At 41.0% G+C, this 128,348-nt stretch overlaps 4 protein-coding genes across 4 annotated transcripts in view; 1 reads left to right on the top strand and 3 right to left on the bottom strand.

The window, feature by feature from the left end:
• tecrl2a (trans-2,3-enoyl-CoA reductase-like 2a) overlaps positions 1–5,601 on the top strand; it is a gene marked incomplete at both ends in the record, with an annotated part of 13,683 nt that extends 8,082 nt beyond the window's left edge. The window contains 9 exons of the mRNA XM_079259378.1: positions 1,564–1,667; positions 1,751–1,866; positions 2,411–2,516; positions 3,856–3,928; positions 4,715–4,758; positions 4,827–4,884; positions 5,146–5,234; positions 5,321–5,366; positions 5,474–5,601. Of these exons, the coding sequence (XP_079115504.1) occupies positions 1,564–1,667; positions 1,751–1,866; positions 2,411–2,516; positions 3,856–3,928; positions 4,715–4,758; positions 4,827–4,884; positions 5,146–5,234; positions 5,321–5,366; positions 5,474–5,601 (764 nt within the window). The remainder of the gene's footprint in view (positions 1–1,563; positions 1,668–1,750; positions 1,867–2,410; positions 2,517–3,855; positions 3,929–4,714; positions 4,759–4,826; positions 4,885–5,145; positions 5,235–5,320; positions 5,367–5,473) is intronic.
• A 4,673-nt stretch (positions 5,602–10,274) lies between these two features.
• On the bottom strand, positions 10,275–49,159 carry abca4a (ATP-binding cassette, sub-family A (ABC1), member 4a; the record flags this gene model as incomplete). The annotated part of the gene is made up of 49 exons (XM_079259351.1): positions 10,275–10,394; positions 10,476–10,725; positions 10,817–10,909; positions 10,998–11,101; positions 11,211–11,345; positions 11,670–11,811; positions 11,927–12,033; positions 12,116–12,178; positions 12,274–12,394; positions 12,468–12,597; positions 14,581–14,704; positions 14,784–14,931; positions 16,113–16,228; positions 16,311–16,488; positions 16,698–16,867; positions 16,991–17,065; positions 17,172–17,277; positions 17,475–17,507; positions 17,641–17,735; positions 17,816–18,005; positions 18,095–18,193; positions 18,271–18,395; positions 18,629–18,786; positions 20,170–20,224; positions 20,335–20,540; positions 20,687–20,789; positions 20,995–21,173; positions 21,456–21,593; positions 21,676–21,815; positions 21,895–22,026; positions 22,100–22,277; positions 22,658–22,864; positions 22,946–23,023; positions 23,109–23,313; positions 23,854–24,075; positions 24,482–24,704; positions 24,807–24,983; positions 25,061–25,266; positions 27,905–28,102; positions 28,510–28,626; positions 34,252–34,391; positions 35,268–35,502; positions 37,293–37,382; positions 42,727–42,924; positions 43,480–43,607; positions 45,949–46,088; positions 48,664–48,805; positions 48,890–48,983; positions 49,094–49,159. The coding sequence occupies 49 exons, from the start codon at positions 49,157–49,159 to the stop codon at positions 10,275–10,277; spliced, it is 6,879 nt and encodes a 2,292-aa protein (XP_079115477.1).
• Positions 49,160–59,009: 9,850 nt separating this feature from the next.
• arhgap29a (Rho GTPase activating protein 29a) lies at positions 59,010–102,844 on the bottom strand. Its single transcript, XM_079259923.1, has 23 exons — positions 102,635–102,844; positions 100,874–101,228; positions 80,607–80,750; positions 76,483–76,579; positions 76,199–76,271; positions 73,473–73,533; positions 72,944–73,090; positions 71,494–71,558; positions 70,632–70,742; positions 70,449–70,529; positions 70,173–70,364; positions 69,953–70,090; positions 69,686–69,864; positions 67,223–67,383; positions 67,011–67,139; positions 65,928–66,026; positions 65,683–65,846; positions 64,997–65,185; positions 62,522–62,659; positions 62,191–62,426; positions 61,795–62,104; positions 60,541–60,649; positions 59,010–60,447 (listed from the first exon to the last, which is right to left on the bottom strand). Exons 2-23 carry the CDS (start codon positions 101,142–101,144, stop codon positions 59,534–59,536), a joined length of 4,008 nt encoding a protein of 1,335 aa, XP_079116049.1. The 5' UTR covers positions 101,145–101,228; positions 102,635–102,844; the 3' UTR covers positions 59,010–59,533.
• Positions 102,845–118,655: 15,811 nt separating this feature from the next.
• Positions 118,656–119,471, bottom strand: ppp1r3g (protein phosphatase 1 regulatory subunit 3G; the record flags this gene model as incomplete). Its single annotated transcript, XM_079259597.1, has 1 exon — positions 118,656–119,471. The coding sequence occupies one exon, from the start codon at positions 119,469–119,471 to the stop codon at positions 118,656–118,658; it is 816 nt and encodes a 271-aa protein (XP_079115723.1).
• Positions 119,472–128,348: the final 8,877 nt, after the last annotated feature.

Raw genomic sequence — 128,348 nt, 5'->3', positions numbered from 1 at the left:
GATGTGCAGTAGATCAGATATGGAGATATGGGTTTTAAATGTAATTAGGAGAATTTTGAAGTTAGTTCTCTGTTTCATTTGGAGGTTGGGGTCCATGTAATGATGTGTGCTTCTGAGTTTTGAAGGAGCTGCACTTTCTGGAGGGATTTGTTGGGTAGACCAAAGTAAAGTGAGTTGTAGTAATCAATCTGGGGGTAACAAGGCTGTGGACACTGATGGCAGTGTGGGTGTGGGGTATGATGAAGGGGCAGAGATGAGAAATGTTTATCAGGTAGAAGTCAGCAGAGCAGGTGTTATTATTAATGTGGGAGTAAAAAGACGACAATCTTTACCTGAGAGGACAGCTGAGTTATTGGAAATGTGAAAACTGTCGGATGTGGAAAGAGTATGGGACGCGCCTACCAGGAGGACTTCTGTTAGAACTGTTAAGTTTCAAGAAGAAAACAAGAATAAATTCCTTGTAGACAGATGGAAAGTGAAGCTGGAGGGGGTGAAGAGGACGGCTTGGTGGAAAGGTACAGCTGGGTGTCGTCTGCATAGCAATCGAAATGAATATCGTGTTTGCAAAAAGTGGAACCAAGTGGAAGAATACTGATCATGAAAAAGAGGACCAGAACAGGGCCCTGGGGGACACCAGCAAGGGAAAGAGCTGGATTTATGAGATTTAAATTGAGCAAAATGTGTGCAGCGAGAAAGGTAAGAGGTGATCAAAGAGAGGGGAGTGTGACTAATGTGCGTAGATAACAGTTTGTCGAGGAGAATGATGTGTCAAATGGTGTCAAATGTTGAATAGTAAACCTTATTTTAAGACTGTAAGATGTTTGCATTTTATCAGATTTAATATGAACCTTTTGGTATTCCAGTGGGCCGCACGCACTGGGATCTTCTGCAAGATTGCTGGAATGCCAGGGGGGGGGTCATTTTCTGAAGCACAACATTAAAAAAAATAAACAATAAACAACCTAAAAGTTATTATAGCCCTGAAGTTTAGGTGGTAAGCATCAGAGGTGTATAATCCAGGTACCATAAAGTAAAAGTCCGGCCATGTTTTTGGATCTACCTGTACATTTCGAACAGGTGTTTTCACTAACATGCTCATCTACCTAGCAGCTAATCAGCTGGTTTAGTGACTGGTTGGAACGTCTGCCCGACAGGACTTTTACTTTATGGCACCTGCATTATTCACCTCTGGTAAGCATGGACGTAAGATTTGCTTTTCAACTTTTCTAACCACTCGTGGATTTATGTCATTGTTTCACTCATTTTGTCTCATGCATGACTTTGAAGTCCACCTCATTGCTAAAAATGACAGATTAAATGTAGTCAAGCGTTATTTGGGTCAGTTACCCCTGAGGATGCTCTAAAAATGCCGTTCAATTATTGCATTATATCATCTGTAGCTGCCCCATAAATTACCAGGATAGAAGGAAAAGCTGAAACTCTTCTGAAAACGACAATGCTCACTGCTTGTTAAGTATGTACTCAGCTTATGATATACTATGTATATCATTGTCAAAATGACTCTTTTGCATTCATGAAGTAGGGTGTTGTTTTATTTTTCAGGAGGAAAATCCCTCAGAGACGATGAGATCCTGCAGAGTCTACCTGTGGGAACCACCGCTACCATGTATTTTAATGATCTTGGCCCACAGTTAGGTTGGACGACGGTGAGATGATCAACTTTCAAGATGGCTTAAATATTCTAAAACTGGACTTTCATATGATTTAAAGCTGCTAATTTTGTTTTCAGGTGTTTTTTGCAGAGTACATCGGGCCTCTTCTCACCTATTTCCTCTTCTATTTCCGAGTACCGTACATTTACTCTCACAGATATGCCTTCACCTCCAGCCCCCATCCTGTTGTCACGTAAGTTAAAAAATATCAGCGTCAGCTGCAGTACAACTTCTGACAATCTACAAGCTCATGACGGGCTTTCAGGCTGTTAACTGCCTGCGAAGCATTTCATGCTAAGTGCGTGCTTATTGAGCACGAGATTGATTTGTTGTCTAGAGGAATAATGTTTCTGCAGGAGTGATGAATCATGGAATAACAGATATGATGCAAGAAGACTGTCAGTCAGACTAAATCAGGGTAAGAAGATGAATTATCTGGGGCCAGGTCATCATCCTTAAAGAGAAAAACGTTCTTGATAAGCTGTTCCGAGCTTGCTTGCAAAGTCACTTTTTGTTGTATTGTGTTGTTGCAGGTCGTTCTGCTACTGTCTTTGTTAAATGAGTAAAATAAAGATGTGTTGCTGCTGGTTTGGCTCAGCACCCAGATCACGTTTTGAGTTTAATCTTTTTCTAATTTAAAGCTGCTGCAGAAATATTCTTGATCGATCAGACATGACAGTTGGAGGCCTGAGAATGATCCAGATACAGCTCTGATGTTATCCTGTCTCCTCTTCCAGACTGGCCTGCGTCTGTCATACTTTCCACTATGTGAAGAGATTGATAGAGACAATCTTTGTACATCGTTTCTCCCATGGAACGATGCCTCTCAGGGCAATTATCAAGGTGAGGATGGGAAGACTTCTGGAAAAGAAAAATAAGATCTAGGAATCAGGAATTTTCATCATGCATGGCCTCCAAATCTTTCTTCTATGGTCGCTGTTTTTCAGTATTTAGCCGTTTACAAGGACACGTACCAAGTAGGAGCTACAGCAACGTTGTAAATGTCTGTTGATTACTCTTGATGCAGTGAAGGAATATGAATCTAAATTTTGTTGTTAGTTTGGTTTAAAGACTAAAATACCACATTAAAGATGAAGCAGAGAACTGCATTTTCATAGGCAATGTTGCTCCTTATCCAACGTACACAAGTACATTGATTAACCCAAATTTTTCTTCAATGTTGGCACTTTTCATCCACATGCAAACACATTTAGAGTGTTAGAAATTAACTTTAAGGAATATATATATATATATATATTTCAAACTTTAAAAAAAAAAAAAACTTTAAAACAGAACAAATAGTCATTACAACAAACATCAGATGAAGATGCCTTCAGATGAAACTTTTTTCAGTGTGTAATCTGAGTGTGTAAATGTGTATGTGTAATTTAATTACTGGCATTTTTGCTTGCAGTAATATAAGCTGCTACCTGTATAGTTATCATCACAATGTGCATTTCGAAGTCCTTGTCCTTGCAACGGCTGATGTAGCCAAGCTTATTCTTGAAAATGCATACATTAAATATGTTTTGTTTTTATATTTCAAAAAAACTATGTGTCCAAACACAAGACAGCATGATAGATTGCAAACACAGAAATGTTACAACCTGCTCAAAGGTGCCAGATTGTCGGAGTACAACACCAGCATTAGGCTAGTGGGGGTGAAAAAAAGAGGGTGATAATAAAATGAAATATGGATATGTAATCTTTACATTTCATTCATCCACTGCAGTTGAGATGCGAGAAAAAGAAGAAATGCTGGTTGGTTGCCAAGCTGCAGCATTTTGCCACCAAAGGTGCACCTTTGGTTGCTCTTCTGTTGTCATAGTCATGGAAATGTAACTGGTATTCAGAAATAGTGAGAATTGCTGTAATATAGTGAAATAATCATTTTAAACAAGGGCTGCCAAAGTCTGGTGCTTTAGATCTACTATCCTGCGACCATTACACGTGTCCCTTCCTCAGCACACCCGAGTCAAACAGCTGAATTTCCTCATGCACGTCGTTCCGCTCTGCAGACGCCTGTAATGAGACGTTCATTTGATTCCTCTGTGCAGCTAAAGGTTGCAGGATAGTCCAGCTCGAGGACCGGACTTGGGAATCCCTGTTTTAAACAATCAATGATTTTAAAATCATTTATTTGATCTTTGTATAACTGATGATTGTCTGTTTGGTCTTTCAGAATTGTGCCTATTACTGGGGTTTCTCAGCATGGTTAGCTTACTATATCAACCACCCTCTTTATACACCTCCATGTAAGCCTGCGCTGACACTTACACACACATATTCTTGTTTACTGTCCCTGCAGGGTCTATTGTATATCATCATGCATCCCAAGCCCCCTACCCAACCATCAGAGACACACCTTAGCAATGAGGGAAGGAGGCTGTTATTTGGTTGCAATTAAAACCACAGCAGAAAAGGTCCTGGCAGTGACGTTTCTGATGATATTTGAGGTCCTTCAACCAGTCTGATTTGCCTCTACACTGCCCCTAGTGGTCACCTGTTTGTTTCTCTGTGTAAACTAGCAGCAGTGATTGCTGGGATTCATGCAGCAATTACTGTCAACATGCAACCGTTTTGTGAGAAAGAGGAATATTTCTGGTGAAATCTCAACTTTTACCAGATTCTAGTGCAGGGGTAGGCAACTCCGGTCCTCGAGTGCCATGGTCCTGCAGATGTCCCTGCTGCAACACAGCTTATTCAAATTGATGGCTGATTAAGAGACTTGTGCTGAGTTTGATGTCAAGCTTTGCACAAGTCTGTTAATTAAGTCTAATGTGTGCCAGGTGTGTTGCCGCAGAGAAACTCCTAACATTTGCAGGACAGTGGCACTCGAAGACCGGAGTTGCCGACCCCTGTTCTAGTGTAACATGAAACCACTTAATTCTACCTTTAAACATCATTCTGGTCCTCACAAAGCTGTTGTACCCCACAAGTATTAGAGTTAAAACCAGACTCCACACACACACAAAGATGTGTTTATTTTATGTGTGTTTCTTTTCCACAACCAATCCAAGCTCGACCGTTTCTCTTTGCAGCATATGGAGAAATGCAAGTCAACTATGCAGTGGTTCTGTTTGCGGTACGTAGACTGACACTCACGCCAGACCTACAGAAACCAGACTTCTGACTGGTTTATTTCTGCCTTAGATCTGTGAAATGGGCAACTTTTCCATTCATTTGAGTCTAAGTAACCTCAGAGTCGATGGTGAGTTGCTGCGTTTTTCTTTCTAAACTTACAATACTGATGAAAAATGAACTTTTGCCCAGCTTGTATGTTATGCAGAGGAAATATACTGATTCCAACCTTTCACTTGTCCTTTTGCATCAGTAATGCATTATTTTGATTTTATTTGCAAAAGAATCCTAGTACATAGTCTCCTATGTGCACAGGGTTAGGGTTAGGGTTGCTTATTACTCAAATTGATATTTAGTTTTAATATTTTCTATCTCTTCTTGAACACGTCAGGATCCAGATGCAGACGGTTTCCTGTGCCAACTAAGAACCCCTTTACATGGTTGTTTTTCTTTGTATCCTGTCCAAATTACACATATGAGGTAACATTTATAGCATTAATGCAACAGCGACTGAAAAATTATTGCAAATTTACCTCCCTGTCTACCAAATCTACCTAATCCTGCAGGTTGGAGCGTGGCTGAGCTTTTCCATTATGACCCAGTGTCTGCCAGGTACCTGCTGTGTGTCTAACATAACTACGTATGATGACATTTCCAATGTGAGCAAGCACGCTGTAAAACATGGAATACAAGAATCTGTTGTGTGTTTTGTCTTGCAGTGGTTGTATACACACTCCTGGGCTTCATTCAGATGAGCATCTGGGCCAAAGGCAAACACAAAGCATACATCAGAGAGTTCAAGGACTATCCCAGAGTACGTGTGGCCATTATCCCCCTGATTCTATGACGATGGTTGAGGCATGGGCTGTTGCAGCATGTAAGGGGACAAGCGCTATGCAATTCAGGGTTGTTGTTTTTTTTCTTTATGGATAAATTAGTGGAAACAACAAGGAATATAAGCAATAATGTTCTGAGTACTGTATCTGAGCCTATAGAAACTGCAGGAACTTTTCCTGTCGTGGTTAGTTTTCAGTGATGGGTTCAACTCTGTCCTTCAAAGCACGTCGTTTAAGTCATGAACAGCGACTGGAATAATTCTGAATATCATCCATGCTTTTTTAACATCTGGATTTTATGCTTTTGGCTTTTTCGTAACTTGGCTAAAGGCAGGGAGATGTAATCAGTCAACCTATTGTATTTACATGACGTCACATCCGCCTCAGAAGGTCTGCGCATCAGGAGGCGGTGGTCAATGTAGCTCGTTGTGGACCAGGATGACTGTGGTGAACATGTTCTTGTAAGCTTAAAATCCCTTAAGCTTGCCTTGTTTTAGATTGTACAAATTGTTCAAATCATGAGACTGATTTTACGTCCCATCAGAGTTCCTCGTAAAGTCGTAAACGTAAAAGGATTTTATGAAAAATGTTGAGAAGAATCACTTTGTTCGAGACACGTTACTTCAGCTGGTCAGGGTGCCTCTCTGACGGCTTCTCTATAGCTGATGGCAGGATGAAAGACCTCATGCTCTGTTGTTTTACTGGTCTAGAAGAGTTCTTCCCACTCCTGGTCACTAAACTGCATGTTTGAGACACTTCTGTAGTGTGTGTGTGTGTGTGTGTGTGTGTGTGTTTGTGGTTGTAAGTGTTTTTGCTTTAGTGTCTGCAATTCACTGAGTTTGTTTTGAGCTACAGTTGTCAAATATTTATATAAAATACCCACAATTTGATAAAAATATTTTTAGAAAATACTGTTTAACAATAAAATATTAGTATAAAAATATAAAAATGTTGCAGACCATATGTGGGTTACAGTCAGACCAAACAAGCAACAACAGAAGCCACCTTAGAATATGCTTCTAAAAGATGTGAACTGGCTTTAAATAGCTCCATACAGACAACATAGTTTTTATTATTATTATTATTATTATTATTATTATCCTACACTGCCTTTTCATGCTTTCAAATGAACAAAATCCAGTTTTTTATATTCTTAGTTTTATGTAGAAGGATGGTTGCAGAGTATATGTTACTCGACCCGTCAGGCAGTGTAAAGCTAACAGTATGAACTCAGTGGTTTTAATTTAACAGGGTGATTATGCCTCACATTTAGCCTAAAAGAATATTTAATTTACTGTAAGTCATAATTTTATCTTTAATTATATAAGTACTAAAAAGAAGGTTTCCACTTCCATAATTTAAATTCATGTTTTTCTTCTCTGTAACTCTGCATAAACCTGTCTGCAGTGTTGACGAGTGAGATTAAGAGGGAAGTGGGTTGAACACTGGAATGATCGTCTGACTCCTATCTCATCCCAGATGTGGGAATGATGGTACAACTCCAACTCTCCCCATGTCCCAACCAGTCCAAGTCTCCCTAATTAAACACACCTGATGGAAATAAATGGCTCTTTACCACGGTTCGCAAAGAAATTAATGGGGAAGTCCAGTGATATGAATGAGGTGCATTTGGGTGGGAAACCGTCTTAAACAGAGGTGCCCAAGTCCGACCCATGAGATTTCCCATCCTGCAGCGTTTAGATGCATCCTTTCTCCAACACAGCAGAATAAAATGGTGGAATCACCTGATCTGCATGTCAAGCAGCTCTGCAGAGGCCAGCTAACGAGACGTTCATCAGATTCAGGTGTGTTGGTGAAAAGACGCATCTAATAGTTTTCATTGAATTTTATTTGTTCTTTCATTAATAATATTTACATCTTCGCTTCATGTTTGAGTAGGCAGAAGTATAAACTTAAACAGCCCTGCACCATGTCTGCTATACATTGTAATGCACCAACTCTCTTCCCCACTTCTCAATAAAAACAAAGATTTCCACAAAATATTCCTGTTTTCAAATTCACATCAGCGTCGCCACCCTTTAGTAAACTGGTGTTTTTCAAGCTTATATTTATTTAATATCTGCATTTTTTTTTTAACTTCTCTGAAACTGGTATGTTTTTATTTTCCTTTAATTGATCTGTGAAGCTGTTCCATCGTTTCCCCCCTGACATTGTAACACATAAACCTAAGTAGTTCTGAAACACTGTTAAACCATAACTAAGATCTGAAGGACTGGACGTGTGCACCTCGATCCAAAACATGCATGGCAGTTGGTCCGACAGACCAGGGTTGGGAAACACTTATCTAAATGTGTGTTTGCTTGGCAATAAGCTGACAACAGTCAGCAGCTTGTCAGCACAGATCATTTGAACTCAGTCTCATGTTTTTCCTTCATTTGCCAGGATGTCCTGCCAGGCTGATAAACATGAAACAGACTGAACTTCTGAAAATGATCTAAGCAAATCATTTCCATATTTTCATCGTTTTCCCTGTGCAGAAGGTCGTCTTTAGTGCCAAACAGTTCTGAATATAAAGGAACTAAACAAATGCATTTCTCTAATGCAAAGTTTAACCCTATAAGGCCCTGGTCTACCATTAAGTAGATTAGGGGTCTTCAACTCTGGTCCTCAAGAGCGACCATCCTGCAAATTTCCACCATTTCTTTGTCATGTTTTTATTATTAAATTAAATCTCAACCATTTTCTAAAAAACATTTATTCTGATTATTTATTTCCAAACCAAACAAACATACAAAAAAACATCTCTGGGCTTTTTCTTAACATTAAAGGGTTAAACCTTTCCTAAAGGCTTCATAAGGATGGGCTGACCAAAGACGGTTGTCAAAGGCTGCATTCCTGCAGGTTTTAGATCAGGGGTGTTCAGCGCTGGTCCTCCAGGGTCAGAATCCTGGAGGTTTTCCATGTTTCCCTCTGGATATTGGGCAGGGTTGGACATCCAATGGGCATGGTTAGGGCTAGGGTTAGAGTTAGGGTTAGGGTTAATCCAATCAAACACCTCATCCAACCCCGCCCAATATCCAGCCCCGGCTCATTCTCCAGGCTGCAGCCAAGACCTTCTCAATTAATCAGGCATCGTGCAGAACTTCATTGGTGGTTGGATCCATTTAATGTAAGCCATGTGTGTAGAACAGGAATATATTTTTTTTTAAAAAGCTGTTTTAGATGTTTCCTTGCTTCAGATTAAATGGATCTTCTTAATGTCGTGTCAACTTCTGCCATAGCCTGTTAACAAGCTATTAATCTGAAATAGGAAACACGTAAAACCTGCAGTACTGCTGTCATTAAGGACTGTGGACTGTGGATGTCCATCATCCACTCATCACATAACGCAAGGAATCTAGTGCAATAAACTGTATTTTTCCTGTGGAACATTAGTCAATTTGTTTGTCTTTTGGTAGTTTTACCGCAACTTTGTTTGCCAGAAGATCATGAACTCACACAACTCGCAGGACTGAATACAAGCGGTACAGCAGGGGTGTCCAGTCGACCCTCGAAGGCCAATGTCCTGCAGGTGTTAGATGTAACCCTGCTGCAACACACCTGGCTCTCATTAATTGGATCCAACAGCCAATGACATTCTGCACAGACACTGATTCATGTGGGTCAGGTGTGTTGGAGCAGGGATGCATAGAAAACTTGCAGGATTGTGGCTCTTGAGGACCAGAGCCGGACATCCCTGCAGTGTAGCATACTCACCGTCTTGCTAAAGTGCCTCAAACAACCTGCTATGAAAAATCTCAGGTTTTACGAGATGTAGATGAAAACCTTTGAAAAAAAGCAAAAGAAAAAAAAAAAAAAAAAGCTGCACATCTTAAAGAAAAATTCACCTTTATTTTAACAAAGCTTCTCTTGGAAACATTTTGTGTCGTCTTCCCGTAATGACATCAGGAGTTGGGGAGGTGTAGACAAAAGCTGAACATGTGTTTCATGAAGCGTGAAGACGAAACATAAAGCATGGAAAGGAAATGTCACATCATGGGGAAATGTGTCAGCAGCAGCAGCAGGAAGATTTGGGATTTTGTAATGATTAGCAGCAGTATTGTAGTTGCGTATTGCCAACGTCCTGGTAAAAACTGTAACGCTTGTGTTCATTAAAGTGCTAAAGCTATGCTTGTCTGAGTGCTTTTTTCATGTTTAAAAAAGGCAATTAAAGACAATCTTGCTTGGCATCTGAAGCAAAAAAAAGATTCAAAAGGACCTATGCTGTCTCACAACATGATACTTAACAAAGTCGCAGTCTTTTTCCTTTTTCTAAATCTGTTTCATGTGGTTTACAAGGCCTACAAGGTGAGCAGAACGTGGAACATACAGCAGGCACATAAATGCTCACTAACCCTGTTAACTGGAAAAGCCAAGAAGAGCACGTGCAACATCATCGCTTGTCAAATCAATGCAAAGGGCTTCCTCTTTGAGTTGCTCTGTCGTTAACAGAGCATCTGCCCCTTTCAAAAGGCTCCTCCAGACAGAAAGTGCAGATTTCTTCCACCTGACGTTTAACGATGCGAGTTCATCCTCTGTGGTTTTTAGTGTCCAAAACTGATGCATTCACCGGCCTTATCTCCGTATCTGCCAACGTAAGCCTCCACAGTGCAGGCAAACCCACCTACAGGCCGGTGGTGTGAAAGCCAACAGCTCTCCTCCAGCCCGTCTCACTGAGCCAAGCTCACTTCCTTAACGAATTGATGGGTGTGTTATCGATGTAACGCTGCGCTCCAGCAGCTTTTGGATGCAATACGATCGAGTCATCTTCTCTTGACTGCTGCTTGGCAAAATTCACGAACACCTGCAGGGAAAAATAAAAACACAGATGAGCTGCGGTTGATGTCAAGTGAACTATATATAAAATAAATAAGCATTTACTCACCTGGTCGAGCGTCGTCTGTGACACCGAGTAGTCCTCTATATTGAGCTTATCCTTGTTAGCCAGGACCATTTGAAAGATCCTTGCAAGCGAGGAAGAGGAGATCTTGTACTGCAGGGTGTTGTAGTGTTTCTCTGTTTGGATGCAGCCAGGGAAAGTGCTGTCCATGAACGCCTCGGCAGGGTTCAGGTCCGGGGCGCAACCAGGCTTAGCAGCCCTGATTTTCATGGTCACCACGTAGCCATCGCCAAATCTGGATCGGCACCAAGTTTTCGTTGGATAATGTACATGTCTTGGTGTATTTAAATGCTGATTTCAGCGTGGAAGGAAGTGAAATGACCTACTTGTATTTGAGATGCTGAATAGTTCCCAGACATTTGAAGGATCCGTTGACCATAATGGCTAAACGCGTACACAGAGCCTCACACTCTTCCATACTGTCAGTGTGAAATCATAGCATTTACATTGCATACATCTACAAACACACACACACACACACACATATGGTATCTATGGTTTATTTACCTGTGTGATGTGAGGACCACTGCTCTTCTGTCCTGAATAACACTCATAATGGAGTTCCACAGAAAGCGTCTGGAGAGCGGGTCCATACCTGTCGTAGGCTCATCCTACAGGACAGTTACAACCAACATGTTGGCATGTGCACAAAACCATTTCATCTGGTCATTCTTAGAACTGATTCCCATTAACTCCCAGTTCTATTGGAGTTGGTCTCACCAGCAGCACCAGAGCAGGACATCCAATCATGGCAATGGCAGTGGAGAGTTTCCTCTTGTTGCCTCCACTGTAGGTCCCAGCGCTTTTACCTGCGTACTCTGACAGTCCCAGTTTCTGAATGGCCCATTCTGCAACCTAAAAACCAGGAGAATATGTGCCATGTGTCACACAGATAGTTTTCCAGTCTATTTCCAGCAGCCAGTTATCAGGGTCCTGGTCAGAAAGGCAGTAATCAGAGCACTGAGACTCATCTAGATCCTCTTAGCCACCTTTAAGCTAGTCCATGTGGAAATTCAGACAAAATTTCTTCGATGTTTGCTTGCTTTAGTGGCATTTTCCCAGAAAACATAGCAGCTATACGAGGTCAAACATCCACTGAAGCAGGCGGCAGATGGTCTTTGGCTCCATCCCTTCTGCTCAGGCACCTGTGCAGGACACCTACCATGAACCCTTCATTACCTTGCTGATTTCAGACTCTGGGACCCCACGGAGGCGGGCGTACAGGTGTAGGTGTTCTCTGCCTGTTAGCAGCTCATCTATGGCATCAAACTGAGGGCAGTAACCCATGTTCTGATGGACATCCAGGATGTTGGTTAAAATGCTGCGGAGACAACACGGTTGAAACTAAGCTGAACCTGAAAATGAGTCAACTTGCAGTACAGACACCAGCTCTGACGTAAGCCTGCATCCTTATGGGTCAATGTGACACAATGAACCTGTAACCAGCAACTGAGGCCTCTCCTGAAGTCACGTCTATGTCCCCAGTTAACATCTTAAACGTCGTGGTCTTCCCCGCTCCGTTGACCCCTAGTAGACCAAAGCACTGCAGATGATGATGAGAAGAAAAGAGAATTCACACACTTGATTTGACTCTTTAAAATCCATTCAGCCAGAAGTTGACCAACCTGTCCCGGCGAAACTCCGACACAGATTCGGTCCACTGCAGGGATGATTGTTCCTGTGTACGTCTGGAGGGGCAAAGAAAGAACAAAATGAAGCAGCTGCTTTCGAATCTGAGGGTTTATTTGTTGTTTTTACACTCATTTTACTGGGAACGTCCCACCTTTGACAGGTCTTTTATGCGTAAAATATCATTTGTTTTTCCGCTCTGGTGGATTCGCTGTCTTTCATCAGCAACGTCTACGTCTTCGTCTAAAATGTGGGACTTCGGGCCATCTGGAACCCTGTGAAGAAGAAAGAAAGGACTAATAATCCAGTTTCAGACTACGGGAGTTATCGAAGCTCTGCTGCACTCACCAGTGATCCAGGAAGAAGCGATACTGGATAAGGATGTTAAGGGTGAAGTAGACCAATCCTTCCACAGCCATGCAGAACAGGTTCTTCCCCAGGAAGTTCCAGTTGTAGGGGTCTGGACTGTAGTCCTCGCCTGAGGAAGTATGCAAACATGGCACACCTGCTTTCTCATGTAACGTCAGCTGTTTCCACTACAGGTTAACTTCATTCATTTCAGTTTTGACATTTAAGTTGATTACTGGAGGATCAGCTGCAGGACGTTTGGTACCTCATGGTTGGAAGAAATTTCACACTTTTCACATGTTGGATATTTGGTATCAACTGTTGACCACATGCAATAATTTAACATCTCTTCAAAGTCTATTTTTATTTGTTCCTGCAAGCATTGCTTTTGTTTATGCCTCATTAGTCCCGTGGTGGTCGATTGAGCTCATCGTAACCTTCATGTGAGATATACGTACTTGCCTGCAGTAAAATCTGGTACTTTTGCATAATTTTTGGGCGGTTTGGTAGTTTGAAACATGAAAATGATTGTGTTGACTTCAGGGTTCTTCATTAAGTCACAAACTAGACTGAACAAGCAAAAGACAATGAAAAACTGTAGAGAAACATGTCATTTGTTGGGATCTAAAGGAGCTGAGTCAAAGCATGTCAGTGTTTGCAGCAATCATTCATTTATCCATTCATTATCCTGACTGCTTAGTCCGATGAAGGGTGGCAGGGAAGCTGGAGCCTATCTCGAAAGGCTGGATTATCCAGTGGGCATTATGGGCATAGGCCCAGGGGCCCACACCCATTGGGGTCCCATGTAAGGCCTACATAGGGCAAACACCAGCAGTTTGGATATGAAATAAAATGTACATCAAAGCCAGATAGTTACACCACAGTGTCTAATGTATTGCTATTGGTACCACTGGCTGAGAGATGTTAGAAATGTCAATTCACAGTGTATTATTCACAATTTGTACAAGGTTATGTTGTGGAACGGGGTCCCTGGAAGACTCTGGGCCCAAGGGCCTGTGCACTTTTAATCCGGCCCTGCTATCCCACAATCAGTTGGCTGAATATTTCTGAAGATCTTTACATATTTTTGCCAAAATGTTTGTCCAAATAATTTGCATGGTAAAATTATTCACCAAATCTATATGAACGTTCGCACGATCTCCGTCCAGCAAGTTTACAAGCTTTTAGCAGACTTTAAAATTAACCATCTATACAAGTAGTTTTAAAATCTCCATTTTTATGATGTCAAACTACTAAGTTCTTCCCTCTGCTGGTCTTCAACACCGCCCATGTCTGTGTCTTCAGCCCGACAGGAAGCAGTAGGAGCCGGATGGAAGAAGTTTTTCCACAAAAACTCCCAAAATCAGAAGAAAAAGAAGCTGCTTGGAACAAAGCGTCACCTGAGCAGTGCTGTCAGGGGAGGTGAGAGAGAAGCAACCAAACTCAAACTATGGACCATGTTTACCAAAGCAGGGGCCCAAAGTTTATTTTATATAGCAGAGAACTGTTTCAGATTGGGTATGAAGTGCATCAAATTTCCTCTTTAAAGCAAGCAGCTAGCTGCTAAAGCAGATCCTTAAATTGTCCCACGAATGTCCTGAAGTCCGTCCTGAAGGAGTTGTGTTGAAGCTTCAACTCCTGGATTAAACAATAAAACTCCCCAAGTTCTCCTTTGCTTTCTAGAACACGATGAACCCAGCGCCTCTTTTGTCTTTTCTTTTGCAGCATCAGCACACTGTTGTCACAGCTTCATGTGGAAACCAGTTTGCAAGTTTGTTTTAGAAATTTCAGCATTTATTTTACATCGCGCTTGGTGTGATTAGACAGAAATCATGATAATTCACCTCCAAATTATTCAAATCCGCAAAGATACTGCCAGATATATTTCTCCAATTCAAAGCTTAAATCTCTGTTTGTTAACATATGGATTAATAATAGCACAAAGCTCCCCTTGGTTTTAAAGCCATCCAGTGCATGACCACACATCTAAACTGTGAAAATACTCTGATTACACCTTCCGGTGCACACAAGCCATTTTGGCTTATTTGTTCACCAGAACCTGCAAACGTCACATGGCTCATTACCAGCAGTTATGGGATGTACGTGTTCTTACCAAATCGAGCGTAGATATCAGTCAGAGCCTGGTTCATGGCCATGTCAATGAGGCCTCGGCCCAGGCAGTAATGAGGAAAGATGAGCAGAGCTGCCTTTAACACCTGATTCAGCTTGTACAGAGCCTGAACAGCAAGCCAACAAGCAGAGTGTGAGGGGAGAGATGGACTGAAAACAGAATGAAGGAAAAGGAAAATCCCTCACTGTGGTGCTCTCAAACAGGTCCAGGATGAAGGTCATGGCGCTGCTGTTGAGGCCGATGAAGAGGTTGATGCATGACAGAGAGACGTAGGCGGTGCTGGGGATGCTGAAGACGTAGGACATGGGGTACATCATGGGAGTCACGGACCAGCTAGGAGAGAAGAAAGTCCATCAGTGCCAAACGTAAAGCTTTACGTATATTACATCCAAATAGATTTGATTATTTTGCTTATCAGATGTGAAAAATCTGCTTTTTCACCCTCTGATGCATGAAATATTAAAAAACAATGCCACATTTTTTTCACTTCCAATATTTTACTTCAACAGATATTACAGACCCTTTCCTTTGTTAGACTTGTTAGACTTTTTATTTAATTTATTTGATTTATTCTACAGAAATACTTTTAAAATAATACATTGTCATATTTACATAAGAGAAATATTCTATAAAAATGACTTGTATCAACTTCTCGTCCTGTTTATCACCGAGGTAAACTTGGTAATTACATATATGACATTTTACGCTATATTTATTCTTCAGTGAGTTGCAGTGTGTTCGCTGATTCTCCCCATGTCCACTGAAGTGGCAAAAATTACAACCATACAATCCTGACTTATAACTATACTAGAAACTTTGGTTTTAGTTTTGCATTACGCATTTAAGTTTTTCATATGTTTTCTATATTTATTGATATCACACAAGACCTGTTTATTTGTTTTAAGTGATGTATAAACAAGAAGATAAAAAAACATAAAAAATCAGTAAAAGGCAGCAACAAATACTAAAATCCTAATTCATTCATTCATTCAATCATTTTCCGTACCACAATAAAATATTAAATTAATTAAAATTTAGATAAATAAAATGTACTCTGCAGATATTAATAATTCAAACCAATTATTTTTATATATTGGACAATATTTTATATTTTAAATATCTATATAATAATATTAAAGCTTTCAAATGATTTTTTTTTTTATTTTGTTTATATTATGAAACCATTTAAAGCTAAAATCTTGAAGTTTATTTAAAGCTAATGAAGGAAAATTAGTGAAATAAAATACAGTACATATGATTTTTGATGTCTATATAAAACTATGATCCTGAAATTCTGTGACAAGGTCATGTTTTAATAATTTGCCCAAAAGAATAGCAGTAAAAAGGAAAAACATTGTTTTATATACTTGACTACTGCCTATAATATTACTTTTAATAAAAGTACACACATTTGTAAGGAAACTTTATGGCCATTTACATTGAATCATTTCTATGTTTTTATTGGTTGTCAACATGTGCATTTAAAGCAGCAACGTGACGTGACGACAGCTTACCCATAAAGCATCAGCAGGGCGATGAGTGGCTGCAGGTTGGTGGGTGATGTGTAGCATTTCTTATCGAAAAGCATGAAGATTTTCACCACTAAGGCTGCGCTGATGGAGTAATTCACCTGCAGAAAGTCACAGCAAACACCTGTTTCTGCTAAAGCCAACAGAAACAAGCCACAGAGTTTCACACTAGATCCGTTGTACCATATCCCATAAGAAGTTGGCCATCCAGTACACCAGCGGACTGACACCACTGACAAACTGCAGGTGTTTGGCCTGAGTGACTCGCTCCTGGATGAGATACAGGACGAAGCTGGCCGGGACAAAGGACATGGCAAATATGACACAAATGGCCACCACTGCGTCCACTGATGTGGTCAGACTGGGGAAAGGAAAGAGAGATGGAGTTTCTGTCAGGTATGACCAAAGAAACCTCAGTTATTTAGTGTTTTCCACAAATTACTTCTTTTTTTAATACCCCGGAAGAGAATATAACAGATTGCATCGCTGAAAGTGCCACAATGCACTCTTAGGATGCAGAAAAAGCAGTAAGATGCGATTAAAAGGATTATCTAGCTGACATTCACTCACACAGTGATATCAGAGAGCTGTTCTTTGGTGAGGTTCAGCGGATGGTTGATCGCAGTGATTCCATATTGATCCAGACTGGTTCCTTTGGGCAGGTTGGCCCGGAGAATGGCATTGTTGGCCACGTTCATAAAGGAAACCATTGCATGCCAACCCTTATTGTTATACCACACCTGCAAAAAGAAACAAAGCACTACAACGGTTGCTGATTTCCAATGTTACAGATGTTTTAAATATCAGCAACATCATTTCTTATCAAACTTCACATCCAGCAGACAAGCTTCGCCTAGACTGACCTTGACATTGTTTGGAGTTTCCATGTATCTGAGGAAGGCCCCGATATCCTTAAGGGTTTCTTTGCAGTATTTGCCCTGAAAATAGACATTTAAAGAGGCCGTTACTAAATATACCACAGATTGTGCTGAAACTGAGTTTGTAAGCAAAGAAAACACATAAAGTTTGGTTTGAAAGCCTCACCCCAGTAACATTGAGGAGTCGTCCCAGCTGAGCTGCTAAATCCTGGATGGTCTTTGGCTGTACTCCTAAAACAGGAAGCTGTCCTCCTACTGATATACCTCCATACCTGGGCACCACAGAGAGAACACACATTCTTTCTGTAGCACTAACTGTAATACATGGTTACAACCACTAGATGGCGAACCACACCACTAAATGTGTTCACATCCGTCCATGAAATAAGCCAAGAAATGATTGTAAAATAAATATTTGAACATGAATCTAATCTTTCAGTGTTTAACTATGAAGGATGTTGGAAATTACCTTTGTTCATTTACCCAGTATTTGCTTTTTAAGCTGTAAAGAGATAACGCAGGACATTAAATTATTTCTCATATCACAGTGGTACAATTTATTTGTGCATTTTATGAAAGATTTCATTTGTGGTTTTTGCATTTATTGCTTCTGAACTTTTGTAAAAACCCTTCACCTGGTTTTGATTAGGGTGGGGTAGGTTTTCACCAGGTAGTCAGAGATATTCCTGCCAGTCAGGTCCATCAGAACATCTCCTGTTGACTGGATTCTCTAAAGAGCAAAGTAATCGAGTATGTTTTAATCAGCTGCAGTGGATCTAAAACAAGTGAAGTAAAAGTGAGCAAACAAACCTGTGGGGGTGGCAGGCCTCCAGCCCCCTCAGGGCAAACAGGGAGCATTGTGAGTTTCCTGGGCGTGCTGCACTGACATGCTGGAGACGGTTTAAGAGAGTCCCACTGAGGACTTTCCAGCATTTCTATCAAAGCAGGGTTCACCAAGGGCATCTCCCACTCTGTAGTGATGTTGTTACACGGGAAATCTCTGACAGACGATGAAAAAAAATGCTGTCAAGTAAAATATTACAGCAGATCAAAGAAGATTAAATATATAGCAACTGTAAAGGTATTTACTCAAGTGGTTCATCCGCCATGCAACGAGTCCCAAAACCAGGTTTGTTCAGCAGCACCTCACCAAAGTATCTCAGTTGAGCATCCATGGGACGCTCATTGCTGCAATCGATTGATTACAACACACAGTTATACAAAATCTTATTAAAGAGCTGAGTTTCCTTAACGCTGAAGCCCACCTGAAGAAGGTGTACTGTCGCCCGTACATCCAGGGGCTGAGGGTCAGGCTGGGATATTCCCCAAAAGGTGGGATGATGAGAGTGAACATAAGTGCCAGAAAGACAAAGCTGGCTGGTAGCACAATCTACCAAAAACAAAACATAACCAATAAAAAACCAGTAAAAATGAAACACTGATATGGAGGTGTGTGAGGGCCAAAAATAAACATATTTCTACCATTTTATTTGAGAATGAAAGGATTTAACATTAAAACCTAAGCTTTAAATGTATATTAAATACTAATCCTGTGATATTAAAAATATAAAACAGCTATCATATTATTTATATTGATAAAGTGAAACGCCACAGGAAGATTACCTGGGCTATGAAGTCTTTGTAGGAGCGTGTGGCATGATGCAGCCTCTTGATCAGCAGAGCAAAGAACTGTTTGATGATCAGACAGAGGCCTCTGACCTGGTAGGACCCCCTGCCAGCTCTACCCTCTGAGTTATCACACGGGCCTTGACCATTAGATGCTGGAACACAAACCCAAGTCAAATTAAGAAGCTTTCATCTGTGGGGCAGAAGGTCAGTAAAGAGAAAGCCAGCCAGCTGATGAAGCACATGGTCCTTTTGAGAATATCTTAGCAAAGTTTTCAGGTCTAAAGCAATCCTTCTCATGTGATACTGATTTCAGAAGCTGTGGATCTAAATATAAACTAGTTTTGCACTAAGCAGAAGAGCTTAACTCTATATCGCTGTAAGGAGCAACATTGTTTTCACATAATGTAGAACATTTTTCCCCATGGTCTAAACAGGGATCTTTTTGTATCTTTTATTAGCTTGATGTATGTTTGTTATGATGTTTGTCTACATAACAAGGTTTAACTCCATTCTGATGCTTTGCACAAAGAGGGAAAGCAGAAGCTAATGGCTTTGTACAAACAAAAACAAAATCTAATTTAAATAGAACCTAAATTAGTTTAATTTGTGTATCTATTTAGGCACTTCCTTATTTCTTTATTTATTTGTTGTTTTTTTTGTTTGTTTTATGTTAATGAACAGTTTTTGTTTTTTGTTGTTTTTTTTGGACGAATTTGTTTCTTACTGTTCCAAACCCCAACTAATCCAATCTATGCCCAATAAACATAAAACTGAATTCATCTCCCAGTATTTTCCTTTTTAAATTAAAACCATTTCCCCAAATGTCAACAAATGTATACTTTTTAAACAATCTTCACAAAAAATTATGTTTGTCTCTCATCAGCAACAGTTAGACATGTTAGCTGAAAACCAGCCACAATAGTTAGAATTTAGCTGTTAGCAGAAAGCTAGCAGGGGTAGTCAGAGCTGTTAGCTGAAAGCTAGTGAAGTTGTCACAATTAAGCTCTTAGCTGAAAGCTGAAATTTATGGTGCTGTTGGTTATGCATTCAAAGTTAGCAGTTCTGGTCAGATTTTAGCAGCTAAATAAAACTGGAAGCAGAAGTCAGAGTTTAGCAGTTAGCTGAAAGCTAGCAGAAGTAGTAAGAGTTTTTGCTATTTAGTCAACGTTAGCAGGTGTGGTCATAAGTTAGCAGTTAGCCAAAAACTGGAAGCAGAAATCAGTAGTTGTTAGCTGAAAGCTAGCAGCAGTAGTCAGAGCTGTTAGCTATTGGCTAAAAGCCTTTGTCACCTTGTCCTGCTTCCACATCAACAGCCACTCTATTGAATCCACAGAAACTAGCTCGAGAAAGCTGTTGCAATGATTTTTTATCTGCAAGGGTTGAAGAACAGACATAACGGCCATAACACACATGATTACAGTTAGATGGCGAAAAGAAGACTACAAGACCTAATCACCACATTCAGACAAAGTAAATAGAACATAGGAATAGGAAATTAAAAGATGGATCTAAAATATGTCTCAGGTTTGATTTACCTTGAATACATTTCTTGTTGGTTGCTTTTCCATCTGCAGTAACCTTAAGAAAGATCTATAAGAAATAAATTTCCATCAAAATTATTGTTCATTATGTAATGTTAAATAAGTAAACTTTTTGTTTTAGATACTTTTAAAATTTCTTCCGGTTTTAATACTTCATACCTCTTCCAATGATGTGTCAGACACACCAAAGCTGCTGAGGCCAATGTCCACAAGGGTTTCTTCCAACTCCCTGAAGAGGCTGGCGTAGGTCCGAGGCTGGAAGTTACGGTTTGGGAGAAGAAAAGTGAGCTCCTGACCGATGGCCTCAATGAGACGAGCCTGTGGAACATGATGGTGGACCAAGCCTGTGATGCGATCCATGTCACCTGTAGATGGAACGATTATGTTTTAAGGTATTTCTGTCTTCATGAATAAGGTTACATATTAATGGACTGACCATCTCAGAGAGACTGCCTTGAACTTGATATAAACAAGCTAAAAGCCAGAATAATAGAAGTGGTGGTGACCTTACCATCCATCTGTCTGTCTGGGACCTGGCTCTCTTCTTGGTCTGCTTTAAACTTTGAACACTTTGAGCATTTACAGGAGCAATCCTTTGTGCAGTCACAGCCAGTCTGCAAGTTTAAATGACACCACAATTCATGTCTTTAACACTGGATAAGAAGCAGACTTCACCCAAAATAGCTGTTTTTTTATGAGCACTTTATTTCTGACCAAAACATCTGGCAGTTAGATAAATCTCCTATTCAACATTTCTGTGCCTCAATGAATGATATTACGAAGAAAAATACACAAGGTATCATCCTCATAAGTCCGTACCTTGGGAGTGTCCGGTTTCATCTGACGTACGAGAGTGAGGTAGAAGCCGGCACCAAAACAGTTCTTGAGGAAGATGGGTGAACCGCAGCAGTAGAGGCGACCTTGAGAAATGATGGCCACCCGGTCACTCAGTAAGTCAGCTTCGTCCATGTGATGGGTGGACATGATCACTGTACGCCCTGCAAAAATGTAAATGCATATGTTATATAAAATAGAAGAAATTACATTAATTTTTTTTTTTTTATTCCTGAAGGTTAAAAAAATAAGTGCTCTCTCTATATAATGTATAAGATAATTAATAAGAATTTATAATATGATGAAGCTGTAATTAGAGGAAATTAACCTGAATCATATTATATTATATTATATTATATTATATTATATTATATTATATTATATTATATTATTAACTCTGGTTCACTTCATATCGTTGTTGACAAATGATCCTAGGCCTCATTTACCTGCACGGTATTTGAGCAGCAGGTCCCAGATTGAGCGTCTAGAGTAAGGGTCCACGCCAGATGTGGGCTCATCCAGGATCACCACCTTGGCACCACCAACAAAAGCCAGTGCAACAGACAACTTCCTCTGCATGCCGCCTAGATTGGAACATCCTACATTTGTTAACATTGTTTGTGTGGTTTGTGGCATATTTTTCAGAGCACGTCCTTCCAAACAGACCTGAGAGGTTCTGGACCAGTTCATTTCTCTTGTGAGGAAGACCCAGATCCTGCAGCATGTTCTCCACCTCCTCCTCAGCCTCCGCTATGGGACGACCTTTCAGCAGTGCGTAAAAGAGGATGTGCTCTGCAACAGTCATACTGGGGAGGAATGGGACAAATTTATACATACATTTATTTAGTCAGATCTCTTTGGGTTGAATGTTGAGGAGTTACATACTGCTGAAAGAGGATGTTGTGTTGGGGACACATTCCTAAAGATTGGCGAATGCTGTCTATGTCTGTGCGGATGTCCCTGCCGTAAATGAGGGCTGTCCCAGAGGTGGGAGGGAACATTCCAGTCAGGATAGACCTGGTAGGAACAGAAAGGAGACGTAAGTGTTGAGCATTGAGCATACATGCGTGCTGGCGTTACTGCCACATACATGGTGGTGGTTTTTCCTGCTCCATTGTGGCCCAGAAAGGCGGTAATCTGGCTCTCATAGAAGCTGATACTGAGCCCGTCAACTGCTGGGGTGTAGCAGCTCCCGAACATCTTCACCAAGTTCTGGATGCAAACTCCCTTCACTAGGTCTGTTGGCTCAGGCTCAAAGAATGTCTGCTCTGTAGAAGATAGAAATAAGTTTGCTTCAGATTGGAAATCTGCTTTCAGAAAGCAGCAGACATGTGGTTTCTGCTGCAAAAACTAAAGCAGATACTAAATCAGGAGACTAGAATGCTACACAGCCTAACAAAAAAAGGTTTCTGTCACTTATTAACTGAGCATGAAGCAAAACGACAACCAGTGTGTGTTCTCATACACCAGCAAGTGCAAACACACAAACAAGGACACCAAGTTCCCACACAATGAAGCTTTACTGGGATAAAAAAAAAAAAAAAAGATAAAGAACAAGAGCTACAGAGCTGAGAGAAGGTGTGGTCTTCAGCCAAAGTTTGTTTGAGCATGTTTAACTTTGATAATAATACACATCAAGAAGATATACCATCATTCTCCTGGTTTTTATCAGGTTCAGCCTGGTTCTCTTTCCCCAATGTCTCACGCTGATCCTGGTGTTCACACGAGGGGACGTCCTCGATCGTCTTGGCCGGCTCCCCCTGATTTTCCTCCTCAGCTTTTTTCTGCTCCTCTCCTTGCTCCTTGTTTACCAGATTGTCGAAGCCTTTATTATCCAACCCCAACTTGTTATTGCCTTTAAGAAATGGAGTTTAAATCAGCGTGTCAGACATCTGTGTTAAAAGTTTTATCTGAAAAATGGAAAGTATAAGTGTACCAGAAGCTGGAGCCACGCTGTTGAGCCAATAACAGGGAAGGAAGGGGAAATAAAAGGGACGACCAATTCCATACTGTCCTGTGATCATAATAAAACACAATGAATTAGCAACTTTTTTAAAAATGATACAACCAGATCCTTTGTTTCTTTCCAGCACACTCACCAGGAAAGACATTGTCCAGGTACCAAGCCAGAACTGCATACAGCACTGTGTCCAGACCCATCATGCAGATGGAGGTGAGGAAGGAGAACTCATCCCCCTCCAAGGGACTGGTCCGGATATTGTCCCACTGCAGACCCATACCCTGTTCCTCGTACCGCGATAGATACTCTGTCCCAAATCCGAATGCCACTTGGGACAGCAGACTCTAGTAAAAAAAGAAAAGAAAAAGAACATAACATCAGGTTTGTTACAACGCTGACAAGCAGCCTTTCAAACATATGGAAAGTTGGAGATGATTTGTAAGGGAAAATGTATACTTCATCATGTTTTGACATTGTGGAGTACCCCAGGGGTCCATACTGGGTCCACAACTGCTTATTACTTATATACATGACATTTGTATAACGTATCAGATATATTAAAACTTGCTTTGTTTGCTGATAGCATTATTTTTTGTTCTGAGGGCAAAGATATGGTTGCTTTGGAATTATGCAAAAAATTGGTTTGCCAAATATTAACTTCAAATAGAATAATTTTTAAATATAAAGATGACTAAGATTATGTAATTTGGGAACTGCAAAAGTAAAATAGATATACAGATAGTTACTTTACTTTTGTTTTTCTTCGCTATTTTTCTTATTAATTTTGCCTTAACATGTTCAAAATAAAGCATTGCATTCATTCAGTCATCTGTAATCTTCCAGTTTAAGTCACATTTCGGATGGTGGGAGTAGGAGGAACCCACCACCAGGATCTTCATGTCCTTGGTGATGTGGTCTTGCCAGGCGAAGCAGAAGATGTGCGGAAGATAAAGCGTGAAGTAAACAATCCCGCAGCAGGCCGCAGCCAGGTTGGCCTGGTTGAAGAAAACGCTCAGAAGGAAGCACTGCATGATGGTCGCCGTGGTGAAGGTGAGCAGAAAGAGGAAGAGGATGATGGGGTTGCTGTAGTTTAGCACCCTCCCTCCCTGGACATGGAGGAAAAGGACACAGAGTTCAAACCTGCACTGAACATGAAAACAGGAGGATTGTGATGGTTTTCTGAATGAAATTCTGTAATTAGGTCCAGTGTGTGAATCTATTTTTTAATGGAATTTTATGAGAAAATATTTGAGATACAATATTGAATATTTCATGCCAGAAAGTGTTTTACATAAAGCTTCCACAAGAGGTCGCATCAGCTCACCGAACTGAAAGTGTCAACACCTCATGTCCGAGGTGTTGGTTAATCACCTGACAAGCCAATTCCTGCAATTCTCCCAGCTGACATAATTCTCATGATGTCATAGTATCTACAGTTCTTCAGTCAATGATTTATGAGCTGAATGTGCTGCCATCATCAATGATTCACAGTAAAATGGAGCCTTTTCGCACCATAATGATGGCTGTCAGAAGGGCTGTGCTGGTGCCCATCATGATAAAGCTGTCGATAAACCAGGTGGACCAAATGACGCCATTTGTGACCCCCGTGGCCTTCAGTGTCTCCTTCAAGCGGAGCTCCTTCTCCAAAACGATACTCTTTACAATCATGGACACAGAGTAGACCCAGGCCAGGACCATGAAGATGGGGAAGCAGCGGTTCAATGTCAGCATGAAGCTGGAGGCAGAAATGGAGAAGGTAGACCCGTCACTAACAAACAGAACCAAAACTGCCACAACAGTCGGTGCAACGACTGATAAAGATAATGTTTTCACTTACAGATCATCCACATAACAGGGGTAAGGCATCTGCTGGAGGTAAACACCCAGAGGCCATTCCTTTCCAGTCTGAGTCCTGATGATGCCATGGTCGATGATGTCCTGAAGGTAAGCAAAGCCACCCCAAACATATCGGAGATCATCCAGTGGATCAGCCCTGGGGCCTGGATCCCAGTACCTAGAAAACACACATTTAACCTCCATTGTTTCATCATTGTACTACATGCCACACTTTAACCTGAGATGGATGCCGACCTGTCTTTGACTTTATTGGTACGCTCTACCACGTCAATATCCATACGGATCTTGAATTTGACATGAGGAGGGACATCAGTACTCCAAGAGTGCATGTTGACAAATATGAGACCTGCCCAGAACTTTCCATTCTCCAGCAGGTTCAAGGCTCGGTGAGTGACTGTGTCCTCATTAGGCAGAGCCATGAATTTATCAAGGATCACACACTGTAAGAGAAAGGAGAACAAGAGATGGCATGTCTTACTTTAGCATGTTAGCATGCTAACATATGCTATGCAAGACAAAAAAGAGAAAAATTATTCAAATTCCAATAAGTTTTCAAACATTAGCAATTCAATCTACGGCTTTGTAAAAAAAAAAAAAAAAAAAAAAAAAAAAAAAAAATTACATGGACAAGTCTTGCTGTGTAGGGCGAAAGAGAGAAAATTATTCAAATTCTAATAAAGTTTCAAACATTTGTAGTTCATTCTACATTTACATGGACAAGTCTTAGCTTAGCAGGTTAGCATGCTAACATATGCTATGTAAGACTCAAGAGAAAGCAATTATTCAAATTCCAATATGATTTTTACCATTTGCAGTTCACTATTAGGTTTTATGAAAATATTTCACTAATGCAGGGTACATTCTTTACCAACAAATTTGATCTATTCCACCCATCAGACATATCTTGAGTTAAATGAACCACAAATATCAGAATTTCATGGCAAACCGTGGAAGACTGCCTTTCTTTTGGCTTCAAAAGGTGAAAGGCCCAGAAATACCAAAGTTGAGCTGGAGTCTAGAGAATGCTCACATATTTCACAGATTTACAGAATTGCTTGTCTCTTCCTTCAAAAGCATGTCTGATGTAACTATTCAGCCCTTGATCCAAAAGGAATGAAAACAGCTATTAACCCTCTAGATTGAAGGGAAGCCTTTCTAAACCTACAACATGCTTAAATGTAATGCAAATACAGTCATGCATTCAAAAACTAATGACATGCAATAAATGGTTCATATCTAAAGGAGAATTTCACCTAAATGAACAGTGCAACCCTGCTGAGTGGTGCGACATGCATGCCACCAATATAAGCCATCCAACCATTAAACTCTGGCTCATTGTTGTCTGTTCAAAAAGCCTAGTGGATGGAGTGACAGCTGTATCTAATCTCCCTCAGCCTTTCCCACTATCCCTCTGCTGTAAGCTCCAACTTGGACAAAAACAAGGACCCGGCCTTCCCCTCAGGTATCCCAGTCTCTCATCCTGGTTAGCCTTTACAGGGAAAAGAACAGTTCACACTTTGTTTCGAATGATTTGGCCTCCATAAATGTGACAGGCTCTCATCAACAGACAGTAAGTAAATAAAAGAGAGTAGACGGGCGGTTTGTAACGCCTTCTCATTCCCACTATATCTTGACATGGGTACAAATTACAGCCAAAGAACAGTTTGTACAAATCCTCGTTAAGAGTGATGGAGAGAGCTTAACCAACCCGGACAAGTGACAGAACCTGAACTTAAATGGGCTATTTAATGAATAAGCCTGTCTTAGAATTTGACATTTCAAGTGAAATCAAATTAAATGGTTCACATTCTTCTCTTTAAAGACCAAAATGCTCAGAATAACGAATGATTTGGACACACCGGCATTTCTCAGAGCATAATAACTGCGGTTCCAGAAAAATGTGAGAATTTTAAGATACCGAAATCATAACAGACCATAAAAAACACATATGATGAAAAGCAAGAGCTCATCCTGATTTTCATGGCAACAAAATGTATCAAAACAAGTATGGAGATTGAGGTATATAAAAAAAAAAAAAAAAAACAACTGGAGGAGCATGTTCAAGCTAATTGCACAAATTATCATCAAGTCAGTGACATGTTCGGGTACAAAGACAGCATCTTCAGGCCAGACAGATGGACAGTTTGGCCAGTTCTTGTGTCAGTAAAATATGTAATTTCTTCTATTTTTAAAGAAGTTTAGGTATCTGTCACTTGGCATGGACTATGGTGTAATACCACTTGATACTGCGGGGGCAGTATTGTGTAGCTGACACACAACCAACAAAAGAGACAAACCTGAAACGAATGCAGAAGTTGAGAACAGCCAAAAGCTTTTTAGTTTTTATTGTTTGACATCTTCTACTGTTTTCAGACTGTTGTAAACACTATAGCAGAAGTGAACTCCAAACAACACTGGTCACTGCTGGATAAAATGACTTCACAACTAAGGCAATGTAAAGGACGCATGGAAGTATGAGAGCGGCAACATATGACAACAATTGAAACAGCCATCCCCACCACATTCGTACGGGAGTATAAATGGTCCTTTAGCTGTGGTTACTGTTTTTCTTCTTGGCTGTCAGATTTCTCACTCTGTTTATGAAGATTCGCATAAAAACCTCTCTGAATAACACAATTCAAACAGCACTCCTTGCTGCTATCATAAGGAAAAATGGGCTGGGAATAAAAACACTGACATCACTTACTCTCAGATTACATAACTGTGGAAAATGTATGTCCTTCATTCCACAGAGCAGCTAGTTTCCACCTCCTGTGTTGTCACTTCACTGATGATTACAACTGAACTAACCTTTCTTCAGAGGATGCTATTAATGACTGACCAATTACCAACCAGGTAGCCATCTTCAGCCTTAAGTATGTTTATTGTATTTTATTTTATTTTATTAGTTATTTATGAATCATTAAAGGGTGAAATTTCAAAATAATCAGATTTTGTGGGGTTTTTTTTAAAGCCATTTTTAATTTAATCTTTCTTGGAAATCAGATGACTTTTCACTGTAAATTGACAAGCTGATACTCAGAGGAGAGAAGAACACTGCAATCCCTCAGTACTCACATCTCCATACTCATTGAGCATCCGTATGACCCTGTCGGTGAGGTTGAAAATGTCTCGCCAGTCAAAATTCGGCACGTCGTCTGGACGGTTTTCCAGCGGGTCATTGTGCAGGAAGTTGAGGATGTGTTTGGAGGAGAACGGCGCTTTTTCCAGACTTCTGTCAATAAAATCCATCACAGATGGGTTGCGGATGGTGTCCTGGAACCAGAGAAGGAATGGTGATTTATTTGCCAAACATGTTGCTAGGAAACAAACCTGTCAAAACATCTAACATTCCATATTCTCATGTTTATTTGGAGAAAGATGACTGGTTGAAGCATTAGGATACGAGATAAAAAGACTGTTCCTGTAACATGATGAGGAAGAGCTGGGACAGAAAGAAAGGATGGATGGAAAAGGGAAAGAAATGGTATATTATGGGAAGATAAGCCACCGTCTTGAAGCAGGAAGTTCCTGAGACCCCTGCAAAAATGTGTCAGGAAATAGCTTAGGATAAAACAACATCATTTATCACCTGATTCAAAAGGAACAACAGAGTTAAATGGTGACCACATCATAGATCATCATCCGCCCCACGCCCCTCATCAATGTCCACCCTCTCCTACCCGGATCATCTTGACTTGGACTCCATTTTGGAAAAACTCCCAGATCTGAGGAGCCACCTCCTCCCAGGCTTTTCCCATCGTCCTCAGCCTCTCCAGCTCCTCGAACGTTGTATTCGCCTGCAGCAAAGAAACATGGAAGCATATGCAACATAAATAGTGTAAAAACTTTCCACCAAACTCACATGTGTACACAAAAACCCAACCAACACGTAGTCACAGATCTCCTCATCCGACATACCATTCCCACATCAAACTCTCCTTGCAGAGACAACACACACATTCTCACACAAAGCATTCCCGCCAGCCTTTTACAGATAAGCAGCAACAAATGTACTCAATGCCAGATCGTCAAATATTTACTGCACGCTTATCATTCAAACCCTGCATGTGTACAGTGTTTTGTGAGGCCCTCAGTCGACCCAAGGTTGGCTACTCCGGCATTCAGCCATGTGCAGTGGGGGATAAAAGCACTCAGGAGTACACCCAATTAAACGCCTTCCTCTTGTGTGTGTCTGATTCTGGGTGACAATGGGGACAAAGGAGCCAGGGTGACAAAGGAGGCCGTTGGTGATGACTGGCTGAATGGATTCAGTGAATCCCAGGGAGGTTCCCACAAGTGAGAGCTTCCTCATTCCACAGCACAGTTTCAAGCAGCAGGCCGGAGCAGCGATCTGGTTTCCTCAAAGCAGCAGGGGCCGTGTTGTATTTGTGTGTTATGTGTTCATGTGACATCCATCCATCCATCCATCCATCTTCTGCCACTTATCCGGGGTCGGGTCGCGGGGGCAGCAGCCTAAGCTGGGAAGCCCAGACTTCCCTCTCCCCAGCCACATTTGCCAACTCTGCGGGGGGGATCCCGAGGCATTCCCAGGCCAGCCGAGAGATGTAATCCCTCCAGCGTGTCCTGGGTCTTCCCCAGGGTCTCCTCCCCGAGGGACGTGCCTAGAACACCTCACCAGGGAGGTGTCCAGGAGGCATCCTGACCAGATGCCCGAGCCACCTCAACTGGTTCCTCTCGATGCGAAGGAGCAGCGGCTCTACTCTGAGCCCCTCCCGGATGACTGAGCTCCTCACCCTATCTCTAAGGGAGAGCCCGGCCACCCTGCGGAGGAAACTCATTTCAGCCGCCTGTATACGAGATCTCGTTCTTTCGGTCACGACCCACAGCTCATGACCATAGGTGAGGGTAGGAACGTAGATCGACTGATAAATCGAGAGCTTCGCCTTCTGGCTCAGCTCCTTCTTCACCACGACAGACCGGCGCAGAGCCCGCATTACTGCAGACGCCGCACCGATCCGTCTGTCGATCTCACGCTCCATCCTTCCCTCACTCGTGAACAAGACCCCGAGATATTTAAACTCCTCCACTTGAGGCAGGACCTGACTCCCGACCCGGAGAGGGCAATCCACCCTATTCCGGCTGAGGACCATGGTCTCAGATTTTGAGGTGCTGATTCTCATCCCAGCCGCTTCACACTCGGCCGCGAATCGCTCAAGCGAGAGCTGGAGATCACGACCAGATGAAGCCAACAGGACCACGTCATCTGCAAAAAGCAGGGACCCAATCCTGAGGCCACCAAGTCGGATCCCCTCAACCCCTCGGTTGCGCCTAGAAATTCTGTCCATATAAGTTATGAACAGAATCGGTGATAAAGGGCAGCCTTGGCGGAGTCCAACCCTCACCGGAAACGAATCCGACTTACTACCGGAAATGCGGACCAAGCTCTGACACCTGTCGTACAGGGACCGGACAGCTCGTATAAGGGGGTCCGGTACCCCATACTCCCGGAGTACCCCCCACAGGAGCCCCCGGGGGACACGGTCGAATGCCTTCTCCAGGTCCACAAAGCACATGTAGACTGGTTGGGCAAACTCCCATGCCCCCCCCCAGGACCCCAGAGAGGGTATAATAGAGCTGGTCCACTGTTCCGCGACCAGGACGAAAACCACACTGCTCCTCCTCAATCCGGGATTCGACTATCCGGCGGACCCTCCTCTCCAGGACCCCTGAATAGACCTTACCAGGGAGGCTGAGGAGTGTGATTCCCCTGTAATTGGAACACACCCTCCGGTCCCCCTTCTTAAAAAGGGGACCACCACCCCAGTCTGCCAATCCAGCGGTACTGCCCCCGATGTCCACGCGATGCTGCAGAGGCGTGTCAGCCAGGACAGCCCCATAGCATCCAGAGCCTTAAGGAACTCCGGGCGGATCTCATCCACCCCCTGGGCCTTGCCTCCAAGGAGCTTTTTGACCACCTCAGCGACTTCAGCCCCAGAGATAGGAGAGTCCACCCCTGAGTCCACCAGCTCTGCTCCCTCATGGGAAGACGTGTTGGTAGGATTGAGGAGGTCTTCGAAGTATTCCCTCCACCGACCCACAACGTCCCGAGTTGAGGTCAGCAGCACCCCATCTCCACTGTACACAGTATTGATGGAGCACTGCTTCCCCCCCCTGAGCCGCCGGATGGTGGACCAGAATCTCCTCGAAGCCATCCGGAAGTCTTTCTCCATGGCCTCGCCGAACTCCTCCCATGCCCGAGTTTTTGCCTCGGCAACGGCCGAAGCCGTGGAAGAAGGTCCAGCCCCTCTCGAGGGTAATGGTTCCAGAGCCCAAGCCATGCGTCGAGGTGAGTCCAACTATATCTAGTCGGAACCGCTCAACCTCGCGCACAAGCTCAGGCTGCTTCCCCACCAGAGAGATGACGTTCCACGTCCCTAGAGCCAGCTTCTGCAGCCGGGGATCGGACCGCCAGGGTCCCCGCCCCTTGCTGCCGCCCAGCTCACATTGCACCCGACCCCTACGGCTCCTCCCGCAGATGGTGAGCCCACGGGAGGCTGTTCATGTGACACGATGCTGTAAAACAGATAAACTCATCTAGAAGCTATGTTTAAGATGCTTCCCAGATGTCAACGTGCAGAAATACATAAAGAAAAAATGGTTTAGCTCATTGAAACAGAAACAGAGAGGAGCCTGAACACCAAAGACTGCTTTGTCCAGGACAAAGTTTGGGGACACCAGCACAAATCATAAACAATTTGTTTATGTCAACAACTACTCATCATCCATAGCGCCACTTTCCCAAGGTGTCCCCCAGGGTTCACTGCTTGGTCCTTTTTCTTTCACACTTTACATGTTTCCTCAGGGTTACACCATCTGCTGCAATGTTCTCCATTGTCACTGCAATGCTGACGACATTCAACTAAATGACTCCAAAGCTGGCCCGCTGTATTATACACCACATGTACTGCCAATATTACAAACCCGGTGGTGGTTTGCTGCATTAATCATGACAGGACTTTCTCCTCTGTGGACAGCAGTCATAGCAACTTGAAGCTACTGCAGCAGAAATGGTTAAATAACCCCATTTGTGAGCCCAGAGGGAAAAAAAACAAGCATTTTCAAATGAGAGCCTGAGCAGAAACACAGTAGCTGAACACACCTGTGATTTTGCCACTGATCTATGAGGTTCAATATTATATCTGGAATATCAATGTTGGCCCCACTAGTTTGTCCAATTTTAAATTTTGACCCATTGAATATTCATTTTACACCCATGATACAAAGAAACTAAGTTTTGATCTTGGAATTTTAGCATTGTACTTTCTTTTGGTTATTTCTAAGTTACATTTAATAGTGAATGGATAGAAACCAACATCAACTGTACAACTGAATAGAAAACAGATATTCAGCTGCTACACCTGTAAAGAAACAGGACAGAAAACAACTCATGACCGCTGTAAAAAACACAAAGCAGACTATCATCAGGAGTACCTATGAGAAGAAATACTGGGACCATTCTTCCACCTGAATATTATCGCCTGTCTCCAGCCATCATTTCTCCAGCTGAAAGCTGGAACCATGCTTTTATCACACCCAGATTCCACTACTGCAACGACCCCTTGTACGGCACACCACATAAACCAGGATCACCAAGTCCAGATCCTAAAGGTCCTACAGCTTTTAGAAAAGAATAGAATAGAATAGAATAGAATGGAATAGAATGGAATAGAATAGAATAGAATAGAATAGAATAGAATAGAATAGAATAGAATAGAATAGATCTTTGTTTTCCACAAATTGGAAAATTTTCTTTGGCTTATCATCACAACCTGCATGCACCTCATAGCACTGGATTGGAGCAATTTAAAAACACAAATGCATTTAAAACACTAAAAAGGGGAACAAGAATCATAAAGCAAAGTTGCAGCAGATCAAGTCAACCGCTGCTCATTTTGTTGTGCCAAGAATGGCCGTGGCCTTTGGTATAAAGGACCTTTCCCTGCTGCAACACACCTGGCTGAAATTAAAGGGTTAATTATGGGTCACTGGCCCAAGAGGACTGGAGTTGGTGGATCCCTGACAAAGTTTCATACTCTGAAACTGGATTTCTCACTGGCAGCTGCTACAGTGACGACATCTCCTCTGTGCTCCTCAAACTCTATTGACGTCTTGTTTTACAACATATTTAATACAAAACTCCTCATCGTCACTTCAACACAGTTCCAATGGGTTCATCTTGAACAGTGAGATATAGAGTTGCACAGAAGCCGGCCGTTTAAGTGTTTTCTATTTGCATGTGCAGCCAATGTACGAAGGCAGTCAGAACTGCGACTTAAGTGTATTGGATCAACTAAAGAGGACGGGATGTTTCTGATTTTAGAAATATTCTGAAGGTAGAAGAAGCTGCTTTAGAAAAGGTTTTCTAAAGATTTCGCACAATTGTTTCTTCTTGTTTCTAACTTCATAACTTGTGAAAATAATCTCTGCTTTGATTCTGAACCTGTTTAACCACAGAAATTCCTGCAATTTTAACCCTCAACAGGATAAAAGACTACTTTCTGATAAAACAGGATAGTTCTTGTATCATCTGTTTCTGGAGCATGGTGTAGCTTCTAAGATAAATTGGCACTTGGTCTGAAATAAATTCATCTATAAATAAATCTAAAGTCCTGATTGTAGAGTAGAATAATATACATCATTCACATCTCAGGCATCTTAGCTGTCCAGTGGTGTATAACACATTAAGATACTTGGAAAGAAGACTAAAATACATATTTACTGGTAACATCATTTGTGTCACCAGCATGTCTGGTACACCAGCAGGTTAAAGTATCAGTATGAGATACACTGGGCTTTCCAACGCTCACACTAAACATGATACATCCTGCGTCTTCACTTCGAGCTGCTCCAAAGATGCTGAGGAGAATGCAACAACCAGAGCTTGTAGAGAGGATGTTTTCAGTCTTGTAAAGTCAAAGAGGTCATTAAAGGTTGGACACAAGGGGGGGGGGGGCCCAAAAGACACACAAGTCTGTGTGTATCTATTCTGTAAGGACAAGACACCAGAAAAGCCACGGCGCCAGCGGGCTGCATAGCAGCCACCACAGTCGGTCAGCTTGTGTTCCTCCATTGGGACCAAGCCATCCATGACTGCTGCCCCCCTTCAGGGGCTTCAACCAGCACTTATCTACATCTGGATACAAAAGGCTGAATGTGACAGGGGGGAAGTTGATCCCCTTTTTGGGGGTGAAAATCATTGTCCCCTGCATCGGATTTGTGTGCTCGAAAGAAAAACAAAAATATGGATGTTGTTGGGTGGTAAAAAAAAGAATCCATGGGTGGTCATCTGTCATATCACGCTTCTTTAGCTGTAATTTGAATATTTATTCACCTTTTTAAGTTCAACAAGCTGATTTTTTTTAATCACTTTTTATTAGCAAATCATCAGGCGCGTTGCTTACGTTTCGTATGATCTTCCTGACAGCCGGTGAGTCTGGAGCGTAGAGGATCCGGCCCATCAGCATCGGCTTGACGGCGTTCCACACGATCCTGTTGGCGGGGTCGGACTCCAGTTCTTTCATCAGATCATTGCAGAAAGGAGCTGAAGGGAAACATATACTGTTGCATTAAAGTCCAGTAGGTAACATCTAATCAAGCTGAGTAAATGGATCTTTTCATGCTCACCACAACACATTGTGGGAACGTTAAGCGAAACAGTTCTCATTATCGTTGATGTTATTGCTTTACCGCTGGTGCCATGATTTGGCACAACATTGAATCAGTATTAACATGAACTGCTTGTATTGTTCTCACTCTTGTTCGCACTTGTTGTAAGTTGCTTTGGATAAAAGCGTCTGCTAAATGACTATAGAATAGTATAGAATAGAATAGAATAGAATAGAATAGAATAGAATAGAATAGAATAGAATAGAATAGAATCAAACTATTGCAAATGCAACAACTCTCCTAGTCAAAGTGTAATAAGTGAAATCAGTTTAATGAATCAAATCAAAGCCCCTCGCCTTTGCTGTATCAAACAAAAATCATTTTCTTGCACTACTTTTTAAATGTGGAACATGCAGAAAAATAAATTTAATTTCTTAATAAGCCTGGCCTGCAAGCTGACATACAAAAGCATTTTAATAAAGCAAACAAATCCTGCTGTCATCACGACCTTCACAACCCTCTGAGTCCCATATAATTTCAGTTTATAAAATATATAACCATTTTTTTGGGGATTTGGAGAATTTTGAGGGGACATAAACAGGCCTATATTTTGCGATTTGGTGTCTATAAATCCAATTCAGCCAGTTTACAGCATCGTCATCTCAATGCATTTGACAGACATAATCAATTTAAGTCAGTTTTCCAGCATTATGCAGTGGCGCAAGTTTAGCTTTTATCATTTTCCCATTAATAAATAAGGAATACTCAACGCTATTTAATCTACTTAGCAAACAGGCTAATATAAACTCACTGGTGCTGTTGTCATATGTGTAGTCTCTTTTGGCCCTGCCGCTCCCGATCCCCAGAAAGGCTTTGTAGTTATTGTCCTCGTACCAGTTAAAGGAGGTGACTCGGGAGAAAGCCCCCTCTGTGTAGCCACAAATCAGGTTGGAGGCTGCAGCCATCACTTGCCTGAAGGACAGATTTTTCTGGAAGAGAGGCCTCATGACCTGAAGGAAGTCTCTGGAGTTACTCCTCTGGAAGAACTGCAAAAAGATAAAGATGAAGATTAGCTCTAATGCTGGGTGACAAAATTATATAAACACAAACCAGAAGAAGCTTCATGAGAAGTTGCCAGGTTGTGAAGTGAGACATTTAATTATTGCAGACAATGTATAATTAATTATATGTATCTATCATAGCATGGCGCCTGGTTAGGGTGTCAGGATTGGTTAGAAAAAAAGATTTCACCAATGACTATTAACAAAAGTTAACACGAAGCAAATCACTTTGTGCCAAACTCATTAAAATATTAATTAATTCATGTGATGTCACATAATAATAATGCATTTTATTTTCTAAGGTGCCTTTCAGGATGCTCAAGATCACCAAACAAAATAAGATTAAAATACAGGTAATATAAAAAAAATATATACATATAGACCTCATGAGTTGTGTGCATGTTTTTCATTTCTTAAATATGCATCATGTTTGTGTAGTTTACATTCAAGTTGTGAAACTTATAAAGGTAATTTCAGGTCTTGTCAAGTCATAAAAAGAGAACGCAAGAAGGAGATTTTATGAAAAAATCAAAAGGATCAAAAGGAGCTGAGTCAAATCGTGGCAGAGTTTGCTATCATTTTGGTCAATTGTGTTACTTCATGAGCTTAACAGTCCTTTTCTGTGAGCTTCTGTTAGCTAAATTGAAGCTAAATTAAAAGTTTTACCAGTCAAGACAGCAGTTGCCAAGCAACAAGCCAACAACAACACGCAGAGTTGAGCTAATTGAAGCCATGATAGTATTTTTTTTTTTTTACACCAAGCAAATGTAGCAAGGAAGCTATAAAAATGCCAAAATGTGTACTTATAGGACTGAAAACTATGCTAGATTTGTTATATTTTCTTTTTCTATATATTTTCTATTTGCCACAGCTTTTTTTCTTTCTAAATCATTGTAAAACTCTGAAATTTTCTTTTCTTTGCTCTATATTGCTCCATCTTTGACATAAATGAACTGGTCACATGACACCCTACGTCACATCTGCAGACACAAATGTGGAAAAAGTGTTTCCACTTTTGCAAAATATTTCTAAAAAAAAAAAGAAACCTCATAATAGCGCAAAAAATTAAGAGGTTTCCTTTGAGATTTCTTTGTGTTTGCTCGTACAAAGACGATTAAAGAGTTTTATCTTATGTATTTTAGCACATCTGAGAAGTAGCAGCTGCTAAACAAAGTTATGTTGCATCCCACTACTCTACATTCTCACATGTAGTCGGATGTTGTGAGTCTGAACAGCAGATAGCTGCGTCTACCTGAGCTTTACGGAAGGAGAAATGACTAAGTTGTGTTAACGTCCTTCTGAAAGAGACAACTGTCTGGCCAACAGGATGTCCGACTGTCAGCTACAATTAATGTCCGAGGAAAACACTCACCACAAATCTGAGTGTCTGACAGTCAGACTGAGTGTGAAGTTGCTGCACATCCTGATCTTTATGCAGCACGAGGAGCAGCCAAAGGCTACCTCAGAATGAAAGTTTAAAGATTTAAACAGATCATTTATTCAGCAGCCATCATGTTAGCCTCTCCTTTAGCTGTCTCTGTTACTGCTGTTGGATCGGCCCATGATAAGGACTTATCTGTCTTCGAGGATAAATGGGCCCTTTCTGAATTTAGCCTTCCTAATGTTCTCTACCAGACCCCCCCCCACCACCACCACCACCACCACCTCTGTCTGTTTGCGTAAATTCTCAGCCAGGAGGAAGCAACTGTTTCCTGATGGCCAAAAATAGGAAAGAGTGAACTTTTGAATGGGGGCTGCCTCGGGCCACCGCTCACCTCTCGCAGTTTGTCTGAAACAGCCGAGACGACCCGGACCCAGAAGTGGATGTCGATCCCATTGGAGTAATTATCCAAGACACGAGGAAGCTGCAGAAAAACACAAAAGTAGATTAAATTAGTTCCTTAATCATCTTTTCACCTCGACAGCTACAGTTGTGCTCATATGTCTTCATCCCCTTTCATTAAAGAAAAGGCTGAATTTACAACAGTCACTCAAATAACTGGAGACTTAAAAAAGGAACAATAACTAAAAATTTGCAAATATATAATTTAGTAATAGAAGACATTGTTTTTTCATTTTATTGAGTTGAAGAAAGAAAAACAAACAAACAAACAAATGGGTCCTGGACAAATTAGAGACTTTTCTGTTGAACAGTGGGACAAAATACCTGTCAACAGGTGCAGAAGTCTGACTGAGAGGAACAGAAAACACCTGACTGGAGTGGAAACATTAAAGGATTGTGCAACTAAATATTAGTTTATGAGTGATGTAATATGTAATAAATTATCTTATTTGTTTGCTTTTTAAAAAAAAATATTTCTATTGAACCAGAATTAGAAAATAATGTAATGATTTTTATAAAATATTTATTTATTATTGTATTTAGCTTATTTTACAGGCAGCTGTTTTTTTCCTTCTTTAATGAAAGGGTATGAATACATATGAGCACAACTGTACGAGAAAACATTCACCTTTTTACAACTATCACACCATATTTCCTTATAAAAACAACACTTTCACACCTGTTTCTTAAACATTTTATGAATATACGGAGACGTCAGGAGATAAAATCTTTAATTGAAGAACTTCCAGAAAGTTCACAATAGGCTGGTCGGTTGAGGAAGCATCAGAAACATCCTTCCTGTCCCGCAGCTGTATCTGCAAGCTGAAAGCAGTGTAAATAACAACACATGACGCCATGCTGGCAACGCCGAGCCCTCATGGCACAGCTCCTCGGGATTGTGTTGGATGAATGTGAGGAAGAAGGCAGCTTCTGTTGTCGTTGGCCTTGTCGTGGCTAATGTTTACTCCCAGTGATTGCTAAAAACAGCAGCCTCTACTCTCAGCTAATAATAGAAAAAAGGTCAAGTCTGTGGTCAGCTAATGCTTTATAGGTTGTTGACTTGACCTCTTTTAATCTTTCATTTAACCTCCTGCTGCAAATTTACTCTCTTGTTTTAAAGAATGACCATTAAAATGATCTTGACTGCATGTCTCTGATAAAAACAGCTATTTTTTTTATGTTGGGTTTTTTTCTTTTTGAACACAAGTGGAGAATAATGGCTTGTTTATGAGTTTCCCTGAGAGCCACCTGCTCCACCCTGTGAGTCACAACCCTGTAAACCAACACAAACAGCTTATTATCTATTGTGTTGGCAGGATTTAAACATGGGCTACGTCTGATTTCAGGTTTTGAGATGGAGATGTGTTGAAAGCAGCGTGCAAGCGGGAAGCTGGACAGAAGTCCTGCAGGAATTTGTGCAAATCTTGCAGCTGGTTTTGGTGCAAAAGGAGAAATAGCTGAGTCATGGTTTCTTAAAGCTGGTAAAGACTTTTTATCCAGTCTTCTTTCCAACATTGCATCAGTTTGTTGAAGTTTGCAGCGCAGGATTTACACCCCAGTTCTTTTCATTGTTAGTCCTTCTAGACTTGCTGCTGTGTTGGGATCATCGCCCTGTTGCATGTGTAACATGTAGAAAAATGTAATGCATTCCACCAAAACTCCTTCACTTGCTTTATCTTTTTCTTATTCGTTTATTTAATTTTTATTCTGTATTTTGTTTTAGTATGTTACTATTTTATTTCATTATTAGCGAAAATTAATTTGTGAGTTCTGTGGTTTTAATTTACGCTTGTAACTGTTCGTGATGTCATCACATGAATAGCGCTTTCTCCCTCCGGCTGCTTCCGGCTGCTGCAGAGGAAGGTAAGCCTGTTTGGAGCGCTTGACAATAATTTGCTTTCTAGAAATTTCTTTAAAAGAGCGAATGTGAAAAAAATAAAATAAAATAAATAAATAAAAAAAATAACAAAATAAAATAAAAAAAGAAAAAAGAAAAAAAAAAAGAAAAAAATTTTTTTTTTAAAATAAATAAAATAAAAAAAGAGCGAATGTGAGAAAACGGGTTTACTAAGTTTATTGTTGTGTTCCCAGTTCATATGCAGTAAGCGTTGATGGAGAAGAAATGTTTTTGTTAAGTTTTAAACTCCATATTGTGCAGGAAGTGTGTTAGCTAGCCGGCACCGTATGCGTGTTCTCTTGTCTGGCTTAAACGGGGTTTCTTGTCACTGGCAGGAGTACTGGGTCGGCTCAGCTGTCTTTTTTACTGCTCCTCGTAAAGCTGCATTTCATTTCATTTTGTGCAGAATAAACGTGCCGATGATTTGGGCTGAACTGGAGCGCCGGTCATTTACACAATGCAAAGCTACATCCACGGTGGTGACAGGATTTTAAGATCAACCGGTCACCGGGTGGACTAGGATTTAACTCTGCAACACTTTGCTGTATTGAGGAGTTTATGCTTGAGGAATGAAAAGGTGGTCAAACAAACCAAATCATGTGAATTCCTTAAAAAACATCAAGTTATGTTAAACTTTGACGCCACGCACTTGTTTCACTCCAACACTGTCTAGATCAGGGCTACTCAGTCCACAGTCCTGCAGGTTTACAATCTCTCCCTGCTTCAACACACCTGGCTCAAATTTACAAGTCATTGTACTGAATTTAATAGGCTGCTGGATCCATTTCATTTGAGTTCAAGTGAGTTGGAGCGGGAAAACATTGAAAACCTGCAGAACACCAGCCATAACTGAGTAGTACTGGTCTAGGTTCTTTGTAAGCCTCCAGTTTATTTTGTCTCCTGGTGAATGAAGCTAAAAGATAAGCTCAAGTTAAAATGAGCTCAACTTGTGCTGTTGCTTAGCAACCATAATCTGTACAAGTAAAACAAATAAAGCAGCTACGGCTTGTAACTCCTCATGAGCTTTGATTTAGCCACAGCCTAGCAGAACATGGCAGAGAAGGACCCCAACCAGCTGAAGTAAAGTGATTTAAAATCGTTAATCAAGTGATCGCTGTAAACTGTGACATGATTTGACTCTGATCTTCACAAAACACTCATCCATGTCTTTTCATTAAATCCTTATTCTGCCTTTTTTATGACTAACTGATAACCCTGAAGTAACCTCGATTGGTCTCATGAACAACTGGAACAACCAAAAACAACACAAATGAGATCAAGCTGACAACACAGTCAGCTAGCGAGACCACCGCTTGATGTTACAGATAACTAGCAAAGCAGAGCTGATGCCACATGAATACAAGCCATTTATGATTCTCTGATCAAGTTTGGCCCAAAATTTTGAGTTTTTGATGGATCCTCCTTCATCCTGAAACCCCCACCTGTCCAGTTAATCTGTTAACTGGAGAATCTTGGAGAACAATGTAACTCAATGTAACATTTTGATAGCAACAAAAATTTGCAATTTACTTTTCTCAGCGTCTTCTCCTGAAATATTTGTCTTGTTTTTCCTTTTTAATGTCTGACATTGAAGTATTTTCTATCACTTTCAGGATTTTGACTCTTGAAAAGGCCAAAAGCATTGCAAATTTAAGGTATTTTTCCAAGATCAAGAACAGGTTAATCGCATAAGCTAGGCTGGACACCACTTCATGCTACTCCGAACTAATAATGTCATGTGATTACAAGCAATGAAAGCATTGAGCTTAGTTTTTCTGCATTTTGGTTCAGATTTGCTGAAAAGAATAAAGAAAAAAACTGTTTAAAATGTCACTTACTGTGATGGTTTGGACTTTTCGTGTCTTCGTTTTCCTGTTTTATTTTGTAGTTTTTTCTGTTTAGCTCCCTTATGTCTTGTTTAGCTTTTGTTCCTGTTGATTTAGTTCAACTGGGTTCATTTAGTAGATTTTTTTCACCTGCGTCTTGCTGTGTTCAGTGTATTTATACCCTCGGTTTCAGATCTTTGTTGCGGATTCATTGTGTTAGTAACTCACTTGTATGCCTAGTGTCCTGTGTTCCTGCGGCTCAACAACAAAACCAGCCTTGGCTCTAAATCTCCGTCTGCGTCTCTGCAATTGGGTCCACACCTCACCTCCAGCCAGCCGTTACAATTTACTGCATTTTTAATCTGAGGGTTTTTCTAAAAAATCGTGCCTCCAAACATTAAACTTAAAAGGGTGCTATGATGGTATTTGGAGTTTTCTGAGCTTTCTGCAGTGTTACAGTGTTGAATCCTCATCAGACAAGTGAACGGCACTGTTTTTATCACCTAAACGCATGTTTGAGTTTGAGTTTGAGTTCCAGCACGCTCTCCGTTCAGTTTCCATGGCGACGAAAAATGCGTCGTTTTAGGGAGTTTTTTCCACTTGAAAATCCTTGTGACGTCCCGGGGGAGAAGGTTCGGTGATTGGTTACCTTCTACTGGTTAACAAGGGCATGTACAAATACATCAGGCGGGTGGAAAACGTGGGATAAAGTTATTTCCAACGATGGCTGGTGAGTTTACCAAAGAGAGACATCCTGCTGCATTCGTTGCTGTGGGTTGCTGTTTTCCACTTCGTTTTCAGGGTCTGATTCAGGTTCCAACATGTAGGGCTGTATGCTATGTGTTGACATTGTATTTTGTTTTTTCATTAAGTTCATATGAGCCTAATCCTTCTGTTTATGAGACGTTACAATGACGGCGAAAGCAGTTGCGGTGCGCGCTCCCGATGTAGTGCAGTGGCAGGAGGCGGGGCTTAATGCGGAAGAGTCTCAATCCACTCGTTTTGCCCACAGGCTGATCTGACAGCCTACGGAGAGGGTCGGTCTGACGTAAACAAAGCGATTTGTGGCAATAACTCCATCAATCCCAGCCCTTCTGGTCTCAGAAATAAAAATAAATTACCCTGAAATGCACATAATAGTTCCACTTTAAGAAATGGTAGAAGTTTTACTTTCTTTGTGCGGTTTCTAAGCCCTACAAATGCATTAATGATGTGTGAACTGTGACTGAAAATGAGTTTTTATGGTGTTGTTTAACTACTGATTGCTGCCAAATTTGAAACAGTTTCTGTCCAGCACAGTTTCAAGTCATTCAGTCAACACTTGGCCCAGTCCTCTGATTTGTTTTGCAAGTAAATTCAGAAATATGGCAGTAGTCCAAATGGTACGTGTCCAAATACAGCTGTATGGTGTGTTTTTTTTCTGCAGAAACCAACAGACGTGCCAAACTGTCATTAGATGACATCTCTGAATACGGATGGTTGGCAAAGCCGTAAGGAGGGTGGAAATACTGACAAAGTGCTTAAAAGGAAATGACAGAACAATTAAGTTTTGTTGTGCAGAAGTTTTGTAAAAAAAAAATTGCTTATATATGAAAATATTAGTCATATTAGCCTTGTAAATCCAAGAAAATACCAACACTGACCAGCCGGAAGAGCTTAAAAAAGTCCACGTTGGCGTAGAACTTGTCTTCAATGAGCTGCAGCCGTTGCGGGGTCAGGAGGCACATGGCGTTGCGCACGGCGTAGACGCCTCTGCGGTTCGGGAAGATCAGGAATCGCTCCAGCAGGTTCAGGCTGCAGGCGATGTCTTTTAAATGCAGTTCTGGGACCCCAAAAGCAAACTGGAACAGAAGATGTTCAGATGATCCACTGAGAAGTGATGGCTCATGGCTCAAAACATCCAACGGCAGAAGGTCTGGTTGTATTCCTGCTTCGTGTCTCCAGATTAAAGTGGTTTTCACTTACAGGCCATTTTTTTAGCTTCATCTGTTCAATTGCTTATTAAGGCAGATATCAAGTCAGCCAATCATGTGGTAGAAACTCAATAAACGTATGAAGACATGATGAAGATGACTTGCTGAAGTTCACATTGATCAGAACTGATCAGAATGAAGAAGAAAGGGGATCAAAGGGACTTTATTTATTTTTATTTTAAGGGATTTAAGGGACTTTAAACATGGCATGGTTGTTGGTCTGAATATTTACTGGGGTTTTTGAACAACTGTGGGATGCTATCAGGTCAAATTGGTGCAAAATCTCTGAGGAATGTTTCCAACACCTTGTTGAAAAATAAGCTGCAAACCGGTTTTAGCGAGGTACTCCCACTAAAGCAGCTGGTAACAGCATATTCACGTGAATTCTTGGTTTTATTGTGTGTGTTTAATGTGTAAAAGTACCTGTTCAGGCCTGATTTGGGCATTAACTAGATAGTACACCACAGACTCTGTAAGAGGAATGTCTCTCAGCAGGAATGACGTTAAGGTCTCGTCATCCTTCAGGATCGTCTCCACCTTCAACCCCCGACCTGCAGAAACACAGAGTCGTAGAAAAGTTCATGCACCGTTGACTTTAATCGACAAGTTTACTTTGGAGTCACTGTGAATAAAAACTGGTTGAGCTGGAAAAATCTGGGTTGTTACAAACTCACATCCTGAACAAGTGGCAACAAGTGGGCTTCGTTATCGGAAAAGGAGCTCAGGACGAGGTGTCCTCAGCGATGTCACACTGCTAGCTGCCTGCCTGTGCTTGTAGAAAGTTTTCTTTGCAAGACAGAGAGCAGGTTTTGGCCTCCATCCAAAGCAGAACTCACTGCGATGCATCCGTGGAAACAACATGGGAGACAACTGGGAGACATGGGAGAACTTTTTCTGTTTGTTTAATATGAGCAGCCGTGAGTCACATTCACCGGTTACATAACTTTGTTCTCATAATAACTCTGTTCTCTTTCTCTGGGATCATGGGAACTTGAGAGGAATGTGGGTCTGGATCGCTGTTAGTCCACTTCTCCATGAAAGTGGCAGCATAAGGAGCGTCCAGTTCTTGCCATTCGCAGGCCGGACAACACTCCGCGTCATTCCCATCGCTGAGGTTTATTTTGCCAGTGTAGAAACATGTTGTTTATAGAAAACACTGCCCATGTGTTCATGAACACAGAGCAGTCAACGTGCTGTCCCTGAAGGAGGAAGGAGTGTGCGTCGAGTGGACGGATGGCACATGAACCGCCACAAATCTGTGAAATAAACAGGTGGGAAACTAAGCAGCTTAGGTTAAAGGCGCGTCCTAAGACCATATGATATAATGGTGTTACAGCGTCCAGACTGACGGGAAAGTGTGTGAGGTGTGATGCCAACATGATTTCCCAGATCAAATCCTTACACTTTTACAAAGAGGTACCTGGAAGCAGACCTACAAAGGTTAACTTAACGTAACCCTTAAAGCTCCAAGTCGTTGCTTTATTTGGTCCATCAGATTTTTATTTAGTAATTTATTATTTATTTATTTATTTATTTTCTTAATGGAGCTCAACGCTTTTAATCTGGTGTTATGGTTTGAGGAGCGTCTCAGTTGTCCAATTGTGAGGCTAAAATGATGTAAAATGAAAGTATTAATTGATAAAGTCCAACCAAAACAAGCAAACTGCATTTACCTAATAGTCTCTCGAAACTAATTCCAACGTAGCTGCTTTTTGTGCATCAAAAACATCTTTTTTGCTTTAAAACAGCCACAGAGAACTTTTTTTTTTTTTTTTTTTATTGGCTTTGCAGACAAAAATATGACTTTCTTCTCACTTTTTTATGTTTGGCTGCTCCTGATTGGACATTACGGTCGTATTAAGCTCTCTGATGGGTGGAAAGTTTAACAAGACGTTCCTTCATCATGACTTCCTGGCGAAATTAAAGGTCTCTTAGCAACGTAGCCGTGATAACAATCCCTGCTCCAACGTACCTGGCTTTCATTAAATGGATCAAACAGCCAATGAAGTTCTGCACAAGGACTGACTAATTTGAGCCATTTATGTTGGAGCAGGGATACATGGCCCTAAAGAACTGGAGCTGGACACCCTGGTGAGGATTTTAAACCAAGACGCAATCATAGAATCTCCAAATAAACACTGGCTTTATTGTCAATCTCCTGGATGGGATATAAATGTCTGGAAAACCTCCATAGATTACCTAAACAGTCAACTCCATCCCAATTTACCACACCGTCCCAGTTTTAAAGCTTAAAAGTGCCATGTCTAAGAATTACTGACATCTAGAAATGACTTCCAAAGCCACACACAGCTGTGAATGGACGGTGGCCATCAGTGGCCAAAGTTCATCTAAACATGTTTTCATCTGTGAGTGGATCCAGTGGCCTCAGGCGCAGCGTTGACGGCACGTTTACCATCTTCTTCTATGGTTCTGTGAAGGCGTTACTTATCCTAAACGGTGATCTAGCTCCTATCAAGCTGGTAGTGCAGCTTTATAGCTCAGAGGGTTTTCTCTTTACACACAGAGATGTTTGTCCATTCAGAGACACCGTAGTAAAAATGATGCCCCAAATATGGCAGCTGCCACATCTATGGACCCAAAGCAAATGGATATAAATGGATCATTGTAAGAGAATTAAAACAAAGGTACTTCAGGGAAACAATTAGATACCAACTGAAGCATATTATGTTATAATATCATGTTATAATAAGTTATAATAAATTTTATAAATTTTCTGTCATCAACTTTTCTTTTTATTTTATTTTACACACTCCACCTTTAAAGCTCACACAAAGCAGCATCAGGCGCTGCCATAAAACAGCCCAGAATAAACCCACCGCAGCTTTCCTGAGATGTTTTCGCAGGATGTTGCTGAAACCTCGGAGCACTGACCTGAGATCCTTTCAGGATGAGTGCGCAGAGAGTCCATGAAGTTACTCATGGCGTTCAGTTCCTTCCAGAGGCGATCGGCCTGCTGAAAGTCCGGGTCGCTGAAAAGGAGCTCCTCAGCATCCGAATAGAGTCTCGCCAGTCTGAAGAGAAAGGTCAATCACAGGACAGGTTTATTCTGTCTCCGTCAACACCACATGGCACTGCTACAATGGCGTCTGACCAGCTCTTCCAAGCTTTTATTCAGCCTCTTTTCATCTTGTTTCGAGAGTGATTTACTAAGTAAGAACAAAATATATGTGAGATGACTAACAATGTTTAGAGTTTGTCTTCTTTTTATTAGTTACTAAATCTGCTTATTTTACACTGCTTTAGATCATCTTTATTTCTTTCACAGGTCGTTTTAGCTGTGAAAACTGTTCCTCTGTATCAATGTGAATGAGTCAAGTTCTCCGCTTTGAAGGTTTAATAAGAAATTATGATTTCACACAGATACTCAGCAAACAAACTCTGAAGCTACTAGCATCCATATACCAGTTCGATCTGACCAATTACACCTCATCAGCAGCACATAATAAACCTGTCCTGGAACTGACCTCATTTATTGACAACTAAAGTTTGAAACTTAACATTAATATACGATGTATTTTATCAAATACATACTTCAAAAACAATAATTATGCTACTACAAATATTATTGTTGTTGCTTGTGATCAAATGTTTTACTTCAGGTTTTCTCTTCACACTGATCCATTCATTTCAGTCAGACATGGTGGAGCATAGAGACAACAAAAATCTACAGGACAAGGGCCTTTAGGACTGGAGTTAAACACCTGTGATTAGAGGATGCCCCATTTGGAAATGACCCATTGGAGCTGATGAGCTCCGCCCCCTTATCATAACTCTAGGCCCCTTAAGGGGCCCCCATTTGGTAGGGCTGGATAATGCTGCAAATTTTGGCAAGTCCAGAGCAAGTGTCGCTGATACCGAAACGTTTCGCTTTAAATTTTAGTCATTTAAACATTTTTTATATAATTATTGATGATGATCATATTAAATAAAAACACTAGAGGTGGGACTCGATTTATCTAATTATTACAGGCTTTGTAATTAATTTATCTCAATTTGTTGCTTTTTTTTTTTTTTTTTAAATAAAAACATTTGCCCCAAAAAGCAACTTTTTTTTTTTTTTTTTTTTTTTTAAAATGGATTTTAAGATATTTTCAAATCAAAATACAGCCAAAGGGTCTAATATTGTAAACAAGGTCTATTAATGTCTGGAAAAATGCTTTTAACCCTTTTTGTTGTTGTTGTTGTTTTTGTTTTTGTTTTATGTTTAACTTTTAAAACAGTTAAAAGGAATTAGAAATATTCCTGGCTAAAACTGAACAAAAGTTAAAGTGTCATTTTAGATACTTTAACTAACAGCTGCAGCTTCAGTTATTCTCTAATTATGAGTTTACAACATGTTACAGTCATTTTAACTTTAAGAAGAGAAAACTACACGTTCTTTTAAGGTTACCAACCAAGAGTCCCTGATAACACCAGAAAAAGACGCTAAACTTGTTGATGCTCGTTTTATCTTTAAATATGGGTAATTATTGGGTAATTAATGCAAATTTTGGAACAACTGGATGTTGTATGTGAATATTGTAAAATGTATAAGAATGGACATAAGATGATTATGAAATTAATTAAGGGGCAGATATCACAAGTTTGCTCTTCTTTCTGCTCCTTCTCATTCAAGACTAATTTAATTGGCAGTCTTATTTTTTTTATTTATTTTTATGTTTTTTTTTTAATGTAATAAATAAAATAAGTGAAATGAAATAAAATCACTGAAGAGTCTGAAACAGTGCTAAATATGGCGCTAATTTGGCTAGCGGAGGTACGGTGTGCATCAGTGTCATCGGCGTTCCAGGAAATTATGCACTGACTAACTTTTTGCGTTTAAATGCATTATTGTTTCTGTAAAAAATTATTCTTAATTAACATGTTAAACTCCAACTCCTAAAAAAATAGCAAATATTTTTATCGAGTTAAACATTTTTCATTAGAAATTTGAACAAGAAACCTGGTTAATTTAAATGTGGGCTTTTGTTGTTTGTAAATAAAGTAACAAAATAATTGTTTGAGTAACATAAAAACAACAGGGAAATTTTAATAGTTAAACCTGGTATTGATTGGCACTTATTAACATACTTTGGCTCTTTTATCCCAAAGCCATCTGCTATGGTTTTAAGATATCGTTATCATCTCACTGGTATCGATAGATACTGATACTAGCCTTGATATCGATAGTGTCGATATTTGGATAAATCTGCTCAGCCCTACAGTTTAGGAACAACTATGTTAAGGGGTTGATGGTAACACTTGTATCGCCTTGGTATTGATTTAAAAAACACCGTAAAATAAATGTTTCCTCGAAGTAAGAACGCTGGTATCATCCATCATTGTCTGGAAGTGAGAAATGAAGTACTAAAACACTCCGTTTGAGCTTTTTTGTTTTTTTTCTTTTTATTTCATAAAAATACTCAAATTAGACTTTCAAGAGTTTTGTTGTTTTTTTGTTTGTTTTAGGAAATCTCATGAAGTACAGTTATCTTATTGCATTGACAGAGTATTTGACTTGATTCTAGTCTGAAATGCAGTGAAAGCTTTAAATCCTGACCTTAACTCCTCCTGTTTATCTTCAGTGAGAGTAAAACTTGTGCTTACATGGAGTTGTTGTAGTTAGACACCAGGCCGGGAGATTCTCCTCGGGTGGGGAACTGGAAACAGGGGTTGTTGGCATTGCAGAAGATTCCCTGGATCCACGGCAGGACGCCAGCTGAAGGCATGGCCTTGTTGGGGAAGTGACCTGCAGGAGAAGAGGTGCCGTTTGACTTTTGTGCTTCGGTCTGAAAGGAAAACTCTCCATCAGTGAAGTGTTAGAAGTCCTCACATTCATGCTGGCGGTAGAGCGGGTTCACCCGTCTGAGCCACACCAGCCCCATGAACAGCACGACAGGCCACATGATCTCCATGAAGAACCGAATCTGGTTAAAACACAAACATTTAGCTCCTGAGCTGCTTCTGGAAATTTGCATTATACTTCATTATACTTATATTGTAATTGTGCAGCATCATCAGTATGATGAGAAGTTACCCTCTGCCTCCTGCGGATGGTCCAGTTCTTCCACAGCAGGAGTCTGAGCTGTCCTCCTGCCCCCATGGTGCCTCCTTCTCACCCCCGCAGGGGCCTTCTGCAGCCAACACACCTACATCCCATCAGCCCGACAGTCTTTACAGCCTGCAAAGCTATCTTTCTGCTTTGATTTCTTTGTTTTTGACACAAACAAGCGTATAGAAAAGCTTGGAAGGTCCTAACTCTTTCCATTCACCTGCTAAAAGCTAGCAGTTTAGCTCATATTGAGCTTCATGAGGTCAGGACCTCACAACCAGACTGACCGTCACAGAATCATTGTCTGGAAGTGAGAAATGAAGTACTAAAACACTCCGTTTGAGCTTTTTTTTTTTTTCTTTTTACTTCATAAAAATACTTAAATGAGACTTTTAAGAGTTGTTTCGTTGTTTGTTTGTTTTAGGAAATCTCATGATGAACAGTTATCTTATTGCATTGACAGAGTATTTGACTTGATTCTAGTCTTGATTCTGTTTCTACCGTGCAGGTAGAAACAGAATCATCACTACAACAACATTTAACACACTTAACTGTATAAATATGAGATTAACTTGGCCTGCAGCTTCATATTTCTGCAGTTTTCTGTCAAAAGTCTGAAATTTACAGCTTTCATCACACAGCAGAACTTACCTCAGATGGAAACCTGCACCGGAGCAGAATATTCAGTCAATAAAAAGTAAAAAGAGCACATATTGTCCAGACAGTTCCTCGTAGCTGCTAACGCAGCTTGTTTCCAGACCTCGTGAATAGTTAAGCAGATTGATTTAATCTCCTTTCACAAGTGCAGGGAGACGGCTGACGCCTCTTTCTCCCGTCCATTTGCACAGACCTCATTTCGCTACATAATCCAACTACTGTTACATACACACAGAAACACACACACTGCTACAACTAACTAAACTAAAATGAGAAAAAAAAAACACTTAGATTTAGATTTAGACTAATAAAGAGAAGTAAGTTTAAAAAGACTTTAAAAAAGGGGGAAGAAGTTCATTCTGAGTCATTATTAAGTAAAAGCAACAAACAAAATGAAGTTGTGATTCTTTTCAGCGTTGTTTCTTTTTTTACTGACAGAAAATATCTTACAAGAAGATTCTTCTATCTGAGCTTTTAATACCATTTTTAAGGTTTTTTTTTCTTTAAGTGTAAAATGAAACACTGAAAAGAAGGACTTGTCATCTAGTTTTGAAGTTTTCACTGAATTAGGGACTTGAAATGAGTGTTTCACAACATTTTTGGTATGTTGGTATATATATCTATGTACATGTAAATGTGACTGTACATAATTATACGTATGAGAAATGTAATTTAATTTGTGGAAATTATGACAAACAGTTAAAATGTGGGAAATTATCTATCTACAGTTAACGATTTAAGACATATGACATGCTATGCTGTGACAATTTATTTTTCTCTCGCTTTTTCTTTTCATTCAGTATCATTAAGAAAATCAAATAACCATTTATTGGTGCGTTATGTTTTTAAAAAGGGACAGATATGAGAAGAAATGTTCTTTTTCCCGCTCCTTTTCGAGCATGGTGTTCTGTATTGTTCTTCAGAAAAATTTCAGCTCATCTAAAGTCTCTCACACACACAAAGCTAGAAATATTTGGCTTGCTAATTATGTCACTATTAACCCAAAATATTCTAGTCTACAACCTTTACAGGGGAATTTAATCCCATTAATTTTGTCAGTTTCAGTATATAATATGAATACTTGTTTTTAAAGCCTTAAATGGTGCAGCTCAGTGGTTGCCAGTCAGGAGCATGAGGTGCTCTTCCTTCTGATGGTGCCTTCTTCCCGGCTCACACCAGGACTTGTGGATTGGTCTGGTTTAAGTCTGTGCTCATATTCACACTGGCTTTTCATCAGTTAAGCTTATCCCCATTTTACAGCATCCATTTCAGTCCTTTTTGTTTCGTATTGCAGTCTTCTGCATTTGTTTTTACTCATTTTATTGTTGTCTTGTTCAGCATTTTGAGCAGCTGGGGTTGTAGTTCATGTGTTATAGAAATAAACTTGAAGTTATTCGATTTTCTCTAAACTTTTTTAAGAGACTGACCTTTCAGTGTTTAACTTTTAATTGTTGTTTAACGTGTTGTTCTCTAAACACCCAACACATGACATTTTAATGCTGTGGTGTACACACCACTGTGGATTTTGTTTACATATGTACTAGAGATGTTCGATATCATCGGCCTACCGGTAATATCTGTCTGTAGTTGAATTAGAATATAATATTAAAAATTAACAGTATTGGTTTTTGCTTTTTTATTGACAACTTTTAAACAAAATGCCCATATTATATAATCAAACTCCTCAGTCAAGTGCGCTCTTCCTCAAAATGATAAAATTCAAGCAATGTCACGTACAGTTTTCCAGATATTTTGGTTTGTTTAGCACAACTCGCTCCAAAAATATTGGTGTCAGAAAGTTGAGAGTTGGATAAAATTGGTAAAATGCCAATAATGAACATCCCAAACATTTACTACAGTATGGCCACTTCATTAGGAATACCTGTTTCTGCACATTAACAAGGGAAATAACTGAGTAGTTGTCATGCAGACATGGAGACAAGTTCAAACTGAGTGTCAGAAGGAGGGATTTAGGTGAAACATGGGATTTAGGTGACTTTTAGACTGGTTATTAATCAGAGTATTTCAGAAATGCAGATCTACTGGGATTTTATGGACAACAGGGCCACTTCAGACTCACAAAAGTTTACTGCCAGCAGTGGTTTTGCTGTTTTTTCCTATTTGGAGGACTGGTGTTTCTTGTTTCTGTTCTGTCTGTAATTAGGATTGGAAGACTGGTTGGGCGGGAATGATTTTAAACCGTAAGGCACTTTGAGTTGCATTTTTTATATTGGAAAAACGCTTCCAAATTTGAATTGAATTAATCGGTGAAAAGAAAAACAATTACCTGTAAAAAGTCAGACAAAAGATCTGCTGGTGGATGCAGCAGGCAGCAGCAGAGAACCATCCATCCTCTCCTCACTAGTAGCTCTGAGGTGGGACAAATGGACGCTTTAACATGCCTGCAGTGACCATCAGACAGGACATGTCCTGGTTGCAACACTTTAAGCTTGTGTTTGGAAGGATCCCTACCTGGACAAAGACTTTCAGGCCCTTTAACAGGTGGTTCAGCCAGCTGGGGGGAACCATTGCAACCACCCTTCAGGACATTTCTACATAACATTTGCAGGTCAAGGGCCTAGGTAATCCTTAGAAAGACTAGAATTTAAATCAGCATCATGTGCAGTTTTCCTTTATATTCCCTTATTTTACTCCTTGAGTTTATTTCCTCATTGGTTGGGGAAAATCTCTAAGGAATGTTTCCAATACCTTGTTCAATCTGACACAGAAAATTAAGATCATTCTTAAGGCAAAAGGGGGTCCAGCATAAGACTAGCAAGGTGGACCTGACAGAAGTCAGCGAGGGGATGCAAGCAGAGATTAAATGGCTTCTTTGAGAGCTTGAAAAAACTTTCTGTCTCACGGCGGGTCTGCAAACTAGCTGGAGCACAAAACTTCCAAGACAAAAGTGTTGGAGACGATTGGATCATTTCAGAGCGATCACTTTCAATCAATCAATCGATCAATCAATCAATTAGGACTTTGTGGCTGCAGATTTAAGAACAAAGTTCCTTTTCTTTATATTTAGAAAAGTAAATGTGAGTTTTAATGGAGGAAAAAAAAAACATATTTAACAAAATGCTGAAAACAAAATATGTGAGATGAAGTTTGTCTTCAAGATGACGCAAGCGGCCTCCAGTGCCGTAAATGCCAATATGGAGGGCACCCTGTTGCCATGGCAACAAGTGTACTATTGACTTTTTTGCTCATCTTGGGGTGTCACACGTGTGTGCCAAATTTCGTTGTCCTACGCCAAAGTAGAAGTTCGAGTCCCAATTAATTTGGGGATATTTTCTTTCTAGGGGGCGCTGTTGAGCCATTTTTGCATTGAAGTCTTTTGGACTATATTAATGTTCTTTTTGGCTAGGCTTGTGGTGTGTGCCAAGTTTCTCAACTTTCATGGGGGTTAAGGTCAGGAGAAGAATAAACATTTGGAAAACTATCGGGTCCAAGTTATACTTCATATAACTACAGAAATATATACATTTAAGGTGATTGGAAGATGCCACAAAGAGCTCTGAAACTTTCCTTTTCTCCTCCAGTATATAGATTTTGTCCTGGGAAATATACTTTTTCTAACTTTCCCATGTTACAGTTTGTGACTGTAGAGCAGAACACTGAAGTGTCATCATAGAGGAAAACAAAGGGACGGAGCCCACCATGGTTTTTCTGCGTGGACGTTTTCTTTCCATATGTATCCTGCTGAGATTGATGTGTTTTCAATATAAAGTTGGGACGGGGAACATCAAAACTGTCCTATTCAAGAACCCCCACCCCCACGAAACAAAACCTTGATACAGAAAAAAAGAAGTTTTTTTAAAGAAAATTTAAAATAAACCAACAAAAACCCAGAAAAAAAATTTTTACATAAAGGAAAAAGAAAAAGAACCATCAAATAAACAATAATAATAAATAAATTAATTAATTAATTAATTTTAAAAAAATTCAAAAACCCAAAATGATAAATAAATTTTAAAAAAAGAACAAAAGTAAACTAGAAAATTTCTGAAGAAATTTTGATGGGTGCCAATGAAGCTGTCCGCGCCCCAGTGTGTGTGGCAAATATCCTAATGAGTATGAGTGAGGGGCCTCTGATGTGTACTGTCTGTATATGTGTGTGTGTGTGTGTGTGGGGCTGTGTTGGTGCCAACATTGTGATGAAAGACACTGGTTGAGCTGAATGTGGGCCCAGGTCAAGGTGCTGCTGTTGCTAGGCAACACCAGTCAGGTGCAGAATTCTCTGACATCATGTGAGGGGTGGACCTACTGGAACTTGTCTTTTCATGTGTTTGTGACATCATTATGATACCATCTTTCATACTCATTCCAAATTTCTTTAGTCTCAGAGCTAGAGATCTGATCTCGGTGTTTAGTCCCGTCAGTAGAGAGCGAAACCCACATCAGTCGTAACGTCAGATTACAAACGTTGGAAAACAGAAGTAGAAATTCATAGTTTCACAATGCCAAGTAGAAAACAGACTCACAACACACTCAGTAAGAAAGGCAAGTTTTCATCTTTCCAGCCTGACTTTGAAGAACCGATGGACCAAGTTCACGGTGAGGATTTCCTGGATTATGTGCCACCAGATTTCCAGGATGACGGAGAGTGTGTCTCGAGCTATTTGTACAGTGACAAATGTGATCCTGAAGAACCTGAGAAGACAAGACCAACTTTTACGGTCACCAAGAAAAGGTCTGGTTGGGCGAGTGTTTGCATCCAGCCCTTACTCAGATCTGAAGACACCTCAGACATGGATTTATGTGAAGATACGGCCGACATTTCTGCAGAAAGCCAGGGAAAGCCAGCATCCCCGTCTCAGTCAAATCGTGGATGTGGCATGCTGGCTCACATCCCTGCAGTAAAGCCACCAAGTCAGAGATGGTGTTGTAAGAAAGTCATGAAACTTTCAAGTTTGGAGCCTAGCTGGAAGATTCAAGGTGATTTAAAGGATGGAAAAGAACCAGAGACTCCAAGGATCTCAAGGAAATCCACCCTGAGGACAGAAACTCTTGGGTTGCTTGTCGATCCCATGTTTCCTGTTACAACGGATGAAGAGCCATCAGAGACCTTCAACAATCCCGAAGTCTCATCAGATGTGGATTTATATGAATGTAGTGCAGAAACTTTGGCTGAAACCCAAGAGATAGCGGCTGTCACATCTCCATCTCAGTCTGATTATGGAAGCAACATGCCAGAAGTTGATCCTCAGATTCACAGATGGAGTTCTGGGAAAGTCGAGAAGCTTTTCCGTTTTGAGCCCAGCTGGAGGATTCGCCCTGAATCTCTTCAGGAAACAGATCAAGAATACGCTGGAGATTCGCATCCATCACCCTACCAGGACGAAAAGGAGGGCACCTCCAGCACAATGGTTAACAATGATCTTCCAGAGTCCAAGAATCAGAACAGAACAGAGTCTGAACTGTGTGAAAAACCACAAGAACCTGCGAAAACCCAGACTGGAACTCCTGCACACACAGGGACCAACATGCTTTGGTCTGATCTGTTCAAACAGAAGACAGTTGGAGTTCCTCAACACATATCAGCTGTGGCGGTACAAGACAGTGCTGGAAAAATGGTTCCTGCAGACCAGAAACCAGAGCCTGCACGCACTGCTTCACAGCCAACAGCTGAATCTGAAAAGCCAGATCAGCTTCCTGCTAAATCTGTGATTCCAAACCCAGAGACAGAATCACAGAATCCAGAAGACAGCAATCCTGAGGAGACCTCAGCTGAGGAGTCCCCCAAAAATGCTACAGAAGTCGCTGCAGAAGCCCAGGATAAGCTGGCTGCAGCAGCCACGTCTCAGCCTGATCCTAGATGTGACATGCCGGCTGAAATTCCACCAGCAAAGCCACAAGGCCAGAGACGGCGTCGTAGGCGAGCCAAGAAGCTTGCAAGTAGCTTCAAGGTTCATAGTGAATTAAAAGAAGAACCAGATAATCCAGAGACCTCAAGACAATCAACCCTGTTGGCAGAAACACCTGCTGGGCTCCCTGTTGAACCCATGGTTTCTGTCCCAGCAACAGACGTAGAGCCATCAGAGACCTCCAACAATCCTGAAGTCTCATCAGACATGGATTTATCTGAAGGTACAGCAGAATGTTCTGCTGAAACCCGGGAACCAGAGGCTGCAGCGTTCCCAACGCAGCCTGATCCTGGATGTGAAATGTTGGCTGGAATTCCAGCCGAATCTGGGATTCCAGCCACAGAGGAACCAGAGAAAACAGAAACATCAAGACAACCAAACATGAGGACAGAAACACCTCTTGGGCTCCTTGTTGAACCCACGGTTTCTGTCACAACAACAGATGAAGAACCATCAGAGACCAGCAGCCCAGAAGATTCATCAGCTGCGGATTTCTGTGAAAATGCAGAAGTTTCAGCTGCAGCTCAGAAAGGAAAGCCTGCAGCAGCTCCTCCATCTGCCATGCTGGCTCCACTCCCCCCACTGAGAAAACCTCTGACTTCAGCTCCAGTCAAACATCCACAGCTGACAGAGACCTCCCAAGGGGCCAAACCAGAGTCCAACGGTCCTGCTGGTCTTCCTGCACCGGTGGTTCCGACCACAGCACGGAGACTCCAGCCTGGATTGATCCCCTACCACCTGTATGCCCCACATGAAGAGTCTGCTGCAGATCCATGCTCAGGTCAGGAAGCTCTGCTCTCCAACGCAGCTACAGAGGAGTCAGCCGAACTGGTCCAGAGTTTCCTCATGATCCCAGAGCAGCACTTCCATCAAACCTTGGATGCTAAGGACCAGCAGATCTTAGAACTAGAACAACGGAACAAGGAGCTGCTGGATCAGGTGAAGAGGCTGCAGAGTCAGGTTGACCTGAACACCATCAAACATTCAGTGGCAACCCAGAAGAAGCAAAACCTGAGAACAGCCATCGCAGAGGAGAAGATGAGACAAGACAAAGCTGAGAGTTCCTTTGCTCAGCTACAGGAGGAAGCAAACCAAGTCCACACGCAGCTGACTCAAGCTCGAGTTCAGCTCCAAGACCCACAAAGGGATGCTGAGAAGAAAAGCGCTCCGATAGCGGAGGTCGAGAAGCTCAAAGAGCAGACGAGACGCCAGAGATCTGCAGCTGAGAAAGAGGCATCTATTTTGTACGCAGAGATGCAGAGACAGAATCAGCAACATGCAGAGGTATCTGGTAGAGTCAGCCAGCTGGAAGCAGCTCTCAGAGCGGAGAGGACCAGGACCACCAGAGCTGAGGCCCGCTTGGCCCAGCAAGTACAGGAAACATCAGAGATGAAAGCTGCACTGGAGAGAGTCCACCGGGACTTGAAAGACCAGCAGCACCAGTGGCAGCAGGAGGAGTGTGAACTCCTCGCCGAGCAGAAAGAAGCTGAATCCGTCGTTAAAACAGCAGCGATGGAGAGACGACGATTCCTGGAGAACCAGAGGCAGAAGTGGGAGAAGGAGAAGTACTCCCTTCTGGATATGATATCTACTCTGACAGAGACCCTCGCAGAGGAAGAAACGAAGGAACAGTCAGAAGACAGCTTGATGGAAAGAATAACAAGACTGGAGAAGTTCCTAGAAAAAAAACAAAAGCGGACGTCTTCCAGATAGGAGGAAGGTGGCTGAAGAATCCACCTTAGTCCCACTTCTGAGACCTTGAAGCTCTAAGTGCAACAGCTTCACACTGTCGTCCTCCTCATCCTTACCCTTCATCTTTTTCCCTCCCCTTTCATCCCACTGAGCATTATGGTTTGGTTTGGTTGGACAATATTGACATCTAAATAGATTTACTGATAAAACCTTTTTTCTAAAAATATAGACTTTCACTATATCTCACAATAAGTACACTTTCAGAAAATGGAGTACATAAACGTACTTATAGGGATATAAAGGATCGTTACTAGGGTGGTACCTTCAAAGATACTGCTGTTGCAGCTCAGCAGTAAAGTTTTTACCATATGGAGAACAGTACTGGACCTCTGGGAGCTGTCTGGTCTTCATCGGGTACAAGCTGTACTGCTGAGAGTACAACAGTTGTAGCTTTGAGGGTACCACCCCACTAGCAGTCCCTTGTACTCCTAAAGGTACACTTGTCTACTTTGCTTTCTGAAGGTATAGCTATTGTCAAATATGGTGAAAATTGTTAAAAAAATGATCAGATCAAAGCATTTCCAACATAAATCAGCTCAGTTGACCTTTTCTCTGAACCCTCCACCCCAAACATTCCCCTCTTTTCCTTTATGTTCTATCAAAAATTAAATAAATAAGTAAAAATGATAAAAATGTGTTTGAATACATCTTTTTAGTAAAAAAAAAATATCTGAGTATAGAGATATGGAAAATATATATTAAAACAGAGGAATTTAAGTTGGCTTTAAATGCCCCTCAGTTGCTAAGCAGCGGGGATTTACCGACGATGCTCCAAGTGTTGGAAAGTCTGCTTTTCCTTCCGTTGACTCGCATCAAAACAAGCCTGCATTCTCATGCTAAAACACAGTTCGCGTGTGTTTAACTTGCTGCTGTTTAGATTCGCAGTAAGGTCAAATAAATGGCATCCACGTGATCCTCCAACCCTGCTGGCGCTCCCACAGCACTCGCTTCTTCAAGGGTTCCATCCCCCAGTCTGTTTCAGAGCGACTCAGCATTCACAGTAAATCGCGACAGCGTCAAAACCGTACGACTTTTGAAAAAGTTCTTTGAGACGGTTAAAGTTTTATTTGTCATGACCCGTTCAATCTTCAAATGATGTCTATAGGTAAAAGTATTGATGAGCTGTAGAGCTCCGAACTAAGCTGGGTTTTGGGTTTTTCTTCGCTCCTCCCGGCCAAAATCCCATTCACTCCAATGGGACAAAATTCGCAGTTTTATGCGAATTACGTAAAAACCGTAAGATTTGGTACCACATTAATCCTGATCAAGACGCACGTTTTGATATAACTTTTGTGGGGGTAGATTCAAAGCTGCGGGAGGAGACAAGCGTCAAAATATCGTGATGGAAACGGGAGAATTATGATAAACGGATTAAACGCAAAGCGACAGTAAAATGTGCGCCTCATTGCTTACAACATTGGCACCCAAAAAAAGGAAAAACATTTAGCAGAAAAAGTATCCTCCAAAAAAAAAAAAAAAAAGATGTAAAGAAATTTGAATAAAACAAGCGCAAACAAGAAAAGAACCGAAACAAAATAAGCTGTTTGTTTGTAGGAAAACAGAAACAACAGAAACATGGTTGCTGGAAGTCGTCAGATATATTTTAATAAGTTACAAAAGCGTGTTTGTTTTCAGGTACCTGCTTTCTTCCTCTGAACTTTACAGCTTTCTTCCAACTTGTCGGTGAAAAAACAGAAAGGGTTTAAATAAATGCTGCACTTCCTCTTCCTCACAAAGCAACCAGCCAGCTTTACTTTCTGATAAAACACTACAGGTGGAGTAAAAACAGCTTTGGCTATTAAAGGAATTTAAATGTATTAAAAATGCAGGAAACGTAGCGCCGGCACAGAAACCAGCGCATTCGGACAGATGACATCATCAACATGGTAAAAAAACGAGGATGAATCGGAGGCTCCTTGTAACAGCGGAAATGCTCCGTAAACAGCTCGATAAGTGCGATGAACTTCAGGTTTTTTGGTACGTTAACATTCAGACAGAAACTGGAACAACTTTGTACAAAACAATGAAAAAAAAAAAAAAAAATTGCACAGTTTGGAGGAAATTATAAATATGGTGATGCGTGATTGGAGGATGGTGGATGAAGGTGACCAGCAAAGGGTGTAAGTGCCTCCTGCACGCCGTGGCGTTCTCAGACGAAGTGAGCCTCTCTGTGCTCCACCTCCTGCAACCGCCGCGGCCTCAGTCTCTGGTATACTGGTTTGGTCTGGTTTTGGCCCAGTTCCTCGGGGCTGGAGCTAGGAGACACGTCTGCCTGCTCCGCCTCCAGGTCCTCCTCAGGAGGCTCATCTACCGACACCTCTATCTCAATCCCCAGTTCCTCCTCGTCCTCTTCCTCCTCCTCCTCTTCTTCATCATCCTCCTCTTCCTCCTCAGCGCTGTTAGCGGACTTCTGCAGAACTTTGGTTTTGCTCCCCGTTGGGGGTTTGTAGAAAGTTCCTGGAGGAGGCTGGAGAGTCCTGGGGGCCCTGAAAGCCGTCGTCACCGTGCCGAACTGGTTGTCGTCCCTTCTTAACGTCCTGCTGGGTCGCACGGCGACCGTGTATGGCCCGCTGGAGTACATGTTGCTCATGGAGGTCACGGCGGAGCCGAGGCTCAGCGCTGAAGGAACGGAGGCCGATAGGCTGCTGGGGTCTGCCGGTGAGCCCTCCGACGGCGAGCTGGCTGCGAGTCGGACGGCTCGGGAAGCCGCGTCCTGCTTGTACTGTTTGTCCCACGTCCGGCGTAGCGTCTGTGTGTCGATGAACGTACTCTGGAAGCGCGTGCCCACTCGCAGTTTCGGATTTTCCGTCTCGTCTACCTCCTCAATGGACTGGTCGCAGCTGCCCGCCCTCCTGTCGTCTTGATCAGAGCCGCTCCGGGCGGCATCGTCGTCCGTGTGACCGCGAAGGAGCCGCTCGGCCGGCATGCTCACCGGCCGAGAGGAGAGTTTGCTCCGAGGATGCCGCAGCTGGACTCTGGTGACGGTGACGTGATGAGAGCGGCAAAGGGCGGGCTTTGGGACCTCAGGAACCCCGTTGATGGTCTCCGAGTCCACTTCATCAGCTTTAAACAGATTAAAAAGAAACAAACATCCACATTTTAAGTGAAAGGATTTTTAAAAAGAAGACTCTGTGAATTCCTGAGAGGAGGACCCACCAGGCTCGAAGTCGCTTCCACCGAGGCTCGGCATCGTCTCCTGAACCTCAGCCGAAAGATGCGACGTAGGAATGATGGACGAATGTCTCTTATACACTTTGGAGCTCTGCTATGAGGAAAACAAACAAAATTATTTACAAACAGGATAAAACAAACAAGAAGTACAAGCAGAAAGAGACAATTTATGGCACTAAAGGAGAAGTTAAACAAAAAAATAAATCTGACAGGAGACCAATGAAGGGAGGCTAAACAGGAGCTATGTGAGCCCGGCTGGCAGCAGGATTTTAGTTGATCTGGAGGATTTTAGGAGGGACGTCCAGGTAAAGGTGCGTTTCAGAATCCCAGCCTGGATTAAAGGAAGCATGAACAAGTTTTCAGCATCGCTATGAAGAAAAAGAAGCTTCTGGTTTTGGCGAGGTTCAACAGAAAAAAATGCTGATCTAGAAAACTATTTGATATTTATTTGGCCAAAAATGGATCCAAGTTGTACTGGGAGCTGTGGTAACGCCAAGTAAAGCAGCAGTATCCTTGGAAACTGACATTCTTATGACCATAAAACAATAATAACATTACTACTGGAATGATTCCAGGTTTTAATGTTTTCAGGTTTCTGCAGCTGATCGTTGCCCTCAGACTTATTGGACAAACAACTGGTGTGATCAGCTGACAATGAACATAGAGGCCATCATGAGCAACTCCTGATGGAGTTGTGTTTTTGTAGTTTCCTTGTTGGCGCCGTTGTTCATTTGTGTATTTGTGTATTTCTATCTTCTCACAGGTGCTTCTGATGATTATCTGCTTTGTTTTCTTACAGCTGCACTTTTAGACAAACGTTTGGCTTCTCTAAGAAAACAAAGCAGATTATCATCAGGAGCACCTGTAAGACGACAAGCAGAGAGAAACAAACAGCAACAAAGTCCCTGGTTTCTCTGCTTCTAGGGAACAAAAACGATTATCTCACTTATTTAACAAGAGATGACTCCAGAAAATCCTGTTTTTTTGGTACAAGATTAAAGTTTCTTCATGCTTCGTGGACAAATACAACTGTGTGTCATCAGTGTGTCACAGATGTCATATTTCCTGATGTTTTCATGTATAATGTATGGGACATGTAACATGTCCAAAAGAAAATAAAAGTGGGTCAAGACAAGAACCTTGAGGAACACCGTAACAGACATATCATGCTGGTATCTATCGGACAGATAAAGCCTGAACAGGAAACATTTCTACTGGAATAAACTAACATCTGCTCACCTCCTTGATGTCTCGCAGGGACTTGGAATGCCTCATCAGCTGCTGCTCCTTCTCTTGCTGGGTGAGGCAGGTTTCATGGTGGGAGTCCACATATGTGGGGGAGGATCCGCACAGAGGAAAGAGGGGGGCGTTGAAGATCATTTGGTAGTGTCGAATTAGGAGCTCTACGATCAGAGCCTGGTAGGGGTAGTCCACCAGGGAGGAAAGGGAGACTTCAGCGTCTGCCTGCCTCGGCTTGATCAGCGTCGGGCCGAAGATGATTCCCAGGTTGCTGGCGGTCATCTTGTTTTCCTCTGAACACTCCGTCACCCTGAAGGAAAGAAGGAAAAATTTTAAACCCGCTGCAACCTTCTGCAAACCTGACATGTCCACGTTGCAGTTCGGACGTGTCCCTGCCTGTGCAGATGCTCCATGAGGAACTGGAGGGTCTTGTAGTGAGCTGGAGGCAGCTGTTTCAGCAGATCTTTGATCTTGAACAGGACCCGGTTGAGTTCCACGCTGACCTGAGCTGGACTCACAGGGTTAGGACTTAGCCGCAGGGCCTCTAGTTCCTCCACCATGATCCTCTGGCTTTCCTTGGCCAAGCCGATGAAGTCGTTGTAGTAACGGAAAAGGATGAGAGGCTCTGGCAGCTGGAGAGGAAAAAGAAACAGGTAAATGCACGAAACAAGGAAGCAAAAGATGAAGAGAGGAACAGAAAGCTGCAAAGCGGATCCCAGGTGCCCACCTGTCTCAGGTAAAGTTTGAGTACGTTGCTGATGTCATGGGGATACAAGTCAGACAGCTCCACCAGATCCTTCCCGTTCTCAAACGCCTGGCACAACTTCTCCACCCGGGACTTGGCGCCGTTCACGCGGTAGATTCCCTTCAGAGCAAAAAAGACTAAATTCATCCAACAGGAAACTCAAACCGGGTCGACTTCAACAGAAAACACACACAAACTGTTTTCATTCTGGTTTTCAACAGTTAGGGGCTGCAGGTTGTTCTGCATGTGAATGCCACATGATGTGTTCAATTTCTGAATTCCCAAGGCGTCCATCAGCAAACACTCAAACATATCATCATCAACCAGAACCGATGAGAAAAGTTAGCCTGGTCAACGAAGACAACAACCAGCGAATCCGGCCTTTTCCAGGGAAAAATCATCATTCCCATCTCAGACTTCTGAGGCGAGAGAATGCAGATTAAAACAGTGAGAATCAGACTCCAATAAACTAAGCGTCTCTGTTATTAATCAGACTGACTGAAACTGAAGCTACTCTGTCAGAGAAATGACATGAATTCCTGCTTTGCAGTTTCCAGGATGACATTGAACAAAGTGATGATCCAACAAGCCAAAATAACCTTGTTGTCCTTGCATGATGCGAGACCTTGTCCAAGGGTTTACATGTAAGGCCCTATTAATAAGATACACACATCTGTGTATGTGTTGTGCCTGTCTGCAACATGACCAGCTGGGCCGTGTCTAATGATGTTTCTGACATGAAACACAGATGTAGGGCCCCGTGACTTCCACACTGCTGTCGAGGCAGATGGCTGCCCTCCCTGAGCCGGGTTCTGCCGGAGGTTTTCTTCCTGTTAAAGGGGAGTTTTTTTCCTTCCCACTGTCGCCGCGTGCATGCTCAGGATGGGGGATTGGATCGAAGTCATGACTCGATGCAATCAGTTGGTTTCTGTTATAGGATATGTATGAATTGGCTCAAAATGATGTGTATGTTGATTCGTGTATGTAAAGTGCCCTGTGACAACATTGTTGTGAAGTGGTGCTATACAAATAAAGTTGAATTGAACTGAATTAAATTGAGGCTGGTCTGTGGAACAAACATCCTTGCTGTCTAAACTACCTGTATGAATGTTGCAGATTAAAGTAGAAACAGAAAGAAGGAAAGATGCTGATGGTGCCAGCTTTACTGGTTGAGCCGTCTGGCTTGTGTACCAGGGATCCTCCTTCCTGGTCCTCGAGGGCCGGCGTCCTGCAGACTTTCCAGGTGTCCCTGCTGGAACACACCTGACTTAAACTCAGAGAAGCGCTGCACATGTCTGATAAATACACACTGATTAGAATCAGGTGTGTAGCAGCGTGGACACTTGGAAAACCTGCAGGACGCCGACTCTCGAGGACAAGGTTTGGGGATTCCTGTTGTAGATGCATCTCACATGGGTTCAAATCACTGTCTGAAGGGTCTGTCTCTGACTCCTTTCCTGTCCAGCTACTGTGTCATTCAGCCATCTAGAGCTTAAATAATCATATTGTTCTCATATCAATAAGAAAATCTTTTTTCTTTTGAACTGTTGACATTTTAAACATCCAGGACATGATGAGATATTTCCCCACAAAAGCATGAGTTTATGTAGTAAAAGGCAGAATTTGGGTGAAAATAAAACAGATTTAACATGATTCTAGTGACTTCCCCACCAGATCCTTTTAGGAGTCAGGGATCCTGATGCGTCGTCCAGGAAAGATCAAAGCTTTGACTTTGAGAAATATCATGATATCAGTTCTCTGATATGTGGAACAATCGGCTGCTTCAGACAAACTTCTACAGAGCAAAGCGAAGCTGGAAAACGTCTTCACAAAAAACAACTGAGATGGAGACCATTCATGACAAATCCTGCTCATCATTTCAGCTCCTGCAAGTACAAATTTGGTGTTGTAGCTTCGTTGCTACGCACTTCTGGTGTAAACAAACGTCTTTCGCTCCATCATGCTCTAAATTCTTCGTAGAAGCCCACTTTACGTCATCTTTATCATAAAAACTGCTGCCAGATGGAGCTAAAACATTGGCTCAAAGTAAAATGAACTCGCCTGTGTGTTGTCAGCTTGTTGCTAAGCAACCAGTCTTGACAACACAGCAGAAACAAGCAGAAGTACGGGATTAAAGCTATTTGCAAAGCTTTAACCGAGCGATCACAGAGGACTGGCGCCTTCTGACTCGCCTCCTTTTGATCCCAACAAAAAAAAAAAAAAAAAAACACTTTTCTTGATAAATATTCATAAAATCTTTGGCTCAGTTTCTCTTTTCTATGCTGAAATGAAGCAACTAATCTGTTCTGAACAACCAAAGCAGCCAAAATCCATGTGAAATATCCAGAACACGTTCACCACACACGACTGCTCCAACCACGTGACGTCAAACAAGTACAAATAAATAAATATCAGCAATAATCTTCTGATCAAATATCCCATTTTAATAAAAAATACCTTGATGTTGAGCGCTCTGTTCTCGATCTCCGACGTGCACTTCCGAACGATGAAGGGGATTCCATCGTGGCTGTTTTTGGCCGCCTGTGTGAAGTCGATGCCGAACAGGTGGAGCCGGCCGTGGAGCTTCTTGTGGCCACATTGGATGGCCAGCGTCTCCAGACACTTCTTATGGCAGGCCAGCGAACACTGAAAACACACATTTCACAGCTTTAAACACACAAAAATGGACTCGTTCGACCTCGATAAACTTCAGACACACAAGAGATACACACTGGGAATCTGGATGTGCAAACCAGTGTTACATAACTCACCTCTTCCCAGTCAGTTTTAGTTTATTCAGGTTATTAAACCTGGACAGAAACTTGATCTAAAGTCAGCAGCGTTGGGAGCAAACGGGACGGACAAAAGCGCTTCAGTTTCTGCCCGCCTCCCTCCAGACCGCGAACAGCTGGGGAGTTTTGGTCTCAGAGGAAAAACCTTTTTTAATTCCTCATTCAGACATTTAGATGAAGGCAGAGGCAGCTTTTCTCTCCTCTGTTCCTTCACATTTCTGCTCCACATGACTGACAAAGAGGCTGTTGTGAGACTTTGGCTTTATCCGTCTTCAACTTCTGGTCCAAACGGACGGCTGAGGCCAGAACCGGTTTGGTTAAATCAATAAAGATAAAGGAATCCAAGGTTACCTCCTCGCACTCAGCTCCGTGAAACACCACCAGGCTGTCACACTCTCTGCATTTGGAGGGAGCTCGAAGCTTCCTCAGCTTGTGGGTTTGGGCCGCTTTGGACATGTGGGTGTTCCTGAAGGGTCCGGGGGAGCTGGCGGTCTCGATCACCATCTCATTCGAACCTGCAGAGAAAACACGAGGAGGATAAATGAGCTACGATGACAAAAAAAAGCACATTTACGACTAAACTCTGCCTGACTCACAGATGTCGGAGGGGGAAGGAGGCTCCCTGTCGTCCAGGTCATCCGCCGACGACATGGTGCCGGTGGAGGGGGTTCTGGGCAATCTCCTCTTGAAGTCGCCTGTACAAAAAGGCAGGACACACATGTAAGTCCACATCCTGGCAGGTATCCTGCATCTATGTGCAGTTTCTGCTGAGAGTCAGGCTCAGAGGGAATGAGGAGGATTTAATGCAGCAGGTGACAAAAGGAGTCGCTCATCATCCATGATTGGCTCCAAATCCACCTTCAGAAACATGGTGATTGTCTGACGAGCCTCATTTAGAGATGATGAGGATTAATTCCACTGTTCACACTCTGAACGATGATGGAGACTTTGTGATGCAAACAACCCCCCACCATCCCCTCCTGATCTTAGTCTAATCTAGAACGTCTTGGTATGACAATATTTACCAAAAATGGTGAAATAAAAAAATAAAAATGTTAAAAAAAAAACCGCATGATAATTATTTTATCTGTTCAGATTAAAACAGGACATAAAAACCTTTACAAAACCGGGAATTTCATGGCTTTTCAGCCACTTTCTTTTACAAATGTGACACTTTTTGGGTTATAAATAGAGATTTTCTGAGATTTAGGGACGTGTAAGACAAAAAAACAAACACAAACTTACAAAAAAAACCAAACAAAATAAGCTAAACAAAACAGAAACTAACAAAGAAATAGAAAAAAAAAAATCACAAGTCAGAACAAAGCAACACGACTTTTGACGCCTTGTTAATAGTTGCCTAGCAACAGTGGCAACACAACAACAGTTCAACCAGGACGCGTCTTCTGAGATAAACATCACGTTCACTGGAACAAAAAGAGAAAGACGGCGTGCCCTGAAGGCAGCACGCCGCTAAGTCAGTGACGGATGGCGTCTGCTGAGCGGAGGCGAGACGGTTAATGGAGAACTCAGAAAGCTGGTTTTATGGGAGGCCGTAAAGAGAAACGAGATAAATAAAAGTGACTCATGGCTTGGACAAGATCGATTCTAATGAGATAAGATGAAAAATGAAACTGTGTAAACGTCCTGCTGGGGGGTGGAAACCTTCCTGGGCTCACCGGGACTAGCAGTGGGGGAGTCCATGGACCGGGACTCGCTGCTCCCTCCGGCGCTTTCCGAGTCACTGCACATCCCTCCGCCTTGAGAGGCTGACGCCCAGGGGCGAAACGGCGCCTGAATGCGAAGCGCTGGATGAAAGTAAAGAAACCACGTTAAAATAAAGAAGTAAATAACGACAGAACCCACTTCCACTTCCACACGAGCCGTCTACCTTGGATGTCGGCGCTGCCGTTGGAGCGTCTTTCTGCGATTTTGGTGTGTTGGCTGTTGATTGGCGCGTCGCTGTCGTCTCCGCCCAGGATGTTGGAGGTTACAGACAGGTTGCTGTGGGAGGAGTGGCTGCCGCTCAGCGAACGCTTGCTGGAGGAAACCCTGAGTCAGAAAATAAAAAGACATCAACTCCAGCGCAGGAGAAGACATTTCAGATAAAGGCTGAAACACACAAACATCCTTTAACCCTTAAAACTCAAAGACTTCTGCTCGTTTTTAAAGCCCTTCATGTGAAAACAAGCAGAAGCTCGACTGTTTTCACCCCCATCTTCACAGGGACGTCGTTTTCTCAGGACAGCCTCAGTTTAAACGAATCCATCAATACATAAAGCACCATAAAGGCCAACAAAAGCAAAATAACAGGATTTATTACTGACAGAACTTTGTAGAAATAACACACAGATCAACAGCGATGAAGACTTTCCTCATCTGCACATCATTCTGCCTCAAGTCTCAGCTTTCAGGAGGAAAATACTGCCACGGAAACAAACACGCAACATATTTACACTTTATTTATGCTACTGTTTACCTACTATTCTTACTAAACCAGCCCCAACTCGCCTCTTTCTGCACCACTGAATTAAAAACGTCTTTATTCCAGACATAGAGGACCATTGTTTATGTCCTTACAGACAACTTTCTGGTTGATTTTAAATATTACTTATCTATTTGATGAACACGCCAGATTTAGCCAAAAGTCGAGTGTTTATCTGCTGTCTCGGGCCAGGTCTTACAGAGGCTTCCAGGAAAACAATCAGGCTGCTCCTGACTCGACATTACAGTCAATTCAAGCTCTCTGATTGGTGGAAAGTGGATTCTGTGTCATATTGGAGGTCTCATTGCAACACGGGAGTGATAATTATCTGTTTTTATTACAAAAAAAATGTGATAAATAAATGTGTTTTTATGGATTACATGTTGCTGATTTACCATTTAGAACCTCTGAATAAACACTGAATTTTGCAGCTGGATTATAAACAGGATGGAAATGCCTGGAAAACCTCCACAGAGAAGCTAAACCAGGCCTCTTCAAACGGCGGCCCGCGGGCCACATGCGGCCCAGAACCAACCTCTATGTGGCCCAGCTTATGTAAAAGAAAAAAGATATTATTCAAGAACTTTCATTCATTCCTACGCTGATTAAGTAGCGTAGAATCCTACTGTTGTGCAGACCATGCATGCGACACTTGGTTGCCTAGCAACATTAACCGCAGCATGTGTTGTTGTGTTTGGAAGTTGTGAGAGTAGCGCTAGCAACCATGTCGCTCTCTGTCCCAAAACACAAAATTGACAACAAAAACCTCAGATTTAACCGCGCCTGGACTGATAAGTATTTGTTTATTTTTTATCCATCACATTCGAGCGTCAAACTGTTTAAATTTTTTTTATTTCATTTCATTTCAAACCAACGTGTTTAATATGCAATGAGTGTGTGGCAGTGTGTAAAGAAGTCTAGAAGTTTATTTTGATATGAACTTTTTATGTTAGAAGTTTGGAGAAAAATAGTTTCTGACTGGAATTTTCATTACTTTATTTGGTGCTTTTGCCCTTGTCATGTGGTCTGAATTTAAAATAGAAAAATTAATAAACTACTTATTTTTCTAATTGTAAATGTGTCTTTTTTTTTATTTATTTATACTGATTTATTTTCCCTTACTCTATTTACTGGCTCTGATCATTTTTTTTTATCTGAAAATCTGGCCCACCTGAATATCTAATTGAGTAGCCCTGACCTGAACGACGAGCCGTCCATCACGACTTACCCCACAGAGTTACATACAGTCGTTCCTGAGACACCTGGCGTGCCTCTGGGTTTTAAGGGTTAAACAGGAGCTGGAATCCCGCCGCTGCTGCAAGACCGGATAGTAAATGATGCAAATTGGATCAGGAATGACGAGCCTCCAGAAGAACCAGCGGTTAATTAAAGAATAATGATTATTAACTGACACACACTGATCTCCAAACAATGGACGCCATTGTTCATCAAAGTGTCCCACAGTCGGGACAAAGTGGGTCACTGGTCTATATTTAAGCTTTCAGGGAGCAGCTCTGTGGGTGCACGTGAGCGTGGGTGTGTGTTTCATTTCCTCTGTCCCAAGCTGAGTGCTTTTGATCAGAGGGATCAGAGCGAAAGGGGGGCGGAACAAAGCCTGCTCTTATTCCCATCTGTCTGGTATGTGTGTGTTTTTGTGTGTGAAACCACAAACCTGTGTCAACAAAACCTTCTCAAAAAAGGAAACTTACTATTTTTAACTAAAAACTAAGTCAAGAGAAATTACAACCCGCTGCCCCCCCCCCCCCCCCCCCCCCCCCCCCCCACTTTATTCAGTCAGAGAGTGTGAAGCGACCTGGTGACCGCAGCCACTTGCAAACCATCACAGTTTGCGACCCGTCTGTAGCTCACCCTGCGCTCGTATCAAACGACTGCGACTCCAGGCGAGCGCCGTCAGTCGGCAGACTCCTGACGAACTCGATGTAGCGCTGGCCGGGCTCGTACAGCTTGGCGTTCTCACACAGGCTCTGGTGGTTGACGGGCAGGGACACCACCTGGGCCTGCTGGAGCTGGAACCAGTTGACGGTCACCTGAAACAGGAGGCGATCGGAGACCAATCAGGATGCGGGGCGTTGCGTCTGTTGTTCAGACCTCGCTGGGGGGAGACCGGGAACTCACGGCTTTCAGGGTGAGGTCGCACTGGGAGACCATCACCCGGATCTGGGTGATGATCTGGCTCTTGGTGTTGGCCAGGTCGACCCTCTTCACGCAGACGTCGTCCTGACAGGCTCTGCAGTGCTCCTTGGCCTCCTCAGCCTGCCGGAACGATAAAACAACCATCAGATTTCTAAAATCCTGGTTGGAAAACCATCATCCTGCTTCGAGAATGGTCCAGCACCTTCAGCAGGGCCTCCTCCTCCACCCTGCGCCTCTTCTCCAGCTGTTTGGCTGCAGCTGCTCCTCCTCCTCCTCCTCCTCCTCCAACCTGCTCCTCCTCCAGGCGGCTGGTGGTCACCTTGGCCTTCTCGTACTCCTCTTGCCGCTGGGCCTGCAGCAGCCGAGCTTTCCTCAGAGCGCTGTCTGCCTCATTCTGAAGACGGAAACAGAAGAATTCGCAAAAACATCCTTAAAGTTTAATCTGGATGAAATGGTTGTAAGTCTGACATCAACTCACCATCTTCTTCTGCTCTCTCTGCCACTGCTCTTTCACCTCTTTCCTCAGTTTGTCCAGCTCATGTTTTCTGGCCAGCAGAGGCTGCAGAGAAACACAAACACAACCACTCAGACCTCCCGTTTCCTTCACTCAGACTTACACAAAGACCCGATTTTGCAGCGCAGCAGCGGCTTGATTAAATACCTGCATGAACTTGTTGCTCTGGAGGACTGCAGCGGTGTGGAGGACCAGCTGACTGTATTCTACGTCGTTTCTGAAAGCTGTTGTGTAAATCTCACGGAACGGCATGAACTCCTTCAACGATATGAGAAAATGTTAAAAATAAGATGCTTCATGAAAAGGTTATGAAAGCAACAGGGATAACAGGAAGGAGAAGAAGAATAGGAAGGACAAGAAGAAACAGCAGAAGAAGAATAAGGAGAAAACAAATGAAGAGGAAGAAGACAAAAAAAGTTAAATTAAATGAAAAAAACAAGACAAAGGAAAAAAGACTGCAGAGAAAGAGAAAGGAGAAAAAATAAAACAGAACAAGAAAAAGAAACAAGATGAAAACAAAGTATAAGAAGAAGAAGCTGCAGAAGAAGAAGAAAGAAAAGATTGACTAGAAGCAGAGAAGAAGAAGTAGGAGAAAAATAACAGAAGAACAAGAGGAAAGAATACAAGAAGATGACAAGGATGAAAAAGTGGAAGCAAGAGCAGAAGAAGAGATAAGGAAGAGATGCAGAAGCAGATGAAACAAAAGAAGAAGAAGAAACAGAAGCAGGAGTAGAAGAAGAAACACAAGCAGCAGAAACAGAAGGAGAAGAAGAAACAGAAGCAGGAGCAGAAGAAGAAGTAGAAAAAAGAAAAAGAAGCAGCAGAAGCAGAAGAAGAAACAGAAATAATAGAAGAAGAAACAGAAACAGAAGCAGGAGCAGAAGAAGAAGCAGAAACAGAAACAGAAGCAGCAGAAACAGAAGAAGAAGAAGAAAGAAGTGGGAGATGAAGAAGAAGTAGAAAAAGAAGAAGAAACAATCGGGTTAAAGCAGCTTCAGCATCATCTGACCTGTTGATTTGCAAGTGTCTTTGCACTTTCGGCCATCTTGGCGTAACTCTTTGCACACTCGATGTCTGCCAAGTAGACGAAGGAAGGAATTTTTAGAAGGAATTTTTGGATGTAAAACTTAAAGCTCCAAAAAGAAAAGTTAAATAAAGCACAACGTTTATGTTTTCACAGCTTCACTGATAAAATCTCCGCTGAAATCACTCATTGACCAGTCGATCAAACAAAAACTCTCCGTCTACAAACTCAACCTTGGCTTCAAAAAAAGAGTTGTCTATGTTTCAGAAAAACCTCACAAAAGTCACAGCAACAAACTATCGTCCAATCAGACAGAGTAAACTTCGTTTAAGGCTTCCATCATGTTCAGGACCAACAGAACAAAGTACCTGAAGGGAAGCTCAGACATAATTACACCAGTCCAACAGACCGTTGTCTTCACTCATGCAGACGTCGTCCCCTCAGAAAGTTAAGCCGTAAAGTGAACACTTTCATCTTTCCCGAGGAAACTGGAGTCATTCCTGACAGTTGTTGTGTATTTGACTGATTAAATCATCGCCGTGAGAAGTCACACAAACAGAGAACCAGTTTCCCGTAAAGATACAGAGGCGAGCAGCCTGGATTGTAGCGGGACAACTGGACAGTGATGCTCCAGCGGCAATAACCAGCAGAGACACCAAAGACGTGGACCGTTGTTCCTCTGTGGACATGAGGAGGAAGTCTGGAGACAACATCAAGCGTAAGAGAAGTCCATCGCCATGAAATTGTTAACGTACGCACCGGGGCCACCGTGTTTACGGTTTATTTAACAAACACATTAAACCTGCTGTTGAAGGAAATACTGATCAACTGGACAAACGGCATCGATCCGATTCATTCATTCAGAAATAATGAATTATTAAACAAGTTGGTCGGTGATGTTTCCATAGCGATGGAGTTGCTGCTGTCGCCTTGTGAGGCAACAGTCTTGACCTCCCAGGCACGCCACAGAGCGGCAACAGTCTATGTCTTTGGACGGCCCACCAGAGACCAAATGAGCCGCCCACCCGGTGGCGGAGCATCACCTTCCATTTTGCACGGCAAATCCCACAAATCCAGGCCGCTTGTTGTGTTTCTTAACTGGAAACCAGTGAAAACTTATTACCAGTTCTCGTAACTTCCCACTTCGTCGGCTGGAAAAGTCAGAAACAAAACAACTGTCCGGCTTGAACTGAATGAACAGCTGCTTTCTGCCCTTCATGGCGGGTGTGCACGTGTGACATAAATTACAAAAATGTCTCATTTTATTATAATTTTCTTTGGTTCATTTGATTAATTACAATTTAGAGTAGAATATGTTTAAACATTTCTAAGAGATCTGAAAGGCGGATTTAAAAACAAATCCTGGCCATGACTGAAGACAAAAGTCATGTTGGTGGTTTTATGGACCACCTCATCTCCTGTACCCCACACTCACCCACACTGAGCCGCTTCTCCACCCACGCCAGCAGCTCCTTGGTGTACTTGGACCACATCTTGGCATAGAGCAGCGCAGACTCCACGCCGCTGTCGTGGCGCTGCAGCGTCCTGTCCACCTCCTCGGCTCGGACCGGCGGAGACGGTCCTGTGACAACGGCAGAAAATCCACGAGGGAGCTTGTAATAAATGGGTTTCAACATGTCCACCGGCCACCGATGGACACGTTACATGTATGTTTACCTGGCAACAACATCTGTGAGCATGAGTCAGCAAGACAAGCTCACGCTGACCTTACTGGTGGATATGTGGGCTAATACCATCTGAGGATAAGTGACGCCGACAGCAGACGTGTATTAATGTGGTTAAGATGATTGCTCATCACCCAACATAACCCCGCAGAACACCGCGCCGAGAATAAAAGATCTAAAAGTGATTTCCAAGGTGTTTTCTCCTTCTAAACAATCAGAGAGGATTACTTTCACACAGCGGCACCAGAGTACAGTAGCAGAGTGTTCACTCTGTCTTACCAGGTGGATCATCTTTCTCAGGACCGGATCCTCCAGATTCCACAGAGAGGTTCTCAAAAGACTGCAGGGCAAAAAAAGAGAAAGAAAAAGCTGAATAATTACAAAAAAAATATTTATAAAAGGAGGTGGGGGGGGGGGGGGGGGGGGGAGAGTTTCCTACATGCTGCACACAAATCTTATCAGAACCTGAACTTCCTCCTGAAAGATATACAGTAAAACCTGCAGCAGCAAAACAACAATACATGGCAGCGATTCATCACTCCTTCACCCCCCCTCGCTCAAAAGTTAACGTTGCAGACAAGCCAAGTCATGCTGAGTAATGAGACTACATTACTCATTTGTTTAAGCTGCTTTTTCTGCACAATAAGTTGACTCTTTAGATCTGATTTTATTTCGATTGTTTTAATCTGATTGTTTTTAGATGGCTGTAATTTTTTTTAAGCTATGTATGTTATTTATTCTGGGGTTTTTTTAACCTCCCACAATGTGGCACTTTGGTCAACATTGTTAAAGTGCATTATAAATAAAGTTGTTTTGTATTGTAGATGCTGACAGAGAACCAGTACCTCTGCTGAGGATAACATGGCCAGCGTATGAAATGGTCATGTGATCCTGAGATGTGTAAACATCAGCAGACGTGTTACTTGTGAGGAAGAAATGAAAATGGCACAAAGTTCCAGGCTTGCCTAAAAAGAAAAAAACCTTTCAGGATGAATATGTGGGACGATGCAGATGCTCTAAACCTCTAGCAGATGATCGGACGGCATGCAAACACCTCTGCAACGGGAAAACTAATGGACGATAAAGTCAAGCAGAAGAAACTTGCAACTGCTCTGAGCTGCTTCCTATCCGACTGGTTCATGGCACATTGGGGAGGGCCAGAGGGAGGGGAGGGGGGGTCAGCAAACATGACTCTGCCACTTTCACCTTAAATATCTTTAAGGCTGGAAAACCATCTGCATAAATACTTATTTTGTTTACTTATTTGTACATTAAAAATGACTAAAATTTACTGACATTGTGGGAAGTCAAACAGCTCAAATAATATTCAAAGTAAAATATAATCATTTACCACAAAATTTACAGAATTAATTCACTATTCATGAGGAAGGTTATTATTTAAATTAGCTTTCATGTTATATGACACCATCCAACCAGGGAAGGTTGTTGTGTTTCCGTCAGTGGGAACTGTGAGACCCTGGAACTGATTAGCAACGCAGATGAAGAAAAACCGTTTAAAATGAGGTACAAAGATGTTATTTTCAGCAGGGGCAGTGATGAGGGGGTGATGGAGCCCCTGCCCTGCATGTTTTAGAGGCAGCCCTACTTTAAAATACATAATTAATGATCTTCCACATCAAGGTCTTTGCAGCCTGTTAATAAGACATTTATTTCATTCAGGTGTGTTAAAGTAGGGCTGCTAATAAAACATGCAGGGCGGGGGTCGCTGTTCTGAGGAGATGGTTTGTTTTATTCTCTTCAGTTATACTGATTACTTTCACTTTTCCTTTGTGTGTGCGTGTGGGATTTCTTTTTTTTTTCCAGATAAATAAAAATAATCCCTAATAAAAGTTTTTTGCGCCGTCAACCCAACTTCCATGTTTCTGATTATTGATTTGCAGACGTGGGAGAAAAGTGCTGCATCTGCTGTCTGAAATCACAGTTTGGCCCTTTGCCTATTTTCCCAAAGTTAGACGAGTTTAACTCGGCTAGTTTGGCAACCAGATCATATAAAGAGACCAAGACCCTCTGAAAGACCTGGTGTAGGGTCTAGGTCCTAATAACTTGTCCTAATAAGAACGTACCAGTGCCTAAAAATACTTTCCCAGTGCTGACAATGACAATGAAACCAGTTCTTTTGCTTCTTTATTCCCATTGTTACCATTTGGTTAAATCATCTCATAATGGAGAAAGTCCAGATTTTATTCAGAAGATGTCAAATCTTTTTAGACCTTAAAGTTCTTAAACTTCAGCCAGGTCCTACCAAAGATTTCTAAATACATGTATCACTCTTCTTTGAGAAAGATGCAAAAATAAAGATTCAAGCTGTAAAAGTCTCAATTACCCATTTCAGACATGTTTTCATCCTGCTTTTAAACAGTAATAAACTTCTTCAATTATGACGAGCAACAAGAAAAACCTCCAACATGAAGCCAACCGAGCTCCGCATCTTTCCAAGAGTTCGTTTTGCTTTTTTCAATAAATCTGAAGCAAAAATTAATCCCTGAACATGAAACATGAAGTGTTAAGGTTAAGCCCAAAGGATGCAAAAAAAATCTCCAAAAAAATACTTAAGTTGTTTTATACCGTCTGCAATATTTTAACATTTTTATGTCAATTCAAACATTTTAAACTGCAAAATACAATCAGAAAAGGTTTAAAATGCACAGATAGATCAGAAAAATCTAAATAATGAGTTTGTAACATCCAGATCTGCTGTAAACTCTCAGCGTATCAGAATATTTGCTAGCCTCCACCTTTTTTCTTTTTCATCTGTTGGCTAAACAACACATGCAGCTTTGAGAGTGTTTTGATTTTAATAAAGAATGCTGAAATGTAATGATATTTTACATTAGTTTGAGGTGCTTTTGGAAGGAAAAGAACCCACTAAAACCACTGCAACTATACAGCTGTTGCAGCAAAGATGAAGCATTTTAAGTCTAAAACAAAAAGCTTCAAGGGTCGACCTAACGTCCCCCAACTGGGGGACTCCATGTTTCACTTACCCGACTTCTCTTGGTCAGGGGGAGCCCCAACACCGATCCATTCTCTACATCTCCCATAAGGAAGTCAGACACTCTGCAGGAAAAACAGAAAGCCAAAAATAAAAGCCGGGTTGAGAAAATGACAAAAAAATATACATATAAAAAAAAGAATTATAAATCAAACCAAGTAGCTCACAATATGTTTGGTTAAAAGGAGGATACTCATGTTTATTTGATGGGGACGTAAACAAACAACATGAATGATGTGTTCAGCAGTGACCAGTATGGACGATGGGAATACTTACACATTGCCAAACGTGAACGCCAATGTATCAATAGCTGTGTAGATCTCTCCGAAAAGCTTCTGTCTGTTCTCTTCGTTCACCTCCTTAAAGTTCACTCCTGTCAAAGTGTGATGAAGAAAAACTATGTCAGGTTTTGGGAGCAGACCTAAGCCCTGCATGCTGCCTACATCCTTTGTTTCAGGTGTGATTCATCATCCTGTAGGCTGAAAGCGAGTCAATGAAAAACCTCTCTGAGTCACGCCGATCTCCTGAAAAACCCAGAGAGCTCTGGATCCGTTTGTACGCTGAGATTTTAAAACGGGAAAAGTCCCTCCGAGGCATCCAAAAACAACCCTGGTAAATCAGCGAAGATAAGCAAAGACTGCAAAGTGTGTATATTTGAGTGTAATCTGGCCCAGCAGTAGTTTCCTGCTGTACGTCTAAACACGGTGATGACTGAGGACAGAATAGGGGAAAAACAGCACTGTAAATACGGCTGTAATCAGTCTTCACAGTAAACTTCCTGTCCTGACTGAGCAGAGGGAAAATAAACTCCAGAGATGCTCGAAAATAAGAGCAAAGACGCGGCAAAAAAAAAATCTGTGATGTCACCGAAGCCCCTCCATCATTTCCTCAGTCCCTCCTTCCCACTGAAACTACAAGATTTCTAGAGTTCAAAGCTTCACAAAGGGGACGTTAACAGTAAAAGCAACTTTCATTCCTTTTTACCGAGTGAAATCGCTTCATTATCATCGTTTTTGACATTTCATGAAATAATCTCAGAAAGGAGAAAGCCCAGATTTTATAAAGAAGATGTCAAATCTTTATAGACGTTCAAGTTCTTAAACTTCAGCCGAGTCCAATCAGAGATTTCTAAATACAAAGATGTATCACTCCTCTTAGAAAGAGATGCAAAAGTAAACATTAAAGCTGTAAAAGTCTCAATTACCCACCTCAGAAATGCTTTTGTCCTGCTTTAAACAGTGATAAACCTTGTCGATCATGGCGAACAACTAGAAAGACCTTAAACACGAAGCCAGCCGAACTTTGCGTCTTTCCAAGAGTCCGTTTTGCTTTTTCCGAAACACCTGAAGCAAAAATTCCTCTCCAAACATGAAATGGAATGTGTTAACATTAAATCCAAAAGGTGAGAAACATCTCAAATAAAAAATAAATAAAAACTTTTAGAGGTTTCCTTGTCCATGGAACCAGAGGAGCTACAGTAGCTACCAGCTACCAAAGCTCACAGCTCCTGTGCTGCTGCATGTCCTCCTCTTCTGTCCAACCCCAACCCCCCCAACAGGACATCCTGAGGCTTGCTGGAATACAATGCCACTACTCGCACAGGCCCCAACCAACGGTCCAAACATGGAAGTTGCATCATCAGGGAAAAATGGTATTGTTTCACTGGAAAAGCACCAGAGTCTGCAAGCGGTCACCAGCAGCAAAGGTCTGACCAGCATTGGCAGGTTGGATCCGATTAACATCAAGTAGATCTGCAACACGAACTGGTGGAAAAAACTGCAGGTTTAATGTCTCTTGTCTGAGTAAAACTACAACAAAACCTCCAGATTCCAGGATATGAGTCAATAAATAGCGAGAGTTCAGAGTCACATCAGCAGCTTTGTGATTTGATGTTGAAGAAAAAAGGAAGACATTCCCATCAGATAGCGCACCGATGGCGAGAGGGGGGGGGGGGTCAGGAAATGGACGATCCCGGACACCTAGTGGCTCATCGCTGGAACAAGTTCAACGCTTTGTGGCTTTAATGTGCATCAACCCGTTTCGGCGCTGAATAAATGGTCACATGACTGCAAACAGGCAGGATGTGCAAACACATAATGGTTTAGGGCCGTGGTTCACCGCTTTGATGGGGCGGGGGTCAGTGGATGGGGGGGGTTAACAAAGCAAACACTTAAAAAGGCTGCCAAGGAAATCTCCCCCCTCTTCTGAAATACAGAGCCACTAAATCATACATCCTACATCATAATTAGCCTGTTTTGACGCTTGAGGTTTAGTTTCAGGTGACTTACGTAACGAAAGCGTCACATGATTTTCAAGTGTAATATTTAACATTACAGACATGGACAGTGGTGCTTTTATTATTTTTTTGCATTGTTTACTTTTTACTTCATCTTTTCTACAAAAACATTTATTTAAAAAGTATATTATGATATTTCTATAATATCAATGTTGTATAAAAACGCAACTGACTCATTATGACTTCATACTGTCAGGTCGCTGGTTCGAGCCTCGGCTGGGGGGGGTCCGAACAGCGGCCTTTCTGTCTGGAGTTTGCATGTACGTCTGGTTTCTGCTGCTTCCTCCCACAGTTAAAGCTGGGGTAGATCATGTTGGGGAAGGAGCCAAGATAGCCCTATCTTGGCTCCTTCCCCTCCTTCTGAGTTTCTTCTTCACTACTTTGTATTTTCATCCTAACACGCCGTTTATATGCAGGGTGTGGCTATCAGGTATGCGCTGCTGGAGGGGGAGGAGGGGAGCCGGGAGAAGAGCTTACGAAATATAAGAAATGAACAACTTCATTTGGGTCCGAACGTTTGGATAAGTCAGAGTTTTTACAGATTTACAGTAAACTGAGGGGTCTAACTATATTTCTTATTGTTCATGATTACAAAATGTACAGACGACTATCAGGACGAGGAACCACTTCACCCAGAGTAAAATAAAATGTCTCTGAGCAACATTACCTACCCCAGCTTTAACACGCATGCAGGCTGATCAGTCACTCTTCTAGTTCTTCTGTTTCTACCTCAGTGTGTGTGTTTGTCTCTGTGTTGGCCCTGCCATGGACTGGTGACCTGTCCAGGTGTACCCTGCCTCTCAGCAGGTAAGAGGCAGGGTACATTTACAGACTCCAGCCCCGTGTTACCCCAGAATTCTCACACTTCAGACTAGTTTTGCTTAAAAGCCTGAAAAGCATAAAACCCACTCATAAAAGTGGTTAAATGACCTGATAAAGATGGTTTTATTCAGGGAATCGCTCTAAATCTCTGAAGATAAATGACTAAAACCTACAAATCCTCTTTAAGACGTTTCCAGTTCAGAAATGTCTACGAGCCAGTGGAGTTGGCTTGTTTGGCTCTGTGCGTTCCTGCCACTGTCACGACGTTCCCACCTTAACACCGCAGCAGGAAAACCATTCTGGCTCCTCTTCACTGGAAGCAATGGTTTCCATCTTCAGCATCCTGGGAGAGTTTAGAAACTCTGATATCTTTGTGTGATTATCAGGTGGCTGACGTGTTTTCTGACACGCTCTGTCTGTTGGTGCGAGGGTTCCTATCAGGGTGCGTCAGCTATGACCCATCCACCACTTTCTGCTGCTTATCTGAGGTCGGGTTGCGAGGGCAGCAGCCTAAGCAGAGAAGCCCACTTCCCTCTCCCCAGTCACATTTACCAGCTCATATTGGGAGGGAGGCCGAGGCGTTCCCAGGCTGGGAGAGAGATAAACTCCCTCCAGCGTGTCTTGGGTGTTCCCTGGGGTCTCCTCCTGCAGGGACGTACCCGGCACACCTCCCCAGCTGTGGCATGATGTGTAAACCTGTTCTAGAGGAAAGACTACTGTAAATGACTTCTGTTGTGACTAGAAAGCAAAATAAAATAAAGGAACTTGACTTTTTTAGGGGGGCGGTGGATGGGGGATACCCTGCATTCACATGCAGACCTCTCCTGGCTTTGTTCAGTCCATCAGGTCCACGTTCCTGACGAGAAAGCTCCTCCTTGCAATGCAAATCAAGCAGAGGTATCCTGCATGCCAGATCATAATCTGACAAGAATAAGACTGAACTTCCACTGGATCGGGAGACAAAGGACACCAGTCTCAAGTGGCTGACGCCTATAGGTGATTTTCTAAGTCTGTGTCGGGGTTTCTGAGCATTCCTGTGAGCTCTAAAGAGGTTGAAGCTTCAAAAAGCATCCCTAAAACCTCCTATGGGAAGTTCTTTATGCTTTAAGGCCAAGTCAGGAAAAGTGAAGATCCCAGAGAGGAGGGAGGATTAGATCAGCAGAGACAGAAAACAGACCTGGAGGAGTGTTTTTTACAGGAAAGCTGACGCTTATGGTGCGTGTGTGTGAGTGTGTGTGTGTGTTTATGTGTTTGAAGGGGGAGTTCGGCCGTCTCAGCTCACCTTTGACCGTGGCGATGACGGTTCCAGCCGTGCTGAGGATGTCCACAGAGTTCAGGCTCTGGTGCTTGCTGATGACAGCCTTCAGGACCCGCAGCAGCTCGCCCAGTCGTTCATGGACTGCATGATGGAGGCAGTCCTGGTGCTCTGGAAAGTAAAAAAAAAAATCTTTTAATTATGCGAGTTAAATCCATTTTCCTCTGTCAGTGTTTACATTTAGTCAAGATTGAACAGTTTTCTATGTCTTCATCAAAGCTTCAGGTTAGCGGTCAGTTTTAGCCGCCAATGTCACATAGTTACTGTACAGCCGCCATTTAATAGGCTGAAACACAAAGGCACGCCCCCCCATATGTGGTCCCATCAGTGTTACATTACATTCAAGTCCCCGTTTCTACAGGTTGGGACCCCTTTTTTTTTTTTTCCTGTTTTACACACAAAAAACTGAGACTGGTGCCACAATGTCCGACCCAACCCATCCTACGCCTTTTGCTACCCCTCAGTTGGGGGACCAACCTCACCCGACACTAGAAAAGGTGCAATTTGTTGATTGGGTAGAAAGAAACGTCTCTTCCTGTGCGACCTGGCATGAAAACAAAGCAGGAATGACTCCTTGTTTAGAGCAACAGATTTGTTAAAAATGGCTCCATGAAGCAACATTTCATGGACATCTGCAGAGGAAGAAGAAGGAACACAAACTGTTGGATGATCGCCATTCTCTCTTTTTGTTTCTGGGTCGTGTTTTGGTTTTACTTTAAAGGAATGCGCAGCTGAGGGGTCCATCGCGATCCAACTGATGCTCCACCTCTCAGGTAAGGTTATTGTTGGCTGTGGCAATGCAATGAGATTACAGTTTACAGACCGTATCCGACCCCTCCCACCCGTTGGTGCAAACGAGGCTGAATATTCGCATATAAGGGACCACAAGTACAAGAACTGCACTTTAGCTTCCCACTTAAAAGGTCCACTGAGAGATTTTCTGTGTTTTCTGGCTTTTCTGCAGAGTTAAAACAACTAAAAGACACATTGGGAAACTTTCTGACTTCAAAACAACGGGTTTCCGACTCGTCTTCACCATGTCTACACGCCTAGTTGCTGCTGTGTGATTGGCTGATTAGATATTTGTGTTGACAAGCAACAGAGCGGCTGAACCTCATAAAGTGTTTGGTGAGTGTATTTGCAGACAGGATGGGTCCAAATCTAACCTGCAGGTTTAAAAAATGAAATGAGTGTAAATAACCGTGCCAGGTCATGTCCCTCTCTAACTATATCAACTGGTAAGACTAATAAAGACCTTAAGTCCATATTTATCAGCTATTATTGTTAACCTTTATCAACCTGTTCCTCCACTACAGGGAAGTCATAAGATTTTAAACGTTAAAACAGTGCCATCTTATCTTTGCGGCCTAAAACTTGTGTTTACTTTGATATGATTTATCAGAAAATAATACAAATAACCGGCTTTTATTCCAGTTTCTTGGTTTAAAGAGTGGCTGCAGTGTGCAGACAGTCATTCTCAGAAGCTAATGGCATCCTAGTCACCGCCAACAGACTACAAAGTACTGCCGACCTGTATGCGAAATACACACATAAAACTGACATTTTCTGACCGCACGGCATCCGAGGCATGCAGGTGGATGCACTCAACGTGACTTCATTAACACTGAGTCAACACCATTTGCAAAGGGACTGAATACACTTTGACATAAAGTCACCTTGAAAATCTGCTTTTGGCGTGCTGAAGGAATGAGGTCATGAATGGGAACGTGTAAATGAGTAAAAGAACTAGAGTTAAAGTATTGTTCAGTGCTCATTGGAAACAGACTGGGTGTTGTTATGACTGGCTTGTCTCTCATTACCTCTTCATTCTGCTGCACTGTCAAGCTAAACACACAACTGGTTTCCATTTCATGCTTTTAATGTGCTCATAACTGACCGTTTCTTAGCCTGACCTCCTTACATCCCACATGGACACATGGAGAGTGGACACGAGCGGTCAAAGCCACGGTTTGTGCTGACCATCACCCCTGGATTACCAGTCATGGAAAGAGGGATCAGAAAGACTTTGTTTCTTTGATGCGTTAGCCTTTGCTTTCGGTGTGGGACAAATGGTGCCGCCAGTGGGGCTAATAATACCGGGACTTTGGGGCCGCTGTGACAAAGCGAACTGGGGCCAGATCTGTAAACGCGGCCAACTGACCAGCCTGTGGCCATTTGTGAGCAACAGGTGAAGCATGCTGGTTAAACTCATTGTTTAACAAGTGGAAGCAAATGCTACTGAAAAGCTTCTAACTGTACGGAGTTATGGAAAGTTAACTGGTTTTGTATTTGGACTGGGATTAAAAAAAAAAGAGCCAATAGTTTAGTTTGACATTAATATTTAATCAGATTCAATACATAACGTAACATTTGCAGGGTTTAATTCTCAAGTTAACTGGTGGACACTAGGACTGTCATTATGCTGTAACGATATGCTTTTGTCCCGACTCTATTCTATTACGATTGTTTTTCTTTGGAGGGGTGCCGATTTGTTTTAAATTTGGATTCTTCGATATTGCTGATTTTTGTAGAGATGGAAAAAAAAGTCTAAAACTCATTCATTATCCTAACCTAACTGCTTAGTCCAATGGACCCTGCTATCCCAGCAGTCTTTGGATAAAAGGCGGGGTACAACCTGGACAGCCTTCCAGTCCATCAAAGGTACCAACAACCACTCATCTCACACTCACTCCTATGGGCAAGTCAGAGTAACCTATCAAGTATCTGGAGTACCATGAGAGAACCCACACATACACATGTAGAGAAACACATACAAGAAACTGTCCAAATCTCGCCCCAGCCGAGAATCGAACCAGCAACCTTCTTGCTGTGAGGGCACAGCAAAAAGGTTGCCACCGTGGAGCGCACGCACAAAACTTTTCTTGCTAATCATCACTAAAAAAAAAACAACACAGAAGCCAGATCTTCATTCTTCTGCTATAACGCCCAAGAACCAAGGAAAAAGATTAATAAAAACAATAAAAATGACAAATATTTTGTACTGGATTGTTTTTATTTATTTTGAAAAGAAATTAATTTTTTTTAACAAAAATCTCAATTTTAAAATTATGAATTAAAAAAATCCGATTTTTTTTTTTTTTTTTAACTTGGTTTTAACATTTAACTCTTGACATCCATTGTTGCATATTTGTGACAAACCCTTCTGGACTTTGTTTACTTTTTTTGTGCCAATAATAATTTCATTTATCAAGTTGATTTTATTCACTTTTATTTTTTATGCATTATTTACTATTCTTCCTCATTTACTACTTGTTTACCTTTTTAGTGTATTTTTTCCAGATATTTTGTCTGCATTTACAATGTTGTTATATAGTAAATAAATAAATTGAGGTGTTGAGGGATTAAAAGTAAAGATCCTTCCAAATAATCCCTTTCCATAAGGGATTATGTCTGAATCATATCTGCAGATCAGTGCAACTCATGCAGGGAACAAAACACACTGACACATCTTTGGTGTGTCACCGCCTGCTGCTTTGTTTTTGTTCACAGCGAGTTGCAGAAGAGTCGCGTCTGTGTGGTAAAGTACAACAGAGGAAGCGTTAGTAGAAGTATTACTTCTAAGTAAACAAATCAAACCATCCATGTCGGATTTCTGAGGTTACATAAAAGAATGACTCAAGTGTCATTATGGGTGATGCTTGTGAAGCATGATGTAAAGTTGCAGCGTGTTTCACTTTTCTAATACCTGGGTTAAACTATGTTAATGTCAAGCAAACGTAACATTAAAATGAAACGTTACTGTGTTCTTTGCAATTTTATATTTGTGTATGACTTGGGTTGGACTTCCGGGAAATGTGACGAGTTGAGCGGCATTCACCAAATGGTACATTTTACAGAAAAAAGAATATAACTTTAGATGGTTTCTCTGTTTAAACTTGATTAATGCCTTTGTTTTCTATGGCATACCTATCCTGATGGAAATACATGCTAATTCTTAAATTTAACTTGTTGCTAGGCAACACCTTTAACTCAAAAGCTTGGTTTGCTAAAACGACTATTTCCTCGGCGGAAGTCATGACAGGACGATAAAGTTACTAAAATCAAATATTGTGTGAAGTTTATTTGATCAGTTTGGTAAGTAACGGTATATAATCAGGATGTTAAGTCTGACAGTCATCATCTCAACCCCCTTCTCATGAAAGATCAAAGAAATGAAACGCAAAGCAAAATGTAAACATATTTGTGCCTAAGAAGGAGCAAAAATCCCAATCCAGACTCATTTTTTTAGCTCTCAAAAACAGGACTTCTTGTCATCCAAGATGACAGGAATGATGAGGTCTGAAACCTGGATCAGCTGCAGTGTAACATGAAAATGAGCTTTTTTCTCTGCAGTTTGCCAATCGCAATGTTTTAAATGGCGATTTAGAATAAAAAACAATCATTCAGCCCTAATTATTTATAACAGGATTAGATGTGATGTATTTAATATCAGTCTCTACTGCAGACAGATTAGTTCAGTCCTGCTTCAGCTTCTATCAGAGCTTCTGTCCAGTTGTTGATATAACGCAGCTTCATGTTCATTTCACACTGAAAAGGTTGTGCTTTAAGGCACCAGCTGGGGAAAAAGGAGCTTGAAGCGAAGAGGTAGAGTTGGTCCTGGTTTCAGTCCTAGTCTGGGGCCCTTTGTTGTAACTCATCTGTCAACAAAGACCACTAGAGACAACAAAACCTTTAAGAAATACGGTAAATAAATAAACCTGTTTAGCTCCTCTTGGCACTGACCTTATTGGGCAATACTGGAAATGATCTGTATAAATAGATGGATCCGTCTGAGTGCCAGTAAATCGATCACCCTGCACAGAATTAAAAACAATTCGCTTCAAATATTATCAGAAAAAGTACAAATTCTACTTCATTTCCAACAAGAATCCACACAGACATCCCCTGAAGCTTCAAACTCTCTAAAAGCTTCACCACAGGACCAGCAGAGTCCCATCCTTCTCCATAGCAACCGCCCTCATCCATCTTCATCACCTGCCATGTCCAAGTCCTTCCAGCGCCAAGCACCTGGTGGGTCTTTGATCATGTCAGCTTTTACTTTTATTTCTGCTTTTTAACTCCCCATGAAGCAGAAAAATGACATTTCTGCCACAACCTCATGGAGAGAAACGTCAGCTCATTGGATTATTTCAATGTAGGAAAAAATAAATATGTTGTGCTTTCTAGAAAGTCCCGGGTAGCTCTGGGTTCATCTAATTAAAAAAAGGAAAGAAATCATTTTAAAAATTCCCTTTTCAACCATTTTTATCACTCAGAACCCAGGTTTCCAAAAGTCCTCATGTCCCATAACCCTTACAGAGACACCAACCCAAAATTATTTGATAAGGATTAAAGCTTACAACAAGCCGCTTCAACCTTTAAGCCCTTAATTGGCCCCGCGCAGTTTAGATCCCATTTATGGACATTATCCTCTGAATGAAAACAGACACACAATAGTCTAAATCTTCCCTACACAGGCCATACATCCCCATTCATCTGCCTGGTAACCGAATCCTGAGTCCTGAGGGCATCAAGCTGGAGATTTATTAATGACAAGCCTAAAACCATGAATGCCTCAGAGACAGAGGGTCTTCCTTTGCAAAGCTCCATGGGCTTCAGTCGTCAATGGCTGTTGTGTGGCCTGGTGGAAAATCCTAAAAGGAGGCTAATTAGCAAGACATTATGGCGGCATCCACCAGCGCAGCAGGACGCGGGATAATGTACAGAGACTGATTATTTAACCCTTTAACTGCCGTCCTGTGTGAAGCACAAAGAGAGGAAGACTATGGGAGAAGTAAGTTACTGAAATGAAGACGATGTTTTGGGAACTAAATACTTGATCAAGACCTGAAACCAAAAAGAAAAGACAAGAAAGATACAGAGTTTTTTTTTTTTCTTCTGTGGGAAGTCTGGAAGTGTGCGCCAAGGATTTGTTTGAGAGCCCAAATCTCACCATTGTCCTGGGGCCGGTAGCAAACAGTGGAGCTGGTCACCTCCTGGACCTGCCACATGAAGCATTTATGGAACAATAAATCACACACAGCTTTTCCCCTTTTCCATGGGAAAGAGGTTTTAGCTGTGTTTTTGTCCAACTGTGATAGTTTCCAGCAGAAGAAAAAATGGCTGAAGGGGAGTTTGGGGATGGAATAGCACCCTCATTTTGGGACTGGTCCCAAATTTTACCTCTCCACCCCACACCTCTGCTTCAGCAGGGACATTCCTGGGCATAATAAGCCCCTAGTGAATGAAGGCAACATGGGGATCAGACTCTGATCCTGATGAGAAGGAGGCCACAGATCAGGAGCTGCTCAGAGGCTGCCAGCGACACATTGCCAGGTTTTTACTTCATTAGCGTCATGGAAACCCAGCATTCCAGCCTCTTGTTTGGGAGCTGGGACGGGAGCTGTGGGAGCAAAGGGGTGGAGGGGAATCCATAATGAAAACATTGGTGGATCATTCACTATCGAGATGACACCTCAGAGACGAAACACTATGGTGCCCCTCTGAAGCAGATCACGTTGATCAATGGGATGATAAAGAACAAATTTGTTAATAAATCAAAACATTAAGGCTATTTCCTCACAAGACAAACTAGGTTTGCACACTGCCTTCACTTTAAAAAGACTTAACAGGAATTTTTCAATCCTTCCATGGAGGAAAATGAAAAACTTCTTTGTAACAGTGGTTGCTTTTTGCATCCAGTTCAAGAAAATAAATTATCTGAAGCATCACACATCAATATGCACAATAATATAACAATAATAATAATAATATAAGTGTTGCTGTGCAGAGAAAAATTGAATAGAAACAGCGGATTTTGTTAGATGTGCACCACATAGTTCCTCTCCTACACTGGTCTGCATCAAATGTATGGATTGTTGCACAGTGCAGATCTATTAACTTCAGATTACAGGTAATAATATGCATTTGAAAGTACATTTTCCTATTTTATTTCTTATTTTATTTAATTGATAAATAAAGACACAAAATTTCCATGGTGTGTTAGACCTCCACTCCACCAGGAGGCAGCATGTTTGCTTTTCAGTGGGTTTTGGTCATGCACACAACTTCCTCCTCTTCCTCAGTAACCAAATGTGTCATGTAAAATATAATTTTTTGATTGGTTGATGTGGTAGATATTCAAACCTATGAAAAGTGGTTGGTTGTTTGTTGGGGGGCTTTTGTTTGTTTTGTTGTTTGTGAGCGCCATCCATTTTCTGTTTTTACTGTTTCTATGTGCACCAAATGTGGCCTAACAGCACAATAAAGAAAACTGGTGTACAGCTGGAACACACCTAACTCAGATAAGCCTTGCATATGTCTGCTAAATACACACTGATTTAAATCAAGTGTGTTGCAGCAGGGACACTCGGAAAGCCTTCAGTACACCGACCCTCGAGGACCTGGAAAGAATCCCTAATGTAAAAGTTTGAAGTCGCGCATTCGATAAGTTGAAATGGAGACTGTGCATGGCTGCGACTTGCTGCCAAGTCGTCTTAAACTGGATCGTGATTTGGCCGTGTTCATCAGCTACAGTGTTTGAAGCATCTGCTTATCTTTCTCCTATTTTTCTCCTGTAATTTTATTTTTATTCCGAATTCTAAAATGAGTTTTGTCCACACAGCACATCTGCATGCACGATTTATATAAATATCTTCCATTTTCTATTAGGTTTACTGCAAAAAAAAGGTCAGCTAGCCCCCCCCAAATACACCAAGTTTCTAATGCAAAACAAGATCAATATTGAGTTACTTAAAACATGATGAGCTTGAAAGCATAATGTGTTGAAAATAAAACTGAGATTTTGTGAAGAATCTTTTTGAAGTTATCTTGTTTACTTACAACAAACTTATCCAATTAATTGGTTATGTTAGTTTATTTATTTATTATTTTATGTTACTGTTGACTTTTGGGATGTGGTATCAATATCTGGCCTCTTCTAAGCCCCAAACTTCCACTTGAGTCGGACACAAACTGACTTGGCAACATTCCTGCTGTGACCCTAGCTGTGCTCAGTCATGCATCGCAAATGATGGGAGCAATGTATTATTTATGCCTCAGACGTTTGAGAAAACGGAGCTCGCTTATAGCCTCGATGCAAGTGTGAAACCAGCAGACGTGTTGCAGGCGGGTCTGCAGAGGTCAGAGCGAATGGAGGCAGCTCCTGGCAGAGGAGACTAAAGGCTATTGCCGAACAGGAAAGCCATGACTAATGTCAATCAAAAACTCTCCATGTGTCCCATTCAGTCAGATCAGTTGCGTATTTCTTCTTCTCGCCAACTGAACAACCAAGTGGTACTCGGAAGATGCAACTTTTTAAAAAGAAATTGTGCTTTTATTTAAATTTAAATACTTCAGCTTTCCTCAAAAGACAATCAGCAGACAGTCAGAAGTGAAGTAATTGATCTATTGACTGATTCCTCTGTGTGTCATTAGTTTAAAATGCCATGTTTTGATGTATTTTGATTGACTGTATTTTATTATTTTCTTGTAATGTCACCTTGAGTGTCATGAAAGGTGCTAAGAAATAAAATGCAGTATTTTAAGTTCTTGTCATTTATTATATTTCTATAGCGCTTTTCAAGGTACCTAAACTGCTTTACAGTATATCAATTTTTCATTCACAATTCTTTCACACCTGGTGACAAGATACATTACTAGCTCTGGAGCAGCCAATCCATGACCTCTGCAATCTTGGCAAAAAGCAGCATGTTGCCAAATGTAGTCTTCAGGGAGGAATAAACACAAGCTAACGGCAGTTGTGATGGATGCTAGCAAAGAATATATGTTAGCTGGAGGTTGACCTGGATAGTTTATCAGCTTTTTAATTTTTTACCTTACATAGTTTTTAGTTGGAAAATGGTGCATAAATTCCTTGGAGCTGTCACCAGAACCGTTCTGGTAACGCGAACCAAGCGGCGACTTCTGGTGGTTAAAAGTAAAGCCTACACGGAAGTGACAAAAACTGCAGTTCCTCCCTCATCCACGAGGGGCTCCAAAACAAAGCAAATCCTCATAGACATAGGTTTAATAGGTCTGGTTTACCTTCATGACAACTTAGGAGGGAGGGATGGATTTTTTTTCTAACTCCTCCATTTAAAATGAATTATATCTTGAAATTCAGCATATTTAGGTGCGTGTTGTTTCCATTGACAGGTACCCGATATCCCGCTGCGGTTTTTAGCCAGTTAACAGTATGATTTAGCTTTAGCCTGCCTTCCCCTGTTAGCTGCTTAGCTCCTGTTAGCTCTTGTTAGCTCGGGTAGCTCTTAGCTACAGGCAGGTTGGAGATCACTAGACATCAATCATCCAACCACATGGTTACAGCCCCCTCTTAGCTCTACCTCCTACAAAACCTACAAGGCTCCGTCCATCTTTTATTAACAGTCTATTGCAATAACTCTCTCATTTCCCCCCTCTCTGGCCTCATGTAAACAAATATCCTCATTTTATCGCTAATTTGCCAAAGATGATTTTTTTTTCAATGTTGTATTTGTGTAGAAAAAAATTTAAAAAGCCCAATAACTGCTGGTTAATATGGCGATTTAACGGTTGGTATTTCAGTCCATTTCTGATTCATTGCTGATGAGAAAAGGAATTAAATGATGAACTTAATTTATATTTAATGAAGGTGAAAAGCAAATGATGCTAAATGCCGACAGCTGCTTGAAATTATAGGTAAAAAAGTAAACATCTAGTGTTTTATTGGACTATTATCAATACCGTAAAAGAAAATGGTTTTTTTTGTCCACATCGTCACCTAACTTTGGCTTTTTTTTGCTTTTTTTTTCTTTTTTTAAAAGAAAATTAGTCTAAAAAGCTTCTTTCATTTATTATTTTGCTGATTTTGTTCTTTTTAAAATCTGTTCAATAAATCAAATTTTTGCATTTTATAAAGAAATAAATTCTTATGAAATCTTGACGAAAAAAGGTCCAAAAATGCAACTAAATGATTGTATCCGAGTCCCTGAAATGCAACTCCCCGTCAGTGCTCAGACCCCAAGTTTCATTTATAAGCAACACTTATCGCAGGTTGTCCTGAGAAAAAGGTCCACTTAACCTTTAACACTTTACAGGGTCACTAACGGGTGGTCAGTACCCACTGGAGATCCCTCTTATGGAGTGACTTCCTGTGCTCTGTGGCCCCGTCCCGCCTCTGTGGACAGACCACTGGCCGCTCGCTCTCTGGATTAGCAGATTACATGCAGCTGGTAAAAGGCAGGAGAAGGTTGCCTTCTGAGACCTCTGTGCTCAAGCTGAAGAATTCTCTGTTGCTTAAACTTTGAAGCCATTTTTCCCATCACCAACGCACAAAGAGCCACATTTAAAGAAAAAAAGACCCCTAGGCTAGACACATGGGACCTTCCACCTAGGTGGGGGGCTTTTATGTTCCCCTCTGCAAGCAGCTGCCTCTGTCAGGCTTGTTAACTTCTATTTAGCAGCTGCAGATGAAAAATGATGATCAATGACAGCCTAAATTTTTTTTCTAGCTGGACATATTTACTCTTGGATATTTCTTCCTTTAGGTCTTTGCATATAAATGAGAAACCCCATGTGGAGCAAAGAATTTGTTTTCCTTCTTTCATTTCTCTTTGGAGCTGTCTGTCACCGCGAGGGAAGACAGGCAACCTTTCTCTCTAGATATCCCCCCACATCGCCGCTGCCGCCCACTGTCGATGCAAAGCTCTGAAAGCTGGCATTCCAGCTATGCTTTCTTTAAGAGAAGCTGCAAATCCCCCCACCGTGCAACCTCCAGCTTTCAGCCAAACTGGTCAGGCATTTGGCTGGAGGGACTACGGTTATTCGCAAGCTGTGCAAAGCGGGCAGAGAGTGGCGAGAAGACGGGCCCTCTTTCGTACACCTGTCAAGATACAGAAGTTGCGAGATGAGGGGGGGGGCTCTGTGCTGAGAACAAGAGGGCACTGTTTAGCCTTACTGGCATCCAAATCCTTGGAGAATGAGCTTTGTGCACTAAAGAGGACCTTGAAAACAGAGTTATTTTCATAACTGTCAATGTGTTTTACATACTTAGATATCAATCAATTGAAACAAGACTAATGGATGAAGTTTTGCAGCACAAACTTCCACAAGATGCATAGTTTGGCTAAAATATTCATTTAAACAGGTTGCAGAAGATTAAGGAAACTCAGACAAACATAATTCCAATTCCCTAAATAATTAAAATTAAAGAAAACATCTAAAGAGACCAAGAAAAGCATGGGTGCAATGTGAGCACTTAATATTAAGCCAACATGCTGCTAGAAACCGGGTAAGTTTTCCCGGTGGGATCAAAGCCACAATTTTCCTGACAAAAACAACAAAAACTAGAATCCTGAATGAATATGAGCTATATACAATTTAATTTGCGCTAAAAACACCTGCTGATGAAAACAAGGAAGAAAAACGGAAAAAAAGGAATTTAACTGGTTAACATGTTAATAAATGAACTTATCAACACAGATCCCAATTCAAATAACATTCCTGTTTCCTGTTTCCAACTTTGTTTCAGATGCAGAGGAAGAAATTAATGATTAATTTACTGACAAATGTTCAGGTTCGATCAGGAAAGTCCAAAAGGAAAGACAAAATATCATAAATCTATTTCGGTGCCTTTCATTACTTTTCAAAAACATTTATGTTTAAAAAAACAAAGTTTTGTCAAGCTTCAACAAGAACACAGGCTTTTGTACATTAATTATGCTGTATAACACAGAAACAGGTAACTTGTTTAGCAGAGGGTTAAACAGAAAAACATTGCGACTATCCGTTCACAAAAACAGTTTTTTTCCTACATTTTCCAGGAAAACTGCTGTAAAGTTTTGATCGCTCACCTCAAACATCACCAGCTTGAGAGCAGGTCAAGCTCCAACCACAGGTTACCATGGCGATGTCTAGCAGTAGGAAGTTGTGCCCCTAAACTTAAACCTGTATACCTAAAGATGGCTCCACATTGCCACTTTCCATACAGATCAGCCCAACTAAGAGAAACCAACTGGAAACCAAATCTTCCTGTGTTTATAAATTCACTTTTATGATGTAGTTCACAGAAAAAAGCCTCTAAGTTCCAGCTAAGGTCCCGTTTTCTCAGAGAAATCCAGATTAACATGCAGGACTTCTTTGTTTACAGAGCAGGAGGTTTTATTGCAGTGAGACTTCTGGGTAACTTTATTTTTCTGTAGAACAAAGTAGAAATAAATAAATGAAACTTAAATGACCTATAAGGAATGTCCGTTTATGGTGCAGTGAGATCAACACATGATAATGCTGATAATGTTGGGTGTGTCAGTCATTATTCTCACGTCGGCGTGACTGAAAAGTGAGAACATCACCTCTAGCTTCACACCACTGCCTGCCTGTGTTTTCATTTTGAAATGATTGATTTTAAAGGTTGAGTCTTTCCAACCTTACCTCTCTGAGCTTCTTCACCCTACCAGTAAAGCCGATGTGAAAGTGACAAAAACTGCAGTTCCCCCTTCATCCACTAGGGGCTCCAAAACAGAGCAAATCCCCATAGACTCTCATGTTAAAAAGACAAACTTCACAACAGAAATAAACATGTTTACAGCCTGGTTCAAAAATCCATTTTAGGTTTAATAGGTCAGGTTTACCTTCATGACAACTGTGGGGGGGTGATTTTTTTTTTTTTTTCTAACTCGCCCGTTTAAAAGTAATTTATTCTCAAAATTTGCCATATTTAGGGGCTTGTCCTTTTGATTGACAGGTATCCAACCTCACGCTTCAAGTAAAAAGAACGCAGAACAATCGTGGTTTTTTTTAGCCGGCAACAGCGTGACTTAACTTTAGCCCGCTTACATCCATTAGCTGGTAAGCTCCTGTTATCACTAGGGGCTGCAAAACAGAGCAAATCCCCATCGACTCCCATGTTACAAAGACCAACTTCACAGCAGAAATAAACATGTTTACAGCCTGGTTCAAAATCCCTTTTAGGTTAATAGGTCAGGTTTACCTTCATGACAACTGTGAGGTTGTTTTTTTTTACTTTTCTTGAAATTTGGCTCAATTCTGGGCGTGTCCTTTTGATTGACACCTGATTGGTCCCCGATACCCCACTGCAAGAAGAAGGAACGTAGAACAACCGCGGTTTTTAGCAGTGTGACTTAGATTTAGCCTCCCTATCTCTGTTAGTGGTTAGCTCCTGTTAGCTATGGGTTAACTCAATTAGCTCTTAGCTACAGGCGGGTCAGAGTTTGCTAGGTGTCAATCATCCACGACACGCTCACAGCCTCCCTCTTAGCTCTACGTCTTTGGCCATTTTGTATTTTCCGGGAGAGACGACATGCGTGGAACTGCCGAGATGGCAATGGTAGGAACCGCCCCATGAACTTCAATTCAGCTCTTCAGAAACCTCCGGCTGACGTCACAGAGACTTTGTCCATCTTTTTATATCCAGTCTATGATCCATACTCGCCTTCTCAGGCCATGTCCACACATAGCCAGGTTTTTGTAGAACCAAATATCCCTCCTGGAAAAAAAGATAGCATTCTGCACAACTGTATAAGCCCATTGTTAAGTGGATTCAGAGGGCATCCATGCTTTTTCGGAGTGTAAACACTGGCCACATATGTGACTTTAGGAATTTTTGTCTCAGCAACGTTTTGGAACCCAAACCCCGGATATGTATGTCCACATGATGCACAAATGTAGGGTATGTAAATCTTCATTTAGGTTGGAGATTTTTTAAAGAATTGCTTTTAATGCAATAAATCGGCACTTTCATGTGGCTCACAGGTCAAATCGTAGAAAAATATCCACGTTTTGTGAGATACCTGTTACGTATAGACAAGGCGTCATTCCCCCGGTCAGCTGACCAGGTGTGGAGGTCCAGGTGGAGCTCTGAGGGACCAGACCTTCTGTCTACTTCCTCTCCCCAACTGTGGAATAACCTGCCATTGGACATTAAGGTGGCGCCTTCACTGTCCACCTTTAAAACTCCTCTTGAAACCCATTTTATTCTTTGTGAATTTGATTTTATTTGTTTTAATTGGTGTTGGATTTTAATTGTTCTTATTAGGGGTGGAAAATCTAATTGAAAAACTGAAAATCTGGATTTTTTTTTGCTTCACAATTTTTTAAATCTTTTTGTTAAAAATTCAATTTTTTTCAAACAAAGAAAATGAATCCATTAGGAAATGTTTGTCATTTTTATTGTTTTTATTGATCTTTTTACTTGTCTTCTTGGGCATTATAGCAGCAGAATGATGGTCTGGCTACTGTGCTGTTTTGTCCTGATTGAAATCAAGAAAAAGTTTGGTACATTTTATTTTTGTTTTTAATCTACAAAAATCAGCAATATCAAAGAACTGTGAGAGTCACAATTTAAATCGAATCGGCACCCATAAAATTGGAATTGAATCAGGACAAAGGCATATTGTCACAGCCCTCGTTCTTATGTCACATTTTTAGACATGACGTGTTTTTCAGCTGCAGTTTGTTGATAATAAAGTTGGGATGGTATGGTCTGATAATACTGATCAATTTTCCGACAGTAATTGAGACATGGAGTCACCTCTCTGAGCAACAAAGGCTGCTTTTTGGTTAAACCCATCGGAGGGGTTTATGCTCCCCCCACTGGGTGCTGTGATTGTGGTTGAAGACAACATGTGCAATTCATGCTTTGTTTTTTCAGGCAGAGGGGATAAAAGGACCTGCCATATGTCACAATACCCTGAACTTTAATCCAGGGATGTGTGCCGAGGGGGGGCAGGGGTACAATCCAAAGATCTAACAGTCCTATATCTCCTAAAATATCTCTGCTTTAAATAAGGACCCCCCCCCCCCCCCCCCCCGAACAATCAAGTTAATGTAATAAATCCTAAAAGGGCTCAATTAGCGAGATAAGTGTCTGGTACGATTAAATAAAGATCTTCAGAGGATCGCATTTGTGAGCAGACTTTGAAACCGGGAGCGTAACAGGATATTCAAGAAGCAACAAAGCCTTGTTGTCTTGCACTCAGGACAATTTACAGTGACTTTAAATATGGGAACAGTAAAAGAACCATAAAAGGAACGTTTTGGAGGCACGAAGCAGCTCGCAGGGCTTTCCAGTGGATCCCAGAGCCAGTGGGAGAGACTGTCTAAACAAAGCATAGCTGCATCCATTAGGACAGTCTGGAATGGTTCATGAAAAGCCAGAGTGGGACTAATTTTAGGCTGGTATTTCACAAGGGGGGGGGGGGTTTAGAATACAAATCGCTAAAATAGCATTAAGGCTTTCTCTGAGGACCCGGAGTAGATTTCTTTCCCACAGAGACTTTGCATCAGTGCAGGACATTCAGCTGGCTTCTAAAACGGAGGAAAACCCTCATTTTCCCACGTTTTTTACTGCATATTTTAACTAAAGGGACCAAAAAACAAGGCCAAACCTCGACCGATGACGTTACACCGTTTCGTTACAGGGTTATGATCAGAGGAATAACTCAGCTTTAAAAAGCACGCTGGCTTCTTATTGACAAAGTCTGTCACGGTGTGTGACGGTATGTTACACAACACCTTTAGCTGCTACCTGTTAATGATTGAAGCCCAGAACCACACAGTTACTCGAAGGAGAAAGCCTTTAAGTCCTGAACTCATGACTCATACGGCTAAATTTCAAGGCCGAAGGGATCTGAGTCATCCATTAGAAGTGACAAATCTGAGCGGATGTTTCCTGAATTTCAGCTGAATCACAGCTGCTGTGTTTTAAATGAGCCTGCAGACACTTTAAGAGCATCAAGTGTAGCGCTCGCCTCATAAAGATCTTCTGGCTCGCTGCATCGACCTGCTTACCGCTGCAGTTTGTACTTTACAGCGGCTGACACAACATCCACCAGAGCGTAAAAACACCGATGACACACCTGAGCCGCTACGACGGCCGACAACACCGCTGAAACAGACGCTGGCTGTGAAATCTATCAGCGGCTCGATGAAGACGTGCAAGAGACAAATATTTGCTGGTCTTATGGTTGAGAGCCTTAGAGAGCCACAGAGACCACCTCTGCAGCTCAAGGGGTCTCCGTGACCCCTGATCAGACCGAGCTTGACCCCATCAAATCCCTGACATGGCCCTCCCAACGTGGCCGCAGGACAGGAGGAACTTTAACCTTTAAAACACCAAGATTTTGGTTTTTTTTCTGGGATTTCTGCGTGTAGAAGCTCAACTCTTTTCAGTCCCGGTCGACTTTCAGACGTTGCGTCTTCAGGAAGGCCTCAGCTGCCGCGTTGTGAGGCTAAAATGATGTGAAATGCATGTATGGAGAGATAAAGCGGCATAAAGACCAACCAGAAAGATAAAACAGAATTCATTCCGGACGAAAAACTTTCTGATTTGTCTAAATATTTGACAGGAAGTGAAATCCTCGTCATTTCTGGGGCAAAATGAAGGTTTATTAGCAGCATAGTAGTGATAGCAACCTTATGTTTTATTTAAAAAATGTGATTAATAAAGGTGCCATCATGGATCACTCATTAGCGAAACAAATCAAATCAAAAATACTTCATTCATCCCTGAGGGGAAATTCAAGGTTCAAGCCAGCTCTTCCAAGGTTTGACAAACAGACATTAATGACAAAAGAAGAATACAGAACCAAGCTGAAACTTAGGCCACGCAGCCAGTTTTACTACAGTTACATGATGTTTTTTTAATTCGGAATCAATAATTATGAAATAAATAATTCAGAATTAACATATTCTCCTACGAGTTTACATGAAAATAATAATTACAAATGAAGGTTTACATGAAACACGTCCTCACTGGGTTGGGAAGGGTTCTGATTGGACAGAGGGTGCACGTGACGTATGATGTATACCGGAAATAAACAAAGTTGACTCCCTGCTTCTCGTCTTTTCAGTCGGAACTTGTAAAAACTACATAATAAGCACCAGTTTTGTCGCTATTTTTATTATAAATGTGAAGTAGCAGCTCAACACGAGCATACTACTTCACTTTCTGCAGCAACTGAGAAGGAGAAGAAAGACAGACCATCGAACATGGTAGGTAAAACAACGCGCGTCATCGGGACAGAACAAGGTAACGAGCATGCTCAGAACGACCAGAATTAACTTAAAGCAGAATTAAGGTTTACATGACAGAGGAATTAAATAGATCAGAATTAAAATGCGAATAAACCAGACACTTACATTAGGAATTAAGTGTTTACAAGGTCATTTTTCATCAGTTTAAAGCAGAATTAACTTTTATTCTGAATTAAACAGGAATTAAAACTCCCATGTAAACGTAGCAAATGTGGATTCAGCCGTTGAGTCTCTGAGGAAACACCGCTGGACTGAAAACCTCCTGCATGGGACAGAAATGCCTGGAAAACTTCTGCAGATCACCTAAAGATCAAGCTATTCATCCCAATGTAGCCCAGAAACTTACATAACACTGTTTTTCACACATCGTTGACGATATAAGCGGTAGCACCGGCAGAGTTTTAAGGGTTAAAAATCAACAGAAGTGTCTGTCAGCTTCAGCTGCAACACAGGAACCATTTCCTCTCAGGCACAATTAAAAATCCTGTCCTGCATCGACAACCAAACCTGCAAAGTAACAATGTCCATGTAAGGATAACACACATTGCTAGAAAAATAAAACAAAGTCTGAGAAAAGCCCCCCCACCTCACCCTCGAGGGATCAATCCTGCTGCTATTCTTGACTTGGGAAAGAAACATTTCTGCAGAAGCTGCCAGATAGCAGAAGCACGCTCGTCTGAAGACCCTCCTGGGACAATGGGTGTCAGTCTCACATCACTGACCGTGAATGAAGGCGGCGTTGCGAAGGGTACGGAGCTCTGAGGTGACTACTACTCGTCACTACTGGCTCCGTGGAATTGACGTGGGGGGAGTTTTTAGGGTAATGAGGAGGTTTTGAACCATTGTGATGTGCTTTAGAGACAATATGGCCATAAATTAGAGAAGTGTGTGGGGGGGGGGGGGGGTTAAATTCCATCCAATCACAGCACAAACAGCAACTCCAACTAAAACTTTGCCATACGTTTGAATGAGAATCATGTTCTACTTTCTTCAGTGTCTCGCAGACGTCGTTACTACACTGTAATGACACCGGTTTCGCCCAAATTCGCCCCTTCCTGTAATTAACCAACACAAACCATCTAATCGCGAGCTGGAATCTCAGGAACTCCATCTGAAGAACCCAACCAGGGTTTCCCAGACCTCAACTCACCGGTCACTTTATTAGGTACGCACACATCTGCCGGTTAACACAAACAGCCGACTCAACAGCCAGTCGTCATGGAGACGTGATGAAGACCTGCTGAAGTTCAAACTGAGCATCACAATGAGGATGGAAGGGGATTTAAGTGACTCGGTCTGAGTGTTTACTGGGATTTTTACACACAAGACTGGTCTGAAGAGGAGAGAATATCCAGAAACCAACATCTGTCTGGACCAGAGCGTCTTGCTGATGGGACAGAGAGGTTGGAGATGATGGAAAGGCAACAGGAAGTTAAATAAGTTGCTTTGGATAGAAGTGTAGATATGTAGAAGAGCATCTGTGATCTCACAACACGTCCAGCCTTGATGCAGATGGAGACCAAGGCGGGTTCCCTCTTGTCAGTAAGAACAGGAAACTGAGGCTACAATTCACACAGACCCACCAGAACTGGACAACAGAAGAGAAACTGGTCTGATGAGTCTCCAGTTCAGCTCCACATTCACATGGTAGGATCACAATCTGCTGGAAACATCATGACAACATGGATCCATCCAATGCTTCAGCCTGCGGCTGGTGTGATGGTGAGGGGGAGATTTTCATGGAACACTTTGGGTCCCTTAGTACCGACGTAGCGTGGTTTAATCATCAGAGTATTGTTGTTGATCCCTTTCTGAGCACAGTGTAGCATCTTCTGACGGAAACTTCCAGCAGGATGATGCACCATGTCACAAAGCTCACATCACCATGACGATGTTCGGCCTCCACAGCCACCAGATCTACATCCAACAGAGCAGCTTTGGGATGAGGTGGAACGGGAGACTCTCATCATGGATGTGCAGCAGCTGTGTGACGCTTCATGTCAACGTGGAGTAAAATCGGAGGAACGTTTCCAACACCACGTTGACTTTATGACACGAAGAATGAATGCAGTTCTGAAGGACAACAAACTGCGGACTGACAGCGACTGATGCTTCACGTCTGAGGTTTCGACTTGCAGCCGATAATTATAGTTTTGAGAAAACAAAGATTTGAAACCGGTTACTCAATGCCAAGCGGCGAAGCCAAAACGTCTGGAGCGACAGCTATGCAGGAACCTGTGCTCGCTTGCTGAGCGCCCGTCACATTTAATCCGTCTTCAAACAGGACGAAACTCCAGCTGGATCTGATTCGGCTCGGCTTCAGGCTGAGGCCTGAAACCTGCAGCACATGACGATCCGTCTGCAAGGTCAGAGAACCTTTACCGCAGCTACGAGGTGGGATTCCTTTCGCCTAAAGCCGGCGAGTCCTGGTTGTCCTCATGAGGAGGACACTGCAGCCCCCACCCACATGCACCTCAGCTTCTATCCCTCTCTGAATTTCCACACCGGGTCTGGTCCAGAGCTGCACATACCAAAGCAGCAGAGTCATCACCACCCACACAAACGTGCAAATTCACACGACGTCTGCAGCTCCTTGTAATTTACACATCACTCCTTTCATCACCTTTAAACACAGAATCATCAATTATGGGATTAGGGAGTTAAACCTGGTCCTCCTTAAGTGCTGCTCTGCTGTTCCGTGTCCAAAAACTGAGATGAACCAACATTAAGTAGAGACGTTTATTCCTTGTCAGAGTCGCGGCTAGACAGGCATTATTTTCTGCTTTACAGGAAAGATAAGATGCAAAGTAGAAAGGGAGATAAAGCAGGTTGACTGGCCGCGCAGCCAAGGCCGCAGGTACACACGGACTGTGTACACTGAGCTGAAAGCAACAGTGTGTACACAAGAGCGGGTCGGCGGACACATTCCGTTATAAATCCCCGTCCTCTGCGCTCACTCTGTTCAGCGTTTCTGTTTCCCTCCCTCAGCTCCACTCGCTCGCACTTTTAAAAAAGCCAGTATTTGTCTTGTTTAAGAGCCAAACAAAGTGACGACAAAAGCACAACAAGCTGCTGCTATACCTGCTCCGTAAGCCCACATCAGCTGTGGAAACAACTCATTAACGGGTGGGCTGCAGACACGTTTCATGTGGAGGAAGCTGCTGTGTGGGTGTGTGTGTGTGTGTGTGTGTTTTCCATCATACCTTCGGAGGTGAACACCTCTTTGAGCTGCAGGAGGACATCTGCAAACTTGCGCACATCGCTGACCATCTGCGTGATGTAGTTGGGGTCCGGGGCGGGTGCATTCGGGGTGTCGGAGCTCACCGAATCGGTTTTGGTGATCCGATTGGAGCCTCCTGAACCCAAGCTGGAGCTGGAAAGCCGGGAGATGCTGAGGGAGAGTTTGGTTCCACCAACACCACCGCCGCCTCCAGATCCTCCGCCAGAACTCTGGCGCAGCATGGCTGCCAGCATGCCTTCCTTAGATTCCAAGGCCTAAATCCTGATATCGTTCGCGTTCTCAAACCAAACGCAGCGCCGCAGCAGGGATGGAGAAGGCTGTCAAAGAGAAAGGAAACTTAATCTTTCACAAGAAGGAGTTGCAACATCACAACACTGATGACTGTTTAAGGTGGGGGCTGTAGGATGTGATCTGTCAACAGAAAGTTGCGTCATTCTTTCATTTCCCACTAAATACCTGAATAAATAAGAGACATAAAGTTCAACATGTTTAATTTTTCCCCTTTAAACTCACAACAGTTTCTGCTGTGATTATCTTTCAGGGAAATTATATGTGTAAATGTATAATTCCTCCAGCTGGATATTAAAGCTCTGTTTAGTTTATTTAGGATCCTCATTCTTCCTCATCTAAAAACACAAACTTGTAAAAGTTACACAGCACATCAGCATGTCTGTTCAATCCTGGAATAAAAGCTATTTACATACTCAAATCCATCTCTTTACACGCATTTTTACACACTAAATGCATGCATGTCATGTCCATTCATGTTATATCCCATACTTTACCATAATATATCGTATCAAATAAACAGTTTACTGCAATACACTCTATTCATGCACAAAAATATGCTTACTCAAAATTGAAAATCAACCTATATATTTGATTAGATATAATACAAATCTTCTAGTACACCTTTATCCACATTATCAGTTAGTTTACTCTTTTACACATACATTTGTATTTATTATACTTTTATCACCAAATCCTTATAATTATGATTCATACAGATACCTGTACTTTTGAGAAATAGTCTTTTCTCTGTAAGGGCCTTAATAAAACCATTCCTACTAAACATATAGTACTTTATATATATATATATATATATATATATATATATATATATATATATATATATATATATATATATATATACATATATATATATATATGTATATGTATATGTATGAACTAAGCCCAAGTGTTCTGCTTTTTTTTAAGTTAATATTTACGAACAAAAAAACTTTATATTAGTCTTTATATAATCTGCACGTAAAGAATTCCATTACGTTTCCTATATCTTTATTTTTATTTACTTATATCATACAGAATATTTAATAAAATCCCATTACATCCACAGTATTTGTTTATTAATGTGTACTAGTTAATTCGGCTTTGTTAAAATAAACCAAATGACGCTTTTTCTTGTTAAATGTCGACTTTTTAAGACTAAATTGGTGTAAATCTTTGCAGTTTGCTGGGCGAGTGAAGGAAAATCTGGAATTGAGTGCTTAACATTTGCAGAAATCGTGTTTTCATGACAGAAGTGACTCGTCGTAACGTTACTGAAAGAATATAAAGGCAGGTTTAAGAAACGAAGCAAATTAAAGGATTAATGAAGAAGTTTGTAAAAGTTTCCCCGCGTGCCTGAAGTTTGCTTCTAGATGTTGGTCAGACTGGTGAATAATGTGGTTTAAAATGAACACAAGTAGAATTATTTACACACCTGCTGCTGGAAGATTAAACATTCCCAAAGAGAAAAGCATCCACAAATGGGGAAAGATTCCGACGAGCAGCGCGGAGAAAAGTGACATAAATCCACAGAAACTGCGTGTTTTTTCCCCACCCGGTGCTCTTTTCCTGTCACGCTTCCCGGTTCTCCATGTGATGTTTACTGGTCTGGAACTGGTGCTTCTGTGTCTGACTGGGAACGTGAATGTGTGTGCTCCCACTAACTTTTTGTGCCAAGAGACCTCCCTTAAAAACAGGTGGTTGCAGTTTTAACGAGACGACAGAGCCACGATGATGTGACGTACTTCCGGTTACAAAATAAAACTTAAAGCTTAACCATAAGCTGTGAATGAAAGAGATATATAGAGAGAGATATAGAAAGATATATAAGATAGATAGATAGATAGATAGATAGATAGATAGATAGATAGATAGATAGATAGATAGATAGATTGATAGATAGAGAGCGATAGAAAGAGATATATAAAGATATAGATGTAGAGATATAAAGAGAGATATATAGAAAGATAAAGATATAGAGGTATATATAGAGAGAGATATAGAAAGAAATATAGAGATATATAGAGAGAGATGTGTAGAAAGAGATATATAAATATATACATATATAGAGAGATATATAGAAAGAGATATATAAAGATATAGACATATAAAATATATAGAGATCTTTTTATATACAGTTTATGAGCTCAACCAACACTCAATAAATAATTAAACTAATAAATTTACAAACTTATTTATATTACACAAACACCAATTGAATGAATAAAGAAAATGTCTCCGAAAAATTACATTAGAAATTAAAATAAAACAAACTCGATGCTGTAAATTTACATTGTAATTGAGAAAAAAATAAGATGAATTTTGACATTAGATATAACTTTAAACATGCACATTTCAGCCATTGTTAGCAGGAAGGTGGGAACATACTGGATTAATGTAAAAACAACATTTTTCTGAATCAAAGAAATAAATTTTCTAAAGAATAAAATAAAAATTTTCAGTTTAGTATTTCTGATAAATTTATGACACAAAACATTTTCTGTCTTTCTGGAATAATTAATTCCTGAATAAAAAGAAAGAAAGACAGAAAAAAAATACATTTTCTCACCTTTATGCTGAAAATAATTTTGTTTTTTCCGGTTGTTACTGGTTTAACTTAACTGGACCTCAATCCGTTTATTGTCCTCAATAAATCACTGTCAACAACACTCAGGTTTTCCCTTAGCCTGGAATCCAAGGGAACAAACATTTACATTGCCTTTGTGCCTTTTAGTCTGTAGCTCAGATAAAAACGACTTTATGAGAGTTTTTCTTGTAAATAAATCAATAAATGTTCTTTTTCAACAAGAATATTTCATTGAGGTTGTATTTACACCTTAGGTTTTTGCTAACATATTCCACACTTGTATCTGCAACTAACTTTTTTACATATAGGCTACAACTAAAACTTTTTACTGCTGAATTTATATTATTATCACATAAAGTGAATGAATGATTTAGATAATAAACTCGGCTCTGAAGGCTTCCAGTCACGCGGAGCATTTTACTGACATCTGCTGGTAAACTGAAGTAGTGCAGTCAAAAAATGCAAAGATGGAACTATCCTGGCCTCACTAAGATTAATCTGCTCTGTCTCTATTTATCCATTCATTTATTTATTTATTATTTGTTTATTTATTATTTTTGTAGGTGACTACTGTGCATTTGCATTTGCATAATAATCTGTATGATACGCATCTATTCAATTTTACCTCCTTTTATTCCATAAAAGGAGGTAAAAACACTATTTGTATTGAATCTGTCTCTTTTAACTTATTTCTTACACTGCAGGCAGATGCAGAAGTACCTATAACACAATGCTGCAGAAACAACTCCAAAGCATTTATAAGAGAGAATGTGGATTTATAAATCCACTGAGCAGCACAGTGGCCTTTTTTAGTCTCTCCTTTTTATGCCTGATCAAAATTAGTCAATCTGATCAGAGCTGATTAAAAACCTCAAGGAGTGAAAAGCATCTTGTTCATTTCTGCATGCAGGGAATATTCATAATGAGTCAGGACAAATAAATAAATTATGTGGTTTTAGATTAATATTGATAACATCTTATATCAGTTATCTTAATTTTTCATTAAGATCTATGAGACAAAAATAATCATGTTTTTGTTTTTTGTTTTTTCATCCCATAGTCATGTTAACATATTCTCCTGGGTATTCTGGGTTTCAGCTTGTTTTTGGAAAAACAAATGAGTTACTTCTGCATGTAAAACTCAACACATGCAAGACTCAGATATAAAAAGAAAAAGAGAAACAGGTCAAGAGTTACCAGCAAAGGTCCAACATGTCATCCGCATTGTTAGAAACAGCGTTTTTTTTATGTTAAATATCCACCAGAAAAACCTTTGGAGATACGAACAGTTGCAATAAAACCAGACCAGCTCCTACAAGCTGAAATATCCAGTAATTTGAGAAGATCTGAGAACCCTGTCTGTAAACATTCCAATAACATAGTAAAAAAAAACATTTTAATTTATAATAAATAGTGTGTGTTCATTTAAAACATTTTTTTTAAAGAGCCTCTCAATATTTCCATTGTTCATCATTTTAATATAACATTTTTGTGTCACCTTAAGACTAATAGTCTTACAAGTATTTGTTTCTCAACTGAGTACAAATTAAATTTGATCTTGAGAAAACTTGATTTATCATCTGGAAGGGAATAGATGTGGTCATTACACATGATGATGTGAATATATTTCCTATACCTATGAATGCATTTTTTTTTTTTAAAGCCACTAAAGTGAAACATTTAAATTTTATTATTTCTGTTTATATTTTATGTCTTTTTCAGGAGAAACTTTTTAGCAGTCTGAGTCTTGGCTGCAGTAACAACCAAGCCAACAGCAGGTGGCAGCAGAGTGCCACACACTCCTCTACCACACTAATCAGTCTGCACTAACCTGAAGAGAAGAGATGCAACATTATTTTGTTAAGCATTACCTTCGGTTTAATGGTTGCTAAATCCATGCTGATGGTTAGTCCTCCCAAACCTGTTGCCATATGAGACCAGTTAGTCTTCTCCTTGGGAAGCTATTCGGAGCTTATCCATGGCTAATGCTAGCATTCCCTTACAATGGACAACAGAAGGTGTATTTAATTCAACAGTGCAGGTCATAAAAAATATTTTGGCCTTGATTTAGTCAGATCCCATGCAAGTCCTGGCCCAGATTTGCTTTATAGAACTAGGTTGGCATCCTTTGGCACAACAGGCTTAGTACCAGTTTCCAAATCCGGGCCATCACTGCACAGGTCCTGGACCAGATGATGTGGCCCCAGTCTGGCCCAGGATCTACTTGGTTTTGCCATGATTTTGGTTGTCAGTGTTTCCTGATTCAAATGAACGGATCCAACAGCATATGAAGTTCTGCACAATCAGTTTGAATCAGGTGTGTTGGAGCAGGGATACATAGAAAACCTGCAGAACTGTGGACCTTGTAGGACTGAACGGAAGTCAAGTTTTCCTGACAAAGAACGTGGAAATGCTGACCTCCTCTGGACTATAATGGAACAAACCCTTCAGAAAAAAGATGCTGAAGTTACAGCTCTGTCTGTGCAGGTCAGCTAGCAAAAACCACCTTCTTTCTATCAGAGACCAGTGGAAACTTTTTGAACTTTTATTGCCAAACAAAAACAATGTAATTTACACACAAGCAATTTCATCCTGAGATTGGGCTTTGATTCCAGTACAAACATATAAAATGACAAATTTACATTTTCACCATACTAGGCCAAGGTAGATAACAAAAGAGAAGGGAAACAAAGCATCCTAGTTAAAGAAAATTTCAATAGATTCCCATTGTTTTTCAAAACTCTGAGTTTTTATTTGTATTTGAGCAGTCAATTGTTCCATTTTGTAAACATGCCTAATTTTCCGTATCCAGTGGTCAGTGCTCGGTGGATCAGCATTCATCCAATTAACTGCAATAATTTTCCTTGCTTTCAATTAAAGAATATGTAATAGAAAACATTGATCATGAGTGAGATGGTCAGGGAACACATCTAGTAGAAACATTATAAGGTTTAAAGGAATCTTTACTTTCAGTATTTTCTCCAATGTGTCTTTAACAGTTTTCCAGAAGTGTTTTGCCTCCAGCAGTTTTCAGTAGTACTGCTCTTTTTAAAAAAAAAAAGTCTTTAGTGGTTTAAAAAACAAAACAAAAAAAAACCTCATTTTCCAATCAAATTCTCTCCAAAGTTGGCTCCTGATTGACAGCTGAAACAGTTTTTTTTTCCAAGAATCGTCCTCTAAAATCACTTTCAGTTCCATCTCCCATTGTTGCTTAATATACTGAGTATTATCTGACATATCCATTATTAGTTTTTTGTACATCACAGAAACTTGTTTTTTCATCGTTCCGGAGTTTTCTCGTAAATTTATAAAATGTTTTTCTACATTTGTAGGTTCCCTTTTAATATATTCCCAATCTGCATGTTGCGATACAGTCTGATCTGTAGGAATCTGTACAGGTCACTAGAGGGGAGAGTATATTTGTTCTTCAGCTGATAGAAAGTTGTAAATATATTCCCTTCAAACAACTGGCTTATTGTAATCAACCCACATTCAGCCCATCTAGCAAAGGGATGGTAAAAACTCAATAACTAATAACAGAAATTGCCCTCGACATGCATATAGATCCCTTTGTTTGTTTTTGTAGTTGGTTCCACTTTAACGGTATGTCTGACCCATAAATTACTGATTTTAATTTTTTTCTGAGCCCGCAAGCTAAGAAATGGAAGAGTTGAAAGACTTATACCTGATAATGAGAACTCCTTAACTGAGACCCGACCAGTGGAAACTTTAAACTGGTCTCCAGTTCAAAGAACAAGAAGAAACATCATCATGTCTTAAAGGCTGGTGGTTGCAGGTCTCCCCATGAAGCTGGAAAACCTGGAAGAAAACCAGTTTACACATGGTATTTTTGACAGTTATTAATTAATTAATCAATCATTGTTAGAATTTCATGAATCCACTTTTGGTTTTTATTAACATGGATGTAAAACAAAAAAAACAAAAAAAAAAGAGAACAGTCTCATTATTAAATAGTTTTATTGTGTTATTTTCATTGAAACACATTAATTCCACGTTGGCTGTATTGTGCATGTATGTTTAGGGATAGAGGTCAAGTTATTCCCTGTGTGTGACATGTTAATCATAAGAAACCAAGAAAAGCTCTAATATATAGTTAATTATCAGCATGTAAAAGACTATCTCCTAGCAGCCATGCTGGGGACGAGGAAGGTGAGGAAGGTGAGGTTTCTTTAACGTTCTGGGTTAAAAATCCAACTTTAGAAGCATCACATTTTGTTTTTCCTTCTAGAAACTCAGAAACAAATTCAGCTGTAAGAGCCATGAAGTGCATCTTATTCTGAAAAGTTCCTGTTGTGTGATGTTAGTCGAGTCCTGACACACAGGAAATGGCCCCTTCCACGTTTATGAAACATTAGACCCCCAGAGTTTGTGGAGGGGCCCCACCTATGCAACAAAGTCCATCATGGACAATATTAACTCAAGGTTATTGTTAAGTATGTATTTTATTTGTGCAACTGAAACCCCACTCTGTAGTCTGAGCTGTGGCTACAAAGAAAACACTGCATGGATTGGAGGCTGTGGGTCTCGTCGTCACTGAAGCTCGGCTCTAAAAGGCTCTCAGACAGTAATTATGTTTACCTTCTTCCTATTAGGTGGGCGCTGTGTTGTTACCTGGGCAGGTAAGGGGAAGATGTTGCAGCGGTAAGGGGAGAAAACGGCATTCGTTATCTTGAGATAACGATTAAAAAAAGAACAATAGTTAAGGATGGTCATCATCAGCTTCCATAATAGTCATAGTGAAAGCTAGTAGTACAATTTAGAAGGATATTTTAGAAGATATTGACCAGAAAACGTAAGTTTTTGACTCTAAATGAGCTTTACAACTCAGCCGTACAAAGAAAAGCTCTATCAACAACGAGAGATAAAATGCTCCCCTTCACAGAGGGTTTGTTACTCTCCTCGCAGCGCTGCTACAGAGGACCCTTCATCAAAAAAGGAGAGTCCTTTTATCCCCAATGCAGTTACTGTCATCAATTAATTATAGTAGTCGAAACATTAGAGGGCAGGCTGCATGTAGATGTTTGACTGTGATTCTGTGAGATGTTCGTTCCTAATGATAAACATTTCTAATGTAGTGTCTATTGTACGTTTTCATGGCTATCACTGATACCAAAGACAAATTTCCTGCTTTGGGGGGGACAATAAAGTTCTTCTAATCAATTAAATCACTTAATTCTTTACTAAATAATGCATGATTGTTGGGAATAAAATGCAATTAATTAAAAAAAAAAAAAAAATCTTGGAGAAATAAGTGAGTATTTGTGTAGAACGCGTCATTTGCTCTGCCTGAGATTCATGAAACAAGTTTAATAAAGGTTGGAAAGGAGAACCGATTGAGTTCTTAAGGGGAACTTCTTGATTTCTATGAATCAGAATCAACTTTATTTGCCAGTATGAACACATACAAGAAATTCTTTACCTGCAGATGTTGTCACTTTAGTGGAAGTATTAGAATAAGTAACAAGTAATAAATTAGCATGAGTAAGACTCTTATCTAGCGGTGTTTACTATTTACAAAGTAATATATACAAATACTAATGACAATTAGACATATCAAATCAATAGACACTATATACAGTAGATGTACTAGTGGAGTATTTAAAATCAAACAAGTGAGGAGCAACTGGTTTACTGAAAAGCTGTTCTGGTGCTTGTTAGTCCTGGTCTGCAGGGTCCTGAGGCCCCTGCCAGACGGAAACTGGTCACGCATGTCATAAAAAATACAAAATAAAAGATGTGAGAAAATCTAAGAATTATTTGAGAGCTTAATGAGAACAAAAATATTCATTTGAGCTGTTCAGAGTGTTTTTCTCAGAAAAACAGAGGAAAAAGTGGAGAAATAAGCCATTTAATTATTTTGGTTTTACACAAATCTCACGAGGAGAAATAATAAAAAACATTGTTAAGACTCCTTTTCTGATTTTTCTTTCCTCTTTTTTTATCCAAAGATCAACTTTACTGAATCAAAGATCAAGTTAGACAAGTTTTTTACTGGTTTACATCTCACTCCTTTCATGTGCCCTTGTTGTTTTGCATCTGCTTGCAGTTATTTATCATATTAGTGTCTTTGCCATCATTTTTATCTCTCTGAGGTTGTTTTTTTTTTTTTTTTAATCTCTTTGCTGTTGCTTTTCTCAGTTAGTTTTATGTCTGTTTCAGTTACACTCGGCAGATTAAGCCCTGACTGACCCTTTTGGCCCTGGGACATGTGCTCAGTGGGCCCCACCCAGTAATTCCTGTATGAATGAAATAAGAGGAGATGCCAGAATTTTTAACCCTTAAAAGCCAGACCAAGAAAAAAAAAAGAAAAGAATCTGGGGATAATATTCCCTACCTTTAATCTGAAATCTTGATTTGGTCCTTTAACATTTGTAATTGTTATCTATTAACAAGTGACATGTCAATAAACAAGATTGTGGTGTGCTCATCTGCATCCTGGTATCCATTACCATTACTTTACCATTAGTAAAGTATCAGACTGTGTACAACAGGGTTGTAGCAGAGTTTCTACCAAAGACTGAATATAAAAGACGGAGCCTCCATGACATCACTCGGAGGTTTCTGACAAGCTAAGATGAAGTTTATTGGGTGGTTCCAACCATCGCCATCTTGATAGCGCCATATGTACCGTTGCTCCTGGAAAATACAAAAATGTGCAAAGAGGTGAAGCTGAGAGGGGGGTGTGAGTCTGGTAGTGGATGATTGACATCTATAAAACTCTGACCTGCCTGTATCAGAACTAACAGAGCTAACCTGGAGCTAACAGGAGCTAACGAAGGTAGGCCAGTAAAAGCTACGTCACACATGCTTTTAGCCAGCTAATAGTGGCTGTTACCTGGCTAACAGTGTCTTCCCATTGTTTTGCTACATTCTACCTTCTTGCTGCTTCCTGCCAGTCAAAAGGAAAAGCCACACATTATGCAGAATTTCTTGATTAAATTGGTTAAAACAGATGAGCTAAAAAATAATTCACTCCCCCGACAGTTGTCATGAATGTAAACCTGACCGATTAAATCTAAAATGTTTTTGTACCAGGCTGTAAACATGTTTATTTCTACTGTGAAGTTGTTTTTTTTAAACATGGGAGTCTCTGTTTTGGAACCCCTAGTGGATGAAGGGTGAACTGCAATTTTTGGCACTTCCTCATCGGCTTCACTTTTGACTACTGGAGGTTGCCGCCTGGTTTGTGCCATAAAGTGATGCAAAAGGTCTCAGAAACTTTGTGTATAATTTATGTTATGTTTGGCTTTATGGTGTTAAATTCATCCATCCATCCATCTTCCTGTCTGTTCCAATTAAGGGTCGTGGGGAAGCTGGAGCCTATCCCAGTATTCACCCTGACCCTGGACAGGTCACCAGTCCATCACAGGGCTAGGGTTAAATTACAAACTGAAATCATGACACTGCTGTAAATAAAGCCTAATGAAGCAACAATAACATCTGCAACAATCATGTGAGCTTCACACCTGAGCTGCATATACATCGCTGTGCACGTGTATGTGTGTGCCGTAAAACAGGGTGGTCTGAGTTCAAAGGTAGTTTTGGTGGAGGGGGGAGTTAAGGTGAAGCAAGTGACTGACCTGCTGGTACCAGCAGCTGCTATTCATAGACTTGAATGTTAGTTTAAGGACGAGCACAGTGGCCCAGTTAAACACACACACATACACACACTCACACAGGTGTTAAAGATCATGTTGCTCAATGGCTGACTGCTGTTTCATCAGAGGAGCACATACATGGGGGATGCTGAGTATAATTTTGTGCACGTGCTCAGTGCAGACATGCAGCCAGACTTCAGACCCTGCTCTGACCCACTTTTGATGTGTGTCTGTGGGGTTAGTTTTACTGAGATTCTGCTTCTTCCTCACAGCCCTGGCCTCCAGGAGCTCATCAACCAACATAATTTTTTTTTTTTAGCAAACTATTAAAACTTTTAAGATGCACAAATAATGCAGCTCTTCTGATTTTCACCAATCTATTTAGTCAATAACAATAAAATAGTGGAGATCAATTTCCTCCAGGTGCATGTGACATCTTAACGTGTGTCATATCCCCTAAGTCCATAGCTGTTTTTATTTCACCCAGGAAAGAGGAAAAAAACAAGAAAAATTTAATTTTCCTGACTGACAAGTAAAATGACCAGATTTCTCACATGTATGATCAACAGAAGAAAAAAACTATATAAAAAAAAAGTTTTTACATCAATAAAAATATTCTTTTAAAGAGATTTCTATTCATTGGATGTTTTAGATGCAGTAAAATATAACTTTCTTGGATTCTCACTTTTATGTATGTGTCATGTGTAAATAAGCCTGAGCAGCTTGTTTGTTTATTCAAGGTTTTATTTTTTCTTTTGAGCCGATTAACACAAACTTAAATCATTGCTTTTTGAATGTTTTTTGTTGACTGAATCCTGAATTATCAGCTTCTTGTCCTCGGTTTGTAGCACAACCATGATCCACATATGAGACGAATTAAATGACAGTGCTGATTCAGACATAAACTTATATCTGATCTACGTCTGTCTGATACAACACATCAGCGGGCTAAACTCAAAATAAATTCTTATTTGTAATGATGAGCTGGCAAGATACAGTACAATGCAACATCAGTGTTACTAATCAAAGTTAAGTAAAGATAATAGCTCAAAGGTCACCTTTCTTTGTGTAGCCCTAATCCCAAATAAGTCATTTCAGGGCATTTCCCAGACAAAATCCACTCAAGCTAAGTCATTGTGATCCAGAGTTCATACTAGCTAATTCAAATGAAACATGAACAGAAAAGAAAAAACCACAATTAGCCACAACACTCCAAAGTTAACCACAACACTCCACAATTAGCCAGCCGCAATACTCCACAATTACCAAGCCACAACACATCACAAATAGCAAACCAGAGTGCTTCACAATTAGCCGCAACACTCCACAATTAGCCAGCTGCAATACTCCACTATTAACCAGCTGCAACACTACACAATTAGCAAACCAGAACGCTTGACACTCAACCACGACATTTAACAACTAGCGAGCCTCAACAATTCCCAATTGGCCAGTCGTAACACTACACAATTAGACAACTAGAATGCTTCATAATTGGCCGCAACACTTCACAATTAGTCACGATAGTCAACAATTAGGAAACCAGAACACTGTATACTAAGCCAGCCACAACACTCCACCGTTAGCAAACCAAAGCGCTTCACAATTGCCACAATAGTCAACAATTAGCACGCCAGAATGCTCCACAACTAGCCACAACACTCCACAATAAGCCAGCCTCAACACTCTACACTTACTCTACACCTATACTCTACAACACTTCGCAATAAGCCACAATAGTCAACAATTAGCAAGCCAGAACACTCCACAATTAGCCACAATATCCACAATTAGCTAACCACAACAATTCAGTTAGCCACAACATTTCACAATTAGCCAGCCGCAACCCTACAGAATTATCAAAACATAATGCTTCACAATTAGCCACAACACTCCACATTTAGCTAACCAGAACATATTACAATTAGCCACAACAGTTCACAATTAGCCATAACACTCCACAATCAATCAGCCACAACATTTCACACTTTGCCAGCCACAACACTCCACAATTCAAGCCACAATAGTCAACAATTAGCAAGCCAGAATGCTCCACAATTAGCCCCAACACTTCGTTACTCCCTTGAAGTTTAATCAAACTCAAAATTGTTCTTGGATTTTCACACATTTATTGATGGTCAGTGTCTTCAACTTAACTTGGAAGATCTTTAATTGCCCGAAATATGTCACAGAACTGAGGAAAGAAAAACCAAACTCCAATGAACTTAAAACAGAGGAGTTACATAAATAAAATGTGAATTCACGAGACATAGCAAAAGGTAAACTTTACCGAAATATATCAAATTAAAAGCTTAATTGGCATTACAGTTAAATTAAATTTACATAATGAATTAATTAACAATGAAAAACAAGTAATGTTTGTCCCTTATGCTGGTATAATTGTTATCTAAAATGTTCATCAGTGAGCAGTGCAGAATTTTCTGATGTCAGTTTTAGTCAATAGTAAACATGGAAATGGTGGTGACTATGTTTGTGAAGATATTTATCAAACACATACAAAGACTCAGTGGTGATATTTTCAGCCAATGAAGATGCAGCTTCTTCTTCTTTGTGGCTTTCACTAATCGTGCAAGATAGAATCTAAACACTGCCCCCCATGGTTTCTGATTGTACTGCTCTGTATGTATCCACATACTCGCAGACTGAAATACACACATATAGGACTAAAAAGAAGTTTTAGGATGTGTATTTAGTGGGAATGAGGCATAATACTTTGAAACTAAAACAGTATTGGACAATGTCAACAATGATGTGTCCATGACTGAATTTTGTCATGCGAATCATCCAAACACATCAAAACTCAGCTGATGGTGAACCTCAGTGTTGAATATTGAGGTTGACTCTGGAACTCTACACCTCAGAGGAGCATCTGTTGAACAGGAGCAGGACTTGGACCTGAATCTGGTGGCAGCAGTTAGCTGTCAGGGTTTTTACAAGTTTAAAGCTGTGGGTGTGTTGTGTGATATTACCGTCATCAGGTCTCTGAGGCAACACTTTGCTCCTGAACCCAGAATCTGTCTCTGGATCTGTTAGCTTGCTTGTTTGTCTGAGATTGGCTCAGTGTTGACAGACTAAACATGTGAGGTCAGGTTTGTGGACAGGGTGGATTTCAGAAGACTGTTGGACTTTGGTCTCGGTCTAGAAGCAACTAGAGGACAGAGAACATGTCTATTTATTTTTATTGAATGAAAATTATGAATGTTTGACAGGAAAAAAGTTAAAATGGTGGAAACTAAACACTCTGTGTGGCCCCTTGTCCTCTTATTCTTTTGAGGGATTAATTCATCATCGGGGACGCCACACTACTGAAGGATGCCTGAGAACAGACTTTTCTCCATTTTTTTGCAAAAAGGAAAGAAAAAGGCCTTATTGGAGATCTTTTTTCAAAAACAGCTGTTTTATGTGTCAATTTAAAACAAACAAAATAAAAAGCAAGAAGAGAGATGTGCAGGTTGATCTTTATTTGTTGAAAACCACAAAATGCAAGCAGCTAATCCTTTTACAGACTGCAATCACAGACATCCGCACAGCACACAACTCTATCAAATTTTAAGCATCAAACCAACTTTCTGTTTGGTATCAAAGAAAATGAAACAAACAGTTACATGAAAAAGCATCGTGAAAACAAATAAGTCAATGGATGAACTTCTTCGCTTTAAGCTAGATAAAATAAAATGACAACCTCTTTTTTTTATTTGCTGTTAGTAGGTTTTGTTTGTCATTTGTTCTTCAGTTTTGATTTGTCGTGGTTTAGTTTGCATCTCCATTTAAATTTTATCTGTGGTGATGCATCTGATACTAATCTGGGTTTGCAACCAGGACTTTCTTTGATCTGAGGTGAGCAGCCTTGAACTGTGTCTTTCTCGAGAAAAAGGCAGCAGATCTCATCACCAAACCTGTAAAAAGGCTGAAAACTTGCTCCTAAACATTTTATTACCTTGCAGTGCCGCTTTTCTCACACCTCAGCTGAAATTGTTTATGTGAACTAGCAAGTCTTTTCTGGGGAGGAAAGGATTTGTAGGTATGACAGAAGGTATTAATCTATTAATTTTGATTTAATCATGTATAAATTTGACTGCACAGTTTTCCACCATCATATCAGTTTTTTTCTTTGTTTTTATCTAATTGGTTAGGCTTTAAAGGTGGAGTATGTAAGATTTTCAATATTTTCAAAATAAATTGACTAATAAAATAACTACAATCATAATTAGAAAGTTTTTTGAACATGTAGGTTCCAGTCTGTTCATATTTGCTGCGTTATTAAATTAAAAGTTTAATTAATGACAAATGACAAAAAGCACTTTTTTTTTTACTGGTAGGCTAACATTTAAGAAGGGTCTTTGTCATTAATTAAACTCGTAATTTAATAACACATCAGATATGGACAGACTGGAACCTACATGTTTAAAAAAAACTATCTAATTATGATTGTACTTAGTTTTTTACTTAATTTATTTTGAAAATATTGAAAATCTTATATACTCCACCTTAGTACACACATTTAAGCCTGAAGAATACATGTCTTAAATCAAAACATGTCTTTTTTGTTTGCTTGTTTGTTTGTTTTTTCAGCTTTACTTGATATATATTTATACCAGAATTTTTTAATTAGAACAGTTTGCTTGCATGTCCAGCTTGTAAACTCTAAGGTAACATTTTTAAGGCCTGATTGTTCTGATTAAAAACACATCAGATTTGATGATCCACAGTCACAACTCTAAGTGTCTTCACCTAGCTTTCATGTGAACCACAGTGTTCTCTAAAAGAGCAAAAGTGTATACTGGATATCTTTTCTGTGTATAAACAACGGAAAACATCTCATTTGTAAAAAAAAAAATTTAAAAAAAAAAAAAAAAAAGTCAGGAAATTTGACTGAAACACACAAATAAGTTGCAAAGGAGAAGATTAAGTAGAACAACTTTAGCCGTTTTAGCTGCTACTGCTAGAAAGCTAGCTTTTGTGGTTTCTTTTGCCACTTTTGTGGTTTCTGTTGTTAATATCTTTATCTATTTTAGCCACTTCTACTTGATGCTCAGCTATGCTGTTTTCAGATGCTACTAATAGATAGTTAGCTTTAACTGCTACTGCTAAATGACTAACTATATCTGTTTAGCTGCTAAGTAATTACAAGTAACTATCATTAGCTGTTTTAGCCACTGCTGCGAGATAGCTGATAGCCTACCTAAATAGCCAGCTTTAGCTGTTTTAGCTACTACTAGCTGGTTAGCTTTATAGATTTTAGCTGCTACCCGCTAAATAACTAGCTTTAGCTCTTTTAGCTACTACTTCCAGATGGTTAGCTTAAAAGTTTCAGTTGCCAGTAGCTTATCTTTTTTTAGTTCTTACTACTGCTAGATCAGTAGTTTTAGCTGTTTTAGCTGCTATTAATAGCAGTGTTGTAGTTTTGCTCAGGGTTTATGGCGACAATGTCTAGCATAGCCTATGCAAATAAGCTAATAGCCCCTTTTACTTAGCCATGCTTCAGTCTAATGTGGGGTCTCATATGGAGGTACCTGAATTTATGTGTACACTAATCTGAATAAAAGATCTGACATAATGTCAAATCAACATAAAAAAAATGGATGAGTCACTTCAACTTGGTAATGTAGCCTAACATTTTCTAAATTACTGACATTTAATTATAGGGTCCAAAAGAGTTCACACTTTAAAACATAATTAGGATACTTTTCTTAATGTCATAAATTTATCCTTCAACAGACAAATACACTTGATAGTGTGGTTACTTGAATGTCAATATAGGCCAATCTGTTAAGTCCCTGATGTTTTTTGTTTTTTTTTGTTTTTTTGTAACTGGGCTACCCAAATTTGATTGCTTTTTAAGAAATAAAAAACAATTTTACTGGACAAATGTTCTTGTTGCACATTTCCTGGTGAATGGTATGTTGGTGGAGGAAGCCAGATAAGTACCAACGGAAACTTTTCAGAAATTATTTTCTAATTCTGTCCCCCATCAACTCAACACCAAAACCTGACTCCAAGCTGTAAAATGAAATTTAAAAAAGGCCTTGACAAAGTCAATAATATGCAAAAAGTACTCAAGGCCAGTGCTGTAGGCTATTTCACAACTTTAACAAAAGTTATCTAGACCCACTCCATAATTTCAGAACGTTTTAAAAATTAAATTCTGATGTTGTTTGTAATTTTTTGTTTGTCCTAGTTTGATTATGCACGTAGCTAAAGACTATATCCCTGATCCAAATGGTCATCTTGCTAACAGTCATCCCTCAAACGCAAACATACTACTAACACCTGTTCTTTACTGCATGCCGAGCTACTTATCAATAAGAATGATGTGTGATCATGTTGGTAAACATTCAGTGCCTACAGGCACAAACTGCGACCAAGTTAAAAGCCCCATCTACTCACAGGAAAATGTAAGAGGTTCCCTCAAGAAGCAGCTTTTGGGGTGCCCCTTCTGAGCTTCTGTGATTGGAGAAGGGCAACCACCTTAGGCAAGGCTGGATTATTTAATGGGCATTATGGGCACAGGCCCAGGGGCCCACGTCCACTTGGGGCCCATGTGAGGCCAATGTAGGGCATTTACCAGCAGTTTAGACATGAAACAAAATGTACATAAAAGCCAGATAGTTACACCACTGTGTCTAGTGTATTGTAATTGGTGCCAGTGGCTGAAAGATGTTAGAAATGCAGTTTCACAGTGTATCATTCACAATTTTCACAATATAGTGGTGGGAAGGGGGCCCCTGGAATACTCTAGGCCCGGGGGCCTGTGCACTTTTAATCCGGCCCTGACCTTAGGGCTTCAATGCCACACTTAAGGGCCAAGAAAATACAATTATTTTCTTTTTAGTGCGATTACTTACTAAGAAACTCTTTTAGCTTTTTTTTTTTTTTTTTTTTTTTTTTTTTTTTTTTTTTTTTTTTTGTTATTTTCTTCCAGATTATGATACAATGGAACATTTAAAAATGCATCAATGTGTTTTTACTCAGGGACACTTCTTGAGTGGTAGTTAACTGGTGAGCACGCGCACTGTTTAGACATAACTTCCTCTTTGTGCTACATGAGGAAAAGACAGAAATCCACCTGAGGAGAAGTGGAGTAGTCTTGTGTTGTCCTTCAGAGACACAATCAATGTGATGAGAAAAAAAGGCACTTAAAGGCGTAGTAAGGATGATATTTGGTTTCCCCTCACTTCTGCAGCTGCACGTGCAGATTTCTCCCTTAGGAAGCAATCCTCACGCGCGGCTCAGGTGGCGTGGAAAGCCGCGCTGTGAAACTGCGTGTCCCCGGACATGCAGCGGTATCGGAGCGTGTAGTTCTCCCCTTCGTTGTTGTCCCAGAACTCCCCCTGCTCGGACTTCATGTAAACGGCGAAATGCACGGCCGAGCTGGGGTCCATAAAGGGCGGCGTGTACACGGTGAAGAGGAACCGCTCCCCCTCCAAGCCCGGCTGGTCCACGGACACGGGCAAAGCCTGGGCGTCCATGTGCGAGAGCCACTCGTTGAAGGTGTACCTCACCCCGACTTCTTTCAATGCACCCCCTCCCAAGACCCGGATCTGCCCGCGCACATCAAACTGCGTGATGACCACCTTCTCCAGGCAGATCCGCAGCTGCTGGACTCTCCGGTCCGCGTCCTGGAGCTCCGGGAAGCAGGTCACCAGCCGGTCCGTGTCCAAGCTGGACTTGAAGCTGTGGCAGAGGTCGTTGAGGAGGTCCTGCTGCTGCGGGGGGAAGCTCCGGTGCCGGGACAGGACTTTGCTGGGGATCTGCGGCTCCTCCTGCGCGCTGAAGTGTTTGACGCTGGCCAGCGTCAGCCCCATGGAGTCGGCGAACTTCACCCGCTTCCTCCCGGAGTCTCCGTCCAGCAGCGCCGCAGGGTACGCCGGCAGGGACCGGGCTCTCCTCCGGTCTCTCATGAACTTCTCCAGGTGAGACGCATCCAGGTCGTCATCGAGATCTTCCTCCTCATCATCTTCCTCATCCTCCAAGCCGTTCTCCACGGCGTGGCGCAGTGACGGCGCCTGTTCACAGCCGTGGAAGTGGGGAGGTGAGCTGGACATGTGTGCGCTGTGTCCTGCAGGACTCCCGCTACGGGACGGCTTGTATAGGGACCCCCGCCCCCCATCGAGTGACAAAAGAGCGCGTGCAGAGTTCCGAGACTGCAGCTGTTGCCTCAGTTACACACTCCCCGTCACGTAACAGCTGTCAACCTTCACCTGTTTGTCTCCGGTGGAAAAGTAGCAGATACACAACAAAGAACACAAAGTTTATTGACAAATATGTATTTATAGCTACATTTAGCTCCCCTGCAGCTTTTATAGCTATTTACAAAAACAAAATAAAGAACCAAAACAAAAACAGTCAGAGCATGCGCAGAGAATCCGTCAGATTTTTTCTTAGAAATAAAAATGTGAAGTTACATCGTGTAACATTGTTATATAATCCACGTGCGGCCGGTGCGTCACGTAGCAATGTGTAAACAAACATGCCGTCATCACCACCATCACTCTGACGTCATGGAGAGCGCAGCAGGGATTTCTTTACATAGGCGGAGCTGTAACTGAAGCATTATGTTGCATGTTACAAAAAACTGGTCCCCAGGGGGGGAACGAAGGAAGGAGGAGGGTGAAGAGAAGAAAATAGGTACAAAAGAAACAGAAACCAGACACAAAGCTGTAAACACCTATAAATAAGCTTAACAGAAGACATCTTAGCCCTTGCAGGAAAACAAACTAGATAATCATCGGGAGCACCTAAGAAAACGAACAAACCAAAAACAAAAACAGGAAGCTTTAAAAACAGATATTCAGTCAAGTCCTGATCAAATCAATTCAAATCAAACTTTATTTCTTGAGCACTTTTCATGCCACGGGCAACACAAAGTGCTTTACAAGATAAAATCAAGTCATAAGGATTAAAACAAACAGTGGATAAAAAGGCATTTAAAAATAATAGACACAAGCTCTTTCCACACACTCACACACACACACACACACAAGGACATAGAGCAAAGAACCCCCCCACACACACCCACCCACATTCCCCGAAAAACCATCATTCCCTGAATACTGTCTCTTTAACTGAAGTGATAAAAATTCTGACTTGGTGCTGATGTGAGGAAACAATAGGGATCCATCCACACCAGGAGCCAGTCCCCCGCATGCTCATAGGGGCCGCTGCCACAGCAACCACACAACTCCCAGGCAGCAAAGTGGCCACCCCGCAGCCGTGAAGCTGCAGTGCTGGACCCCGTGCCACCCAAACAGCAGCGGTTGTCATGACAACAGTCCCCAGACCAAACAGGCAGGGCCCCCAGCATGCTGGATCCCCATAAGGAAAACACTGGAGTTAAAACCAGAAGATGAATAACCTTAAGAAGCAGTAAGAAATAAGAGCAAAAATAAAAGAAAATATACATATATACATAGAGGGACTTCATAATAATGTATTAAAAATAAGAAATCTAATAAAACAATTTAAAATAAATAAATTAATAAATGAAGTAAATTAAGATAAGTAAATAAAGTAAAATAAAATTCAGTTAAATGCTAAGCTAAAAAGGTGTGTCTTGAGCCTCTTCTTAAAAACATCAACAGTCTCCGCGGCCCTGAGGCTCTCTGGCAGGCTGTTCCACAGTCAGGGACCATAACAATGGAAAGAGGTCTCACCGTATGTCTCAGTTCTGACTTTAGGAACCACTAAAAGGCCGGTACCAGAGGACCTCAGGGTCCGTGAAGGCTCATAATTAAAAAGAAGGTCGGATAAATAAGAAGGCCCAAGACCATTAAGACATTTATAAACAAGTAAAAGAATCTTAAAATCAATCCTGAAGCGCACAGGAAGCCAATGCAGCGATTTTAAAACTGGTCTGACATGTTCCCGCCCTCTGGTCCTCGTTAGAACTCGTGCCGCTGAATTCTGTAGTAATTGTTGCTGGAAAGAGACTTTTTAGGAAGACCAGAGAGCAGGGCGTTACAGTAATCTAATCCACTGGAAATAAAAGCATGCATCAGCACCTCTGTGCTGGCAAGAGAGAGAAATGGGCGGACTCTGGCAATATTTTTTAGATGATAAAAACCTGTTTTTGTTACATTTTTTATGTGTGGAATAAAATCCAGCTCAGAGTCAAGAACACCCAAATTTCTCACACACTGGGAGGGATTAAAATGTTGTAATTTTAATAAAAGGATCTCTCTCTTGCCTTCAGGACCGATAATTAAAACTTCAGTTTTTTTTAATCATTTTGAAAAGATTTAATTCAATTTTCATACAATTTACTCATTCTTATTTAATAAACGTTTCTTAAGAGTATATAAGTTTATTAGTTCAAGAGTTAAAGATGTAATCATACAATCATGTGATTTTCATTTCGGCAAAAAGTAGCTTAATGATACTTTTATTGCATCATTTTGAAGGGAAAAATGTTGGCACCACCACTTCCCTCATCATTTCCCCAAGGATCAATTTTAGGCCCGTTACTTTTTAACCTGTATATGTTACCATTTGGAGACGTCATAAGGAGACACAGCATTGATTTTCACAGCTATGCCGATGATACACTGGTTGAGCTGTAAAAAGTTTGCAGCCATCCATGACTTTATATCTGAAATACAGTTTAAAAGAACATTAAGTGGCTCTAAGTCATCAGGGTACACGGCGATGTAAAGCTGTGTATCATCGGCATAGCTGTGAAAATCAACGCTGTGTCTCCTGATGACGTCCCCAAATGGTAACCTATACAGGTTAAAAAATAAATGGGCCTAAAATTGATCCTTGGGGAAATGATGAGGGAAGTGGTGGTGCCAACATTTTTCCCTTCAAAATGATGCAATGAAAGTATCATTAAGATACTTTTTGCCGAAATGAAAATCACATGATTGTATGATTACATCTTTAACTCTTGAACTAATAAACTTATATACTCTTAAGAAACGTTTATTAAATAAGAATGAGTAAATTGTATGGAAATTGAATTAAATCTTTTCAAAATGATTAAAAAAAATAACTTTACTGCAGATTATTACAAAATTAATGACATTAATGATACACATCATCAATCCTATAATCTACAGGCAGTATCTGATAGGCTACAATAATCATGTCACGGTGGTGAGGACCCAAATGCAGAGACGGGAGCCAGAGGTGGGGAATCTAGATGTTCATTCACAAGAACTGAAGGCAAGAGAACAGGAGGCTAACAGAATTAAACACAACAGACCAGCAAACAGAATTGAAACTGAGGGCTATAAATACAGAAACCAAACAAGAAACAAGTGTTTAATAAACTAACAAGACCAGGTGAATCTAACTAACAGGAACAAAGGCTACATAGGAAACTAAGACAAGGGAACTAAACAGGGAAAAACTAGAAAGAAAACAGGAAACCAGAACTAAAGATATAAAACACACATCATGACACATCAGGTGACATGGAGCGAACGCATCATGGATGCTTTTTTTTACATTACAGCGTCATCACTAAGAGGAAGCATCTGCCGTGGAAGTCCTGATCCACGCGACATTTCTTTATGTTTCTCCTCAGAACAGCTAGATTCAAACAGCGCAGCGAGAAATGACTCATTCAAGCAAATAAAATGTCCATAAATAGAGGATGTGTGTCAACACACTACGTTTTAGCACTTTACAGGTGTCTTTTCAAAGACATAATTTGCTCCCATTTCTTTATTTGTGTCTCAGAAAAGCAGCAAAAATGAGACAGTTAGTCAGAAACTGGATTTTAGCAGCAACAATGTTGCTGCATATCTCAGCATGGTAAGCATTGTCCTTGAAACATTGATTTCATTTTGATTTGTAAAGTATTTAAACATAAAGACATATAAAAACAAAAATAGAAATAAAACATATGACCAAACAAGAGGAAAAACACAAAAAGTTAAACAGGAGTTGGTGGAAGCCTAAACTTCTATAATCCCACCCCAGCAATCACAACAGTCCTCAGACCTTAAACCATCATCGCAATTACTACAAGACACTGCATAGTCGTATAAAACAACAGTACTTATAGCTATACTCAACATGTGCAATCGAACATTTTTGGAAGTGGAGGCCAAAAGATGAAATCCATCCATCTTCTGCCGCTTATCCGGGGTCGGGTTGCGGGGCAGCAGCCTAAGCAGGGAAGCCCAGACTTCTCTTTCCCCAGCCAACTCTGTGGGGGGGATCCCGAGGCGTTCCTAGGCCAGCCGAGAAATATAATCCCTCCATCGTGTCCTGGGTCTTCCCCAGGGTCTCCTCCCAGTGAGACGTGCCCGGAACACATCACCAAGGAGGTCCAGGAGGCCTCCTGACCAGATGCCTAAACCACCTCAACTGGTTCCTCTCAATACAGAGGGGCAGTGGCTCTACTCTGAACCAAAGATGAAGTTTTAAGTCAAAAAGCAGAGGAAAAGTAAAAACAATGTCCTCATTAATGCAAAAATGTAGCAGAACCTCCGTCTGGAATCTGGGAGTCATTTTTCACTGCTTTTTATTCAACAAATAAGTGTCGTGTTCAGTTTATGTCAGCTCAGTAAATTCTAAAAAAAAGTTCAAGCATTTCTTCTCTGATTGTAAAAAGGTATAAATGTTTTTATTTCAGCAACAGCTTCTACTCAGGTGTGGGTTACTTCTTCATCCACCGTTTGCAGTGGATCCAAAATGCAGCAGCTGGCCGCATGTCAGCAGGGCTGTGCTGTTAGTTTGGCATCCCCATCAGAACAGCGTACGTTTGCGTAATGTGGCAAAACTACGTGCATGAAACGTATGACGGTATAAGGCTGTGACAATACGCTTTTCTCATTATTCGATTTCTAACGATTTTTTGGTGCCAATTTGATTTAAATTGTTTGTACTGCTGAATTTCAGTTTGCTTTTTAAACAGCAGCCTGTGTAGAAAAGCAGCATCAGGACCAAGTTTACAGACATCACGGGCCAGATTTCCCAAATTAAAAAATCAACTGTGTGTCAGTTTTTAAGATTTATTCAGCAGCAATATATCTGAATCAGCTGTTTGAACTTATAGTCTTGTATCAGAAGCTTGAACTGCATATAAAAGTGCTGGTTTAAGTGTCTGTTAGCTTCCTGATGCGCTACATTTGGCTATCAGCTCTGCATTTACCTCAGGACGGCGTCTTGCTAGGCGAGCAGCTACATTAGTCGTGTTACCGCAGTACGCCACATGACCAGCTCTGCTTTTCCCTTCAAAGCCTCTTCTTATTTCAGTAGCTTTTTAACCCTATGTGCTTTGGGTGTTGCTTTGGGGGTTTGTGTTGAGCCAGTTTGTACCCCAACTGGCATTCCATGTCGTTGGTTTTTTGGCGTACTGCTCAAAGTGTACCCTGTTTATTGCCTGCATTGGAATCCCTTCATTCATTCATTTTCTTAACCTCTTAGTCCAATTAATTCAATTCAATTCAATTCAATTCAACTTTATTTATATAGCGTCAAATCACGGCAATGCCATCTCAAGATGCTTTACAGACAGAGGGGAAAACATAATGAAGGCCAATTCATAATAGCCTATATAAGGAAACCAACAGATTGAGTTGAGTCCAACTCAATCTCCCATCCTGAGCAAGCACACTGGCAACAGTGGGAAGGAAAAAACTCCCTTTTAACAGGAAGGAAACCTCCGGCAGAACCCGGCTCAGGACAGGCAGCCATCTGCCTCTGCTGTGTGGGGGGAAGAGGACAGAAAGACAACAGACAACAGGAACTGCTACTCCCGGCCAGGGAGACCTGCTGAGACAGGAGACATACATGTTAATGATGCAACACTGTTATTGGGGGGGGGTATAAGAGGGCGATAAAGAGAAAAAGAAAGAAGCTCAGTGTATCAGGAAATGTCCCTCAGCAGTCTAAACCTATAGCAGCATAACTACGGGATGCTAACCATCCCTAGCTATAGGACTTATCAAAAAGATAAGTCTTCAGCCTAGTCTTAAAGGTGGGGAGGGTGTCTGCTTCCCTAACACTAACTGGGAGCTTATTCCATAAGAGAGGGGCCTGATAACCAAAGGCTCTGCCTCCTGCTCGGCTCTTTGAGACTCTAGGAACCACAAGTAAGCCTGCAGTCTGCGAACGAAGTACTCTGCTTGGTATATAAGGAACAATGAGGTCTTTGATATATAGTGGTGCCTGGTTGTGGAGGGCTTTATATGTAAGGAGAAGGATTTTAAATTCTATTCTAGATTTAACAGGCAGCCAATGAAGAGAGGCTAAAACTGGAGAAATATGATCTCTCATGCTGGTTCTGGTCAGGACTCTGGCTGCAGAATTCTGGATCAGCTGAAGGCTTTTCAGGGCATATTTAGGACAGCCCAGTAATAGAGAGTTACAGTAATCTAGTCTTGAAGTAACAAAAGCGTGAACCAGTTTTTCTGCATCACTCTGAGACAGAATGTCCCTAATTTTGGCTATATTACGTAAATGAAAGAAGGCTGTTTTAGTAACCTGCTTAATATGTGGGCCACAGGACAGGTCAGGGTCAAATATTACTCCAAGGTTTCTCACTGTAGCACTGGAAGCTAAAGTAATGCCATCCAGGTTCATTACAAAACTGGAAAGTTTAGCTCTGAGAATTAAAGGTTGCAGGGAAGCTGGAGTCATCCCAGCAACAACTGGACGACAGGCAGGGTTATCTCTGGACACCACATGGTTATCTCCACAACAGGGCCTGAAAAATGATTTGATGAAAAAACTATATAAAATAGCCCGAATAAAAATACTATAAAACTGAAAGAAACCAAACACATCGAGAGAGATCAGAGATGGAAATTTTCTCTTTGGAACAGAAACAGCTGCAGGTGAAGATGATCGAGGAGGAAGAGTGGATCGCCAGAAAACCGATACATTTCTGAAAAAAGGAAGTTAAATTGAATGAAAAAGATTAAAAATGCAACTTTTTTTGTAGACTGAATCAGGTTTAATGTTTGGTTGCTTCAGTTTATCTTAAATGAACTGATTTCAGTCAGAAACAGAAAAGTTTCCATCAGTGTGTTTGAGACTTTCTGACACTAGATGGCAGCATTCCTGTTTTCCTGTTTCAACAGCAGCTGATCTGTCTGTTTTCAGACATAACCATCATTAAACTAGAATAAACTGATGACAAAGTGTCACAGAATAAACCAAACTGATAGTTTACATGTTAGTTCTTTGATTTTTTTGCAAGTGATTGGGACTTCTTTCATTTGCTTTCTAAATGGTTTTATGCTTTTGTGATCTGGTGTGACGTGTTTGTTTCTCTCATATTTAACAACAAGATAAAAACTGATGCAGAAACAGAAATCATAGCTATAAAATTGTAGGTTGAAGTTTTAAACAAACCTTTTTTAGAAATACTTTACATGATTTGGAAAAAAATAAAAAGACATTAACAGAAAAAGTTTCAGTTTTTATTAATTAATCATATTTGTTTTAAAAGCTTGATGTGTTGTGTTGTATCCACTACTTTGGGCGCCTGTGTATTCATGCATGTGGATGGTATATTTATAAATTAGACACTACAGTGGACATTTGTGAAACACAAGAAACAGCCACTCATTGAAGAATAAATAAAGTGTAAAATTTAATTAGCAGGTTTGTCTCAGCACAAGAAAGGAGTATAAAAACATGTAATGGGCATAAATTAAATAAATCATATAGGAGTAAATGAAAGCACCGCATACATGCGAGTAAAAGTAACATATGTTGTGTTTTTTTTTTTTATTTATTCGTTAAAGGGTTAATAAACCACCTAAATTCATTTTTATCACCACAATACAATTTTACCTTTTTCTTTTTAAGATACTTAATCTGTGGTGATTTTTCAGATTCAGAGTTAGTTTGTGTGATGTTTTTCATGCATCAGTGCTGTCCGACACGCTTTCAGTAACGCCAAGTTTGGCCTCATCATCCTTCCATCAGACATCTTGCCACTGACTTCCAGCAGGCCTGGACGATAATACAAAGTTTGGTATCGATACCAACTAAATCCACACCAAATATTGCCGATACTGATACCAATATGTTCTGCTTAAAATTTCCCAATCGTTTAATGATTCTTACTTTAAATATTGATTATGATCTTATTAATTATTGAAGCACTTTGTAGCACATCCACTCTTTGAAGCAGTAATTCATGCCTTCGTAACAACCCTGCTGGATTACTGCAACGCACTTTATTTTGGGGAGGAGTCAGTCGTCTTCATCTCGACTGCAGCTTGTTCAAAATGCAGTTGCACGTCTTTTAACTGGAACACGTAAAATGGCGCACATCACCCCGGTTTTATCATCTCTTCACTGTCTGCCTGTGCACTTTAGGATCCATTTTAAGTTGCTTTTATTTGTTTTTAAGTGTCTGAATGGTGCTGCCCCGCCGTACCTCTCTGAGCGGCTCCACCCCGACACACCCTCTCGGTTTCTCAGGTCGGCTGACCAACTTCTCCTGCCAGTACCAAGGAACAAACAGAAGCTCAGCGGGGACTGGGCCTTTGCGGTGGCAGCACCTAAACTATGGAATAACCTGCCTTTATATATTAGACAGGCCCCCTCTGTATCTGTTTAAATCTTCGATGAGAAGACCCATTACGCTGGCTTTTTATACGCAATGATAAGTTCACATTTTTATCTGATTTTATTTTGATTGTCTTTTAGTTTATTGTAATTGTTTTACTTTTAGTTGTAGTATTTTACATTTTAATTGTTCTCTTGTATGTTATTTAGTCTGTTTTTAGTTTTAACCCCTGCAATGTGGCACTGTGTTCAACGCTGTTGTTTTTAAATTGCGTTATAAATAAATTGCATTTCATTGCATTGCAACTCAATTAAAAAAAAAAAAAGTTTCTTTTTGTTTGTTTAACTGAATAGCAGAAGTGAGAATTTTTTTAATTCAACCAAATAAATGTAGACAAAATAAAATAACATAAATGAATAATAATATTCAATGAAAAGTAATTCTG

This window comes from Telmatherina bonti (genome assembly GCF_933228915.1).
Source record: "Telmatherina bonti genome assembly, chromosome: 20".
Classification (NCBI taxonomy): domain Eukaryota; kingdom Metazoa; phylum Chordata; class Actinopteri; order Atheriniformes; family Telmatherinidae; genus Telmatherina; species Telmatherina bonti.
Note: the sequence above shows the minus strand (reverse complement) of the source record. Positions and strands in the feature narration are given on the sequence as shown.

Coding starts and splice junctions, on each gene's coding strand:
- arhgap29a (XM_079259923.1), bottom strand. CDS start 101,144: ATGCTGGCAGCCATGCTGCGCCAGAGTTCTGGCGGAGGATCTGGAGGC. Junction 73,534..76,198: donor CCCTGACCAAGAGAAGTCGG/GTAAGTGAAACA, acceptor TTTGCCCTGCAG/TCTTTTGAGAACCTCTCTGT. Junction 62,660..64,996: donor ACAGAGCGCTCAACATCAAG/GTATTTTTTATT, acceptor TTTGCTCTGAAG/GGAATCTACCGCGTGAACGG.